This window comes from Ambystoma mexicanum, chromosome 10 (genome assembly GCF_040938575.1).
Source record: "Ambystoma mexicanum isolate Mex_15411 chromosome 10, UKY_AmexF1_1, whole genome shotgun sequence".
Taxonomy (NCBI): Eukaryota; Metazoa; Chordata; class Amphibia; order Caudata; family Ambystomatidae; genus Ambystoma; species Ambystoma mexicanum.
In genome coordinates, this window is record NC_090932.1 from 768,505,473 (window position 1) to 768,649,651 (window position 144,179).

Consider the following 144,179-nt stretch of genomic DNA (forward strand, 5'->3'; position numbering starts at 1 on the left):
TACACTTAGATGGATAGTTGGGGGTAGGAACTGTGATACTCTTATATTGGGGTAGGAACTGTTTCACACTGATGGTGTGTTGTGGTTGGAACTGTGATACACTTAGATGGATTAATGGGGTAGGAACTATGGTACACTTTGATTGTTGGCAGTAGGAAAAGTGTTGTACTTAGATGGTATGCTGGGGCTTTAATTATGATACCCTTAGACGGATTGTTGAGGGTAGGAACTGTGATACACTTAGATGGAAATTTGGGGGTGAGTAATGTGCCATATTTGAATTGAATTTTGGGGTTTGGGAAATATGTTACAGCTCGAAGGAATGTTGGGGGTCTGAACTGTGATACACTTAGATGGATCTTTGGGGGTGGGAAATATGCCACATTTGAATCGGATTTTGGGGGTTGGGAAATAAGTTACACTTAGATGGATAGTTGGGGGTAGGAACTGTGATACTCTTATATTGGGGTAGGAACTGTTTCACACTGATGGTGTGTTGTGGTTGGAACTGTGATACACTTAGATGGATTAATGGGGTAGGAACTATGGTACACTTTGATTGTTGGCAGTAGGAAAAGTGTTGTACTTAGATGGTATGCTGGGGCTTTAATTATGATACCCTTAGACGGATTGTTGAGGGTAGGAACTGTGATACACTTAGATGGAAATTTGGGGGTGAGTAATGTGCCATATTTGAATTGAATTTTGGGGTTTGGGAAATATGTTACAGCTCGAAGGAATGTTGGGGGTCTGAACTGTGATACACTTAGATGGATCTTTGGGGGTGGGAAATATGCCACATTTGAATCGGATTTTGGGGGTTGGGAAATAAGTTACACTTAGATGGATTTTGGAGGTAAGAAATGTATTGCACTTAGCTGTATTTTGGGTGTAGGAAATGCGCTACACTTGATGGATTGTGTGGGTAGGAACAATGCAGCATTTTATTTGAATAATGGGGGCTGAAAAATGTGTTACACCTAGATGGATTTTGGAGGTAAGAAATATGTTGCACTTAGCTGTTTTTTGGGGGTAGGAAATGTGCTACACGTAGGTGGAAGCAATTGGTTCGACAAGGATGAAGATAAATACATATAGAAATAGCTGCATTTGATTCATATGGTGTTTGGCAATGTGTCATACTCTATTACATATGTGGGCAGGCACTGTCACGGCACCTAGACACTTACAGTGGAAATATTATTGCACCAGAAGGACCTGGGGATGAGCTATCTATCACTCTAAGATCCACAAAGAGGGTGGGTATTCTATTGCACTTAGATTGTATGTGAGACCAAGGACTGCTCTTGGCACCTATTTGGAATCCAAAGGGTAAACAATGTTGAATGTATAGCTAACCCATTCATTCCTCTCGCATTCCAATACCTTTGAAATTTAGCCAAAGGCACAGCCTCACCCCCAGACACATCTGCTTTCACAATACCCCTACCATATGAAAGCAGCTACCTTTCACAACAAAAAATTCCAATGGTAGCTACACACATAACTGTCTATCCTCTCACACACCCTCCCACTTAGCACCTAGTATACCTCCTTCCACCCATCCACATGCCATGGGTGACTAATAGGTTGTTGGCCGCCTCTCATAACTTTAATGGCCGAAATGCACACACGCATAATAGCACCTTCCAACTTCCCATACTTTTGGACATTGGTCCCTCTGAGAGCATTCAACCACCAGCACGTTGGGACCATAATTATAGTGAACGGTGCTATATAAATGACAAAAATCAATAAATGCCTATGATTAGAATAAATGGGCATATGATATGAATATCTGACAATTGATGCAAGAATTGACCTGTGGTATGAGTACATGATATTCAATAGAATTCCCTGTTACATGATGTGAATACCTGGCATTGATGGCAAGGCCTGTCATGTGATGGGAGTACCTGGATATTCGATTTGAGAATCTTGGTATTATGTGGGTAACTGCATGTGAACACCATATTTGATAACAATACCCTCCATATGATGCTAATGGATATCTCAGTGTGCCAACTCAGCATGGCCTATTTTTCCCCATTTTCACATGAAGTTTTTATGGGGGATAAGCCCTCTGTGCCCCTCTCTATGCCCCCAAGCCCCGCAACCTGTAAGTTTAAAAAAAGATATATCCTACCTGCATGCCCCTTAAAAACCGCTGCAGTGAGGGGGCAATGTGAGTTGGGCCAGTATCGATGCTGATAATGGCCATTTGAATGAAGTACATAGCATTGAATGTCAAAACCTGCCATCTGAGACAAGTGCTCTCATTTGATAGAATGCATGGCCTATAATAAAGGTACCTACCATATCATGTAAGTGCCGTCTGGATGATGCAATTTCTTCTGCATATGATGACGTTAGCCACAACTTCGATCCAATATCCAAAGCTATTGCCTCGGCCAATGAATGCCTTGTTTATGTTTGTGGGCGTTCTCACAAGAGGAACACCCCTGCAGATCACACATGGTGTCTTCTGTCCCTAGGAGCGCCAGGAGCCTCGAGCTTGATTAACCCTTCTTGCACATACACAAAAGAACAGCTCCACAGTTTAAACTCCTGACATGTTTGCTTTTCTCTGTGGGCAAACACCAAGACAAAGCCAATTTCTCTAGCTCATGTCTCTCTCAGACTGCTAGCCGCCACCTCTTTCTGCTGCGGAACATTATGCGATCCACCTTATTATGCAGTCCATCTATTTCCTCAGTGCAGGTACACAAAGAGATGGAGAGAGGTCTAAGCACAATGATTGATTGCTGGGGAGGACGACCGTCCACCCCGCCAATTCTTGTAACCATTACAGCACACTTTTAATAAGTTAGTCGGTAAATTACCTGACAATTGTTTCATCTCTAGAGACAGGTAGGGAGAATGGGAGGAGCTTTTTGTTTTCTTTCTAGAGGAAACATTTGAAGGAAAATGTTCTGCCTCTGGCCTGGGTTCAGCCTTACTGACCAAAGGACTGGGATGATGAAGAGGGAAAATGAAACTGCGTTGACCAATAAGGGGGCAGTATACGTTTGCATGCTGCGTTACCACATTGATATTCCGTTAACAACCACGCCACACCAAATGCGCCACGATGCCAAGCCTGTTAACCATTCATCCTAGACATGCATGTTTGCCAGCAGGATGAAGGTTCTTATCCCTACCTGGCGGACTCAGCTTGTTATCTTTTTGTGGTTGATGTCTTGATTTTTTTAGTGTTGCCTTTTTAATCATAAGCACCCGTGCCAAGGGGCACAGCCAATCAGTTTGCTCAAAATGTGGGCCTTATTTGCTGGTGCAAAACGGTTCCAGGCATCGTGAGTGCTGCACTGCCATTGCCCCTCATCATGTGTGGTCTCCTCTGCTTCCTGCTTACACCGTCTTTAGCACACACAACATCAACAAGCCACACCAGACTGGTGAAGTCCCTTTTCCGTGCGTGCTGATGAGGTCACCATCATCAACGCAGAAAATTCACTTGAGCAGTCAAGCGCAGCTTGATGTGTGCAAATGGTGATATAACCCTGGGGTGAAGCCTTACTCTATCAGCAATGACACCAGGCTGTTACTAAAAGGGTTAGCCCACCCCCTGGGATTACATCACCTCATTTAAACATTCCACCCAATGATGCTATATTGCTCTCTTTATACAAGGAAAGACAAAGGAGACACATTGCTAGGAACTGCATTACTGGCAGACAGTGGGATGTTACCACACTGTAACGCCTTGCCCCATGGCCATTATCACTAGTAGCACCCATGGGCCTTCAGTCAGAGTAATGGTGTATATATTAAATGAACATTTTTTAGTTAAGAGAGAGTTAAGATGATCAGATTTAATGTGAAAAATACATATCAACAAAACCTTTGCAATTCACTTAATACACTTTTAGTTTGAAAACAGTTAAGATGAACAATACATTATAACAAAACCTTTCAAATTCATTGAACAAACCTCAGTTAAAGAGAGATCAAGGTGAAAATGTAACGCAACAAAACCCTTGAAATTCGGCAGACAATTCAGGCAAAGTCACCTTAACTACTCTCCCCTTGTGGTGCAGCATGTGACCACAATAATGACCTCAGAGATTACATCACGGATGACATCACTAATTTCATCATATATTACATCACTGATTACTTCACTGATGACATCAGCCACAATACCACCCATTATGTATGTTAAAGTATTTTGGGTCATTCTCTTGATATATATGTTACTTCAGTATATTTAATAACAGAGTGTCGGAAGCTGCTTGTGGGTGAGACTTTGAGCACACGTATCAAAACGCAGTGCGGCTTGATACTCGTTTCTCGTTCCTTGGTCCTTTCCTCAAGCAGCAACTTGAGAGAAGTGAGGCTGTTGCGAGTTCAGGCGAGAATAGGTTCTAATTTCGTGAAGTGAAGCCCAGCTGAGCCAAGCATCCAGTGATGGGAAGCCGAGCTTGAAGCTATCCCGAGGCACAGTGGGCACAGTGGGCCAAATTCGGGCCAATTCCGGGCCATATAAGAGAGGGCACAAGAGGGGGCAGTGGCTGATTAAACATGAGCCAGTTGAACGTGGGCTGGGCAGTGAAGCAGCGAGTCCCTGTCAGTCGGTGGTTATATGAGTAAAGAGGGCTGACGTGCCGCCTTGGGCTGTATGAGATCAGAGGGGACCTTTCTGGTTTTTCTGCCGGTTGTTTTCCCCTTGCCTTTTCTCTGCCCATTTTCCTACTTTACGCTCATTACTGATCATTACTGATTACTGCTTATTAAAGACACTTGTGACTTCTCAGTCTGATTTTCAGTCTGGGGAGTACGAGGTGAAAGGAAAACAGCACCTGCCCATTGTTGCCTGCAAAAAGAGTGTGGTGAGTGTGTTTGCCATGAAGCCCTGTGAATCCCTGTGAAGTCTGTATACACATTAAGAGTCCACCTAGCAAAACTTCATAGAATGAGGGACAAGGTGGAAAAGGCGAGCGCTTCTGCAAAAGAGGTCCTGCAGCGCACAAGACACCATGCAAGACCAATTCCTGGCTAGAGCCTCTCCCTCCTCATCCCCAAAGGTATTGATAACTGTGCCGGTGGAGACTGCGGCGCTAAACAAAGGTACACGCACCTCGAAAAATTCAGACTGTGTTTTACAGCCGATCGAGCTGATTTAGTAGGCCCCCTAATTACCCTCTACAGTCCGTACGGCAGAAATTGAAATGGCACCCTTGGACAAACTTTGTGCCCTTGGAAACTTCAACTTCAATCCCCCCCTGTAAGTGGACCCAGAGGGAGGGGGAGGGAAGGTGCAATGCTTTGAACACAAACTAATCACATCGTCCAACGGAGATGGAAATGATGAAAAACCTAGACTCTACCATTGACATCATGGAGGGGTGTGGACCAGGATGGGAACTTGGGAAGCCACCCACAGCGGAAAGGGGGTGGAAGAAGGGGAAAAAAGGGGATTGTAAAACGGAAAACTAAGTAGAGGAAGATTTTGTTACAGACGTGGCAATTCCGCTACGTAATGATGAGCACATGATATGTTTGGCTGCCACCCCAAACCATGAGAATAATACAGGGAAAAATGTGGTATGACTGGAAATAACCTAGAAACAGATGATGCCACTGCAAAGACTAGTGTTAGTGATGCAAGTGTAACCAATAGGACAAATAACCAATTAACCTCAGTGCTTGTCCTTTCCCCCATATTGAGGACTAATGGCCCTCCCAGGAGTAGACCCTTTGAAATAGGGAAGGGTATATTATTAAAGAAGAATGCCCATGCCCATGACTACGACTATGACCAAATCCCGGCAAGCGAGGCAGAGAATGGATCTTGCCAAAATGACCCTCCAGATGGAATATTCCTGTGGACGAGATCAGAAGCAAAATTCCTTAAAGAGCCCCATGGAGAAAGAAAGCCCAGAAACAGCGGACAAATATCATCCGCAGGGACTTTGGGCAAGAGATCCTCACCAAGAGCACAGAGGATACACGAAGAATAATACAACAAGACACAATGACCAAATAAAACAAACCACAGATAAACACATTTGGTGCAAAAAAGTGATTCAGAATCATGTTGCTCTTCTTGCTCTTCGGAGTTGCAGAGGAAAAGAGAGAGATTTACGCCGATAAAACACCAAAATACACAGACGATAAACATCTCTAATAGATCTCATGAAACTAAAAAATTAGAGCCGGACACCCAAGCAGTTCTGATGTCTGCCCTAACATTCTCTCTTTCCCATTCTTGAAGCTAAACGAGGTAATACAAGATAGTTTCAAGGATCAGAAAAATTTCACTGCAATGATGCATTCGAAGTTGATATACCTGGAAGCGTATGTGAAAATGAGACATGAAATACTGGAGACCATCAGAAAGGAAGGTATACAGAGAGATTGACAAATATTAGACTCCATCAAAGAAGGTAAGATAGAAAGCAAAGCCCTAGTGCAAGAGATTAAAGCTCTAAAATAATGTTTTAAGGCCAGAAAGCAGGCCTTGGAGCTGGCCAGATTGCAGAAAAATCAACAAAGAAGTTCGAAAGTGCCCGGTGAATGTCGGGAGAGTGTAAACCTCGAGACAAATCCCGAAGTATCTCAAAGGACCAGTCGATGGACAAAGGAGGTACTTTTAATAGAGGGTGTTATATTAGATCCATGTTCTGCCGAAAGTAACATGAAAAATGCACAAGGTGGAGAGGGCGAAGATGAATTCAATGGAGGCAATGTAATGGAGGGAATATCAGAGGATGTGGAAGCCCCAGACCTGTGTATAGTGAAGGAAACGATGACGTTATCATCGAGGTAGAGTATGTTGAAAAAGAGCAGTCGACAGGAAACCTGGAAAATAGGGCGGATGATAAGGTAAACTTTGAAATGTTCTATTCACAGAAAAAAAGAAAACAGCGAGCCTGGGAGAACAAAGCTTTGCAAGTAAAAAAAGTAAGAATGAAATGCAGATTAAAACAGCAAGAACCAATGGGTCAAGGAAATTCTTGTGAAATATGGAAGAATGTCTATCAAATCAAGAGTATTTTGATGCCAAAAAAAGTATAGGGCAGAAAGATACGTCTGTTATACTAAATGTAGAAACCCAAGTGGAGGCTGAGTATGGAAAGAACGCCAATGCCTCTACACATATTAAATTGTGGAATATTTCAATTTATGATGATGATGAGATTGAAGATCAGAAGGAAGTTGATGTTCATGCAAAATCACTGCCAAAAGATTTAAGTAGAAATGAGATAGAGTCAATAGTGGAGGAGGTAGTAAACCCAAAATTCAAAACAATGGCTGCTAGCAGATAAAGCTTGTTGCTCAAAGATGGGACTGCTAACATCATCGAGCAATCGTATCTACAGTCAAGTGGGCAACCGGGGAGAGTTGGAGCCGAAGTTAAGAAAAAGGACCCAAACTGACAACTAATGGGTGAACTGTTGACAAATTCACGAGAACTAAGACTGAAAAACAAGAGAGTGCAACGGAATGTGAAAAGCCTGGCTGCAGAAACAACTGTCATAACACTAGAGAGGAACAAAAGATGACTTGATCCTAAATCACAATAATGTGATGTGGCTTTTGCACCACATCCTAACATTAAGAATGATTGAATCAGAGGACATATCAATTGTCGAATTTCGAAATGAATGAAATCCCGGCCTGGTTCAAGTGCACATTAAATCAAACATAATACGGAATCTATTAGTTGAGGCAGCGCCAATGCTGCGACCATTAGGATTTGATATTGCATTAAGCAAGGTGGGTCTGAAAATGGGTGGGGAGAACAATGAAAGGAAAATTAAACTGCTGACTATGAAGGTGGGGTGGAGGTACCCAGAGGAGGAATATTTGCAGGGTAGTACAAATGTGCAGACCAATCCTAGAGATCGAACTCAGGCAAATACAGAACAGGGCCCTTTACAAATAACAATTGATCTGAAGGGGGCGGCTAAAAGGAAGATTGATGAACAAACAAAAATGAGAAACACTTCGCTACAAGAATCCAGATCATGGGATTGGTTGGTGGGTGCTTTGGCAGTGGGAAAAAGAAAAGGATAACGCTATATGGGAAAGGAGAATATGATCAGGGGGGGCACATGGAACACAAGGGGATTTGCCCAACTATTCAACAGACCTGAGAAAGAAATGAAGGACGTGTCTCTGAGAGACTTGGTTGATACACAACCCAACAGTGGATGGTTATAATGTATTACTAAACAGCCTGACAAAGGTGCTGAAGGGCCACCCAATGGCGGGTTTAATAACTACCATAAAAAATGGAGTTGGCCTGGAGGTGATGGAGGTCTGGTCACCCTGTCCTCACATCCAGACAGTAATTATTAAAATGAATGGATGTGAGGGCAGGGGGAAGCACTTCTTAGTATTACTTAACCTATCCTGGAACAACAAGAGGTGCTAAACAAACCGATTTGTGGGCACAGTGATGGACGTGGTGTACAGCATGTATTGTAAATATGAGAATTTGTGGTTGATATTATGTGGAGACCTGAATATAGATTGCATTAACATGAAGATCATAGAAGAGTGTAAAATAAAAAGTGCACAAAATCCAAAGAAAGAGAGAGCTAAGTAGTGAATAGAGGAAACTCAAGCTGGAAACCTATATGTGCTAAATGGCCAAATAACCAGAGACATCCCAAGTGCCCCAAAGTGGCACAGAGGTAATCAGAATTCAATCTTAGACTATGACATTTTTTTGCAGAATGTCTATAACAAGGCGTTATCACTGGAAGTAATTCATGCGCCAAACAGTGAACACAACCTTGTAAAATTAATTTGGAATGCACCATGGGAGATAGATGCAGAACGTTGGCCAGTTAGTGTAGAGATGGAGACAAAGCAACACAGACTATGCATAAATTCAGCTGAGGTTACACAACTGGCCAAAAAATATGTGAACACCCCCTTACTGTTAAGCTTTGACAAAAAAGTGTGGGAAATAGACTCCTCAATTTTAAGCCTAAACATTCTTATGACAATGAGACCGTTGAACAAAAAAAGTCAATGTGGAAAGATAGTAGAGCAACGAAAAATGTGCCCACTCTAATACACCCAAAATGCTGCCGAAATTGGAAACAGCAATATACAAATTGTCTGAAACCCATTGAGGTGTGATGATGCAAAAAGACGCAGAGACTATGCTTAGATTAGCCTTTTTAAATAACACTAGAGGACTGTGGGATATCCTAAATGAAAGTGAACTCAACCAACAGGAAGCCCAAACTAATCCAGTGCCGGAAGCAAAGTGGATTAAGACTTTGGAGGCTTATTTGCCAAACCAAATGGCGAGAAGGCAGATATCCCCGATTGAACGGATTGAAACATAACAATTACTTGGAAGGAGGAGGTGGAATAGGTCGTGAACTCCTGTGAGGAAAGCTTGCATGTTGGGGATGCCCGATTGGACTAATCCATGCAATGGAGGAACTGTATTCAAATACACCTATTCAAGTGAGATTAAGCCAAGCAGGTCTTCTGACAAAAGAAATTGGTACATTCAGAGGCTTAAAGCAAGGCTGCCAATTAGCACTTGTGTGGTTTAACTTGTTTATTTCTGACTTAAAATTGGCAATGAAGGTGTCGGGAAAATTTCCACCAAGAATAACAGGGGCATCGTTCGGATGTTTACTTTATGCTGATGACCTAGTCATTATTGACCAGACCCCAATTAGCCTGCAGCGAAAGCTAGCAATGTTGCAGTCGTAGGCAGATCTCAATGGCCTCAAGATAAACACAATTACGTTGGAGGTATTAATCATTCAGCCAATGAGTACAAAAAGGAAGGGGCTCTGATGATGGACATTGGGAGAATCCATAATCCAACCAATGGAAGATATAAAGTTATGGGAATAAATGCGAATGTGAATCCCAGGAACCTTATGAGAATCAGGGAATTAAGACTGAAAACTAAAAAATTGGCAAATCAAGGCAGGAGTATTCACACTAAATATGGGAGATTTTCGATGGTCCCATTGATAAAGTTCTATAACCAAAAGGTGGCACTGATAATATACCATGGCGCCTAGGCAACGTTGGGTGTGTCATGGAAGATTTGGGAAACTGGAAGAAATCTTTTGGCAAAAAAGGACTAGGCTTCCCAAACTGTGTACTGATGGCAGTTATCAGGTATGAACTTGGTCTCGTATCATTGCATGGGAGGGGAGTTTGGAACTCTGTATCCCTTTTCCAGAAGTTAAGCAGTGAAGACAGCCCAGCTCAGTTTGAAATATTAAAAGCTGGGTGGGAAAGGGATGGACCAATGAGGCTGTGGTTCTGTGAATGTTTAAAAATGGTAACAAAGATGGGTACAACAGAGCAGCAATTAAAACTAACTTTGTGAAAACAATTTTATGGGCAAATGACTGTCAGAAACTTGGGAGAAAGAAAAACAGTACAAAATGTTTCAGCATCTGAGTGGAGATGTCAAACATCTAAAAAGACAACCAAAATATTTGGAAAAAATCCCCAGTAAATACCAACATGACAGATTCATTTGGTTTCGAATGAACCTGCTATGCACCAGGGAAATCCTTAGTTGCAGGAATCGAGGGACGACCGTTGATAGTACATGTCAATTCTGCAAGAAGCATGTAGAATCACCAAAACACCTAATCATGGACTGCCCCAGGTTGAGCGACCGGAGATCAGTATGTTTTGGTGAATTTAGATGGGGAAGCATAGATCGGAGTGATGAAGAATGGTGCAAAGTGTTATGCGGTTGTACAGACTTTAGGTTGACGTGTGCTCTGACAAGATTCCTAGAAAAAATCCTTAAAGAAGACAAATGTGTTAATGGAGAATAGAGCTAGTAGAAAATAGAGAGGAAGGGACACAAAAAATGTGTTTAAGGTGTAGCGAAGGCAATGGCTGTTTTTAAAACTGTTTGGAGCTATTTTTTTAAATCTTTGCTTCCTTGGAAACAAAGAGGAGTAGCATTGTCTCTTTGTTTCTTGGATGATGTATTCGCTGCCTATTTATGGAATGATGGATTAATGTGTAGTGATGGATTGATTTGTTAAAAGTTTCTCATAAACTATACAATAAAAATAAAAATAAAAATAACAATAGGAAGATGGCAGAACAATAGACGAGTACACATGCATAATATGAGTGCTTGTGGAATATTCATTTGTAATATTTATTAAAGGATAACATGTAAAATATAAATATGTAATATATAGATATTCTAACTTATATAATCAATAATGTAATTATGGATCTCATCAGTGATGTCTTGTATGATGTCATTAGTAATGCATCAGTGATGTCATCAGTTATGTCATGTGTGATCTAATTAGTGATGTCACCGGGGATGCCATCATTGTCGCCATGCGCTACCGGGGGCGCATAGTTAAAGTGCACTTGCTTGAAATTTGAGTGCTGAATTTTAGGGGTTTTGTAGCATTAAATCTGATCACCTTGACACTTTCGTAACTAACGTTTTTTCACTGAATTTCAAGAGTTTTGTTATATTATAGTTTCCCTATGGTACACTAACCATGGCCTTTGGCCGTGGCCGCTTTACATGTTGCACCAATAGTTTTCTTTCTAACTCACTAGCCGTAGCCTTTTGCCATTGCCAGTGGCCATGGCCTACAGCCGTGGCATCTGTACATGTTTCACAGTTTCTTTAGGTCTCAATAGCTACTGCCTTCGGCGATTGGTGTCTATACATGTTACACTACTAGCTTTCTTTTGGGCTCACTAGCCATAGCCACTGGCCATTTTACACCATTAATTTGTTACCAAGCACCCATTGCGCCCTGCCCAGTAGGTGCTGCAGATGTTAAACTTTTTTTATAACTCCTTATTCCTGTGATAATTTCACAATAATCATTTCCAATAACAGAAATTCCAGTTTTACAGTGCTGATTCGCCGATTCCCCATATAATGAGAAAAAAGGTTGGAATTCAAAAGTCTTCCATGTTCTCACAGGCACTCAATATGTTTTCCCCTTTTCTTCCCTCAATCTACCAATGTGCTTTTTCCCTCCCTAACCCTCTCCCATTACCCCATATCACTCATCGCTTTGTGTGGCACACATTTATTTCTGAGCAATTCTTGCGCTCTTGCTGCTTTAATGTCTTGTGATTCCGATGGTCTTCCCGAGATAATACGAACATTTTGTACACAAATCGGGCTGCCCAACCCACCCCCAAATCCCCAACTTCACATGGTGTCTTCTTTGCCACTCAAAACCTCTAGCCTGATAAGATTATTTTTGCTATTCCTATTGGTATTCATATAATGCCTTCAGCCAGCCCATCTAAGTGCTCTCTTTTAAAACAATCATTGTTCCCTTAGCAGTGACTATATAAACAGAAGAGATTTGAGTCTCTTTCCGAGGTTCTGATGTTGAGAAGTTGAGAAGGTTATTAAATTCTCTAAGGACATGGGTGAGTTCATTCCATAAATTGTGGCTTTTTTTTTTTCTTCCTAAAAACAAATAGGTGATGGCTGGAAGGTTTAGATTTAATCTTAAAGCTCTGGCAATTGCTCTGGGCAACGCGCTCGCCTTGGAAGCAAGACGACACAGAGCACCACAGGTTCGATTCCAGGGTCACATTTTTCATTTTGTTAAGTATTATGCACAAAATATCCAGTTTGAAGGGGCACATGGAATACATTTTACTTAGAAAATGTCATCCAAATCCATCCAGCAAGTCACACGTTATTACCCTCTCTCAGTCTCTCTGCTGCAAAGCACCAACACTGATATAAAGGTTTAAAGGAGAAGGGGGTACTCCCATCTCTGTCATATATTGTTTAAACTACTAGATGGATTTACCCCAAACCAGTCGAGAACAGTAAGTCACTGCTTTGTGCCCAAGTTGTTTCTTATTCGGTCAAAATATGCCTAACGGTTTTCACTCTATGGCTGTTCAAAAATTGTAGTTTTTCTCCATGGGAAAATGGATGGGGGTAGACTGGAAATGTAACAACGTTTTGGGTTTTTTTAGGGTATTGTTCCCAAATTTTTCAGTTTTAGGCGGCCCTTGACAAATGTTTTGTTTGGCAAATTTCATCCACATCCATCCCGCAGGTAAAATGTTATTGGCAATGCAATTTTGGGAACCATGGGAACTATAGCTATTTTTTGTGGAACATGGGGCACCCATTTTCCTGGAGAATGTTTTAAAAACTGCTGGACGGATTTACCCCAAACCAATCCAGGTAATCGAGTCAGCGCTTCGTGCCCAAGTTGTTTCTTATTTGGTCCACTTTCACCAAGTGGTTTATGTGCTTCGTTCCCAAAATGTGACTTTTTTCCAATGGGAGTAGGCTGAAAATAGTGTTTTTTTGCTTTCATAATAACTTGTTCATTTCTTTAAAAAATCTTTCCCAGAATTTCCAGAGTGGTGAAACCTTGGACAAAGTCCTTGTTTGGAAAATATCAGCGAACTCCGTCCACCAAGTCAAAAGGTATTAGCAATAGAGTTTTTGGATTTCCTATGGCTCATACGTATAACCTTAACTATAGGCCAGCAACTGCCTATTAGGCCTAGTGCCTAGTGGGCCTGATACACATTTATAGTGGACAGGGCCAAAGGCTGTGGCCAGTGGCGCAAATAATATTGTGGTATAACAAAACCTTTGAAATGCACTGAAAAACATTTAGTTCAAGTTTAGTTAAGTTGACCACATTTATTGCAACAAAACCCCTGAAATTCAGCAAATGTGGGAAGTCATGACCAACTGAACTCAGTGCGTTCCCGTTGAAAAACCCATAAGCACATACATATATAACAAAAGGGAGTCACAATTACATACAAAATGGAATTATGGGAGCAGCGGCATCATGGGGGAGATCAACGGGAGCGTGCTAAGCTGGTCATGACTTTCCACATCCACTGAATTTCAGGGTTTTGTTGCTATAGACTTGTCAACTTTACTAAACTTTTACTAAAGTTTTTTCATTAAATATATAAATATGTATAAAAATAGCATCTGTCAAACCAGCCGATAAAGGAGGAGGCATAGTCCTCTGGGGCAAAGATCTATATGATGAATAAATTCTCAAACAACTCAGCTACACCCGTTTCTACAAAAAACTGGACACGAACCCGACCACACGCACACTAGAAGAAATCAAAAGCCTCATGCTTTTTGCCACCGCACAAGGATGAATCGATGAAGATAAGAAGGCCTTTCTCATAAAAGAACACCCGGTTATACCAGCATTCTATTGCACCCCCAAAATGCACAAAATGTCATTAAGCCCCCAGGAAGACCAATTGTATCTGCCATTGGATCATTACTCGAGCCATTGTCCATATATACAGACATTTTCCTCTGCCCCTGAGTCAGAAAAATGAAATCATTAATTCAGGACACCACAGCGATGATACACCACCTCAACAACATACAGACATCATAACATTATATCCTCGTCACTTTTGACACCGAAGCTCTGTACACGAGCATTCCGCAAAATCAATGCATCAACACACTGAAAGAATATCTGGACAGAAGAACAGATGTGTCAACACCCACTTCCTTCATTCAAGAATGCATCCGACTGGCACCCACTGAAAACTATTTCATACACCAGGGACAGTTCTATCAACAAACTAGGGGCACAAGCATGGGCTCTACATTTCCCCCAGACATCGGCAACGCAACCTATATATGGATAATCTGGAAAACCAGTTTGTCTACAACGAAAACAACATATACAGGAACCAATTGAGTGAATGGGTACGATATATCGATGATATTTTCAACATCTGGAGAGGAACAACGACCAAATTGCAAGACTTCCACACTTGGCTTAACAGCGTAGACAAATGCATACATTTCACCATGCACCATGATACCACTAGCATAGCCTTTTTGGACCTCAATATCATCAGAGCAGAAGACGGCACCATCACCACAACTCTGTACCGCAAACCCACAGATAAGAACATGCTACTGAAATTCACCAGCTTCCATCCACAAGCTCTAAAAGAAAATTTACCGTACGGACAGTTCCTTAGAATAAGAAGGAACAGCACCACGCTACCAGAATATGATCTCCATGGTAAGGACTTAGAGAATCACCTCAAAGCAAGAGGATATCCGTCAGCCATCATTAGGAAAGCATGGAAAACAGCCAGAAATACCAACCTGACAGATTGCCTGTCGAGACGCCTGAGGGAAGAACACCAAGAAAACATAGCCATGCTGGAGATCTGTGTCAGTGTTGGCTACCTATAAGTCTCCTGTCTAGATGGTAATTTAGCTGTGACCCCTCGGTGTCTAGGGTGTTGGTGAACCCCTATTTTCAGAAGAACAGGTTCCATTCAATTGAAACATTTAGTCCATTTTTTTACCATATCTAGGCGGTGTATCCATTTCTGCTCCAATTTTCTGAGTTCCAGATCCCTGTCTCCTCCTCTGACTTTGGCGTTTATGGTTTGGATGATGCACCATCGTAATTCTGTGTGTTTGTGTTTTTCTTTGACGAAATGTGCCACCATAGGTTTGTCCTTGACATTGTTCTTGAGGCATGATCTGTGCTCACAGATTCTCTGCCTGACTTCTCGCTTGCTTTTCCCAATGTACATTAGGTTAAATGGACATTTTATCATATAGATACTCCATTTTGTGAGGCAGTTGGAAAAGGTTTTGTACTTCCAGGTTATGCCCTTGAGTGAGATATCTTTTTGGTCTTGTGTAAGATGACACACCGAGCACTTGCCACATCTATAATGTCCAACTACGGTTGGGAGGTGCCATAGAGTGGTTTGGTCTGGCTTCTTTGGTTTTTCTGTAGAGAATGTGTGTACTAGATGGTCTCTCAGGTTTGTGATCCTTTTAAATGTGAATCTTGGTGTTTCTGGTGTGAAGGTTTCTGTTTGTAGTATGCTCCAGTTCTGGAGGATCGTTTTTCTGATTGCATTACTGACTGGTGTGAATGTGGTCACACACGTATGTTCTCCAATATGAAAAGTCACCCTTTGGCAACTGTATCCAATGTGCAATATCTGCATGGGCAAGACCTAATCAGTTAGGCGATTGGTCTAACACATGCCAGCACAAAGTTTGTTACTAATACTGCTAAATTACATAAGTTGGTACTAGGCACAGCACTACCTCATCATAATATTACCCGAGAATTAAGTGTTGTGTTAATCGAGGTGCTGATCCTCACTGCACACAGATGTGTTGATTTGCAGCTCTAATGTTTTCCCATATGTAATTTGCGCCATTCCTGCACACATAGGTCCCGGGCGCCCAAAGGTGTTCACACAACTTGCCAGGTCAAAGCTCACGTACAGGCCACTAACACTATCCTTATACTGATGCGCGGTGGACACTATCCATACACACATGCGCAATGTGCATGGCAGTCGCCTAGCAACAAGTGACGCGCCTATATCTGACACACACGCATGCTCAGGCCAGAAATACTATCGCCGCTACAGCTTTGCCACAAAGCGAACGGACGAAGGTAAAACCGTCTCCTACCACAGAGCGGTTCTTTTTTCAATACGCCCATAATGATGTTTTGCAATCATTAGACAGGGGGGTGCCACCGACAGGTCCTGCCCACGTTATTGGATCACTCATCCGACAACGAACACCCGAGAAGGGTTAGCTCACTACGGAGCACCGTTTACAAAATGGCAGCACGGTCACATTTTTTAATGTAGTACCTGTACCGATCACAAGTCGGCAGCTCCCCATCGGGGTCTGCCAACGCTAGCCATCACTAACTAGGCAAAGATGTAACAATACAAGTGATCCATGAATAAAAGTGCCCCGACCCACGATACATGCAGTCATATAGATCTGTTTAGCAACCACAGACACGACAAATATGACACAAGCTTTTTTTAATTTTTGCACTCTATCCAGCTGGACATTCTCTGCAGATCCTATTTGAATAGGACTAAGAAAAACGAGGCGCACAGAAGGTTTGTTTACAGAGAAGAACGCTGCACCTCTTCTCAGCACCTGTGACACTACAATTACCGGCTCAGGTAGGACACGTCGCAGCACACCATGCAGGCAATCGCTATTCCCTGTAGAGAAACACTAAAGTTCTGATTTTTATTCCTCTATTTTTAGATGTTCCGCTACGGGGTACACAAGTGACACCACCCAGTCCACTTGCACAGTCCTGAAGACGGCACTAGAACAGTAAACCACCCAGTTCATGCCAGAAACACCAGAAGTGTCGACTAGACAGACGTGTGGATATATCAACCACATTCTAAGTCACAACTTGTACTAACCCTCACAAAAAACTGTTTTACAATTTGTTAGTCATATGAAAATTTAATATGATGGCATTTGTTTAAATCTCCTCTTAGAGAGGGGGTTGAAGATGTGTATACATGCACATCAGCCTTCACAGGCTTTTTTACGGATTTATTAGAAAATAAAAACTGTTATATGTGTGAAAACAGAAATATTGGTGCTCTCTTATTCATGCACAGATCAAATGTTATGATCAATTTGTTGGGCGACATTACACTACCAGCAAGTGCCACACAGGTGGGGTAGCCTATGTCCCTGTGTCACAAGTACAAATAGCATCTGCCCAATTTTCTTTAAGTAAATACATGTCAGGATAATTACATAAATGGGGAGTGGGAAACAGACATGGTTGGGAGCAGTGATAGGGGTGAAGGTGAGCTTGCAGCAGTGGAAGACAAAAACATTTCAGCTTAAGGTAGTGGGATGTAAGGCAACAGTGGAATGCATGCTTGTCACTGGTGATAATGTCTGCCTTCTAAATCTCCTGATTAGCTGGCACCACTCTCCTCAGTGCTTATACAGTGCTAGTGGACCTGATTGGGTGGACAAGGTAGGTAACAGCGCTGGTACCGGTCCACAAGCCTAAGCCTAGCAGGCTTGAGCCCAACGAGGCTCGAGCGCAGGGCCTCAAATGTGGTCGTTAAAACTATTTAAAACCCTTGCCCACGTCCTGTGTGGCAATAGGCATTTATATAAAGTGAAACCCGTTTCATCCATACGGTGCCCACTGCATTATTTTAAAAATAAAACACACACAGTGATGGTGGCAGGACATAGTAAATAGTTAAGGGTGCTAGTCTCTTTACTATTTCCATGTTCATGAAGAGGGCAAGCAGGCCATGGAGCAGGACAATGGCACAGAGAAGGCGATAAGATAAAAGCACATGTGGGGTCAGGGTGAGGGCTACGGCGTGCACGATTCCAAGAGGAAGAGCTCTGGGAAAGGAGAAAAGCAGGGGCGACGGCTGTGTCAAAAATACCTAAGTGAGAAGCACAATTGGCCCGGGTAAAATGCGGGCAGTTATTCCCAGATTTAGCCCACATTCCTGGCCACCTGATGAAATGGCGCCTCTCCCATGAGTGCCAATTGGTGTGCCCGATTGGGCCCTTGCTCTGACCTTTAAAACGATTCTGCTGGTGGAGTGAAACCCTGAAAAAAGACAGTCAATGGGCCTCATTACGACCCAGGCGTTAAGGGGTTAATGGCGCCGTAAAAGGTTGTGGTGCCGTTAACCCCTTAACGCCTTACTACGAGGTCCCTTTGCGGCTCCCGACCTTAATGGCTGGTGTGTACCAGCCGTTAAAGTAGGGACCCGCAAAGGGCCCTTGAAGGTTATTACGGTACCGCAATTTGCCGTACCGTAATTACCGCCTTCCCCATTCCCATTGAGCCCTATGGGGCAAAAATGGGAATGGGGAAGGGCCAATGGTAAATGGGGAATTACCGCCCTGCCAACCTTAGAATGGGGTGGTAATTCCCCATTTCACCATGGCAGATTCGGTAAGTTACTGGCGTTAACCATGGCACTAATAGCGCCATTGGTTAACGCCAGGGTCGTAATGAGGCCCCATGCATTTGTGTCATCCTTAACATAGTGGCGACTGCTTTGGCACGGCCATCCCTAGTACAAACCTTGTACACACCACCAATGCTTACCATGAGTAATATTTGATTTTCTGTGGAAGTGATATATGATATGATATGATATGGCATTTATAACCCGCCTATACACAAGTGTTTGTAAAGTAAATGTAAAGACACACACAAACACAGGAGAGTTAACTCATTTTAATAGAACATCATCTATTAAACATAGGAAAGCGTGATATTAAGCCAGTCCTTAGAATGCAATACAGATATGGCAAAAGGCAAAGCAGATCATCCTCCATATGTCCACCGGATAACATGTGTGCCGTTAAGCCAGAGAATGTTCAAATTCTTGACATTGATGTGGTTCTGTGCAGTGTCTAATTTCGAAGTCATTCGCATCTGATGCCGCATAAGAAATCTCGGTTACCTCCTTTTTTTTTTAATAGTTGTTGGCGTTAACATAATGGCAAATCCTACGTATTTGTATTGTATTTTATTTGTATAGCGCTTTACGCCAAAGCGATATTGTTGATTCACTGTACACAGTCACGTATGACCAGTGTTCCTCTAATGCAAAACCGAGCCATGATTTTCAGACAATATATTACAACAAATTCTTCACAGTGCATACAAAACCTATTTCCGAGTGTACATTTTATGCAACAACTGAGTTTGCTTTCTGAGGTTATTCAGAAATCTTCATTCCTGCAAAACAAATATTACATTGAAGTTAAGATGGCGAGGCTTTGCGGAAAATGATCTTCTGAGATATGCATTGTTGCATATTTTGGGCAGTGTTATGTAACTTACTTCATCAGGAGAAGATAACATACACCATCACTGCACATCCCACAAACCAGCCGGCCACGAGGAGAGCGGGGACAATTAACTGCGTGTAGGGGATTTGCCCTGTGGAGAAACGAGAGCATATTCATTTGAGTAAGCAACACATCAAAGATCGCAAATCACGGATACCATGTGATTGCGGTGATGATCCTATTGTTTAAGTAAACAAAATACAAGGTTAGGCAGTGTAGCGAATTTCATGCAATGTGTTTCTTTGGTTCTTGTACTTAAGCACATTTTTAAACAATTGCAATCCATTTCTCAAATATGAGGAATTGTTCAGATAGAAACAATCAGCCGTTACTGCCTGCCAACAATTGGCAGTAACGGAATGACCGCCTCTTTCGAGCACCTTTGAATGCAGCGATTGGAGGTGACGTGAAGGATTTACCTCCAGGTAAATCCTCCACTTTGCATCCGGGAACCATTGGATTTACCATGGCAGATGGCGCGCGTGTGGTAAATCCGGCGCGATGGGTAGCAATGTGCCTTGCATTCCACTACCCAATGACACCAAAAATGGGCAATAACAGCGCTTTTGTCCCTATTGCAAACCTCAAGATTGATCTGTCGGACCGTAGGGCAGTAATGGAAAATGTGGCTGGTGTTAATTCCACTGGAATTATAACCATGCTCGGAATTAGGCCCATTGTACCCCTCAATCCCCAAACTACTCTTTTATTTCTTTGCCGCAATACCAAATTTACTTCATTTGGTGAAGCCTACAAAATATAGAGGAGGAACTCAAGCGTGGATGGATGCAGCATTTGTATAAATAACGGGCAGCATTTACATTATTTGCAAAGTGGAGTGCAAAAGGAAGGAGTGGTTTTTGATTGTGACTGTTTTTACTCCTTTCATTCCACTTGGTGTTGCAGATAGCGAAAACTGCATGGAAGAGAACTCTTTTCATGTACGTGCAAGCGTAACTGGTCCCCTTTACACAACATTTTAATTAAAACAAGTGCCCTCCTATCTGTACTTATGACTAACCATTAGAGATACATAACCCACTTATATTAGTTGTTTTAGGTCTTCTAATAACTTGAAGTGGACTACTGTCCTCTTCTTCAGGGAACCTTTGGCTCGGTCATAAGCCTGCTTTGCCCATTTCCTGTCTGTTGCTTCTTTTCAGAGTAACTGACTGCCAAGATTATAGCAAAGAGTACAATCAATTTTCCATCAAAGCATTTCACTTTCCTGTCAAATACTTTGTGAAGCTATTCCTACGGAGTGCTAAGTCCCTTCTCAAAATATGCAAGATGTCACCAGAAGTAGCCTCCATAATCCTCAGCATGAGGCCTGCTTTCCTTTTTAACTCGAATACAAATAAAGAAGTCAGGTTTCATTCTAATAGATTTAGGTAGAAAACTTGGAAGTTGCAGAATGTGCTGCCATGCAGTGTTCGAAGTGTACGAAAAGAAGTAGTGGAACTATGTTCCCTGATGGACTGCCCCGCTCTCCTCAAAGCCCATTGCTGTGCCTCCTCCCACACACAATCCAAACCCCCAAACAAACACACCTACTATTTAAGGGAATGTATAGTGCAGTGCACTGAAAGGCAAGCTTCTACTTCTTCCTACACTTTTATTTTAAAACTAAACCATTCCAGAATGGTTTCTTTTTAAAATAAAAGTATAGGAACGGTGAAACTTAAAAATAAAAAGTTATGGAGCACCGCTCTCGACCGCTCCCCTCCACTTCAACCTCTGCTACCATGTTACCCCTTCCATTCATTGAACCCAGCTGTTAACTAACGTCCTTTTTAACAGAATTCCTTATAGCAGCATAGGGATAACGTTTGTTTAAACTCATAGACACCAATACATTCGCTGTATTGCCTGTCGAACTATCTTAGACTGGAAGCTACATACATTACTTGTTTACATCAAACCTGGCTTCTCTGAAATATAATTAGTTATATTAAAGCCCAGGTAACAATACACTTGTACTAGCCAATAGGTCTGCCTTCAAAGAGCCATGTATGCTTTGTTGTCATGCACATCATTTTGTAATTTTTCTCTATTTATTTCTAAATCTTTATTTTGGACATAATTATTCAGTGCCTGTAGGCTGGGCGGCTGTTACCCCATTTGTATTTGTATTTGTATTTTGTTCATTTGTATAGCGTTCCTAGCCCGTGGACATCTGGGCGCATTTCTTACATAGGAGGTTGTAGAGGGTGCCTTGACAGTAATGGGAAGCATTATTAAATACTTCTCTTACATGATTACATTAGAAGGTGATGCAGTTGTGGAGAGCATATGACAGGCAGATTTGCGTGTGGTCCAATATTGTTTGTTTTATTATTTATAATGCGCATCATACCCGGGGGTAACAGGGCGCAGCAGTTACAAGAATGTGCAAGGCTTAGTTACAACAGAAAAGGTATAATATCAACATACAAGTAATTAATTACAAAAAGTATAGACAAATGGTACCTATTTACAGGCGTAGGACACAAGAGGGGTATATGCAAATGATACCGACATTTTACGGCAACAATATATACAAGGTTTAAGGTGTTTGTGGATATAGCCGGGTAGGCGGAGAAAGTACAAGTATACAGCAGTGCGTAGGGCAGTTGTAGTTAACACCAGGGTAGCAAGGAGGGATAAACTCCATACAGGCATAGGGTACCATGGCAGTGAGTCCTAGCTACATGCTGAGCAAGAGTTATCATTTATTGGTCGTTAGATTTCAGCCACATAATGATGTTGGATCTGAAGTTTTGGTAAGATTGGTCTATTCTCAGTGTGGGAGGCAGGGAGTTCCACAATATGGCTGCTTTCACGGGGAAGCTGTTGCCTCAGATTGTGGAGCATTTGAAACTAGGTATGGAGAGGCGATCTCTATTCGCTGATCTAGGTGTCTCAGGGAGATCCGTTTATGGAATCTTTCGCCAGGTAGATGGGGCAGCATTGTTGAGAGATTTGTGGGTGAGCGACAGGGTTTTTAGATGTATTTTGTCATTGGTTGGGAGCCAGTTATTCTGTCGGCTGCTCTCAGAGATGTGATCTCTTCTGGAAATGCCTAATGCCGCTATAAGGGCATTGTTTTGTAGTGTTTGGATTCTTCTGACAGTAGCTTTAGTCAATCCTAAATAAAGGGCATTGCAATAGTCCAGGCGAGACAGGATGAGGGCTCTGGCCAGGATGGTGCAGCTACTGTCAGAGAGAAATGGCTTACAGGTGCGAATAAGTTTGCACCTGTAAACCGTGGAGGATGGTAGAGAGTTGACCTGTTTGGCAAATGAGAGGTTTCAGTCAAGATAAAAGCCTAGTGTTTTTACCTCGTGTTCTACTTTGATGCTATTGCCATCAAATATGAATGAGGAGTAGTCAGATCCTAGTTTTTTTAGGTTAGAGGGGGTGCCCAGGATGATGAGTTCGGTTTTATCATCATTCAGACATAGACCATGCGTGGCCATCCATGCCTGGATGATGATGTACACTCTATTCACCAAGGCCAAATCCTTTTCATAATCCCCTGAAAGCGGGAGGAGGATCTGGGTATCATCTGCATAATTAGTGTAGGTAATACCGAGATGATCCAAATCATCGAAAAGGGGCTTAGTAAAAATGTTGTAAAGTGTGGGCGAGACGCAAGATCCCTGAGGCACACCACAGGTGATGGGTATGGGGTCGGCCGCTGCTAGAGGCGAGAAGACCCTCATTGTTCTAACATCTAAGAAGGATCTAATCCAGGTGACAGTGTTGTCAGAGAAGTGTGCTGCTGTGTGAAGGTGGTTGCATTGAATAGTGTGGTCAACCAAGTCGAACGCAGCCGAGAAATCTAGGAGGAGGAGTAGGGCTGATTTGCCATTATCTCTAAACTCATCAACTTGGGTCTTAAGATCAATGAGGGCTGTCTCCGTGCTGTGTTGGGGACGGAGGCCTGATTGTCTGGCTCCTAGTAGGTGGTGTAGTTCCAGGTGCTTTTGTATTTGTATATAAGCTACATTGTCCAGAATTTTTAGAAGGAAGGGCACTGTAGTAATTGGCCAATAATTGATAGGTGTAGATGGGTCAAGAGTAGGTTTTTTTAGGAGTAGGAGTACCCAGGATTGTTTAAGGTTGGTAGGGATGATACCAGTAGAGAAGCATCCTTGATGAGCTGCGCAGCACAGAGATCGCCCTGACAGTTAGAGGGTTTAAGGGACAAAATAATTATTTCCACTTCAGGAACAGAAACTTTGGTGAAGTTGAATCGGGTGGATTCATCAGCATTGGTATTCCCAATTGTTTTGGATGGAGGAGGGTCATTTAGAGATGCTGTTTTACTGGAAATTTTGTTTTGTAAGGTGGATATTTTATTGGCTAGGGCGTGTTGGATATCTGAACACCATTTTTTATCCTTCGTACATGTCTCAGGTAATGCTGTAGGGGTCTCTATTTCTTTAAGAATGGTGAATAGTTCCTTCATATTGCACTTGGCTTGGGATACGCGTGTGTCGAAGGATATTTGTTTAGCTAGCCATATTTCTTTTTTATAAAGGGAGGAGAGTTTGGTGAGTTTAAGTTTAAGCTTCTGAAGGTAGTTTTTTCCAGACAGCCTCACAGTTTCTTTTTTGTTGCCTTAGGTTTTTTAGGAAGGGTGTAAACCATTTATTCAAGTGGGTTTTAGGCTTGGTTGGTCTAAGTTTGAGGGGGGCCATCTGGTCCAAAGAGATGGTCATAATTTTGTTGTATTCCTCGACCAAGCTCTCGGGATCGGAGTTGTCTGGGAGCATGTTGAGGATGGGAAGTATGGCTGGGATAAGTCTATCCACAGTAATACTCTTTTTGTTTCTAGTTAGTGTAGGTGGAGCCCTAAGGGCGGGTAGAGATGGGGGTCTGTTAGTAGAGATCATGAATGACACAAGGTGGTGGTCAGTCCAAGCTAGTGTTGAGATGGAGAGGATATTGGCTTGACAGTTATGGTCTGCCACCCAGTCAAGTATTCTACCTTTGTTGTGGGTGGAAGTTTTACTTCTTTGGGTGAATCCAAGTTCTGAGAGGATGTTAGCTGTAGTTAGGGCAAGCTGATCTGAAGGGTCATTAAAGCCCATATTAAGGTCTCCAAGTAGAAGTACTTGCGTTGAGCTTTTGAGATTACTAGACAGGATAGTGTTAATATCATCCTCCCGGGCGGTGGCGGGGGCGATATATCAAGTGGATATTAAGGGTTTCTGCATTGGTGAGTGGTACTTTAACTGATAGAAGTTCACATGAGTGAATGTCAATCGGGTGACTAATCTCATGGAGAGGCTACATTTGTAAATATAGCGATGCCTCCTCCTCTGGGTTTTAGTCTATCTTGTCTCAGAATAGAGTAGCCATCAGGGACTGCTAGCATAAGCATGGGACCTGCAGCGGGGTGTAGCCATGTCTCAGTGATGGCGAGGAAATCTAGGTCATCTCTCTGGATCAGGTCAGCAATTTCCATGGCATGTGCTACTAGGGATCTGGAGTTTATTAAAGCTCCTTTGATCTGAGGGCTCATAGCGATTGTAGTTGTCAGTTGGGGAGCTTGTGAAGGTATGGGTTTGCCGTACTTGACTATGCTGTTTATTGACCTAGGGTCACAGTTGTGAGCTGGGTTTGTGCTTGTAGTCGATCGGCTAGGCAAAGTTTTAGGAGTCCTTTTTCTATTATGGTAGGGAGGGAGCTGATAGGAGGCTCGTATATTTTGGCTAACCTAGCTCTGAGACGTATGTTCCTAGACGCGGTTGGGCAAGGATTGCTTGGTATGGGATTATTAGAGTCTTTCATGCCCAAAGATAGTTTAGTAGTAGTATTATTAGAAATAATGGAGGACGTCAAGGTGGATGGATGGAGTAACATGATGTAGAGTGTAATGCTTTGTATAAGGACTGTGATGTAGACAGTCTGGCTAGTAGTTGTATGGAGCATAGTAGTATATGGTCAAGATACCGTTTCTATAGAATTAGTAGCTGGGATAGGTGGCGCCAAGTTCTGTAGTGCAGGTTAGGCATGTTAGAATAGGGCCATAGGGCCTCATTCCGAGTATGGCGTTAAGGGATAGCGGCCACCGCTAACGAGAGCGGTGGCGGTAATCCCTTACCGCCATACTCCGAGTTCCCTTAGCGCCATGGTGCTTTTAACACCTGCTTTTAGCAGGCGTTAAATACCATGGCGCTAAGGGACCTTGATGTTAATTACGCCACCGTAATTTACGGTGGCGTAATTGACGCCTTCCCCACTCCCATTATGCCCTATGGGGCGAGAATGGGAATGGGGAAGGGTAAATGGGGATTGGGGAATTACCGCCCCGCCAACCTTGGAATGGGGCGGTAATTCCGCCAACCACCAAGGCGCTGCCGGTCCGGGTACGGCGTCAACCAAGGCGTTAATAGCGCCATTGGTTAGCGCCGTACTCGGAATGAGGCCCATAGTATGGAAATTCGAACCAACAATCAGTCTTAAATCAACAATCAATATATGGCGCTCGCCATGTTCTACAATACAAGCTAGGGCATCAATATGGTACATTTGCAAATTGGTGTGGGGCCACAGTGTGAAGCTCAAACCAACAATCAGTCTTAAATCAGCAAACAATATGTGGTACTAGCCACGTTCTGTGAGACAAGTTAGGGCATTAGCACAGTGAGCAATCAATATATAGCGCTAGCCACGTTCTGTGAGACAAGTAAGGGCATTAGCAGGTGGGCAATCAATAAATGGCACTAGCCACGTTCTGTGAAACAGGTTAGGGCATTAGCAGGTAGGCAATCAATAAATGGCACTAGCCACGTTCTGTGAAACAGGTTAGGGCATTTGCAGGTAGGCAATCAATAAATGGCACTAGCCACGTTCTGTGAAACAAGTTAGGGCATTAGCAGGTAGGCAATCAATACATGGTACTAGCCACGTTCTGTGAAACAGGTTAGGGCATTAGAAGGTAGGCAATCAATAAATGGCACTAGCCACATTCTGTGAAACAAGTTAGGGCATTAGCAGGTAGGCAATCAATAAATGGCACTAACCACGTTCTGTGAAACAGGTTAGGGCATTAGCAGGTAGGCAATCAATACATGGCACTAGCCACGTTCTGTGAAACAGGTTAGGGGATTAGCAAGGTCCATTGACAAATCCAAGGGGGGGTTTGTGGTGTACAGTGGTCCGGAAGAGATTGTAGCGCAATAGTTGAGGAAGAAGCAGAGTCGGGCAGTGGCCCGGACCTAGTCACGGCGCTGCTAGGATCCAAGTTGAAGGCAACAATAGTATTTAGGTATGTACATTACTGGGAGGGGCTCGTGAGACGTAGCGCCTTTGATCAATGTGCGATTCTCTGATTGTAATTCAGCGATCACCTGGGAGTATGAATGAGGCTGCAGGAAGCCTATTATGAGGATAGAGAGGACGCGGGTGCCAGTGGGTGGGGAGCGACCAGGTCGGGCGGGGTTGAGCTCAGTCTAACACACAGTAGGTGGTGGGGTACGTGTTGTAGTTGGTCATGGCTTGAGGTGGGGATAGAAGGGGTGGGAGGGAGGGCAGCTCATCTTACTGAGGCCGTGGGTGGTACACAGATTTAGAAGGGACGCCAGAACAGGTCCAAGCTCGGTCAGGATCAGTCAGGTGGAGCCTTTTTCGGTTGCCTTCGTCGGGGGCTGGCTTACGCCTGCTGGTGCCCCTCGATAGGCTATCAGGCCAGAGGAGGCCAATCAGGAGACAGCTGGGCTTCAGAGGGGTTTGATTTTGGCCAGAGATGCGGCGGTGGCCATCTTGGAACGGCAAAAACCTTGTGTTTTTTCAAAGCCGTATTTGGGTGCTGTGCACTTCGTTTCCTAGCCCAGGAAGCACAAGGGGCTAGGAATAGGTAAAGAAGCAGCACAATTTAGCAGCCTAATTTAGAAACTGAAAATAACGATTTTCGAGGTGATGCAAAGGCAGTGCATATCTCCAATGGTAAAGCCTCCAGTATTACCTTTGGGCAACCAGTGCTTGGGGCTGCATGGAGCTGCTCCAGCAGCTGGATGGGAGAGGGAGCTCCTGCTCCAACCTCTACAGGCAGAATGGTCACAATATTACAATGTCACCTGAAAAGGCTAGCCAGTTTGCATGAGTAGCGTTTATTTTTGGTAAGGCTCTAGTAACACTTACAAAAGCTGCTTCAAGGTCTGACAATTAAGCCTTATAGACCTCGCCTGAGGGCCATACCAGGAATTATGAGCCCTGAAGACCAAGTTAAAAGCCTGAACGCAGCAAGTGAGGGTGTTTAAGAAGGTTTATGGGCCCATAACTCCGATACAGCCTGAGGGCTAGGTTTACAAATCTATTCTCTCCTGACTTTATAGTGAGGGGAAGGGGACTTTTAAAAAAATAGTAACCTACTTAAATTGGTTGCTGGGAAGTGGCTGGTTCCCAGCAACCATGTACACAGCATAGTGAGGAGGGAGGGGCTAACAAATGAGTCAGGACACATCTGCCGGGTTCACAGAGGCAAGGTATTGGAGTGGCGGTCATCGGGAAGAGAAAGGACCACATCTACCATGTGGAGCCTGGCAAAGATTGTATCCAGCAAGCGGGCGGAGCCACACCTCAGTAAGGTAAGCCACATGGGAGTGGCGATTTTCGGTGCCCAAGCAACATCTGTAAAGTGGGCCCAAGGGAGATGGGAAGCAGCGCTGGTAGCAGGTCTCTAAGAGCAGCACTTCTGTGATGAGAGGAGCACTGCCCTGAGGGAATGCCACTGGAAGCAGGGCTCTCAGCACAGTGCCCCTGTGCTGAGAGGGAGCACAGTGCTGAGAACCCTCCCAACAACACACAAACACCAGAGGGGATGACGCGGCATTCCCATATTGGCCAATTGCCGGGCCATGTGGGATTACAGAGCCATACCAGATCATATTGCCTGGAAATTGCCCAATGGGGGATTTCCATGCCAATCCCTCTGGTTATAAGAAAGATTGAAGTGACAAGGCGCTAATACGCAGCCTTTTTTTAAGCCGTTGTTGAGTCTAATGTTGCTTGAAAAATAGCCCAAATTATTTAGCATAACTTAAATTGTTCTATTCGTATATATGGGAGAATAATTGAAAGTAATAAACAATGGTCGATGCCTCAGACATTTGATTTCGTCCAAAGTTTTGTTTTGTTCCCCTTGTCAAAGGATGCTGAAAATGAATGCAATGCATGTACAAGGGAGGGTTTCTCTTCCCTACAGATTCATGTTTTGAGTTTACACGCAACAGGATAAATACATGCCAATAACAGTTTTAAATAAATGCAAATAACATTTTTTAATATCAATCCTTTCCAAATATATATTTTTTTAGTGATTATATACAATGCAAATACTTGCAAAACATAATGACGGGTTAAAACCCATCTTTAAAAAGATGTTTAATCCATCACTTGCGGTTAATTATAAGATAATAAAAAATCTGCCAAAGCTTTCTGGTGCCTGGGTCCAAAATACCTTCAGCTGTCCCCCGTAAATAACTTCCCTCCTGAGCTCTTCACTCCTCCACCTCTAACTCCCTCAGGGTCAGTGGTTTTTCAAAGAAACGAGCTAGCAGTAGATCTCTGTCTTCAGCTGGGGCCTCCCTTTGGAACAGCCTCCCAGCCACTCTGAAACTTGAGGAGAACCATCTCTGGTTCCGAAAAGCACCTCAAGACCTTCCTCTTTGCTTCTTCCTTCGCTCCTCCTCTCCCCTGCTGACCTGTTCTGTCTCAGCATTGTGCACCTGGTTACCCTCTGACTTCGGGCGCAGTTATCTGCTCACCCTGCCACCCACCCGCACTGCCTCCTGGCAAACCCTTGCACTGGGGTCTGTATGTATAAGTATACAGTCCCCCTGTTTTTCTGCACCTACCAGACACACCCTGTCAATGGCCTTAGTACAGCACTTGCAACATGCTGGCTGCACCACTCGTTGCTGCACTACCACTGTTTGTTGCTTTTTATTATATATATTATGTATGTGTATTCCTTTGCTGTATCACTTTCCACTTCTCCCCCTTACATGCACTTTTCCCCGTTCCCTCTCCCATGCACTTGCGCGTTCTCAATGTCACTGGGCCTAGCAAGATTGTTGTTGTGTTCTCCCTTGTTCCCCTGCCTTGCCTCACCGTGCTCTGAAACACTTGTGTACGAGCGCGATACAAATAAAATATCAATATCAATTGTCAAACCTATAAAACAAATTGAAGGCATACATGTAGAGCAGTTACAGGACCATCTGGCCTGCCATGCCTACTTTGCCCTTTGCCTTTATACCTAAGCATGGCTTGAATCACTATTAAGAGAAGTATGGCATCATCATCTGAATATGAGTGATGCCAGATGAACTGTAATGCTGATTCAACTTTTTTTGTGCTGATTTATCATACCTTCTGTCTGCATCAGGCGGAAAGACCTCTGCTAGTTCATGGTGTTTCTTATAGGCGGGATAATCAAATTCAGATCATAGGCATCACTACAGCATCACAAAGAGTATGGTGCTATTTCAAGAGGCACTGCATGGGCGATTTGGAGAATTTATTGCAGGAGTTAATTTCTCCTGGAGTAAATCCAATATTTTCTGGAGGTAATGTGGAGGAAAACCCTCCAACCAAGTACTGTAGGTTTTTCCTGTACATTAATTCCAAACTCAGGATACAGCAGTGTGTTAAAAGTGGCAAGAATTCTTTTCCTGGCACTTTTTACCCACACCACCATAGTCATAATGTTTGCCCACATCTACTCCAGGATTCACACATCAAGGTAAGCAGGCATATGTTCCTGTACACAATGCCGCCTTGTTGGATTCGTTTGTTCACCATGAGACACTGCTCCTTCATCCAATTACACCTCTCCAGCCATGCCACCCTCTAAGTGTACCGCTGCACAATGGCGAGCAAGCCTTACACGGACACGTGGAGCTCCGGCTGCTAGCCCATGACAGCAACACCTTCCAGATATGTGCTCTGCAGTAAAACCCACTGCAATGCCCCCCTCTTTCCCATGTTCTTGCCAAATGCCGTACCATACAGCCAAATGCAGTACCACGTGCATGCCACAACTGTGATCTCTGCTCTTACACTCCAAGGGGCAGCTTCCATAAAACAGTGCAACCCAAACTATGCGCAATTTGCTCCACCGCTGATTCGTTCCCATATGAAAGCAACGCACAAGCCCCCTCAGCAACCTTTCAGCCACCACCATGTCAAGAAACCAGGGGCTATGTTACTGAATAGCTGTTGAAAACCCCTCCTATGCCCAGCCCATCCAGTCAAGAAATTTCAGACTAAGATGCCACACATGGCCTCCCACATCTGTCGGCCATAAAAGTTACCCACACATGTACAAGACCCCCATACTCCCTGCCCCTTCAGTGACTATGTACTCCAACAAAACCCCCTCTAAGGCTCTACCAGCTGTGCCATTGTCGCCTCAAGCCTCCATTGACTCCCAATCCACCACGCTTAAAGGCGCCGTGATCAATGCCAGATCAGTACCCACCCACGCTTTGGACATCCTATACCTCATCACCTCTCACAACTTAGACTTCCTAGCCATCATCGAGACATGGATTCACCCAGCGTCTGGTCCTGCGCTATCACTTGCCATCCCCACTGTGTTCACTATATTAAGAGTAGACAGGCAGGAGTCTAAAGGAGGTGGGCTTGCCCTAATCCACAGAGACTCCCTCAAATTCAGGGAATGCCTTGCCATTTTAGAGGGAAACTGTGACCTTCTGTCCGTTAAACTCACCACCTCGCCCACTACTTCGATAGCCCTCAACCTACTTTACCGGCCCTTCGAATAAGACACTCTCCACCTCATCAACACTAATCTCAAACATACTTCCAAATTCAATCTCCTAGGCGACTTCAACCTGGGCCTAAACGATCCAGCAGAACGTAAAACCTCCTCTTTAGCAACTGTATTGCAAACATTAGGCCTCACCCTCAGAGTCAACTCCCATACCCATGCCAATGGCCGCACCCTAGACTGGCTAGGTAATCTGAACTGCCCGATTAATGTCACAGACATCTCCCCATGCCCCTGGTCCGGCCACTTTGTTGTGAGTTTTGACATGCCCCTGCCATAGAACAAGGGCCCCGTTGGCACTCTGATGCCACCTACTTGGTCTAGAAGTACCTGCAAAATCACTAGTGATAGAATCAACCCCCTCCTTGCTAACCTCCATCCTGACCACCTTATCCATTGGACAGACAACCCAATGGCACTGGCTGACCTCTACAGAGAAACACTAGAGAGCACAGTTAACACAGTTGCCCCTTTGGCACCAGGCAAGGCTAAAACTCTCTCCCACACCAACTCATGGTTTACAGATGCCCTACAAATCCTGAGAGCTAAGACGTGTCAGCCTGAAGCATCTTGGAAGAAACACCAAACTAACACCTTTAAAGATCTATTTAACTCTGCAGCTAAATCCTACAGACTAGCCAGTACATAGGCTAAAGCCCTTCATACAACAAGAGAATTACTAAAGCTTACTCCAACACGAAAGAGCTCTTACCCATTTTCACAAAACTAGAAGCCCCAGCATCTGCCCCCCTAGGCATCACTAAAAATTAAACCTGGTACATGAGCATCCAAGAAGCCCTTCTAAAAATAGTGGCCACTTCCCAAAACAAAATTGAGATTAAACAAACCTGTATCACAACCCAGACTCCCACTCTATCACAATCTGGCTCCCCAAAATTAGACCCATTTCAGTTCCGTTTATTTTCGTAAAACAAAGTAGGTACCATCCTTAAAAGTCTTAAACCCTCAAAATGTAAAGGAGACACATGCCCCCATTATTAAAGAATGCGCTGAAATTCTCATCCCTTTCATCACCAACTTTGCCAAGGCACCCTTCACCTCCAATACAGTTACCATCTCTTTGAAGGTACCCAGAGTCCTCCCTCCCTTAAAAAACCCTCACTTGACCCAGCCACACCCAACAACTAACGCCCCATCACTACAGTCCCATTCGTACTCAAGATGCTTGATAGGGCTGCTTATCTTCAAATCCAACAATACTTAGAATCTAACCAGATACTGGTTCTACACCAATCAGGCTTCAGGAATGGTCATGGTACAGAATCTGCCCTATTAGACCTCAAAACTCTACTGGACTCCATCAAAGACGAAGGCACGCCTGCACTCCTCCTCTTGCTCCTGTTGCCTTTGACTTGGTAGACCACAATATTCTCTGCCACCACTTCACCACAGCTGCCTGTTTCTCGGATAATGCTATGTCCTGGGTAGCCTCCTTCCTGTCTGACAGAACTATGCATGTCTTCTCCAACACCGCCAGTGCCCCCCGACCGCACCCATCTCCAGTGGAGTGCCGCAAGGCTCTTGTGTCTCCACAACACTCTACAACATTTTTTCCAAACCTTTGTTCGACCTCCTGGATTCTGTCAGCATATCCTACACCAACTATGACAAAGGTACTTGCTACGCCTAACAGGTAGCCACCAGGAGGATACCCACACACTAAAAACTATCTATTTAGGCATCCAGGCATGGATGGCTACTAATGGCCTTTGTCTTAATGACGAGAACACTGAGATCTTTATAGTTGGCCCACCATCAATCTTTAGAACCCCCCCCAATATGCCAACTTCAGTATTGACAATTTACAGATTCCAGTCTCCACCTCGGTAAAGACCCTAGCAGTCTACCTGGATTTCTCACTCTCCATGATGCGGCAGGTCAATGCGTTTGCCATATCCGCTGCCTACACAACAAAAAATGCAGCCAGACCTGCCCTAGCCCCAGCCAACTGCCTCACTATTGTGAGAGCGATCATCGGAGCTAGACTGGATTACTGCAATGCCCTCTTTGCTGGCACCTTTGCCCAAAACATTCACAAACTTCAAGTGATGCAGAACAATGAAAACAGGGCAGCCCTCGATATCCCCAAAAAAGACTGCATCACAGAAGCAAGAAGGAATGCCCACTGGCTGACAATTACGGAAAGGATAATTTTCAAAACTATTTTCTTCACACATAGATGCCTGTCGAACTTGGCACCACCGTACCGCTCCCAAAGCTTTGCCAAAACCCAGTCTTCAAGACCCACCAGAAGAGCCTACGCCCACAGACTTGTCCTGCTTAAATTCAAGCTTGCTAGGGATGGAGGCTCCAGCTTCCCCGCCGTGGCCTATTCAGCAATGGAACTCTCTCCCACCTCACTTGCGAGCAGAACACTCCAATTGGGCCTTCAGAAAAGCGCTGAAAATCAGGCTGTTCACATAGCGCTACTGACATTTCCTCTCCTGCTATCTGACTTCAACCCTTACCTCTCCCACAATGTAATCCAGGTTGTAACAGTGCCTTGATGTCCATGGATTTTTCATGCTTATTAAGTGTAAAAATAAATACATAAACACATTATTTTTGCAAGTATGGGGGACCAACATGTTTGATCACTATCTCCTTGTATCAATTAGTGTATGTTCCATCATTTGGACACGTTTACGTTGGATGGGCTTACACGTCATGTATATGAAGAGGGCAACCTCGTCTATTTTATGGTGTCATTCACAATGAGTGGTTTGCCCAGGCTCCTGTCCTGGCTTAACAATGTTGAAAAAAGGATGCAGAGGATTTGCCTCCAGCGCTTTGATAGCAAAAAAAGGTATCTCCCTGGGTAACGGACGCCTGTAAAGACTTCCATCTGTGTACTTTAAGTCTCTCTTTGTGTTTTGGAAAGCCCATTCGTAACAGAAGAAAGTAAAACATCTGGATTTTTTGATGACTAACAACATGTCTCTTGTCACAAAAGCCACCAATATTGTGAAATACTGCTTCCTTCAGGTCTGCCCATAAAACATGGTATCACCTTCCTTTCAGCGAAGGATAGCGTGATGGAGATTGCAGTTCAATATTGTCATGCTTTCTAGGTGCTCTGTCCCCATAGTAACCTTCTGAACCGACTTACTTTAGTGTCACCAGCATTTACGCTGGTTGGACAACTCGAAAAATGTAAAACACTTAGGGTCTTGTTTCACCATTAAGTTTTGCTTCAAAGTGAGAAGCAAGGCCTTTAAATTTGTTCATCAGAAAATGTCCTACCAGAAAATGGTAGGAAACAGCTGTAAATTAGGTTTGCATTAGTCCCCTCCACTGTTCTAGGGAACATCTAGTCCCCTACCCCCATCCAACGGTCTCTGAAAAGGAAAACTTGCAAATGATACAACGCAGTAGTTTACGATTATTTAAGAACTCTTTAAAATCTTTTGTTATCTGAATACACAGATTTGCCCCAGAGCCGTGGCAACACAAATGGGCCTCATTACAAGTTTGGTGGTATTCGGTCTGTAAATCTGGTGGGATACCACCAAAGGGAATTACCACTACCGGCTCTTGGTCTGCCGGAATTACTGACAGATTAGTACTGGTAAGGGTAATTACTCCCCATTCCATGGAGTTCCATAGGACTCCATGAGGGTAGTTGCCGGTATTACCGGCACCGGTAATACCAGTGCTGGTGATACCGGCAATTTTTGCTGGTGAGGCTGCAGAATTACCTCCAGCTCTTAGATGGAGGTAAATTTGGCCACCTCACCGGGGGTGCGGAAACATGCCGGTAAATGGATTTACTGGCACATTAATTCTGCACCAGCAAACTCTTAATGAGGCCCAGTTTAAAAAATCACTTATGCATTCAATATAACAATATTACTTTTACAGGTAATACTTTATGATGATTTCCCAGGCCTCTAAGCCCTGTTGCAAACAGGGTTATTTTTACTCAATTTCATGATACTCTGTGTATCAACTTCTGAGGATGAAAGGCTGTGCTGTACAGGCTAGTAATCAAATCTGTGACTGCAGGTTATACAGAGATCTCTGAGGTGAGTATTTAATTTGTTGAGCAATCTAACTGGCAGTCATCTGTATCATTGATTTGCTTGTGGCCTTTGAATATAGTCGATGTGCCCAATTTAATGTAATACCTGTTGCACTTGACTTCATAGCTTAAAAATGGCATAAAATGATTGACTTTTCCTGAGCTTGTCCCAATAGAATCCATATGTTTTGCCATAAACAAGCCCCCATAGAATAATCATTTTGCTTTATTAGTCCTGGAGTCAAAAGCTAAAAACTATGCTGGATTACAGGAACATGTAGACCCTTAGACATGTTTTACCTCTGAGGAACCACTGATGTTTTTCCCCATCGACTCTGAAAAGAGATGTCAAGAGGATATCAAACATGTGAACATCTACTGATATGAACAGGGATGATCAGATTCCCTGTCTCCATCTCCAAAGAAGTAGTGTCCACATGTTTGCAAATGAGCTACATGTGTACATTCCCTCCAACACTATTGGAATGCATCCAACATCTTTGCTTGTAATCAATTCTGTTTCATCTAATAAAGATGGACCATTTTGAATTGAGAAGTATTGCAAAGGGAGACACAGCAAAGTGGTGCCTATAGTTATTGGGGTTAAATAATACTCAATTGAAAAACGTCCAATGAACAGAGTTATTGAGATGTCTTGTGACTCACTAGAAGGTGTTATCATTGAAAGACACAGGTGGCTGAATAGCTTAAGTTCTAATACAATTTGTAATTCAATGTTTTTTACATGATTGCATATCTCACTGACAATAAATCATTGGCAGATGCAACAATTGCATGAATAGTTTCTTTAGACTAGAAATTCACTCGAACAAAGACCACATGTCATCTGTGAGTTGAAAACAGCAGAATGATAACCAACTACTCTGTTGTGTTATATGTCCTTTATTATGTCTAGAGCGTTTCTGAGCCAAAATGTTATTCAATTTTCTGAGCCTTTATATGGCAAAGTGAGGAAACCGGGTTAAGTACTTCCTCACATTAGTGGAAAAAGGTGACTATTTCTTGGTGTCTTTTGAATATTATGATCTTTCAGACTGTGAAGTGACTGGAGGGGAATGGGGAAAACTCTGATATGGAAGGTCCTAACAAGCTGCAAGTGTTTCCCTCAAACAAGTTTCCCTCAAGCAAACATAGTTCCCCAGGTTCAGCACTTGCCCATCAGAATCCTTATAACACCTGCCACCCCCCTCTTTAGATTCAACACAAACTGTGCCCTTGTCTCCCACCACTGGAGGTTGCAACTGCTTGGGGTATAGACAGTTTTTTTGTTGTGATGTTGGTATTGGGCTGTAAGTATTGGGCCCCACTCATGTGTGCTGCTTCCAAGACATTGTGGCACCATGCAAACTTTGAACCCTCAACATGGTTCACATTGCTGTTCAGGTGCATCAAAGGCATGGCCTCTGCATAACTTTCCATGCGGCTCTCTTATTTTGCCAGAGATCTTTGATTAGCAGATGTTATCGGGGTGCAGGCCACATGTTTGGATACTAGAGTTAAACACACATGCATGCACAGATGTGTCTGTTACTGCAGTTATTCCCTCTGGGGAAATCTCTAAACTGAATTGCTCTACTTTCTCAGGGGCAAGAATACCGTTTGCATAAGCGGCTTTCTCTTGATGCACCAGTGCTCTGCAAACTAACCTTACCACATGTGTCTATTATGGTTCCTTCAATCTAACCTACATTCAGACCAGTGATTTCTGCTCCTTGTTTCATGTTCTTTTCTCTTGCACACCTTCACTCAATTCCTGAAGCCTATTTTTCAGCTCTGCTCAACATGTTCAGCTTTCCGTTCCACTCACTGTCTGCACTCCACAGTATTTATCCTCTGGCTTCTGAACGTCTGTAACTCTCGATTTGTTCCACTGCTCGGAAGAGTGGTCTACTCTGGCCATAGTGTGCCTAATGTCTACAAAGGAACTCTAGTATATTGACGATACCTGTCTTCCTGCAAAACAAATTCCAAAAACATATTTATTCCCTCTAGAGTACAACACATGGCCATTGAATGTGAGAACTGATCATCATAATGAAACTAAAATCACTTGAACCTGGTAACAACAGCTGCTAAAGTCAATTGGGCCTCATTACAAGTTTTCCGGTACAGTAACAACGGTACCGGTAAGCTTGCCGGTACCATTGTTACCGTACCAGCACACTATGAGTTCTGCTTGTGGGTGCCTTCCCGTCTGACCTGACGGGAAGACCGGCACCTACAAGCTGACCATGCCGGATGCACCGGCACCATTCAGAATGGTGCCAGTGCCTATAGGGCTCAATTGGAATGGGGAGCATTTTTTACCGTAATGACCCGGCAATTGCCCATTCCCGGGCGCCGGTAGAAAAAGACTCTGCCTCACCTTTCAGATACATTTAGAGATACCCCTCAACTGGTGTTATGGTAATTTAAGTGTTTGCTGAGAATCGCACATGAAGTATCTGTATGTTTGTCTGCATTCGGATAATAAGTGTCAACCTATTCTTGGGCATGGATAATGTGCTACCAAATAAACTATCATGTTGATCACTGTTGATGGAGAGCAATCCCCACAGGTGCAAATATCCATGTATATCTCTCAAGTGAGAATGGTAGAACATTGGGATAGTGCTTAGTGTAGGAGGATTGCCAATCCGGCCGGTTAAGATCAGCATGCTGATTCAATCACCTGCAATAAGCAAAAGCTCAGTTGCTAACAGTGCTGGTGCTTCCATGACAACTCTGGTTTCTGGGGCCATTGTGCCCGGCAGGTCAGAACTGCCGGGCGCACGGGCCCTGGAAAGCAGAGTTTGTAGTCTGCCTGTCCGGAAAGGGTGCAAGAACATGGCCCTATCAGCCTTATTACGAGGACGCGGTAATGGCGAGGGGTGTATTGCCATTAGCACCCCTGCTCGTAAGACCGGGGTACTAATTGTGTTTATTTTTCGGTTGCAGAAAAAAAATGCCCACTGCGGTCAGGAAAACAAAGTCTGTTCCTCCATTTCGTAGCGGCCATAGTAAACAAAGAAAATGGCTGCTATGGAATGGGAGAAGGCACCACACGTAGTCTCTTCTCACTTTCCATGGCAGCAAAATGGGAGAATGCAATCTACAGAGGAACGGCACGAGGAAGGGGGATTACCAGCAATTAAGGCTCATAAAAGCACCAATTTGTGCATGGATAAGAAGTTAAGTATGGTGCACCGGGTACTAATATGTTGTATCCCCTACCAATTCACCAAGCAAAAGCTCTTTTCATCTGTTTTATCTTCAACATCCTTACTAACCCTACTGGCACTGCTACTACTATGAGCATTAATAGTTGCAATACTAGCAATACTAGTGATATTATTATTATTATTATTATTATTATTATTATTATTATTATTATTATTATCATTGGTAGTCCCAATATTAGTGGTAGTACTGTTATTACTGTGCTTAGTTATAGTACCACTCAATTGCTACAAGTGCTACTGCTACTGTTGTTATTACTACTGCAGCTAGTGGTTGGGTACGAATAATAACCATTTCAACTTGCAGGCTGTCATGCTTGATCAACATTTGTCACATTTAGCCGTATTAGCCATAATTAGTGACATACACATGCTCAAAACCTCAGTGTCACCAGTGCTATTCTGAAAATCAGCATTCCCGATGCATGATACCATTTGTATTGTTTCATTTAACACAAATATCTTTTGATAAAACGCTCATTATTACAAGTAATGCCAACACACAAGCATAATCCCTCAAAGCAGAACATGCAACCTTTAGCACCCATAATTGATGACACACATATGTTCATGATGTCTAAGTGTTGCGGAAAGTGTACACACAAATCACAGAAAATAATTGTAACCTTCTTCCCTATACATGACTCAATTTATAGTGCTTATTTTTGCTTATTTTGTATAACAAATACTTTTCAGTAAAATATTGATTACACAAGTAAGGACAATAAATCAATATTATCCTACGTGTCAGAATCATGTATGTATGTGTCCTCAGGATCCCTGATCCTTTCAATATGTAACTGGACACCACACAGTCCTCATGTGGTGACAAAATAGTAAATTATTCACTTATGCATGCCAGCCTCCACAGTTATTATGATTTGTTTTTTTAATGTGATTATGTGTCACCCGGGTTCACATATTTTTTATGTGTGTGTCACCATTATCATCTAGCCTCTGAGTGTCAAAGTAACTGTATCTCTTCCACCCCAGGATGCTTCATTCCTAGTGTTTCACTATTATCGCCATCTGGTCATTTTTCTCCAATTCCTTCCATGCCATATCTTCAACTAATATTCAGCGGCACACACAGGGCCATTCACACCATGTTATCAGTATAGCCTCCCACATACTCAACTACCATTTGCATCACTAATATGCCCTCATTTCGTAAAATATATTGCACATACTCAAAGCACCCACTGTTTCAACAGTATCTGTATAGAGTCATGAATAAACAACATTTGCTATACTTGTTTATGAACAATATTAAGAGTCCATTCAACTTGTCACTGGAATCTCCTATACAAGAACATTTCAGCACAATCAATGGATCTCTGATCGCTTAAGAGCTTCACTGTCCCCATACCTTCCTGTGAGCAACCAATACCCTCACACACCACACCCACCCCCAGAGGTCTCATAGACTAAAAACGTAAACATTGTCTACCGATGTAATACCTTCTAAATGAAAATGCTACACTGCATGGAATTTCACAAATCCCCCATGTGACAGGGGAGCCAAGTGGAATGTACAGGGAGACTGACAGATTAGCAGGCTGTAATAACAGAAAATAGCGTATTCCCATTCTAGTTACAGCAAATTAATAGCAAGTCATGTCTTTTGTCAAATCATAAAAGAAAGTCTCTCACAATAGTTCTGTCAATGGGGTCCATCCAACCCTGCTCGGGTGTCCAACATTCTACCCCGTTCTTTGACATCAGGCTGCAGGTTTTTGGGGTTCCCAAACCCTCGTTAATTGAAGATGAAGATGGGGGCTGGGGGAGTGATTATAGTGTTTATTATGGTAAAGTAAAACCAAAAGATAAAGCCATACAAATGCTGCTGTTCCCAGACAGCTGATCCTTCTGTCCTTCATGAATTCTAAGCAATTAATTACAGAATGCATGTGTTTTGAATAGTAAAGTACATAGGAGAAGATGAAAATGAGAAAGCATCCAAGTTTCATGAAACATGGCAGCCAAGACATTGATCACCAAAGTCTATAAGTACGGGGAATTCCCTTCATATGCTTATGTTATCTTAAAATCTATAAAAACCCCTGTACAGGTCATAGGTATGGGCAATCAACCATTTGTAAGGGATGAGGTCAGCTTGGTTTCAAAACGACTGTTGTCTAAAGGACTGGTATTTTCCCATAGGAAACCAATGCTGTTCAATGAGAGGCCACCATTGAACCTGGCCAAATGCAAGATAAGAGTGATACAAGGCTTGTACCAAGGATGGGCATGGAGAGATGGATTACTCTGCTGTAAAGCATAAGAGGAGCTGGAAGACTGAAGAACTCTGAAAGCTTATCAGACAACATAAATATGTAAACAGTGATACAGAGTGTGAATATGACCGTGAGAAAATGAACAGTGGTTTATCTGTTTGCATCACATTTCACTTCTAAAATTAGACGATTGAGTTTTTCATATGCAGTGAATACCATTTGGCTTGACATCATATTAAGTGGGTTCAAAGATAGAAGGAAAGCTAAAGCATACGGCACGCGTGTTTGCAATTTGTTTACACCTTATAGTGGAAAACAACACGCATTTAAACAGCGTGTTAAAGCAATGAGGCTTGACATAGTGCCTAGAATCTTGAAAGTAGTAGGCACTAGTGCAAAAGAAATGTGATGATTTTAGAAGAGGCCATAATAGCACTGACCACATCCATGGAACAGGCCGTTTAATAAGTTTCCAAACTGTCCCAAACAGATTGTTTTATAATTTAAGATTTGTTTTACATTTTAAACAAAGTGGGTTGCTTGTGATAAAGTAGCAAAGGGAATTTGGTTTGGGCAGGTTTTAATTAATAGTACTGATGTTTAATAAAATAGTTTTAAAACTTTTAATTTTCCAGATGTCAACTTATTTGACAATATGTGTCATTGTGTTGCATGTTTAAAGCAACAAGGTAAAATAGGCATACGTGTTGTTATAATACACGTACCAAAGTGAGATTACTAAGGGATTTTACTGTGCCTTGGGAAATATGTATGAATTACTTTTATAGAAGACAGTAAACATAGCAAACTAAGACAGAAAGACTAGAACGAATCACCAAGAGAACCGGGACCTAACTATGACCTTCCCCTACATCCCTTAGAACAAAACATAGAGAGGGAAAGAAAGCACTGCAGAACGGGCCAATTGGTGAGAAACAGATTGTTGTTCACTACACACGGTCCACCAATACAAAGCAGGAAGCACAATGCCCCACCACACAAAACTACAACTAAACAACGGGACAGAATGATACGAACGTCTGAATATACACGCTCACCAAGACGGATCCACTAGGACAACACTTCAACACGACCCCGACCGTGAACCACCCAAAGCATTAACCGACCAGGGTCACACTAGATCACCTGAAAATAGATATGTATGTCCCTGTCCCACACCTGAAGATTAGGTTCAGATGCACTAACCAATCCAAACTATACTCAATAGGATACATTTGGATCAGCGCAACACCACCAAACTGAGTCGGCCCACGAGGAACCAGCAACATCCGAATCCACAGGTATACAACTCTAACGGAATCCTAAGTACCTAAACCAGGATACAGACCCCACTAACCCAACCTTCAATCTTCTTCATACTTAAACCCACGCAAAACCACACAACCATCTCTCTCCCAGCAATCCGCATGCACTTTACCACACCGCACCAACAACACATAAAACTGCACCCACAGCACTCGAGGCCTTCATCCGTTCCGATACTAGCACCAAAGCCCAGCACTCGGTGTATACCGAGCTGTAGCTGCCAACAGCACACCACTTCTCCCTCTCTCCTTCTCCCCTCCTCCCGACTAACCCTACCCACCCTTCCTGTTTCAGATCCGCCAGAGCGCCTGGGGACCAATTCCATTGGTGACGGTGCGCTATACAAGTACCGCTAACATATATATATATATATATATATATATATATATATATATATATATATATATATATATATAATCATTGCTTTCAAAATGTTTGACATGAAACAAAATGTGATACTTTCAAGGTGTGTGATGGTTTGAGCTTTTAATACTTGGCACTGTAGGCAATCACAGATTATCAACACGTCAACTATACCATATCAATCTGGGACATTCTAGTTCATGTCCACCCAGGGAAGGGGAAAGCAAAACATATTTTTTTTTTAGTCCTGCAAAGCAGGGTGTGGCCCACCTTTACCCCTGCACGTACAAAAGCTGAGTCAGGATGGTGCTTCTGAGAAGAAAAGAAACACCCAACTTGTTGAACCCATCATGTTCAGTATTTTGCATCACTGCTCATGCTGCTCAAATGTGAACACATGTTTGAACACCAGGTCTCCCATATCACCCCGGCAGTACCTACAGATATTAATAGTTACTGCTAATCTCTGCTGAAACGCGCAACGGGGACCAACACTCTTCTCCCTCTGAACAACAGGGTGGGAGCAATGGGTGTGTGGCACATGGGGCAAAAATCTGAAAGAGGGATCGAAGTCATATGGTGCTGAAGGAGCTAGTGGGACCAGTGTGAGTGCGGATGAGCAAAATCTTTGAACTGGGAGGGTGGGTGTGAGTGAAGAGAAGGGGCTGTGGGGGATGAGGAGTGAGTTCAAGACTCCTTTGCAATTTCTATTGTAAAGGTGGGGCATGGCGACCCACCTTGCTCTCCATCAGGAAAGTGTAACTGATGCAGAACACTCTGTGGACACGATTTTGCCAACGTCTCCTGTGAGTCTCCAGCTCAGAGAACATCCTCTGCATATGAGGTGCTGTGCCTCAGAATTGAGGGCAGCAAAGTCACAGCTTTGGTCCACTTAGCAGTTTGGGTGGATGCCCCCCCCCCAGTCCATGGTGCAGTCCATTGTCTCCTACTCAACATCCTTCTTAACCTGCTTTGGGGAGAAGGGACTGTATTAAGAAAAATCTTACATATGTTAGAACATTTGTGATCATCACCTCATACTGTAACAGCCCTCATTGTGGAAGTTACAGAAAAAGGGTGATGTCAAGAGAGAGTGAGAGAGAGAAAAGGTGAGGCATAGGTTATAGGTAGAGTGAGATGCATGTGCAGTACACATAAACCACAGTAACATACTTTACAGCAATAGGACATAATGAAGACAGAATGTGCGGTATAATTTGCAGTGCCTCTGAGCAGCTGGCCAGATAATTTTAACTTTTGTGGGCCTCTGTGAAAGAAAACACTATGTTGGAATATTTGGGCACATCATCACATACATACATACTGTAACAGAACATTTTGCAGGAACTTACAAAAGAGAGAGAAGCAGTGAAGCAGTGCGAGACAGACATTAGCAGTGATTGGCAAATTAGTTGTGTGTGATATACATGTTATAGGGTACTAGCGAAAGACTCGTTCTCTGGGTTCTGTAGACAGACATGACAACACGCTCATCAATTGTTGAAAATGAGTGATCCTGTAAGTCGCTGTATCGATTTATTTATCGCTTGCTGTGATTTGCACCCAGAAGTAAACTGCACTGAGAATGGGCATGTGTGGCTTGCTGACATACCCCAGAGCAGATGTTGGGGGAAGGCAAGAGTTGGTGTTCTGCTGCATATTGGGACCTTCTGTGCTCTCTCCCCACCTGTCGCCTCACCTTGGCGCGGTGCAGTGCATTGTGGTGCATTGCAGTGCAAATATCTTGGAAACTGCATCCTAGGGCCTTGAAACTTCGTTTTTGAGGTCCCACAGGAACCTCGAGTTTTGTTCCTCCTGTTGGGACTAGTCCTTTTACCACCATATTGATGTTTTGTCGATTTCGGGCAACCGTCTCGAGTGTGAAGGTGTTGAAATCCAGGGAAAGTGTTGGGGTGTTCAAATGTTATGTAGCTAGTAATATCCACAGGGTCCTAACAGGTAACTATGCAACATTTTGTGCAGATTGGTGAAACAGTGTGGACTTGTATAAGGCACAACTCTTTGCCACAAACTCAGCCACCCACACTTTTTCACTTTTATAAATATAGATACTTCATACTTCATACACAGCAATGTTGACAAGCCCTGTACCTGTCCACAAATCTCAATGGGCTCTTACCCGCAAAAACAAAATCATCTGATTTTACACACCCATGCTACTGAAAAGATGCGAGATGTGTGCAACATACCATAACATAATGAACATTTGCACCCGGCGGTGTGGTGTAGGAGGTGGGGCCTCCCAGTCAAGCAGAGGCTCAGAACGTGGTGTTTACCTCATGGTAAAGCCCCCGCTCCGATCCTCCTCGGAAGTAGGAGACCGATATCTTTCCTGCCCAGAATTAGGTAAGTGCACACCTGGCCCCGCGCTGCCCGTCCCATTCTTCCCCCCACTCCTGACCCAAATTTAAACATCTCTCGCCCAACCCCACGCCTGCCCCACTTATCTTGCACTCCTTTTTCCCTTGTCGGCGCTGAGTATGTTTGCCGTTCCTGGTGCATCTCTTTCACGGCAATGGGTGCCATGGAAAGGGAAAAGGGAATGCATGTTACTCCCTTGTCCGTAATCCATGACGGCCATCTTTATTTGAAGATGTTTTTAAGTTTAAAAAACGACAAATGTGTCATTTCTCAACTTAACAAAAACAACTATTAGCATCCCAGTAAACATTCCGGGGTGCTAATAGCAATACACCCCTCTGTGTCGATTGCTTTACCGGGGCAGGTAATGCCCAGGCTAATGTTAAAGCCCTCAGTTCGCTCTGGCTTCTAACTGGAAGCATTACCTGCACTGATAACGCCCCCACCTGACAGGGTTTAGAATTAGGTAATTGTAAAATGGAGAGGGAGACTTTACCAGGTGAACAGTCCTCTGTTCCATGCAAGGCACCTTTTCCCTCCATGCGACCTAAGCAGGTTTGGCAGGTGGCATTTCGGGGTGTTTTTGGTGCCAGGGTCCCATTGGGTTTTGAGGGCAAGAGTGGTATTCCAAGCTTTGAAAAAACAGTTTTCCTGGCAGGAGTAAAGTTACTGTTATTTTCCTGCATGATCGGAGAGCACTCCAGTCCAATAACTAGAATAACAGTGATACACTGGAATAGTTCCTCAGCTTCTAAGAATATTCTGCCCTTTGTCTGGTCCAGAGACATTTGTACACAAATTGCAGCATCCCCACAGATGGACAAAGCCGAAAGTGAGTTGCAAACAGGTGATGGATGGAGGGGCCATAGCAAGGAATGCCTATGAGCTTAGCCTTTTTTATTTTTACTTTGGTTGGCGAATAATTGATCCGGTATGGATTTGGATTTTTACCCATTCGAGCTCGCATGAAGTGGAAATCCCTTCTATATAAGATCATGTATTTACCAAAATGAATGTTTTGATGAAAAACTAGAGTGTTCCATGTCTGTTGAAATGGTGTGTTCAGAGCAGTGAGCCTTTGTCTCAATGCAAGCGATCTGTCGCTGCACTCGAATCCTGTCCACAATTGGTTAAGAAAGCCCTTTGGGAGTCCTCTTGGTGCAAAACAAGATAATTCATTGCCAAATATAGTATTTTCTCTGTGGCCCTGTCGAGGGAAAGGATTTATATAAGGCAAAACTATATGCTGACAAGTTCCCTTGTGCCAAATTGAGGTCAAAGTTCTGAAGGCTGATATTTAATCTCATGCAAACAATGGAGGTGTTGGGCGCCCGAAAGGGGTTGAAATCATGCAGGCTATGTCAAATTGGGGATCATATAGAAATTCTAGAACACCTGATCACAGATTGTTCAGTACATTTAGAAATTAGGCACAAGCACTGTGATAAATATTTAAATAAACAGCAACAATATATCATCACCAGTCAATTGCAGGGAAGCAGCTTCAAGTCAGGTGTAGATGTGCCCTGCTCCGCTGTAAGAGACATCAGAGATGGAGAAGCGAAAGAATTCAAGTGTCAGACTGGCGAGTGGGGCTGGCTAGCGAGAGACAAAATGTGTGTGCTGCATACTCAGCCATGCAGTAATTAAGTATAATGTTGCTGAATGTGTTGTCAGTAAGTGACATAATATGGAGCACTGGGAAGTTCTTGTCACTTTGCAACTCGAGTGCATTCATTGGCAGTTTGTAGCCGGGTACATTGTGAAATATAGGAATAGGTTGAAGATCATTTCCACCTCTCCAAGCTTCACCATCAATGCACTAGTTAGAAAGCTACAAGAGGAGCCATCTCCGTTTGCATGTCTTTATATCGAAATAGTTCATATTGAATGCACATATTTCGAATATTTTATCTTGAAAACATTTATAGTGAATGCACTTTTCTTATTTATTTTTTCGGGTGTATTTTTTTGGGTGGTCCCCCAAATCCCTGTTACCAACCCATAAAAACCCACACGACCGTTTCCCAAACATATGTATCCCTTTACCACACCCCTAAATGCTTTCACTATAAAGGTTTTCAAGATAAAATATTCGAGATATGGGCATTCGATATAAACACTGAATACCCTGGGTTTGATCACCGCATCCATCCATGGGCCTTTTATTACATTAATTTAGTGCTTTGTTTGATATCCTCAAGCATCACTATAATCGCCATAATATCCATAGCAAAAACTTATGAAAAAGCAAGGCAACATGACACTGTAAAGCACAAATGCAATACATGCTCAATAAATGCTGCAGGTGAGTTGCAACTAAAAGCCTATATCCTCGCCTACCATTTCCCCCCTGCCTCTCACCTGCCTGTGTCCCTCACTTTCTTGCCTCCACTCCAGCACATCACTTAACGTTTGCATGCACTTAAAAATGTCTAATGTTGATTGTCCCCAATCTCTGTATGTCCACCCATGTATTGTCAACTTGTTCCATGTACTCCCTTCCACAACCTTGTCAGAATGTCCCTCAAACTCACACCATTGCAAGAAGCTCACTGATTTCTTATCTTTTGTATGTTCTTTTTTGATCAAAAGAGCAATGTAACTTCCTGTATTTAAATAAATAAAGTGTAAAATGTACACATTAATGATGCATTTGCAAAGAGCAATACCAAATCAAATTCTGACACTGATTGATGAGGGGTCACCCAACTGATGGGGCATTCACCCAAATTATGAGGGTAACACCAGTTCCATCCCCTTGTCCCCAGTCTATCAAGAGTGTATGAGGTGGGCATTAAACACACTCACACACTTTCTCTCTCGTACCCATTCTCTCTCTGTCTCTCTCTCTCTCCCCCTCTCCCTCTCGCTCGCTTTCTCTTCTCTCCTTCCAACTCTTTATCTCCCTCTCTCATGTTTTCGCTCCTAATTTGTGAGAGTGATGGACTTAAATAGAAATTGCATTTTCTAAAGCCTTAAGTAAGGCTTTTACGCCTTTCATTCATGCCAGATCACATTTTCCATTGTTTCTATGGCAGAGAAGAGGTGCAAAACCGCCCCCCTTCCTCTCTACCATACAAAAGCTCCAGCATTTGCACCAACATGGATTTTCATGCCAGCACAAATGCTGGTGATCCCTATGGGGGTCCGCCGGCTTAATGCTCGAGCAGAATCTCGGCAGACCCCATTGGGATCGCTCTTAAAACCTTCTTGCCATGATCGCATGGCAGGCACCATTTACAATTAAAATGAAAGGCTGCCCAACATGCTCGCATGTCGGGCAGTGTTTAATGTGAACGCTGCCAGTCATGGCCACACAAGTAAAATGTTATGCTGTATTACATGCAACTGTAATTGTGAGTGCTGCTTACCATGGCCACAAGCCTGCAAGCATGCCAGGCAGCATTTATACACTTAGCACAGCATAGTGCAAAGGTGCAGGGTAAAAGGTGTCCTGTACATGTTCACTACACCTTGCAAATGACACAAATTTGGTGACAGGGACAAGGCTATGCCATAGTGCAAACGAACCAGGCCCCCACCATAAAATTGCAATATTTCATAAAGTGAGCTCCCTTGTGAGGAGATAATAATATGCTATTATAATATTTAATATTTTGTTAATTCAACAGTATAATTTCTAGTCTCAATGGCTTTTCCAGGATCCAGCCCTTCAGATCCTTCATAAGTGTCCCTGGACTGCCTGGATGACAGTTCAGCTCTCTTGTAGGCTACCTCGCCAGAACCATCGCTGTTCCATTTACTAGCCCAGAACTTCGGTAGTCATCATCTTGTGCCACAGGTCACCTTCTTCCTGAATTGTTGCTTCCTATCTATATAGGAAACTGTCCTGGAGCAGCTTCTGTGACCGCAACTGGAAGGATGCCTGTCGTCACCTGCAAATGGTGATCATCACTGGAACTCACTTCCTCCATGCTGTGAAGTATTATGAAGAGGTCTACATCATTAGGTTCTGCATTTCTTTGCCGATAGGGATTGCATCTTGCAGTTGCACCCGACTGGAATAATCCTCGAAACCGCAACCACTGGGCACCTCTCACGGAAAAAACAGATGTAAGATCAAGCCCCCAATGATCTCCTTATGATCCATCATGACATCTGGGAAAATCGGGGTCATGGGGTGTAAGGAAGCATACCTGTGCTTGTTCCTCCAGCTCCTCCATAGGATACCATTGGAAACAAGTCCCTCGTCTCTTGTCTCCCCTCCACTCACCTTTGGTCGCTGAACCTGGGTTGGGTATCCTGCCCCACGGTTAGCCTTCAGTCTAGAGGAGTGGAGAGAACTAAACTATCCTTGAGTAAATTGTTGTTTAACTTTGAATTAGTGTGAAACTAATGCCATCACACGCCCATTGCATCCTTTTTAAAGAGCACTCACACCTGTGATAAACCTTGTGTTTGGATCCTGTAAACTTTAGGCACAAGTCCCCATTCATTGTAGGGTTTGGACTTCTTCTAAAGTAAGCACATTGTTCAAATCATTTTATTGCCTCTACAGTTCTTACCTGCATTGCTTAATAAGTTATTTGATGATGTCTAGTAAGTGAACGTAATGGTGATTGTACATATTTTTATATTAAAGTATTATGTGATAGTACTATGTAGTGGGATCTGTGGCCAAATGCCCTTCATGGCTCGCAGCCTTGCAGATGCCTGTTGCTGTTCCCCTTGCGGAGGGTCAGGCAGGAGCCTTTCCACTGCGGGTTGGGCAATGGTGCATTTTCCATCTCAGGAGTTGAGCTTCATTGAATAAAGTATTCCACTTACTTCTGCAGTCTCTGCTCCGTTCTTCCTTCTTCTTCCCTTCCTGTTACATAAGTTGAATTTAACATACTGGCAATGAACGGTCTTACATGAATCCACACCTCAGAACTTCATGACCTGCACACCCTGGTGGCTATTGCTTTGAAAGAGAAGGGCTGTCTAGGTGTCTTCGTTTTCCCAAACCTGCAGGTGGCTCCTGCAACCAGGGAGAGAGGAAATAAGTGAATCAAGGGAAAATTGGCATCCCTGCTGATAGAAGAAGTTTGCAGGAGCCGTGTTAGGACTGCAAGTGCATTCTTATTTCTTGACGGAGCCCGATGGGGTGAAGTATTGTTTTGGTGATTACAACTCTGTGGATTGCAGCAGTAGATATTGGGAGCCAATCTGAGTGAAGCTGAGCTGTGGAAGCAACCATACAGGCTCTGCCTGTATTTCAGGCTATGCCAGCAGAGCCTACCATTGCTTGGGTCCAGTGGAAGAACATTTTCAGCACTTATCTCATAGAAATTTGCGGGAGATATTTTGATCCTGATTGGAAGCAGGCCATCCTCCTCAATTGCCTGGGCATGGAGGGGTTCGGTATATTTGAGGCGCTCCCTGTGATTCCAGTAGGAGAGAGGCAAGGTGATGTCCAGGATGTCGATCAAGCGCGTCACCTCTTTTTCTCTCATTCACAACAGCCAGGAGAAAAAAAGTTAACATTTTTGTGGTTGTCCTTCAGGGGTTAATGAAGAATTGTGAGTTTGGGGATCTTGCTGACAGCCTGGTGCGTGACCAGATGGTGAGATGTACAGTGGACAAGAAACTGCAAGAAAGACTTTTGATAGTGAAGGATCTTTCCCTGGACTAGGCGATTGCCATGGCCAAGATGGAGGAGCAGTTCTCGGCCTACTCTGTGATTTTAAATACTTCCTGAGGGTACATAAACCATCTAAGACTTCTAAAACACAGCCCCTCACTCCCACCATAAGGACCACAGCAGAACTGGACCTTTGCAAGGGCCCTGAGTGCAAGGGTTGAGAGTCAATTTGGTGTGTTATGTTTGTGGGGAGTGGGGATCACATCTCAACCAGTGCATGCTGCCTTGCCAGGAAGACTATATGCAAGAAATGCAACAAGAAGGGGCACATAGCAAAAATGTGCAGGAACGGAGGAGAGATTCGATATGTGGAGGAAGATAATTTATTGCAAGAGGGCGTGGGTGATATGTTGATTGCCAGTGTGGATGGTGAGGATGTTCATGCTGGTGAGGGTGTTTATGCTCCTTGGTTTGAAGTAAAAGTTGATGGGGCAGAACTTGACAATGATGGCTGGCTCGGGTTCCAAATACACCTTTGTGGGAGTAGATACATTGAAGATGCTGGGTTTTGATGTAGAGGACTTGGATGCCCCAGATATATGCCGCAAACATCATAGGGGCACGTCAATAAACATTGTAGGTTCAAAGTCTGTTGAAAAGCCTTTTAAGGACAGGGCCATAAGTGGTGTGTTATATGCAGACAACAGATGTGTGTCCTTACTGAGTTGGAAACATCAGAAGGGGTTGCAGATCATTCTGAACCTGAATGCCCTGGATCCTGTCTTGTTAGTGGAAGGTGACCTGTGTGTTCGATACCATGATATGTTTTCCAACTGTCTGGGTTGCCTTAAGGGATTTTCCCACACAATCATTTTGAAAAGGGGGCAAAACCTGTTGTGTACAAAGTGTACGCTGTTCCCTTATTGCTGAGGGAGAAGCTGAAATCTGAGCTTGACAGGCTACGTGATTGAACCCATTGAAGTTACGGAGTGGTTATCCCCTGTGGTAATTACAAAGAAGGAGACAGAAATATAAGGATGTGTGTGGACCCGAGGTCTCTCAATATTAACATTTTTGTGGATGGGCACCCCCTAACCAAGGTGCAGAAGATAATTTTCCTTAAGCATGTTTCCAGTTATTTTTCTACAATCGACTTATCTGGTGCACACCAAACAATTGTGCTTCGTCGTAACTCTAAACCTAGGCATATAGATTCAAAAGGATGCCCTTTAGGTTGGCGACAGCAGCAGTGGTTTTACAAAGAGTCATAGAGCGGTTGTTCAGAGGGTTGTCCTATTACATTTACTTTCAGGGTGATATTCTTGTGTTTGCACACAATCCTAAGTGCCCTGAGGAATATGTGTGTGTGAGGTTTTGAGGATTTTGGACAAAGCTGGTCTTACAGATGAGAAGTAAAAGTGCATGTTCAGGATGATGCAGGTGTTGTATCTAGGGCATGTTATTGACAGGCTTGTCATTAGGCTCAAGACCAGTTTAGTGGAAGCTGTGCTGAATGCCCAAGCACCCGGGAATGAGGAAACGTTGAAGGCATTCCTAGGTCTGTCTGAGTACTACTCTAAATTTATAGAAGGGTTTGCCACCATTTGTGTCCCATCGAGGGAACTGCTTAAAAATAATGTCAGATTTGTGAGGAGCACAGAGTTTGAGGGGGCATTCTCCAAATTGAAAAATTGTATTGTTGGTGTTCCGACTCTCAGCATGTTCAATCCGTGCATCAAAACTATCGTAATGACTGATACTAGCACAGTGGGGTTGGGGGCTGCTCTAATGTTGGTGCAGGAGGCTAGTGAGTGTGCAATTGTGTTTGCCTCCAGGGTGCTACAAGGTGTGGAGAGGAACTACTCCACAGTAGAGATGGAAGCTCTGGCTTGTTTTTGGCGATCAACCATTTCAGGTTTTTCTTGTGGGGTGTGCAATTAATCTTGAAGTTTGACCACAAACCATTGGTTCACGCCTTGAGTGGGAAAACTGTGGGGGGCTCCCTAAGAAACAATAATTGGTTTCTTGCCCTTCAGGAATACAATGTCTCTGTGGTCTATATCTCAGGGCCTCAGAATGTTGTGGTGGATTGCCTTTCCCGTCTTCCCCTTGATGGGGGCAAGGGGACTGTGTAATTGTAATTGGTTATTTATAACACGTTTAATACCCAGATGTTTCTAAGCACAGACCCGGGGATCGAACCTGTGTTATTCTCCACATCAACTTGCTTCCAAGGCGAGCGTGTTGCCCCTGAGTTATCCACCCAAAATATGTGAGGAGGGGTGGTCCATGATAGGGGAGGTTGGCCAGACTGGAGTGTTGGACTTGGACAGTTTGTATGGGGCTGATGTATAAATGGCCAGTGTTCACCAGCTGTTGGAGGGCGGTTGTTCTAAAGGGCCCACAGGTGTTTGTGCTCAGTTCGAGCAGGCCAAAGAGGAATTGTGAATGGATGGGTGGAGCATTTGGTTAGGCATTGTGTACCATGTGCGTCTAGCGATAAGTCCCATGTAGTAACAGAAAATCACGTCCTATGAAGTTTCTGAGAAAGCCGTGGGAGAAGGTGGCTCTGGATATAATTGGCCCTTTGCCTAAATGTTATCAGAGAAGAAAACTTATATTTGTACTAATAGATTATAATTCCAAGTGGCCTTGTGTGGGCTGGTCAGATGAAGCTGTGGCAAAGTCTGTAGCAGATTTCCTTGATGCTATTTTTAGAATGGAAGGGTTCCACTGCATTCTATTTACCAACAATGATGTGCAATTCTGGTCCAGCATGGTAGCTGATTACTTCAGGGGGCAGCCCTGTGTCATTAAACTACAGACTTGCATTGCCGTGCCAAAATGGAATGATGGAGCGGTTCAATAGGGTGGTGAAAGGAACACTTCGGCTGGCCAACATGTCCAATTTGAGTGTTGAATGGTTGGTTCCTGATATGATCTGGGCTTATAGGACCACACCACACTCCACCACAGGAGTCTCACCCTTTGTGGGGCAGGAGTCCGATTGACGAGCTGACTCCAGACTGGCTGGGGACCTCTGGCCCTGTTAATGTGAACAGGGAGGAACTTATGAGCAGAGTAGAGCAAAAGAGATATAAATGTCGGTATGACAGTAGAACACACGTGAACTTGGAGCCGTTTATGGTTGGTGACTATGTAAGTGTAAGGAACAGGACGGTAAGAGATACAGCTGTCCCATATCTCTCTGCACCCAGGAAAATGTACAGGGTGATGGGCACTCTTGTTGTGTTGGATGATGGCACTAAGTGGAGTTTAAATTAATTAATCAAATGTCATGAAATGGAGAGCAAGGTGTGTAATGAGGGCAGAGGTGTGTGCCAAGGCGTGGCCCAAGAATTGCAAAGCGACAGTGACCGGAATTGTGTGCTGGTCAGGAATTAACCTGTGGCACCTCAGGAAAGGAGTGAGCGGACGCCTCTGCTGGTTAAGGAGAGTGGTGAGTCTTCTGTGTAGGACTGGTGATTCTTCTGCTCTTGGTGAGAATGGCAGAGAGGGGCAGGTTATGGCCAGCTCTGAAGGAGGAACTCCGGAGACCAAGGTAGAAGTTAGCTCAGAAGTCAATGGCGGTCTGCAAACCGAAGAAGCATATCTCGTGCATGGTGCACATGTGCAACGACCACAGATGATCAAATTCAAGGACTATGTGTTAACGGTGTTTAATTAAGGGTGAATGTGTGGAATGTGTTCTGCGGCCATGCGCCCCTCATGGCTCGCGGCCTTTTGCTGTTCCCCATGCTGCAGGTCATGCAGGAGAATCTTTTGAATGCTCCTGAGTGATGTGCCGTGCGGAGGACAGTGACAGTCAGTTGCCACGGCAGGTCAGGCAATGGTGCGGCTCCCATTTCAGGAGTTGAACTACGCTTTAATAAGGTATACAACTTCCCTCTGCAGTCTCAGCTCTGTTCTCCTTCTTCTTCCCTTCCTGTTTCGTGAGTTTCATTTTCAGTGTGCTCTGACCCCACTCAAACTCTTCTGAGACTCTGCCTTGACTATTCATCCATGTACCTTGACTGGGTTTTGGCTAACCTCTCAGCACTCCCTGTTCATCATAACTAGGTTGGCCTCCTAGAATCTGTCCACCAGGCCAGATTCATGAAATCCATCTTAACATATCACACCTCATCTTCTTACCAGGGCACCTCTGCCTATACCATTGCTGTCTCATCATTGTATTCATGCCAATCAAGGTGCAAATAAAACCCAATGAATCATGAATGTCAGGAATTTTCGCTTTATCTCAATATCACTCTAACTTCTTTTCTACCCATTCATCCGTTCCCACCCCACTGATGTTACCATGTGCAGACATATTTATAATTACAACGCGCATGCAAAACTGTAGGAGAAAATTAAGAGGTGTGCTCACAAGCACCTTTCTGAAGTGTCTGCATTAGGACTCTACAACAGCGAACTTTTTTTACAGCAAGACCATTTTAACATGCTTAATTTATTTATTGGACATTTGTATGTATGTATTTGTATGATATTAGCATGTTTGCTTACTGAGAAGCTATGGCATTGCAAACATTTAAGCAGGTTATGCTAGTTTATGCTCCTGAGGAAGAACATTGTGCTACAGCAACACAAGAGCTAGTTCTTTATTAGTACCCTCCGTGAGGAGCCAGCCAATCAGCTTCCTGAAAGACCAGGCTGAAACCACCATAGGCACCCTTGATCCTGTATGGCACCATGATACTCCCATCTGTGCACCAGGATGTTTCCCCATCTTCACAGTCTGGCTGCACAGTCTCCAACTCCCACTCGCCCACACCCATCTGCCCGATTCCCCTTGCAGCCCTCGATTCTACAACCCTCTTCATTTCTACCCATCCCATGGAAATCTAGAGGCGGATTGCTGCTGTGCTCCAACTCATATCATCTTGGCAATCATGTTAACCTGGCATTAGCTCCCCTTTGATGAAAGTGCCCCCAATCTTGTTGCCCTATCGTGTCCCAACCACAGTCATTATTCTATAGATATAAAAGTCAAAATGTGTTTGTTTATGGCAGGATTTATGGCGAACAGTTGTTCCTTATACAATTCAACAACGTTTCAACAATCTGCACATTTGCCTGTTATGACCCTTTGGACATTACTGTCTACATGACATTTTAACACCCCACCCCTTTCCTAGGATTTCAGCACACGTCAACATTTGTTTCTGGTTTATGGCTTGACAAGAGTTGTTCCTTAGACAATTCCACACCGTTTCACCAATCTGCACCACATTTTGAATAGTTACCTGTTAGGACCCTCTGGATATTACTAGCTACATTCCATTTGGACACCCCACCCCTTTCACTGGATTTCAGCACCATCACACCTGAGACGGTTGCCTGAAATCGATGAAACATCAATGTGGTCATAGAAGGAATGGTCCCGACACGAGGAAAACAACTTGTGGTCCAGGCCCTTGGATGCATCGTTTCCAAGATATTCACTGCAACACACTGCACCACGCCAGGGTAAGGGGACAGGTGGGGAGAGAGCACAGAAGTCCCAGTATGCCAGGGCCGTCACAAGGGTGGGGGGCAGGTGGAGCAAACTGCCCTTGGCCTCACACTTACAGGGGGCCTCGCGGCCCCTTCTCCTAACTAGAAGGCAGCACAGCCCACCCGTGTCCATTATTCACACGGGGGACTGTGCCGTCTCCTCTATACCCTGCAATGATGTTGCTGTTTGTTGCAGACCCAAAGGCTTCACAACAAACAGCAAAACAATGGGAGACAGCAGGGCTTTGCTGACAACGTGGACATGCTGAATGACAAGAGAGAACGCCTCTCCTGTCAGTCAGTCTGTTCGCATTGCTCAGTGTGAACACGCTGACTGATGGGAGAGGAGTTCTCTCCTATCAGACAGCATGTCTGTCAGAGTGAGGGCCTTCCAGTCCACCGTGGCTGCGTGGGGACTTTTCAAGGGTGCATGGAGGTAAGGTAAGTGTTTTTTATTTTAATTTAAATGTATATATTTGTGTATGTGTATTTAAATTAAATTAGTATGTATATGTGCATGAATGTGTGCGTGTATGTTGGTATTTATGTTGGTGTCAATGCTGTGTTTGGTTGTATGTATTTGTGCATGCAAGGAGTTGTGTGACCAGTGGATGAATGCATTGGTGAAAGTGTTGTATGGGACTGTGTGCACCAGCCCCCACCCCTACAATTAGGAGACATGCAGGCCACTTAAGGGGTGTGGTATTGGCATCAGAGGTGCACCTAGGCTAAAATTTCAGGGGGCGACGGAGTGGGACTAACACTTCAAATGTTGGGAGGAGTGCTTACTTCAGAGCTTGTGGAGGAGGGGCAAACTTACTTGTGTGGGCACATTTAACATCGAATGAGACTATTCTGATGAAACTTCAATGTTACAAGCAGCTAACTCTCACTCTCATTTCTGAAACGTCACACTTAAGGACTGCTGTGAAAATGAGATGTCTCATGTCACCACTTCCCTTCTAATCACTCCCCTGGCATGCAAGTGCTAATCCCACATCACAATTTCAATTACCTAAAAATGTAGGTTTATGAATGCAGGTGCTAACAGTGAAATGTTTTATGTTCGTAATTGCAGGGCCTTTGTTAACAGCTAAACCCAGACCCCGTTTAATGCTGTGCCTTGTTCCGTCTGGCCACGGCTCTGTTGGTCAGCCCGGCAGGGGTTGGGTGACAGTTTTGAAAGCGGATAGTGAGTTGGGCCAATGCACCCATTGCGTTGATGGACTCCCCACTGACGGATGGCGCCTAGGTCTTTCAGATTTTGAAGTTGAAATGGGCCCCCACCCAAGCAGCTGCCCCCATGTTGGCAGTTTTATGACACAGGCACCTACTGATAATCTGCCACCTCACTGCATTATTTTGACTACATTATTGATTTAAGCACTCAACAGGTGCCTTGGCCTATTTTTCCAATCTGTAAGGCCCCACAAACATTGCAAAGAAATGGGCCCCTAACAGCCCTGACTTATCTTCAACCAGCCCTTCTCCCACTTCCCTCCCAATACCCTGAGCCCATCTAGGAAGCTGAATAGCAATTTCACCTTCCCTTTAGCCACTAGTGGTACCCTTCACCCCAATTCAGAGGCTGTTTACTTTCATAATGCTTTGCTAATCTCTGGAGAGGTTGGCCATCTAAAAGCCGAGACCAGAAGTTAAGACTTTGGCTTTATCAAAGTTAGTCTGTTGCTATCGCATGGATAAGCCTTTGTACTCTGCATGTTTGATGCTGCTTCTGCTCCATAACAAGAGCTACGGGCTGGCGACACATTGAAAGAAGCCTTCTGCCTCAAGGTGGGAGAGTTTCAGCCCTCCCTAGCCAGGGGCTGGTTCTGCCCATGCAGCCAGGTCGAGTAATAAAACCTAACATTTCGGGAGCGGGCTAGAGCCCGATCTGTTCAATGGTGTTGCACCCTGCGTGTCTTTCACTGACGTTCTGTTAAAAACAAACATTGGCAAAGGCAACAGTTTTGGCTTGTGCATAAGTATTGGGCATTTGCCAGGCACTGCTATTAGATGCTCAGGTACCCAAACCAGTTTGCACCTGGTACCATCAACAGCCAGCTAATACCAATACAGAAGTGCCTTTCCCATGCCTACACGAAAGCCCAAACTGTTAGCATTGCCAATGGTTGTTTTGCGTTTCCCATGTTGCACAGGGCTATGTATCAAGGTTAAAGCAAACATACTACTTGACTAAATTGGCCCACATTGAATTTAGGCCAATCGACAGTCAGCCTGGACATACTTTCTGTGGCATGGCATTTTTACTGGCTGGGAGTGCATACATGGTAATAATGGCAGATATTGGTGCAGCCTGCATGGAGCACATGGGAACAATCAGCATAAATATATCTTTATTCTAGCATATGTTCTGTGCAACGGCAGCATGAAATGTTTTGGAAAATGTTCCTGTGCACGGTTGATGACTTGCAACTATCGGGTTTTCCCATGTGCTTCCATACAAAACCAATTGCAAACTGTATGGATTTCTACACAATATTTTAAAAAAGTCCTGAAAAAATGCATAATTGTAACCCAATGTTTCAAGCATTTTCTTGGGAGTGAGAAACCCCCTCAAATAACCTTTGTCTGGTTTGGGCTCCCTCATTGCTCTGTCGATCCTGCATAATTGGCACAAATATTTAAGCCTCTTTAGTTGAGAAATTTACCAGCCTCCACTGTACATCATCCATCTGTCACTGTGTATTATGTGTGTTTTAATGCGCACACAGAGGCAGGATGCTCCTTAATGCTGGGGTCATGCACCACATGCCGTTATGCTATCCTATATATGTTTATGCCTACGATACAAAAGTAATTTTGGCATAAACCTTTCTTCAGCAGAGAAATCTAACGTTGCTGTAGTTGATTTGCAGTTGTTGTAATAAACCATATTTGGATTCCTCCACACAAACTCAAGGGGAGATTTCTCGAGTCCCCTGTTTGCGACGGTGTCGCCGCTGGCCCAGTGCATAACATCAAAAGGGGGCCTCACAAAATGTTTTGCTCCGGGCCTCACCATATCTTGTGACAGCCCTGCAGTATGCAGCAGCACACTAACTCTCACCTACCCCCAAAGTCTGCTCCATGGTATGTCAGCCAGCCACACACGCCGATTCTCACATCGAGCGATAAGCAAATGGGAACAGTGACCTACAGAATCAGTGTTATCATGTCTGTCTACAGAACCTGTTCGGAGAACGTTTACTTCTGCTAGTACTACAATAAGGCCCTCTTTACAAGACATAGCATATATAATCAAAATAATATTTGATAGTGATGAAATTATGGCACAACTACTGCTAACATTGTTAATTTCATAAGGAGCATGTAGTTGCATCCCATTCATATATCATATTACAGTTTTACGGTTGTATGAACAGGTCAATCTTGCATTTGTTTTGTACTCTGTTCACTTTTTCAAATATTAGTATTTGGCAAAACATCATCGTAGATGGTCTTTTATGGGACATTTGCTAAACTGTGCAAATGCTAAGTTGTCAAGGATGTCCTTCACATCACTGATGCAATGGCAGCAGACAATGTAACTTCTCATATTTCTGTACATCTATTTATAAAGGGAATATGTACTTGAAATGTTTAAACAATGAAACAAGACAAGCACTGCTCATGCAAACCTGGCTATCAAATAGAGAAAATGTCCCCCATGGGGTATCTGTTTCTAAGAAGGATTTCAGAGCATGATACAGAGGCCAGAATTATGCATGACTTATTTTATTACCATTCATACCCAGTAGCCGAGCAACAAAAACATCATGAAAAGGTCACAAACAATGAGATCACAAACCTATCTCTTGTTATGTAAAGGCCTAACAATGGAAACAAGTGCTTCTTTTTTGCTGCTCATCCTAAATTGCGGTCCCGCTCTATCAGTCCAAATCCTTCTGTGATCTGTTTCTATGCATGGTTCTTTATTATACTCCTTTCTGCCCCTGCATGCTGTCTGCCAGGGCTACTTTTCTACTCTTCCTCCTTTGCAGCTTTAGCATTATTGGGCACCTTTAATGTTATTGTGTCTAGACCATGCTTACTTTGTTTGTTGCATGGGTTGCAGGCAGTGGCAGCTAGTGCATAATAGGTCAGGGGCGCTGAACCGCCAGAACTCTCGCCCGTTATGATGGGCCGATGATCCCGCCCAGTGTAAACACTGAGTACTCACCCAGCTACTATCTGCAGCTGAGAGAAAGCTCCAGGGCTGGCTGGTTTCCCTTTGACAGCTTTGTTCCCCAGCACGCATGTCCAAAGGAATATGCAAGGCTGGGCATGTGTTGCTTTCCCAGGCTCGCGTGGCACATTGGTGATGTGGGGTGGGGAATTGCACATTTGAATGTGTTGGTGCAGGGGGTCCTGCTTCTCCCAGCACATTCAAACAGATAGAGGCACTGTCAGTTAAGCACTGCAGCTCCTGAAGCATGCACAGGAACAAGGAATATCTCTTTCCTTCCTGCTTACTGCTCATTCTTTGCTGCAGCCAAAGGGATCCTGGAAGTGCCAGTGGAGCAGAGTCTGGACCGGGGCTGCATGGCATCTAATAACAGTCTGGCAAATGCCTAATACCTATACACAAGCCACAACTGTTGTCTTTGCCGATGCTTGTTTTTAAAAGGACATCAGTGAATGACATGCATATGCTTATAAATCGAGTGGCTGAAGGCAGACCTTGTTTAGACATTTTTATTAAAGCAGTAGTGTGCAACTCTCAGAAGACTGCTTTGAAAGAAACACTGGCAGGCACTTTGAGTGCAACTTTTGATTAAAGTGTGAATGCTTGATTAATGTGATCTGAAAGAGTTCCCATGGGGTGGTGTTTTGGGAATGAACAAAGGGGTTAGCATGGCCATGGGCAAGTATCCAAACAACACCTTCAAGTTTGATATCCCTCTTCATATGTAATGTCTCCCTATATGTACTCTAATGCAATAATTTCGGCTTATAGGTGGCCCTGCCACTTAATAGACCAAACTATGGGGTGGTGCGCACAATCCTTCTCATGCACGTGTTGGCCTAGCATTCATTGTTTCAGCTCCTGTGACTGACTATGACATGACATTTGAACTGACAGATCAGGAGACTTTTGTGGAGTGCCACTGCAGCACAAATTCTATTTGTGTTTCAAGCAGGAATGGAGGGAGACAACCTCAATATGTTGTATGGGTCTGGAGGACAGTTTTAAAATGTGGGTTGCAAGTGGGTCCATGAGTGATCACTCAATAACCGTACTCATTGAACTGCCTACATGACATTTGTGATGTCATCTTTAATGTCCTGGGTTTTAGTCTTTGCAGTGCACAGTGGTGGCGCGAGTTATGGTTGCTTAGCTTACCATAACTTGCGAATTTCAGAGGTTTTTCGGTTTTACTTGTAACCATAACGTCCCTTTAACAAAGTTTTTCATTGATTTTCATAGGTTTTTATTGGTGCAACTTAACCATAACGTCCCTTTAACAAAGTTTTTCATTGAATTTCATAGGTTTTTATCTGCGCAACTTAAGCATAACATCCCTTTAAAACGTTTTTTCATTGAATACATATATATGCACAATTAATCACTGAGTGCATTTTTTTTTTGTGATACAAAAGGTTTGCTCTAAGAAAAGCAGCTTGGCAAAAATTGACAATTACAAGCATAATAAGGTAAAATCTTCTGCAGACGTCTTAGATTCAAAATTATATTTAATGAACCCACATACACACTGCACAGGAGGTGATAGCTGTTCAAGGTTTGCAATCTAAATTTCAGCAACAACTCAACCTTACTTGTGAGTACTCGCAAACTAAACCGCTGCGGACTTGGTGACAATCATTGTGTATCTTTCCAAGAACAGAAACAATAGATGGATTGTAGGATTATAGTGTTATATCTGCAGAGCTTTCACGGCAGTCAGATAAGCTCTGGCAAAGGAAATATCAACGGGTGGTAAGAAGGGAGTGGGAAGGTGGAGCTGCAAACATTTTCTAGGTCACCACACCAAGCATTGGCGCTGTATGCAATTATTCTAAACAGGAAGGACATAGGAAGTTTGAATGCCCTTACGGGCCTTACGGGCCACAGCACTTGCCTTTTTCCCCTACCACCCATGACATCAGCCACTCCAAGGGAAGATACATATTAGACCAACCTGGAAGAAAGGTGTCTTTTCAGGAATTCCTTCAATTTTGGTAATCAAGAAGGTCCTTTTGTGCAATGTGTAATAGAGGGACATTCTGTACCTTGCCGTGTAGTGACTCGAACAGCTCTCCGATCTAATGACATTTATTCTGCTTCCCTTTCTTCTACCTATGACAAATGTACCATTCAGTGCACACCTGGGGCCAAATTACAGAACCTGCAAATGCAGTGTTGCATGGTATGAGCACTAAGGGAATCATTGCATTAGAACAAAGAATAGATTGTTTCAATGCATTTGTGCACAAGGACAAACTTTGCCCCATTTCACAAATACATTGAAGCAAATAGATGTTTGCCCCCAGTACTACTACTGTGCAAGGTTTCTGTAATCATGCCACTGATGGAATATTTCTGAATGTCTTCTATGAAAGTCCAATGGTGCTCACAAATCTACTGTTGTTGTAGAATATTGACGTGCTTCCCCTAGGCCCATTCTGTGTAGCCCAGTGTAATCAATGTTTTCATGATGCACACACTCCGCCTGGCAGAATGTGCTGAACTCCAGCAACCTGACGTCACACCTCACCGTTCCTCTTCTTCTATGCTGACCTTATTTGGTATCCTGTTATTGTGGTGTTGTTTTCCATTTACTACATGAACTAGCGATGCTAGCTGAACCCACTTACGAAAGGGTAGAAACCGCAAGGTTTAAACTGCTGTTTTCTAAGCAATATGTTTCAAAAACAACTACCATTATGCACATCTGTCTAGTAGTGCCCACATGGATTTGGTCCAATGTCATTTCATATAATATTGATTTGTCTATACAAGTGCTCCTCTGTAATCCTCAGAGATGGTCATGGCAATTCTGTGAGACTTGCTGTGGAACTCTGTCCAAATCTCAGCTGTCATCTATATCTAATAATAGACTTGCTTGACATTCAGCCTAGTTCAGCATGTGTCTCTTTCTTTCTCATTTGTCATTCTTACTCAGGCTAGACTTTTATCCTCCACACTACTAAAGAGACCACTCACACTGCCAACCCCAAACAATGTAAATCTGAGCAAGGTAATATCTAAAAATCCCCAGCTGATTTTGGTTTCAGAATGCCAAAGAAATAGGCCACATATGAAATATACTGCCTGTAAGAATCTGGGTTAACCCCCTCCAATCTCCTCCCGATAGATCCCCTGTATCCACTCCATCCTGAAACATAGAAAGGGATAGTGACTGTCATTAACTCACCATTGCAACAGGGAATTATTCTCCCCAATACCAGTCCCTGAATAACTCTCATTTTACATTAAAGGAACACAGTAAAGGACAAATTGCTTTGTGCAGGATCTTGGAAGTCTGTACTATTGCCTTCATTTCCAGTGGTTCCTAATTCTGACACTGTTCTTTCCTGTATTGCACATTCAGCCACCAGTTGTACCATTATAGATGTATCTTCTGCTATCTATTTGTACATGTTCACCCAGATTGCTGATATTTTTTTTTCCTTCAAGTGTCAATGATATAAATACACCTGGGCTAGGCTGCCACAATGTCACATAGAGTCTCCTACCTTGTTATCCCTTGTCTCAATACCTTGTTATTGAAAAGAATCTGGATGACATTATATTCCCAGGAAGGTCAGTGTTGCTACCGTATTATTTTTGTCTAGCTCACCCTCTTACGATGCCTGCAAACAAGACACTTTGGTGCTTTGAACTGATCTACTCATGAAAAATTGCAAAGCTTCCAAACAGAAGTTATAGTTATGCCAGGCACGAGTATATTTAATGGATAGACATGTTGCTGCTATTGTAGACAAGTCCAAACCTACCACTTAAGTACAAGTTGCTGGATACTCTGAAGTACTTTTATTTCAAGTGTGGTACTTTCTACAAAAGTCTGGGAATGTGTTCTGTGGTTGCACTCAGCACTTTACTCAAAATAAAATATGAAAAAGAAGATATTATAATACCAATTCATTTTTGCAGTATAGATTTGAAGAAAAATTGTCATTAACTTCTTACGGTTGTGGGTGGGCAAAACAAAGACACACACAGGATTGTGAAGAAGTATTTTAATGACAATTTAGAGATAATTAGAATAATGGTTTCTAAACTTCTGGCTAATACTTCCTCCTCTAAGGCACCAGAGTGCCCACCGGAGTTCCCATTTGTCCCGTTCCAGCCCGGCATGGGTTGCAGGAAGGAGATGGTAAGCCTTTTTGGGCTTTCTGGAGGGAAAGACCCCCACCAAGCTAAGATGGCCGCCGCTGCATCACCAAGTCACAGCAGAGCTGCAGGCTCTGCTTACTCCCTGCCTCCAGTGCACTCTGATAGGCCAACTGGCTTAAAAAGAACCAGACATCCTAGTAGCCGGCAGGCTTCGATGGCCCACACCGAAGGCCCTCACACAAGGCCAGGAAACACACCTGTTTGGACCTATCAGGATCCGCGAAGGCTCCACAGTCCTTATCCCGTGCTATGGTATGTACAATCCTCGAATGCAAATCATGTCCTCTCAATACGCATGTCTAACGATTTGCCGGATCATACCTCGATCCAGCTAATGCTGTTTCTGCCCACTACTCTCAAAGTGTCCCATCATCCACCCCTTGAAGCTCCATGCCTTTGCACAGACATTGTCTAGCCATCACATGTCTGCACTCTGTACTGCTCCCCTAAGGATCTTGCGACTTCGAGCCTGTATCACAACTGACACCCGATTCCACCAATTCCACCGACACCTGATTCCACCTTAGACCCGTGCCGAGTGTTAGGAAAGATTTCGTAATTGTAGGTAATTTTCCTTCCATGTGGCAACCCCTAAACTTTTTGCTGTTGTTTTTCACTTTGTTCTTGACTTTGCCAGAGAAGTGCAGCCTTCTGCCGCACTCCTCTGGGCTTTCGCTCCTTTCTTACGGGGAAACTGGCATGCCCTTAAGACAGTCAGTACCGGGGAACGCTGTTTCCCGTACTTTCTTTTATCATGTTGCGGCTTTCGTGCAACATGACACAAGAGGGCACTGTAAGCTAAGTTACAGCTCTTTTGGGTCTCTAGCCTTCTACAGGCCCTAGATACTCGTTTAGGATTGTATCTGATCGGTGCAAGTGATTCAGGGACGGGAATGGTGGCAGCGATCGTTTCTTGTGTTTTGAGCTCCTTTTGGCGTTCTAAGCGCGTTTCTCGCGCTTAACCCAAAATGGTGGCCTGGCTCCCAAAATGGCCAGACCACGAGGCTCCTTTGTCCTGTCTGCTGACCGTCTTGCTCCCTTCACCTTCCCCAGGTCGAGCCGACCCGGGGCCTTCCTTATTTGGGCATGTACTTCCCCGCGAAACACGGATGCTTTCGCGGGCTTCTACATGTCTTGTGTGTGTGCCTCCAGGATGTGGGCTGGGATGTCTGGTCCCAATACACATCCTGGGTGTCAGAGAGTCTAGGGTGGTGTGAATGCTTGGGACCACCGTGGTCCGTGATTGGTCCACGAATGGTGTGAGTGTTGATGAGCGGATCTCCCATTGGGTCCCCTCCGTTTTGGCGCGAAGGGAACCGTGGATAAGAGGGGGCTGGAAACACCACTACCATGTCGATCTCCTGAGTTCTCACGAACGAAGGAATACAGGAGCCAAGTATCCTGCAACCAAGAGGCTGGACCGAGGAATCGCTGGTGACCCGCTGAAGGACTTCTCCTCTGCACTGCTGTCGCCTTGTGAAACCCTTTTCACCTTTGATCGAACCAGAAGGCCTGTACTGGTACTTCGACCCTTGGAATAGCAGGAACAGCTATTCTCGGCATCTTCACCATCTCCTGCCAGTAAGCTTTCGGAAGCGTCTCTGGGCCATCCAGCTGACTGACCAGCTTACACGGGAGTCTTGCTCTGTAACCGCCGCCAGGTTGTGTAGTATTTCGAGTCCTTGTCACTCTCACACGCTTCGTACACTTGGCGTTCCCAGGTCTGAAGTGAATAGTGTACATTGGGCTCAGATACACACGGCCGCTCCGTTGCCCTGCTGTGGTAACAAACTGTGTGGGTTTCTTCGATTGGGACGTCTTTTTACTCAACACGACGACGAGGCGTTCCCTGCTTTTCTGAACCTGCTCTGATTCTGCCCACTGTGGAGGCTGCGCTTGAGTCGCGGAACTTGTTCTTCTTCTTTTGTGCACTAAACTGAACTGCCTGATTTCCCTCGAAGAGCTTCTCCTTTTGCCCGTTGGCACCAGCGCGTGCAGGTACTTTTGAGCACAAGGCTCCACTCTTCGCAGGGCTCGGACTTCCATCTAGTTAGGTGCCTCTGAAGGCGAACTGGGTCTAAGCATTATTGCGCACTGCCTGTTTTCCCTCCCTTTTAGGTGGACTACACATTTCGTGCATATAACGCTTGAGACTTGTTGTATTTGTATATGTATTGTGTTGATATGGTATGTGTTGGTTTACTATCGTTATATTGTGATTTTCTCGCTACGGTCATTGTTTTAAAGGCCTTGAAATAAATGTGTATATATTTTTAATATAACAACTGTTTGGAGTAGTTTGTAAGTTATCTTGCTTTGTGTGCTCATTGCGGGCTTTCAGTCACCCTCACCACTCTTGAGACCTAGTCTTGACCGCCGCGATCGCTACCTTGATTGGTCTGGCTTGTCCAGAGGTTACCCTGTTCCAAGTAATTAGGTTGGCCTTCTGAACTTCTGCGCCACCAGGACAGAGTTCAGAAATCCGTCTTAACAAATTGGTGTACAGCGGTGGGATACGACTGAAGGTATCCAGTGTTGCGCACGAACTAAGGCATTTCAGGTTATTCCAACCAGGACACGTAGTGAATTGTTGTAGTATAACTTTAAAAAGGCCATAGTCCTATCTAACAGTATGGAAACAAATACCTTGTTAACTTTAAATGCTTCCAAATCAGAAACATTGAAAAAGATGTGTGCGGAGAGAGGTGTTTCCTCTCATGGCATGAAATTGGAAATGATCCAAAGAATCGTGGCGTGGCAAGAAGCGCAGCTTGACGCTATAACTTCTGAGGACAGTGCGGAAGGAGGTGGGGCTGCTCTCACTGGTAGAACCGACGGTTCTGCCGCTGCACTGATCCATCGCGACCACGAGGACAGGGAGGACGAGATGTCTAATGTTTCCTCTGCCAGTGCTGATGGGGAGGCTATGCTTGAATTCAAGAAGCAAGAGCTGCGGTTTAGGCAGCAGGAGCTTGAATTCAGCATAGCCAAACTAAATATCAAACAGGCAGAAAAACAAAAAGACAGGGATCACCAGTTGGAACTGGCCAAGCTTCATTTTGCAAATGGGTCCAAGGGTCCTGGACATGGGTCTGGGGCTTCCTCTCATCCACGGTTTCCGAAAGATCTGCTCAGTGTGTATGAAGAAAGGAATGACATTATGGACTGGCTGAATGCGTTTGAGTATGCATGCGAAGTTCAACAAGTTGACAATGCTGATAAGATTGCCTGGTTACTCAGCAGACTGCCCCATTCTGGCTGTAGTGCCATTATGGAAATGTCAAAGGCTGAGCGAGCTGATTTTGCAATGTTAAAGCAAACTCTCATTTTAAAGTTTGGGAAGACTCCGGCCCAATATTTGAAACGTTTCAGAGAGTATAAGAAAAAGGAAGGTGGTACTTGGGTATCTTATGTCACTGAGTCCTTGAAAAACTTAACTGGCTGGGTCGAAGGTTATAAGATTTCTACCTTCGAAGGCATGATAAATCTTTTCATGCTGGAACACATTTTTGCATCTTCTTCCCCGGAGCTTAAGCAGCATTTGGCCGATTCGAAGGAGATAAATCCTAAGAAGCTGGCCATTGCAGCCGACTTATGGGTGTCACATCGAGTGTCCCATAAGGACAAAACTCATCCTGGTAAGCAGGAGGAAGGGAAAAAGTCCAAAGATATGGAGGGTGGAGAATCTGATAAATCTTCTTCTCATAAGGGCCACAAAAAGAAAAATAAGGGTAAGACACAAGAGAACTCACAGGGTAGTGGAGGTCAGCCTCCGAAACAGAACTCTGGTTACAATAAGCCTCCCTATGTAAACAGACCCAATGGATCTTGTTTTGCTTGTGGAGCAACTGACCACGTGAAGGGGGATCCCCGGTGTAAGGTTAGACCTTTGGGGGTCCACTCCGCTAATCTGGCCTTCTCCTCCTACGAGGAAGAAGAGATTACAGGAGCATCCTTCTCCTCAGACTCATTTCCCAGCGGGATAGAGGCTGAGGTAGTTTTAGTGTCCCTGGGTTCCTGGGAGCCTAAAGTCGCAGAGGCTTATGCTAGGATTCTGGATAATACCAAGCACTACTTTAAAGACAGTGTGCTGATCAATGGAGCAGATACTCCAGCTCTTAGGGATAGTGGGTGCAGTCGCACTGTAGTGGATTCTACGTTGGTAGACTCAGAGGAAGTTGCCAGAGCTACTCTGATGCCCACTAAGTTGGCTGACGGCCCACTCCGTATGTTCCCAGTAATACCTGTAAATCTTACTTTAAATGGTACAGCAGTCAGGATTCCAGTGAGCATTCAGAGAAACGTCCCGGGAAAGGTCTTGTCAGGTAATGATCTCAGAGCTTTAGGGCTTGTAGGAGACACTGCCGAAAGACCCTACACACGGTCTCAAGCACGGGCAGCATTGGCTAAGACCAATACGCCACCCCAGCGAAGGGGAAACCCAAGGCGAAGGAGTCGACAAGTCAAGACGAGGGAAAGAGAATATTCCCCCGAGCTCGCCTACCACTGCGGTGGAGGAAGTTGGTCAATCGCCCGGGCCTGACGAGGAGGTGGCGATGCCTGAAGTATTTGACCCCAACGATCATCCTGAACTAAAAGACTTGTTAGTTGAAGGAGGTCCTGATAGGGACGAATTCAGTAAAGGCCAACGTGAGTGCCCATCTCTGGAAGGCCTAAGGAGACAGGCCTGCTCCCAGCTTGAGGGTGAACCTCCTGGGACGCATAGGATTTATTGGGAAAGTGGACTCCTGTATAGTGAGCCCACAGAGTCTACAGAAGGAGACCATAGGAGGTTGGTGGTTCCCCTTGCTGTTAGGCCCTTCCTCCTGCAGTTGGCGCATGAAGTTCCCCTTGCTGGTCACCTTGGTATGAAGAGGACCAAGCAAAGGTTATCCATGCACTTCTACTGGCCCAAGATGGGGATGCAAGTAGAAAGTCACTGCAGGAGTTGTGCCTCCTGCCAGTTGTCTGGTAAGGTTGGCGCGACAATCCAAGCTCCGTTGGTACCGCTCCCAGTTGTGGGGGTACCATTTGAAAGGGTAGGGATCGACATCGTTGGTCCCCTTGACCCGCAAACATCCTCGGGCAATAGGTTTATCCTGGTGCTGGTCGACCATGCAACCAGATATCCTGAGGCCATCCCATTGAAAACTGTAACTGCCAAGTCAGTTGCAAAAGCTTTACTTGGCATATTTACTAGGGTTGGCTTCCCTAAAGAAGTTGTGTCGGATCGTGGCAGCAACTTTATGTCGAAGTATATGCAGGCTGTGTGGAAAGAATGTGGGGTCACCTACAAGTTCTCTTCTGCATACCACCCCCAGACCAATGGTCTGGTGGAACGTTTCAACAGAACGTTAAAAAGCATGATTGGGGCTCTGGAGGAACCTCAGAGAAGAAAATGGGATCTTCTTTTACCATGCTTACTGTTTGCCTACCGAGAGGTACCACAGGAGGGTGTTGGCTTCAGCCCCTTCGAACTTCTGTTCGGTCATCCCGTACGGGGACCCTTAGCCATCGTCAAAGAGGGATGGGAGATGCCCACTCCCCCTGTTACTACCAACGTAGTTGATTATGTGCTAGGGCTCAGAAAACGGATGGTACTTCTGATGGGCTTGGCTAGTGATAAATTGAAGGCAGGACAAGCGCTGGTGAAACATTGGTACGACCAGAAAGCTTCCCTCATCAACTTTACACCTGGTCAGCAAGTCCTGATCATGAATCCCATAAGGCCTCGAGCTTTACAGGACAAATGGTCAGGCCCTTACACAGTGGTGGAGCCCCTGGGTGAGGTTAACTATTTAGTGGACCTTGGAAGGCCTGGACAGGCTCCAAAAGTGTTTCACGTGAATAGGCTGAAGGCTTTTGTCCCAAGAGTCGAAATCGCAGCACTGCTACTGGCTTCAGATGTTGAGGAACAGGAGTCTGAACCTCTCCCCGACCTGTTCCAAAGCGGTCCTTCAGATAGCTCCTTTGAGGGTGTCCGAGTGGCCCCTCACCTGACTTCTGATCAGCAGTCTGAGGTGAAAAGTTTGCTTAGGCAGTTTTCCCCCCTGTTTTCACAGTCGCCTGGTTTGACACCTTGGTGCAAACATAACATAGACACAGGAGACAGTGTACCTACCAAAAGTAGGGGATACAGGATGTCAGACAAAGTACGGTCTTATATTAAGACCGAGGTCAACAAGATGTTAGACCTTGGGGTGATTGAACCCTCTAGTAGTCCTTGGTCCAGCCCTGTGGTTTTGGTTCCAAAGGCAGGCACTTCTGAATTGAGGTTCTGCGTGGATTACAGGGCTCTGAATGCTGTCACCAAGACAGATGCACACGCCTTGCCTTGAACAGATGAGCTGGTGGATACTTTGGGTGCCTCCAAGTACCTCAGCACGTTTGACCTCACTGCTGGCTAATGGCAAATAGCTTTAGCAGAACATGCCAAGGAGAAGACAGCATTTTCTACTCCAGACGGCCTTTACCAATTCCGGGTAATGCCGTTCGGGTTGAAGAATGCACCTGCCACTTACCAGAGGCTTGTGAATCATGTGTTGAATGGGTTGGACGAATTCTGTCTTGCATATCTGGACGATATAGCAGTTTTCAGTGCCACCTGGGAAGACCATGTGAAACACCTCGGGATTGTGCTCCAGGCTCTTCAGAAAGCACACCTGACCATAAAGGCTAGTAAATGCCAGATTGGACAAGGCTCAGTGGTTTACCTTGGACATGAAGTAGGTGGAGGGAGGATACAGCCTCTTCCCAGTAAAGTACAAGCAGTACAAGACTGGCCTACCCCCACTACGCAAACCCAAGTGAGAGCCTCACGGGGTATTACCACAATTTTGTGGCAGACTATGGCACCATAGCTGCCCCTCTGACTGCCCTCACAACTCCGAAGAAACCCAAGAAGGTAACTTGGACCGACGAGTGTGAGAAGGCCTTCAATGGCTTAAAAGAGTCCTTGTGCCAGGCCCCTGTCCTCAGGGCCCCTGATTATCAAAGACCTTTTATCGTGCAGACGGACGCCTCTGACACTGGGATAGGAGCTGTACTATCACAAGTAGATGAGAAGGGTAAGGAATACCCTATTGGTTTTATTAGCCGCCAGCTTAAGGACAGAGAGCTCAGATGGTCCACGGTAGAGAAAGAATGTTTCTCTGTTGTGTGGGCCCTAAGGAAGCTGAGGCCCTACCTCTATGGGACCCACTTCACTGTGCAAACTGACCATAAGCCCTTAAAGTGGCTAATGAACATGAAGGGGGAGAATCCAAAGTTGCTTAGGTGGTCCATAAGTCTACAAGGCTTCGACTTCACTATTGAGCATAGGCCAGGTGTCCAACATAGCAATGCTGATGGGTTGTCCAGAATGTTTAACCGACCTGAACAAGAGACTCATCCAGGGGTGGATTAGTTCCCCCTGTCCATAGTCTGGGAGGGGCGAGTGTTAGGAAAGATTTTGTAATTGTAGGTAATTTTCCTTCCATGTGGCAACCCCTAAACTTTTTGCTGTTGTTTTGCACCTTGTTCTTGACTTTGCCAGAGAAGTGCAGCCTTCTGCCGCACTCCTCTGGGCTTTCGCCCCTTTCTTACGGGGAAACTGACATGCCCTTAAGACAGTCAGTACCGGGGAACGCTGTTTCCCATAGTTTCTTTTATCATGTTGCGGCTTTCGTGCAACATGACACAAGAGGGCACTGTAAGCTAAGTTACAGCTCTCTTGGGTCTCTAGCCTTCTACAGGCCCTAGATACTCGTTTAGGATTGTATCTGATCGGTGCAAGTGATTCAGGGACGGGAATGGTGGCAGCGATCGTTTCTTGTGTTTTGAGCTCCTTTTGGCGTTCTAAGCGCGTTTCTCGCGCTTAACCCAAAATGGTGGCCTGGCTCCCAAAATGGCCAGACCACGAGGCTCCTTTGTCCTGTCCGCTGACCGTCTTGCTCCCTTCACCTTCCCCAGGTCGAGCCGACCCGGGGCCTTCCTTATTTGGGCATGTACTTTCCCGCGAAACACGGATGCTTTCGCAGGCTTCTACATGTCTTGTGTGTGCCTCCAGGATGTGGGCTGGGATGTCTGGTCCCAATACACATCCTGGGTGCCAGAGAGTCTAGGGTGGTGTGAATGCTTGGGACCACCGTGGTCCGTGATTGGTCCATGAATGGTGTGAGTGTTGATGAGCGGATCTCCCATTGGGTCCCCTCCGTTTTGGCGCGAAGGGAACCGTGGATAAGAGGGGGCTGGAAACACCACTACCATGTCGATCTCCTGAGTTCTCACGAACGAAGGAATACAGGAGCCAAGTATCCTGCAACCAAGAGGCTGGACCGAGGAATCGCTGGTGACCCGCTGAAGGACTTCTCCTCTGCACTGCTGTCGCCTTGTGAAACCCTTTTCACCTTTGATCGAACCAGAAGGCCTGTACTGGTACTTCGACCCTTGGAATAGCAGGAACAGCTATTCTCGGCATCTTCACCATCTCCTGCCAGTAAGCCTTCGGAAGCGTCTCTGGGCCATCCAGCTGACTGACCACCTTACACGGGAGTCTTGCTCTGTAACCGCCGCCAGGTTGTGTAGTATTTCGAGTCCTTGTCACTCTCACACGCTTCGTACACTTGGCGTTCCCAGGTCTGAAGTGAATAGTGTACATTGGGCTCAGATACACACGGCCGCTCCGTTGCCCTGCTGTGGTAACAAACTGTGTGGGTTTCTTCGATTGGGACGTCTTTTTACTCAACACGACGACGAGGCGTTCCCTGCTCTTCTGAACCTGCCAGCTACTGAAACGGACGCGGAGAAGCCTGGGTCTGCTTGCATCGGGGACCGGTGAGTAGCATAGCTAGGATCTGGTCGCCCTCCTGCAGGAGCCCATTGCTTTTCCCCGCTGTGTCAAACAGCACCCTTTTCCGTACTCGCGCTCTGCTTCTGCCCACTGAGGAGGCTGCGCTTGAGTCCCGGAACTTGTTCTTCTTCTTTTGTGCACTAAACTGAACTGCCTGATTTCCCTCGAAGAGCTTCTCCTTTTGCCCGTTGGCACCAGCGCGTGCAGGTACTTTTGAGCACAAGGCTCCACTCTTCGCAGGGCTCGGACTTCCATCTAGTTAGGTGCCTCTGAAGGCGAACTGGGTCTAAGCATTATTGCACACTGCCTGTTTTCCCTCCCTTTTAGGTGGACTACACATTTCGTGCATATAACGCTTGAGACTTGTTGTATTTGTATATGTATTGTGTTGATATGGTATGTGTTGGTTTACTATCGTTATATTGTGATTTTCTCGCTACGGTCATTGTTTTAAAGGCCTTGAAATAAATGTGTATATATTTTTAATATATCAACTGTTTGGAGTAGTTTGTAAGTGATCTTGCTTTGTGTGCTCATTGCGGGCTTTCAGTCACCATCACCCCTCTTGAGACCTAGTCTTGACCGCCGCGATCGCTACCTTGATTGGTCTGGCTCGTCCAGAGGTTACCCTGTTCCAAGCAATTAGGTTGGCCTTCTGAACTTCTGCACCACCAGGACAGAGTTCAGAAATCCGTCTTAACACCGAGCACCAGATCCTATCCTCTCTATTGCATGTACCCAGCACTACTGCTTGCAAGCCTAGATTGCTGTTGGTGCATGGTTGTGCCTCCTCGCCCTGCAGTGAACAAACCTGCCCTTCCCCCTCCACGACTAGATTGCCCAGCACCCAACTTGTGGCTTTGAATACCAACACTTTTGCACACGCTGCACGGGACTCACTACATATGATGAACTCTATCTCACTGTCTGACCAATCATCGCAGCTTGTATTTTCCCTTACCAAAGCATGGTGGTGCACACCAGCCCACAATGTGAAATGTCTCCCTGTTAACAGTAGTAACAGTATTAACAATATTGTTAAATGTATCCCTGATAAGTGTATCACCAGCATTAACAGTATTGCCAAATGTCTCCCTGCTAACTATATTACTAGACAAGCCTTAAAATGTACACCTGCCCACGATGTGAAATGTCTCCCTGTTAACAGTAGTAAAAGTATTAACAATATTGCCAAATGTATCCCTGATAAGTGTATCACCAGCATTAACAGTATTGCCAAATGTTTCCCTGCTAACTATATTACTAGCCAAGCCTTGACTTGTACACCTGCCATGATGTGAAATGTCTTCCTGTTAACAGTAGTACCAGTATTAACAATATTGCCACTGTATCCCTGATAACTGTATGACCAGCATTAACTGTATTGCGAAATTTCTCCCTGCTAACTGTATTACTAGCCAAGCCTTGACTTGTACACCTGCTCACAATGTGATATGTCCCCTTGCTAACTGCAGTACCAGTATTAACAGTACTGCCAAAGTAGACCAGAACCCAGCCATCTCCTCCCTCATGCCAGCCCCCTCCAAACAGACCTGCGCCAACCTCATCACAACTCAAGCAGGTCTCCACACAGCACCCAAGATAACCCTCAACATCTGATAAATGCGCACTCTCCGTCTGCGCAAACCCTAGACATCCATGACCTACTGACAGAGCACAACCTTGATGCCTTCGCTGTCACTGAAACTTGGCTACATGCATCATCTGGACCAGACCTATCCCTTGCAATCCCTCCAGGATACACTATAGAAATGATAGAGTGAACTCCAGAGGATGGGGAATTGCCCTCATAGCAAAGGACCACCTATACCTTAGACAAATGAACACTTCCTTAAGGAAAACTGCAACATCCTATCCTTGAAACTGTCCACCTCCCCGACAAAGACAATCTTAGCCCATCTGGTCTACCCCACGCTAGCATTCGAAGAAGATTTACTTCACACTATTGGTCATAATATTAAGCCGTCTTCACAAGTGCCCCTCTTAGGTGATCTCAACCTAGGTCTTAATGACCCCACTGACCTACCTGCCACCTCTATATCCAACTCTCTGGCTGCCCTAGGGTTCTCACAGTGCATCCACAATACCGCGCATAATAAAGGCTGCTCCCTAGACTGGCTTGCGAATCTCAAATGCCACATCATTGTCAATAGCAATATCCCCTGCCCATGGTCAGACCACCATATCGTCTCCTTCTCGATCTCTATCGGCCCATCTGACAAACCACCTACCAAGATGCTACCACCCGTTCTGGGCCATAGCTCCCAGAAATTAACCAAAGACAGCCTACTCCCCTTCTTAGAGACCCTCAAACCAGAGCTCCTAGACGCATCCGACACCAAGAACCTAGTGGATCTCTACACTAAAACATTGGCCTACGCAATTGACATCATCGCTGCGCTAGGACTACAAAAAGCCAAACCGGTTATTCATCTTAACTCTTGGTACACCCAGGACCTAACGGCTCTCAGAGCTAATAAAAGACTCACTGATATCCACTGGGTAAAAAACCCCTCAGATTCCGCTAAATTAACTTTCTCAAACCTCTCCCTAGAATATAAAAAAGTGATCATCCATGCCAAAGCTACTACCTACAATTCCAGAATAGCTAAACCAAATTCGGACACTAAAGATTTATTTGCTATCCTTAGGGAAATGAAAGCCCCAGTCACCCAAGCCTCCTCTCTGACAAAAGACCAAGCCTGGTTAAATAGCATTCAAAATGCTATGCTGCTAAAAACAGAATTGCTAAAAACAAACATTTTGGCCAAACAAGCTAGCCTCACCCACTCCAGTCTCGCCACACACATGCCCTCACCAACACCTCTGACCCTTTGTTTACCTTCCACAACATCTCCAACCAAGAAATCTCACACATTCTAAAAAGCCTAAAACCATCAAGATGCAAAGGCGACATCAGCCCAGCAACCTTGGTCAAAGACTTGTCCTGAAGCACTGGTGCCTTATACCACAGCTACCATCAACTTGTCCTTCTCAACCGGCATGGTTCCATCCAGCCTTAAGGAAGCCTGAGTTATGCCCCCCTAAAATAAAACTACTACTCTTGACCGAGCACTACCCAATAGCTACCAGCCCATTACAACAGTCCCCTTCCTTCTAAAAATACTTGATAGAGCAGCTTACATTCAAATACAACAACACTTAGAATCTAATCTTATCCTAGGAACCCACCAATCTGACTTCTACCCAGGTCATGGCACTGAGTCAGCTCTCCTGGATTTGAAAAACCAGATGGATGAGATTAGGGACCAAGGCAAACCTGCCGTGTTGCTCCTCCTTGACCTGGCCGCAGCCTTCATCATAGTCAACCATGGTATTCACTGTCACCAACTTACTTCAGCAGCCTCCTTCTCACACAAGGCAGCTTCCTGAATCGCTTCCTTCCTTGAAAGTAGAGTAACGTGAGTATTCTCTGAGAATGCCTCTGCAAAACCAGCCCCTATCAATTGCGGTGTACACCAAGGATTGTGCGTCTTACCTATGCTCTATAACATGTTCACAAAGCCTCATTTTGACCTCCTAGATTCCCTCGGCATATACCAACTATGCTGATAACATGAGAATCCTCCTGCAACTCTCAGGCTGCTACATCAGCGACAATGTGTAACTGTGCGCTACCTATTCCACCAGCCAAGCTTGGGTGGCTACCCATGGCCTCTGTCTCAATGATGAAAAAAAACGTAACTTCTCATCATTGCCCCCCTGCCCCCTCCCCAGCGGTTCTAAAAAAACCTGGACCCCAAGTATGCAGCCTTCAAGATTGATGGATCCCTGATCATAGTCTCCACAGATGTCAAAAACCACTGGAGTCTATCTGGATGCAACTCTCTCACTCACTAGGCAAGTAAATGCTATCTTATTTTTGGTGGTACAGACAACCAAGCTTCTAAATGAGGCCAGACACTTCCTCTCCAGCGATAGCTGCTTGACGAATGCCTGTGCTGTAGTGGGTGCCAGGCGTGACTATTGCAATGTTCTATTTGCCGGTACTTCTGCACAAAACCACCAGAAACTACAGGCTGTCCAAAATTACGCCCCTTTGCACCGCTCTTAACATACCCAAGCGAGAACACATCTCTGATGCCTGCAAAGAAGCATACTGGCTTCCCATCAGAGAAAGGATCTTATTCAAGTCTCCTACTATCATGCCCAAAAGCATCTTCAAATCTGCCCCGCCTCACCTGGTTTAACAAATTACCAAGACACACTCGACCAAACCTATCAGAACCCCCTACACCCACAGACTGGCTGTTACCAAATTCAAATGAGCAAAAACTGGTGGCGCCATTTTCCTAGTCATTGCCACCAAGCAATGGAAAATGTTCCCGCAGGGGCACTAAGAGCAGAGGAATCCTATTAGGCCTTCCGCAAGCCCCTTAAGACTCTAATGTATGTCTAATTTCTCTTCTTGAACTCAAACCGTTTACGGTATGACCCACATGACTACAGATAACTAATAATCTGTAATGCAATGTATGCCTCCAACTTCGCCTACGGGACTCATGTAACTGGTCTTTCCAGCGACCTGATGCCTAAGGGCTTGCACACACGATACAAAGGTAAAAAATAAGTAAACACATAATTAATAATAGAAAATAGAATTCCACACTCCATTTTGGGCCCTTACTGTTGTAGAAGCACATATCAGAATTTGATTGCAAAGATGGGCATTTTAGTTGGCCTTTTAAGCTACCCCAGTTGTGGAACATTGCACAGTTAAAACATCAGTTTGCGTTGTTCTTCAAACAATGTAGTTTACCATTTCGTTGACAACTTTAGGATGGTATTCTGCAGTTATATACAAGTCTCTGTGCAAATAAAAGTATTAAAGAACAATAGAGTTTAAAAGAAAAACTTTCATAGTTGAAGTGTATATTAGGAAATGTTGTTATAAACATATGTGTGCTTGTGGGCAAAACCAGGACGCACACAGATTTTACAAGAAGTATTTAAATGAAATGTCTAAGATAGTGTAACTTGTAGTAAATATTCATGTATTTAATACATGGAACTTTTTACTGTCTACCTAGTATTTCAAATAATGGTACGACCAGACATTAAACAGGTTTACACTCAATATTATTGTTAAATGTTGGCATGTCTGTATATTTATTTTTGTAATACTGATGACATACTTAGGTTGTATGTCTCGGTTTCCTAGGTAAGGTTGCATACACTAATACATGTGTTATGTTTTGATATGTCTTAAAATGATTTTTTTTTACAGAAATGATGCATTTGTTTTATGTATATTTATTTATTGGGTATTTATAAAGGTCCTTAACATCAAATGGTGTTTCAAGGCACCACAAGACCAAAAAGGTGGTGGGCAATGGAAGAAAACTACAATAATGGTCCTACTAGGTCTTATGTCATTTGGATTCTGCAAGTGCAGTAAGAAGAAGTGCGGGGGAAGTGCTAGTCAGGGCAGAAGGGATAATGCTAGGGTGGGAGGGAAGTGCAGGGCAGAGTGGTAGAATGCAAGTGCAGGGATGGAAGAGGAGGGGAAGAAAAAAATGGAAGGTCTTGGGCAGCTTCTGGAACTTAAGGAGATCCGGCTCAAGCCTGAGAGGGGCAGGGAGGTTATTCCAGAGGGAGGCTTCTGCCGAAGAGAGAGATCTACCCCCCTCCACTCTCTGCTTGGAGAAGCATCTGATCTGCAGAGAGTTGAAGCTAGAAGAACAAAGGGTTCTAGCAGGTAATATTTAGGGACAGAGAGTTTGATGTAGGAGGGTCCCTGACCCCAGAAAGCCTTGTGAATGATGCAGAGGGTCTTGAACTTGATCCTCGCAGTCACCCGGAGCAAGTGGAGAGATTTTAGGGCTCGAGAGATGCAGTCTCTGGGCTTGAGGGCAAGGATAAGTCTTGTAGTCCTATTCTGGATGAGTTGAAGGGGCTGAAGGGAGGATAAAGGTAGATTGAGGATGAGGCTGCTGCTGTAGTCCAGTTTAGAGAGAACCCGAGCTCTGGAGACATTCAGTTTCTGGGGCAAGGTGAGCAAAGGGAGAATGCCTCTGAGGAGGTGCAGCTGACAGTGGTCCTTCTTGGCAAGGTCAGCAATGTGAGGAGAGAAGGAGAGAGAGTAGTAAAAAATTATGTCAGAGTTTTTAGCCTCAGAAGAGGGTGCGAGAAGGGGACCCGTAGACCCATAGAGGGCAGCCAGATAGTAGGAGGGAAGGAGGCAGCAGGGGCCTCAATGAGAAGGATCTCAGTCTTACTTGAATTAGGGCAGAGATTGTTAGCAGCGCACCATGCCTGAATAGCCGGCAGTCAGAAATGAGAGAGGAAGAAGAGGAAAGTGGAGGGAATCTTGAATGAGAGCTGCATGACACCCGCATAACACTGGAAGTGAGGAGTGAAGGTGGAGATCAGGTGGGCCAGAGGGGCAAGGTAAATGTTCAAGAGCCACAGCAAGAGGCTATAGCCCTGAGGGATGCCACAGGTGGATAGTGTGGTAGAGGAGAGAAAAGGGCCCAGTTGAACCTGAGAAGGTTGGTCTGATAGGAAAGAAGTGAACCAGTTCAATGGCAGATCTGTAATGCCAAGGTTATCACAGATCCGATATGTCAGGTTGACACGATTGACCATATCAAAGGCAGAGGAAAGTTCCAGAAGGATGAGAATGGAGGCAGAGTTGGAATAGAGATTTGAGAGCAAGTCTTCACAGGTTTTCAAGCGAGAGGTTTCCTTGCCTCTGGCAGTTCCGAAGCCAGACTGGTGGCCATGGAGACAACCAACAAATTCAGTGTGGTGGATCTGTTGGGAGATGACCAACTTCTCCAAGAGTTTGCCCAGGAAAGGGGTAATACAGATAGGGCGGAAGTTAGCCTTGCAGGAGGGTTGGTAGAAGGCTTTTTAAGGAGAGGGTGCACAAGGGAGTGCTTGAGGGTAGTGAGAAGGAGACAGTGTCAAATGAGAGATTGCAGAAATCAGCCAAGACTGGAGCAAGCTAGGCAATGTTGTCCTTGATAGTTCTGGAGGAGCAGGGGAGCACCTGTTTCGAGGAGACTTTGATAGAGAAGACTTGTTTAGAGACCTCATCCGGTGCTATGGGCGAGAAGGAGGAGCGTAGGAGGGAAGGAGAGAGGGGGGCCAAGGAAGGCAAATATATATATAGTTGCTTATTCCTCTGATATTTGTATTTTATATATTTTGTATAAATACAATGTATAGTAGCACCTTTGGCAGGTGCATAAGCCAATGACATTACTGGAAATTTATTTGGAATTTGCTGAAGCAAAACCAGGTTTGCAGTTACCTCACTGCTTAGTATAGCTGCCTTGTCCATGCATTTTTTTTTTAAATCTTCTACTGACTCTCGGGCCTAAAGCAGCTTCTCCACACCCCTCCCCTTCCCAAATGTAATTCTCCTAACCTCCACTATTATTAAATGTAGGAGCATAGCTTCCTTGTTCATTGCTTAAAAAATGGAAGTGAAGGTATTATCACAAGGCTGGTTTCGATTTCCATAGGTACATTGACTGTCTCAAGTTGCTGTTCCAAACATAGCATCATTGGAGAGGAGTATTAGCCGTTTTAGAATTTGTTTTAGGATGCTAATATCAATAATTATGCATTCTATGTGCTACATTGATGCAGAAATTGCAGAAATAGCAAGAATAACTGAAGTTACGGTCCCCACTTTCCTTGGGCTTGTAATTTGTGACCCATGTTGTTAATGGTCAATATAGCCATATAATGTGGATGTATTGTAAGGTTAACATCCTCAATGAGCCTCCAATACAGTGAAGTTTCTACAAACTAAGATAGAATTTAATTTGTGTGTAAATATTCCTTTTATTAATGGGAATCTGTTATAGTAAATTCACGTATTAGCAATACGTACTGTATATGGTACTGCTGTTTTTTAGGAAATGGATAATTACGTCATGAGTTTTAATAATAGAATTTTAGATTATTAGTATTGTATACATAGAAAACAATTTAGATGTAAAAGTAAGCTTTAAGTACACATTTTAGTTCAGTGACTAGAGGTGTTTTCCTCTCTTATGGGAAGTTGTGTTTCTTCACAAAATGATTCAAATTCACAACCTTCATTGTTTGAGTGTTCGGAATAAATTCAGTATTTGTGCATACTATTGTGAACAAACTTCACCACTCTTCTTTATAGTTCCATTATAACATGTGTTGCATTTTCTTTCATAGATGTTATTGTGACTGAGAAGACAAAATCAGTAATAAATGAAAGAAGTCAGGTAAGCAATTATGGAGAACACATCTTGCTTCGTACATTGTTTTCAAAACATTTTCTTTCTCCAAAGTTAATAAGTTTTAATATTTTTTTGGGAATGCAATTAATTACATTAACTTAGATAATGCTTAAAACATGGTACAATAAAACCCTTTAAATTCTGGGGAAAAACTTTAGTTGCAGGGACGTTAAGGTAAAGCATAATGCATCAAAACCTCTGAAATTCAGCTAAACCCACCTTAACGTTGTGCCCCCTTTTGAGCAGCCTATGACCACAATGATGAAAGCACAGGTGTCATCCCTGTTGACATCACTGATCACATCACTAATTCCATCATGTATGTGATGACATCAGACATAACATAATTTATGACTTAGCTAATAAAAAAAGCTTTCATTAACAAAATGACAATTTAGGCCATAAACTTGGCTAGTGGCTGGTTACTATTGCACAATATACAGTGGGTACGGATGTAGGTCGTGGCCACTGGCCATAGCCGAAAGTCACAGGTAATGGCCCCTTAATATGCACTCCCCCTAAAATATATCTTGATGGATTGAGTTCATGACTAGTGGCCCCTTAATATGGTAAAATATACAGTGGGCATGGCCGAACTCTGTGGCCACTGGCCTCGGCCAGCTAGTGTTTTAATATAATCAGTGATTCCATCATTGATGTCATCAGTGATGCCATATATGATGTAATTAATGATGTCAACAGTGATGCCAGAAGTGATGTCATCAGTGATGTTGTCACGGATGCCATCTGTGATGTCTTCATTGCAGTCATACGTTGTGAAACAAGGAGCACAAAGTTAAGGTGAATTTAGCTGAATTTCAGGGGTTTTGTTGCGTTAAGTTTTTACCTTAATGTCCCTGCAAATAAAGTCTTTTATATATGTATATATACACATATACATACATATATAAAATGGAAATGTGTGGATATTTGTGTATGTCTGTTCCAAATGTTCAGCATACTTCCCGACATGCTACAAACCTGAAATTTGGCATGTTGGTAAGTTCCATGGTGTAGACAATGCAAAACCTATAGCATTTAAAATGTCTATTTTTTAAGTGTTTTTGAGCGGTCTGCAATGCTTGGATGTGTGTGTGTCTGTTATAAATGTTCAGCATTCTTCCCAACATACTACAAACCTGACATTTGGCATGTGGGTAGGTTCCATGGTGTAGACAATGTAGAAAGTATAAAACATAAATATGCCTTTGACTAATTTCTTTTTCTGGGGACATTTTTGGATATGTGTGTGTGTGTGTCTGTTTGAAATGTTCAGCATACTTCCAAACATGCTATTTGGCATCTGGGTAGGTTCCATGGTGTAGACAATTTAAAAAGTATAAAATATACACTTTTTCTATTTGTTTTTTAAAACTTTATTAAGAAAGTTTCATATTTCACTCAAGCAAGCATTACAACAGAGACAAATGGATGACACAATGGGGTAAAAGGCATGTAGCTGGCAGGCACATTAAAGTTACACTGTAAAACAGACCAAGGGCATATACCTGGAATACAGGTCTTTAAACTGTAGCCAGTGTCCTCTCCTCGACAACAGCCTCCGAGCACTGAGTCAGAAGGTAAGAACCAAGGGGCCCCATGTATTCTTGAGCAGCCCACAGAGAGTTCTATATTCCCTATCAATGTCGCTCAACCAGATCAACTCATCCAGCCAAGTAGGAGGGGCCCAGTTGATCCATCGTAACAATATGCATCTTAGGGTTACTATCATATGAGTAGTCAGCAGCTTCCGGCTGGAGCCAAATAAACATACAGTATAGTAAATCACAGGGTACTTCATAGCCCAGCATGCAAGAAATGATTTCCCCCAGCTCCACCCAAAAGTCGTGCAGATGGGAACATGCCCACAGCATGTGGGGGAGGTCGCCCAAAAAGGCAAAGGCAGACAGGTATTAGATACACTCTATGGAGGCTTTTAAGCTTAATTAGCTGGAGTCGCGTATTAAACACCCTGTTATGAGTGTGCGCACAGAGCGTGACCCACAGTTTATCTGTAAACAGGAACCCTGCATCCTCCTCCCAGCATTGTTTGCACTTCAAGGCCATGCCAGGGGAGTCTCGCGGAACCAACCCATATATAGTGGAAACAAGCCACTTAGCAGAGGCCGAATTGATAAGATTCTGCAGTAGCGGCAGCAGCAGAGGGGCATTCGGGAATGTGGGGGACCAAGATATAAAAGCAGCCCTCATACGAAAATACTGTAGTTTCCTATGGAATCCAGCCCCCATCTCGGCCATGAACTGCTCCTGAGAAACAGATACCCCTTTGGGAAACAGATCAACCATAGTACCTATTCCCACTCTACCCTATTCCCGAACCAGAGCTGCATCTGGGGGCACTCAATATTCCAAAGCTCAAGCCCCGGATCAAACCGAATACCTACTCTTAGCCTCTTCAGAATCCTATTCCATGCATTCGCCGTTCAAGTGACCGGATTAAAGTTACACCTGTTTGCAACCCTCTTTGACACTAAGGGTCTCATTACAAGTCTGGCAGCAACCCTGTTGGTGCTTCTGGTGGGTTGCCGCTGGACTTGTAAAGGTTTACTGGCACCTGACTTCCTGGTGCCACCTGGAGATTCCAAGTCCAGCGGCCTGGTCGCCAGTTATGGTAAGCTAAGCAACCATAACTCGTGCCACCACCGTGCACTGCTAAGACTAACACCCAGGACATCAAAGATGACATCACAAATGTCATTGATGACATCACTGATGACATCACATGTCTAACCCCTTCTTTTTTGTTGGTGTCCAGTCAAAGTTTCGAAACTATAGTTTTGAATGACAAAAGTTCCGAAACAAAAGTTTTGAAAAAAAAAGTTTTGAATATATTTTTTTAATATTAAAGGGTTTATTTTACGTTTGTAGAGTAAAATAAGTGTTTTAAAAAAACGGGGGTTTGGTGGGGGCACTTTTGTGTCAGAACTTTTGTCATTCGAAACTGTGACTGTCGAAACAGTCACTATAAACGTTTTTGTTCACTGCCATATCTAGGTCAGGTGGGTTTATTTACTGACAGTCAGAAAATGTAGGTGTTGGCTGCAGCATACACCATAGAGGAGCAATATTTGTAATTTTCCAAAGTTATATAATAACACGGTGAATGCTTCTGTATCAGACTTTTCCGTACCGTGAAACATGTACTAAGTAGCTAATAATGCATCACTTACTACATATTTCCACTAATACACACAAAACATAAATAGACTACAATGTATATAAAGATGGGGCTTATATATGGAGAGTAAATAAGCAAACAAGAGGCAGTGTCATTAGCAACTGTGTATAACCTACACAATTGTATTCACACACAAATATGATTGCTGTGTTTCAGGCCTGCTTCTTCCCCTATAAAATGCAATTAAACTCTAAGGAAAGTAGTGTAAGAACATGTGAGAATAGCAACATCTATAAATCTAATACCTTTTGAATGTTAAGTTCTGTATGAGTAGGTTCCTGTACAAGAAAGAACACTGCAATGGAATGTTCTTTAGAACACTACATTGTGTAATGAAGTATGCAGTTTATTACACATCTCCTGATCATCCCTGATACTTGTTTGCCAACATTACATTGACAACCCCTTGTATGAAAAGTAAATGCACATGTGATGTCATCATTAGTGATATCATCAATGATATTTGTGATGTCATCTTTGATGTCCTGGGTCTTAGTCTTATTAGTGCACGGTGGTGGCCCGAGTTATGGTTGGTTAGCTTATCATAACTGGCGAATTTCAGGGGTTTTTCGATTTCACTTGTAACCATAACATCCTTTTAACGTTTTTTTACTGAATTTCATAGGTTTGTAGTAGCGCAACCTAACCATAACGTCCCTTTAACAAAGTTTTTTCAGTGAATTTCATAGGTTTTTATTAGTGCAACTTAACCACAACATCCCCTTAACAATGTTTTTTCATTGAATTTCATAGGTTTTTATTAGTGCAGCTTAATCATAATGTCCCCTTAACAAAGTTTTTCATTGAATTTCATAGGTTTTAATTAGTGTAACTTAACCATAACGTCCCTTTAACAAAGTTTTTTCGTTGAATTTCAGAGGTTTTAATTAGTCCAACTTAACCATAACATCCCTTTAACAACGTTTATTCAGTGAAAATCATGGGTTTTTACCAGTGCATGCTATTTTCCTACAATTTACTAATATCATACTTACCCAATTTAACAATATGTGTGTCCTATTTACAAAGTTTTACCTTAAAACTCTGCCATTTCCCACCCTCTAGAATCATTTTTAACACTTCTATACACTTTTTGCAACTATTTCAACTAGTTTTGCATCCATAGACGACTACGAACATCTGACTTCCTTTCGGACCTTCTGGACAGTGCCACATGTCCATACACTGGCGCACGGCATGATGACGTGTCAGAGAACCTGTCTGCACTTTACGATAAGATCTGTGCTTTGCAGACAGTTTGGAACTGCATTTTCTACTGATCTAGTAACTTTCAACTTCAAAATTTAACGTGCACAGCTCCAACATCTATTCCTACTCATTATCCATTAACAATCTAGTACACAGTACATACTTTTAGCAAAACTGCTAATTATCATAAAATGATATCAGCTAATGCCATCCCTCCTCCCCAAGAGCCACCACCACTGCTTTAATCAAGGAGCATGAGAAACACTGTCCCCTACCTTAGAAATAACACACGCGCAACATTTTCCCCTGTCCACCTGCCCCTCTATATTAGTGTTTGGTGCCTCTTGCCTCATTTCCCACCCCACCTTGCGTTCTTAGCTCTCCTGCCAAAAAAAATACATTCAAAAACAACAAAAGAAATGTTCCTTTAGGAACCACCTTTCACAGTTAAAAAATAGAACTAACTAAAAAAAAATCATATAGACTCCATCTACTTTATATTTCTCAGTAAAGTACATACACTCAATAAGATTTTCCAACATTTCCATTTGCATTTTGTGTTATGCTAATGGGAATATTGTGGCGTTCATCCCCCATTGCAGGGACTGGAACGGTGGATATCGGCCCGGCAGCCAAAGTTATCAGCCCAAGCGAAGCAAGGGTGGATAACAAGGTCTCTGGACCATTATCCCCCCATTCCAGTCCCTGTAATGGGGGATGAAGGCCATTAGCACCCTAGGTTCCCAAAGCGGGAACCCGCAGTGCTAAAAAAATTATTTTTCTTCCTACACCGGTGGAAGGAAAATCCTTTTACAAGATGGCCACCATGGAAAGGGAATGCGGGGTTCCATACAGGGCCCCTCTTCGCTTTCCTCGGCAGCATGCAGAAGGCAAAAAGAGAACCCTGTGACCATATTACCACTAACACATTTTTTTGCCCTTTCAAACCTATCCCAATTTCGAATACCTTTACCACAAAGCCAGTCCTAGGTGGACATGGCCACTTTAACCTCGTGGTCATGGCCAGTAGCCAGATTGTCCGGATCATGACCTTATTCCATGACCCGGACAATCTGGCCAGTGCCAATGGCCACAGGCTACACCTCAGTCAACAAAGGAATATAACTATTTTTTGTACCTACATTATGACACTTGTCAAAAAATAAAACACAGGCACATTTGCAAAACCATGCTTTCAGGTCCTTGCCAATGCTCCTTACACAAGTTTGCTGGAAATCCACCCATGTTTTATTTTTTCAAAAGCGTCAAATGTATGCACATACAATAGTCAAATAACCTAGCCCCCACTTGACAAAATCCATTCAGACTTTATGAAAACATTTATATCTAGATCTATAATCTTTGTGCAAACCTTTGTGTAGATTTGTCAAATGGCACCACATTTATAAGCCTTAACAATATTTTGGGACCCCCTCTAATTTTGCCCCCTCTTGACAAAATCCCACCAAACTTTGCAAAAACATGTATATCTAGGTCTATTATCAGTTTGCCAAATTAAGTGTAGATTCGTCAAATTAAGTGTAGATTCGTCAAAAGGCACCTCATTTAGAAACCTTTACATTATTTTGGGACCCCCTCTAATTCTACCCCCTCTTGCAGAATCCCACAAGACTTTGCCAACTCATTCGTAATCAGGTCAGGAATTTGATTGCAAAATGTCATGAAGTTTCATTAAGTGGCACCAGAGTTATAAGCAATCCAAGAACTGCCTTTCACTAAAACTGTAATGCTGAGGTGTCCGTGAACTTCTCAGGACTGTTCGCGAACATCCGGACTGTTCGCGGACTTTTACGGCAAAAAACACCTGTTTTTTTGCTTCTTGCAGCCATATCTCATCCCATCCTCATCACCCCTCACATCCACAGAGATTATTTGATAAGTTTGACAAGTCCAATGTTGTGTTTTTTAATATGTTTACCGCGATATCCGCGGACATCGGTCGCTGCCCGCAAATCCAAGATGGCGGCGTTTCCAAAAATCTGACGCACTTCACGCTTTTCACCATCCAATCAGTGGGCACGTCCGATATCCACAGAAACCACGTTGCCTTCTAAGCCAATCAGTGCCCTGTCCGTGGAGCGAACAGGGAAGTGTGTTCGCGGAGCGCAGCGAGATATCACTAATTTCTTTAACCTACTTTTGGTTGTTTTAAAAAAAAACTACTTGACGGATTTCCACCAAATCTACAAAAGCATGCTTTCGGGACCAAGCCACTGCTCCTGCCACAAATTTGTTGACAATCTGTCCAGTGGTTTGGGCTGTAGGCATGAGCAAAGTTTTTTCTCTATTCAGTCTATGGGAAAAAATACATTTTGGGACCCCCCTATTACTTTGCCCCCCCTTGACCAAACCTCACCAAACGTTGCAATACAATTCAGAGTGGGCCATATACCTTTATTGCAAAGTTTGGTGAGGATTCGTCCGGGGGGGAGTTATAAGCCACCCAACAACTGCTCTTCCTATGGGGTTAGCAACTTAACCATAACTACATGGCCGCGGTAATATATATATATATATATATATATATATATATATTACCTGTAGTTATGGTTCAGTTGCTCAAACAATAGGACGCGCAGTGTCTGGGCAGTTTATTACTTTGGGGCCGCTTGATGAATTTGCACAAAACCTTACAAAGTATACGTCTGCCTCTGAATGATTTTGCAAAGGTTCACGTGGTTTCGTCTAGGGGAGCAAGGTTATCAGGGGGGGTCCTAAAATTTTTGAAATCCGGATCGGATAGACATAAATGAAAAAAACTGTGACGCAGATTCAGCTCAAACTGCTGGTTGAATTTGCATCAAACTTGGACGAGGAGTGGCAGCCTTGTCCCAGAAGCGTGCTTCTGCAAAATTTGGTGTTAATCTGCCCAGTCTATTTTTAAATAATTCCCAAAATGTAAGTAAAGAAATTACTGATATCTCTGTCCGGTCAGAAAACTCACTTCATGGTTCGGTGTTCACACACACCTCTGAGGCAATCAGGGAGCCACGTGACGTTCGGGACATCGAACGTGCCCGCTGATTGGTCAATTCAAAATGTGATGTGCATCAAAACTTTTGAAACAGCCACCATGTTTGATTCAGAAACTGCGGACATCAGGGTAAAAGAATATTGAAACTAATGAAACAATCTCAGGGGAGCTCAGGGGTTATGAGGATGGGATGGTATATGTCCAGAAAAAGCCAAACATCTGGTGTGTTTTCTTCTCTGACGTCCGCAAACATCTCAGATGTTTAGGGACATTTCTCAGATGTCCGTGAACTTGACAAAAGTTCGAGGACAACCGTGCATATTTGTGCATTATGCTGTTTTTGAAGAGCAGTTTTTGGATGGCTTAGAACTTTGGCGCCATCCAATGAAACTGCATGAAATTTTGCGATATCATTTTATTAATCCGCCGAAAGCCATGCCCCTGGACAATATGGCAAATTGCCAAGGCCATCAAGGACAGGCAATGGGGTTAAAGTGGGCATGGCAACCTGGTAAAGCTTTTCCAAATCGGGATAAGTTTGAATAGAACAAAAATGATGCTTGCGGCTACAGCCCGAAGTGCTTGACGGGATTGCAGCAAACTTGCCAGAGGAGCATCAGCAAGGACATCATAATATGCTTTTGTCCTGTATTTTATTTTTTCCACAGCATCAAAATGCAAAAAATTGTGATATAACTTTGGTGCCTGGGCAGTGGGCCTGGCCCTCGGCAAGAACACATGTCTACTCTGATTTGCTCATTGGGGCATGTGGCTTGGCCAAAGCCCATGCCCCATGGATTGTGGAAACTTGCTATGGCTTCAAGCCATGTGCACTGGCCATTGGTCACATTAAGGGGGTACAATGGACATTGGACTAGGATGTAGGCTAGATGCAGTTGATAACAGGGGTTTGTTTGGTGTGGCTGGGGTCATGGCCGAGCCTCATGCCCTAGGCAATTCAACCATGACTTGCATTCCCAGCATACGCTGCTGATAATGACACACATCAGTATGCAATGCAAAAAATATGTTTGTTAAACAAGATTTACAGTTATTTCATAAATGTTAAAAGAGGACTTATTAATAATGTGTATACAGTGATGTAACAACATGAAACATTTTCAATCATAAAAACTTACAAAATTCCCAGAAAAAAAACTTTATTAAACTGATGTTATGTTTAAGTTGCACTAATAAAAACCTATGAAATTTAGTGAAAAAACTTTGTATAACAGCCTTTAGCTGTGCCGACTGCATATCCTAACATATTCATGTTTAGCCATGACCACTGACTACAGCATTCCACGTTGCCCACTGTATATTTTAAAACAGTGATGGGCTAGTAGGTATGGCTTTTACCCATTCACAGTGGTATTTTTTAACACGAACTGACCACTAGCAATGGTCTTTGGTGCTGGCCAGTGACCCCAGCCTTTTTCAAGTCCACGGCCTAAATTTGTATTAAGGTAGTCAAAGTGTTCATGAACTAACTTATAAATGATGGGATGTCTAATTTCATTATTGATGTAATCAGTTATATGCAATGTAATTAGTGTTTTCACCAGTGATGGCATCAGTGATGTTATTTGCAGTGTCATCAGTGTTCCCATACAACGCTTAATTAGAGATGTCATCAGTGATGTGATCTGTGATGTCATCATTGTGGTCATAGGTTGCACAACAAGGGGCTCAATGTTAAGGTGGCTTTACCTGAATTTCAGGGGTTTTGTTGCATTAAGTTCTCACCTTAACATCCCGGCAACTAAAGTTTTTTCCTTGAATTTTAAAGGTTTTGTTACAATATATTGCTCACCTTAACGTCCCTGCAATTAAAGTTTTTTTAGAATTTCAAGGGCTTTGTTATTCCATAGATATTTTGAATCCTTCCATCCAACTAGCATGGGTGTCGGCTACTGTCCACTTTAAAACTCTACCAGACCACTACCCATGGCTTGTGGGCACGGCCGTACACTACCAAAGCCACTCTATATTTTAAAACACGTGTAACCCCTCAGACAAAGATGTTCATTAATCACAAACTGATTTTTTGCTGTTTCGACATTGGTATTGTTATGTATAAATGATTGCAGGCTTCGAGAACTCACAATGTCTTTAGACACGGCGCAGTGAGGTTGAATTATTTTCCAAGGACCACAATCTTTGGATAAGCAGCATGCTCCAAGCCCCTTGTTTTATGGCCGGCCTCTTGGTGACTGTTGTGATACATCTCATGAACCCAACAAACCACTTTCAAGTAGCAAGGAAACGCAATGGAAAAAAGGACCACCTGCAAGAATAACATATGCCCTGGTACTTTCTGCACCCATAGCAAAAATCAAAAGCAGGCACCCATGAATATACGCACAGTAATTGTACATATATCTTAAAGTGAAAAATACAAATGTAGTTCATTTGACCTTGCCCTTAGAACAAAGTGCCAAGTCAAAATAGCATTGGACTTTAAAAAAAAGTAATGTTCACCCGAAAAATAACCAGACAGAGGAAATGTTCCAATAAATATGCTGGCAAAGTATAAAAGCTGCTAAAGAGGGAAAATGGAACGCTCCCTTCCCCCGATTCTCAGCCAGACCATGGCCTAGATCATCACGGCCTAAGCACCCACCGCGAGAGGAATTTGACCCACTCACAGATGCTCCAGATGTCCACATCTATCGCGGCCACGTCCCACACGGCCAGGAAAACTGCCCGCCAACCAAACCACCCACTGGAACCTCTGGCGAAGCTGATATAGACCATATGGATCAACTCGACTAACACAGCATCAATGAAAGCAACCATCGTTAGAGATGCCATGACTTAGCCAACGGATGGTAACTCACGTGCCACCATGCACGCCGGTCAGACCCACACCAATTGTACACGAAGAACATACTCAATGCCATAACATAGCGGACTGCTCACATACACTGATGCATCGTTGTTATTTTTCACATAGGCCAAGCTACCGCACCGCAGAAATGCAAGACACAAGAAGAACTCATGTACATGCTTGCAAACGCTTAATCGCCATTATAACCATGACGACATGCAGCGCTTATGTATAAGGACCCATGTTGCCACGCGACTCCCGTGTTGGGAACCATATGCCGCCACCCATGAACCAGACCAGAGTAGGCCGCAAAACCCAGAAACCACAGGCCCAGGGCTGCTCAGGCCCAGGGCTGCAAGGTGCTGATCATGCAGAACCGAATCCCAGCAAGAGCCTCACAGCCAAGGCCACAAAATTGCAACTTACACGCCGGGTGCCCCGAGCCAAGTTTACACCTGCTGCGGCCAACCACCCCTCAGAGCCGAAACACAAATTAAATGCTTATAATTCTGCGTCAGCTACGGTCTTACCACGCATGACCAAGCCGACCTGATGCGATGCCAAGTCTCACGACCAGTGAAACTCTGGGGTCTCACAGTCCGGACACAGACTGCAACAATGAAGTGACACATTGGACACTAACTGCGGTGAGAAAGCAGCACTTCCACGGCGAATAGCAGACCTGTCTATTGTCCATCACTGATACATAGTCATATATTTTTTCTAGTACCAGGTACACTGTGAGCTGGGTACAACGATGGTCCCAGGCTTAGGGGCTCGCGGATGAACCAATCAGGGCACGGGGGGCTTACTACTGATGGCAGCACAACTCAGCCAATCACTAACCTCTCTCATGTAACATTTTTAGTGTAGTCATTTCTAGTGACGACCCAAGCGTAGCACCTGACCCCTTCTCCGCCAACCACTAACCCACCTATATGTTCCTATACTAACCCTTCTACTTGGGGAACCAACCCAAGATGGCGTTAGGTTTTGGGGGAAGTTTCCCAGGTGATGCACGATGAGGCATCACACATCATGAAAAAGGGCCTGCGAGCCCATTCTTGTGAGAAGGGTTCCTGGGTGACTTATGATCCCAGAGCCTATCCCTGCCATTTTGTCCAATAAACAGCAGTAATGCCTTGCTTTTGCGTGTGTCTCATACTCATTGGGGGCCGCGGGAGGAGTTGGGGCCTCCCTACCCCCGGGGGTCCACGAACAGCCCTGCCGACCCTCCGGGAAATCACCCCGACACTGCTCACATTTTAAAATCAGCAATCTGTCGTGAAATATTCCCTGGTAAACAAAATCCCAATACGAAACAAGTGCTTGTGGTCTTGTGGGTAAGCATCTGCACTGGGAACATGACAACCTGAGTAAAATCCTGGTAGCCAAAATCCTTGAGCAAGGTTGCCAACCTAAAAAAAAATGTGTTGTGTCCGCCCTCTGAAAAAAAGTTATCCTCTTCACCCACATGTGTCCTTTACTTGTGCGCTGAAAAGCAGCCACAATCAGGGGAGAATAACTGCCCTAGTGTCCAGGATTACAAACTCTCTTGCTACATCGTGGCCAAATACTCATGACTTCCTTGCCCTATGATCATTTCCCCTCCTCACTCTCATGTCTGGCTTTAAACAATACTATGCTTTATAAAGATAACTTGAAAAGTGCACGTTCCATAGTGTCACTCAAATATATAAATCCTTATTGAACTATGTTAGGCAAAAAGTGTACAATTGTGTCATTAACCCCCCCCCCCACCCCCTTGACCGGCAGACTATATAAATACCAGAATACAATTCAGCAAAAGGCAAAACAAATGGTTTCTGAGTGCAATAGTTTCTAGGACTGACAGTAGCATGGTTTAAAACAAAAAGTGGATGCCATGTGCTTTCTTCGTGTGTTATGAGGTATTTAAAACGAAGAACACACCCGGCATCAGAATGTCCTCTGTGTCCCATCCATGCAGTAACAGGGAACACCCCTGCTTAGCTTTAAAATACCGAAGGGGCCTGGCCCCACCAGCCCATGTTGTTCTAAGTGGTCTTGTAAATTTGCCTAATTTATTAGGCACCATGGCCTGAGGGGGCCTGCCTTTTCCGCGCTTTGAAGCTAAGCAGGGTTGGTCCTGGTTACTGCATGGATGCGAGACTCGGGTCACCAGTGATTTTGCACCCCGAATGTCACTGTAGCTGTAAAAAGATCATTTTTTTATTATGTTTAAAAGATTGCATGCTTTAAGAAAGCCCAATATTTTTAGACAATGCCCTGTGTGATAAATTATTTGCCAAGGATCACACACTTTGGTTACACAGCATGCTACAAGCCCCTTGTTTTATGGCTGTTCTCTTGGTGACTGTTGTGATACACCGCACAAACCCAACTAACCAAATTTAAGCAGCACGTCAAAGGGAAAAAATGAACAGCTGCAAAAAATAAATATTCCCAGGTACTTTTGCCCCATAATGAAAATCAAAAGCTGGTACCCATAAATATATGCACGGTAAGTGAACATATATCTTAAAGTAAAATACACAAATGTAGTTCAATAGACCTACTCCTTATATGAAAGTGCACAAGACAAACTAGCACTGGTTTTTGAAAAAAATGTCATGAACACCCGGCAAAGTATAAACGGTGCTCACCTTTTAAACACAGCAATCTGTCCTGAAATATGCACTGGAAAACTAAATCCTAATACAAAACAAGTGCTTGTTGTCTTGTGGGTAAACGTATGCACTGGGAACATGACAACCTGAGTAAAATCCTGGTAGCTAAATACTTCAGCAAGCTTGCCAACCTCAAAAAAATCCAAGGGGTGGCATCCACCTTCTGAAGAAAGTTATACTGTCCTCCACATATGTCCTTTACTTGTGCCCTGGAAAGCAGCCACAATTAGGGGAAAATAACTGCACCAGTGTCCAGGATTGCAAACTCTCTTGTCAAATCATGGGCAAGTACTCATGACTTACTTTTCCTCTCACCATTTCCCCTCATCACCCCCATCTATGGCTTTCAAAAATACTCTGATTTCTAAAGCTAACTTAAAATGTACACATACCATAGTGTCACTATCCTTATAGAACCATGTTATGCAAAAAGTGTACAATTGTGGCATTATTCCCCCCATCTTGACTGTGAGGCTACAAATACATTAATGCAATTCAGCAAAAGGCAAAAAAAATGGTCTCTGAGTGCAAAACGTTCAAGGACTGACAGTAGCACAGTTTTAAAAAATAATAATGAGGATTTTGTGTGTTATGAGATATTTAAAACTAAGAAAACACACAGCATTCGGGACTGTGGACTGTCTCCCATCAATGCAATAATCAGGACCTACGCTGCTTACTTTCAGAGCAAGGAAGGATCCAGCCTCCTTAGGGCATGTTTCTCTAAGTGGTCTTGTAAGGGGCCTGATCCATTCCTCGCTTTGAAGCTAGGGCAGGGTTCCTCTCAGTTACTGCAGGGATGGGAAACTCACTGCTGCTGTAAAAATATCTCTTCTCTTTAATTATTGAATGGGAGACTACAAATACCAGAATGCAATCTAGTAAAAGGCAAGCAACTGTCTCTGAGTGCAACACTTTCAAGGACTGACAGTAGCACGGTTTAAAAAAGAAATAATAATTTGGATGACCATTAGGTTGCCCATCCATGCAGTAACCGGGACTTATCCTGCTTAGCTTGAAAGAGGGGCTGGCTCTGCTTAGCTTCAAAGCAAGGAAAGGGCGGCCTCTTTCTCTAAGAGTTCTTGTAACTTTGGTTCATTTTGCAGGCAACATGTCCTGAGGAGGCTGGCCCTTTCCTCCCTTGAAAGCTAAGGAGGTTCTTTCCTGGTTACTGCATGAATGGAAGACCTGGATGCCAATCCCGTCACTGGCCATGGCCAGTGAGTTTTGACCCCAGACGTCACTACAGCTGTAAAAATATTGTTTTAAAAAAAACTGTAAAAGGGGCTACTGAACTACCATACTGTTGGCTATCCGTAGTCCTTTATAGACACAAATATCAGAAAAACAGCCAAAGAAAATGCTTTCCTGTCCCCCTCATCTGTGTCAGCTCCCCCCACTCCGCAGATGGTCTCTTCTCCTACCCTGCCCTCTCCCTTTCCCCACAACAAAGGCTGTTTCTGTGACGCAGTTTGCTTTGAGAAGTCGGCTCTTTGAAGCCAGCTGAGGCTACAGAAAGGTTTGTGTTGCAACTCAGTCCCTAGACCCCGTCCAAATTTAACTCTGCACCCTCTAGCCACCCCACCTGTAACCTGATGGCAGATGCATGTTTCTTGACCTGCAAATGGCTTTGGCCTGCGTTTCATTTTCCCATATCCTTGGCTATAGCCATGCTTATCTCTCGGTTCAAGAGAAAAACAAGATGACAGCTTTTTCTTTTCTGAAAACCATGATCCTGCAATGCACCATGGGAGATATAACTACATTTTTTTAGAAGGGGCACCCGCTCTCCATCAAATATTTTAATAACTACTGCATGAAATAACCCAAAGCCACACATGGATCGCGAGTCAACGATTCATGCCCAGGTTGTCTCGAACCTGGTCCAAATCCAAGCAGCAGTGTGAGCTCTGCACTTTGGCAAAAATTGACCTTGTTTGTCTATGGGAAAATGAATGGGAAGGAAGCTGCAACTTTGGAAAAACATTTGTTTTGTCTTCTTAATAACTTTACAAAATGTTGCAGTCTGGGGGGAAGGACGCCAGTCCCTAATCAATTTCGAAATTTCGTTCAAATCTGTTACTCAAATCAAAAGTTATTAACAATACAATTTTAAGGGGTTCCTATAGGAGTCAGACTCACCTTAACTTTATATGTTATTGGGTGGCGATAGCCGCCCTATAGTGAAGGTCAATCGGACTCCCATAGGGACCTCAAAGAATTCTATTGCTAATAACATTTGATCTGTTTGATGGATTAGGATGATATTCTGAAGTCCGTTAGGGATGCGTAAACCCTTCCAGAATGCAAAGTTTCGTAAAGATTTGTTAAAACAAATGTTATTAATTAGAAAAAAATGTATTTTTATACCAAAGTTGCAGCCTTCTTCCCACGGACAAACAAGCACAGCCCATACCACTGGATGGATTTGGACCATCTGTAGTTCACACCTGCGATTATAGAAAAAAAGTTTTAAAAAGTTTTTTAAAAGATATTTTGACAGATACAGTGATGTTGGGAGTGAGAAACTGACCCTGCTTAGCTTCAAAGCAAGGGAGTGGCTGGCACCCCTTACCCCATGTTGCCTCCCAAATTAGAACACTACAAAAGGCCACTCAGAGCAACATGGCCTGAGGGGACGGGCCCTTTCCTCACTTTGAAACTAAGCAAGGTCAGTCTGCATGGATGGGACACAATGCACAGTTCCAGATGCTGTGTGTTTTCTTAGTATTAAATATCTCATAACACACTTCGAAAACACAAGGCATCCACATCACATCAATGATTATTTAACTAATCTCATCAGGCATAGGATCACTTTAAGTATTTGGCCATGTTTAGACCACTCATATGTTTCTACAAATGTGATATTAGCATTTTAGAATAGATCATAACAATGAGTACATTGTTTAAAACAGTAAACAGTCACACAAGCATCATATCGCTACTTGTGAAGCTTTCCTTTGTAGTACGTTGGGAGAAGATATCTGAATTATAAATAGTACTCAGTTTAGAATGTTCGTGTTTGTGCAAAATATATCTAAGACATGTTCACTATAATATAATTTGTACATACATTTACAAAAAAAGGTTTAGAATTAAATAGAAAGCGACACATGTTGAACACTAATTATTTACGATATTTTAAAATAAACATACCTAAATAGTTAAATACTCAATTATTTTATTGTAAGAAAAATGTGTACATGTATAATTTTCTAAATGACATGAGAAGTGCTTTAAAACAAGTATTAGGATATATTTGAAGAATTTCTATACATGGGAATTGAAAAAAAGGATTATTATCCTAAATTTCTATATGTATAGAAAAGAAATTAAATTTTAAAATTCAACATTTGCTTGAAAATATGTAGATATATGCATTTTCTGTCTGTGTGACTTTTGTAGGTGGTTAACATGTTAAAATTGAAATCTATTACATACTGTATAAAGTAAAAGGGATCTGTAAATAGTATCCAATTATGTAATATATTGACATGTCATCAGTGCTGTCATCTGTGATGTCATCATTGTGATCATAGGCTGCACAAACCAAGGGTTCACAAAGTTAAGGTGGCTTTAGCTGAATTTAAGGGGTTTTGTTGCATTATGTTCTCACCAGAACTGCAACTACAGTTTTTTCCTCGAAAAAAAAATATATATATACAGAAAACTGACAATTCAGAAGTCAAAGAGTAGCACTCTGGTTAATCAGGCAAGAAATCACAGAAATGTCAATGTTCTAAAAAGATATGGCTTTCAAGAACAGGATTGGAAAAGGGGATCATAGTCACTCGGGTCCCAATGGTGGTACAGGGCCTACTGACAATGCTTTGTTCTTGGTCTTAGGTGGTTTGGCAGCATTGGACTGGCCTTCTCTGTGCTTTCCATCCAACTGAACCAGATTCAAGATTAATTTAGTTGCAGTGATCCAGACACCATGTTAGTAGTGCGATGGGTGTCTGTGCGGTTTGGATAGGCTTTCAATGTGGTATGGTTCATAGGTTCAAAAGAAATGGATTGGTGGTCGAGTCAATTGGAGACAATGTTACAGCTGGGTTGAGTCAGTGTGTCAAATGTTGGTTTCAGCAGTTTGAGTTGATGTTTGAGTTGGGTCGAGTCAAGGTCCTCTTGGTCTGATACGGTGCTCAAAGATGCAGAGTTTTGAAGGCTTCCATGGCGGTGATTCATTGTTCGAGCCACTGTGGTGAAGAATGCTACTGGTCAAAGCAGCATCGAGCCAGTTCGGAGATGCAAAAAGTACCAAAAGCAGCACTGCAGGTCCGGCATCACACACTGTTTGAATGGAGTTTAAAACTGTGCACACAGTCTTCCAGCTGCTTTTGGGCTTCTTGTTACTAGAAGTCTCAATCCAGTGGCTACAGGACAAAGTAAGTCCTTTTGTTCTGCGCTCCCCCCCCCCCAGAGAGTGTGTCTAGCACTAACTGTGGATCCGTCACTTGCAGTGAGGAAACTTGTTCGTCCAGTGCAGCTGTCACATGAGCAATCCTTGGCCTAACAGCAGTCACCCGCTGTTTCCTTAGGATGGTTAGGGAACATAGCTCTCCTCTGCCTTGTATGCCTCCTATCCTGAATGTTGTTGTCTAGAATACATCCTTGCTCTGGTGGGCATTATTTCAGTATGCATAAAAGCTTACCCCTGTACAAAGTCTGATATGAAATCAATTGCAAAGACATCGATCACTGACTGTATGCCAATATTTAGAGTACCTGTGAGCATGAACAGTGAAGAAGGACCCATTTGTAGGACAGTTAGTGAAGAAAATGTGTGCAACATTAGAAATTCAGCAAACGCTCCACACCAGCCTTAATCACCATGGGCAGTGGAATGCCAGAATTGGCTTCTGAAAAATAAAATAGCCGAAATGTGCATGGAAATAAATCTTAAATGACTAACGCACTCCCATGTGCCCTCTTGATTACGCGAACAACGATGAACAGAAATACAGGTTTAAGTCCATATCTAATACTTATTGGTCATCAAATGTGCTTTCCTGTATCTAGATTTAGAAGCACATGAACATAGTCATTTCACTGATAACTTGATATTAGACTATTACAAAGAGCTAATGAGATGTGTCTATTCTATCCCCGCACTGGTCAGTGAAGCACTGCAAAACGAACCGGAACAGCTATCCCATTCCTTGAAGGCAAGCATGTGGGTTTACTTCAATTAAATCAGTGAAAGACTACCCCGACAGCAGACTGGAAAGGTCCTAATCACTTCTTCCTGGCCATCAACATGGCTGTCAGGTGTCAAGGATGGACCACATTGATAGACGCTGCTAACTGTTAAAATGTAAAGATGTCACATTTTCTACTGATTGCTAGTGTTTATTAGTCATTACTGGACAGGAAATGTTACCGAGTACAGGCACATGTTTTCAAACAATAATGTAAGATACAGAGACCTATCTTAAAAGACATGTTCTGTTAATACCACAGACATAGTCACCAAATATGTGCAGAACTGTTCCTAGTGGAAGAAGAGTAGGGTTGTTGTGTGACAGAGTGTGAACTGTTGGACTGCCTCATGAGTTTATGTAGTACTTTACTTCTGTTTAGCATTTCTCCTTATTGAAGTTGAATGTACTGTTGGTGAAGTTGGTGAAGTTCCCCAAGAATACTATGTCCGTCCTAATTTATCTGATATCATATGATATGTAATTTAACGCACTTAAACACACGTGTTTCTAGGTATGATAAGGGAAGGAACACACAACTATCTTACTCTGCCTCTGTCATTCAGATAGTGCAAGTGCGAGAACAGAAGTGCAAGGGGAAAGGGAGTGGAGTGCAAGGGAGAGGGTAGGGAAAAACAGAGCAGCAATGCTCTGAGTTAGTGCAGCCCGGCTCTGGGTAGTGCAAGGAGAACAAGGGACTGTAGGGTTACAGTTACAGCCTCTAAGTGCGTGGTAGGCCCGGAGGCAGTGCAAGGGTGACTGAGAAAGAAAGAGCCTGGAACTCAGTGAGACTCTGAGTGTAGCCAAGCAACTAGTCTTCACAGCAGAAAGGTTGGTCAGCAGGGGAGGGAGAGAGAGAAAGCAGAGAAGAGGACAGTTTTGAGCTGCTTACGGAACTTCAGGTGGTCCGGCTCCAGTTTGAGAGGAGCAGGGAGGCCATTCCAGAGGGAGGCACCTCTGATTAACAATATCAGATGTTAACCTCTTCCTCGCATAATCTAAATTAATCCTCTCCACATGCAATCACTCCGACAATAACCCTCCATACTGCTATGGTGTGCAAAGATGAGATCAATTGGGACAAGCCCTCTCACAAGATTGACATGATGATATGTTGCACTAAAGCTCTGTTTCTTAAAGGTAGAATTTGGAGATCTCAAAGAGTGATTGGGAGACACACCCTTGACAGGTTTGTCTTTTCATTCCCCTTTCTGAAGATCAATAATACCTCTATCAAAAGGGCATGCACTCATTATCTCAGTATATTAAGTGTTGAACTACTCTCAGGTTCAAATGTGGCTTGCACTATATTCCAATACACTCCCTCTCATATTCTGAATGTTACTTCCATTCAGGGTCTTACTATTGTAGCAGCTCAACAACTGTGTGACCCAATCATAGAAGACAGTACGGTGCAAAGAATGACTGCACTAAATGCTTCTATAGCAACAGTCAGGTGTTCTGACCTTTTGTCAGGATTCTAAAAAATTACTCACTTGCTCGGGTGTTGAAAGAGTGCTGCTTTTGATCTAGCTCAGCAGAGAGCCTTGATTCTAACGAGGAGGAAAATAGATTTAGAGGGGAATGTATAGGACAGTTCTAATTCTCTTGTTGCTGCATGGAACATCTAAAAAAACCACTTACATTGGGGATCGTTAGGCTAATTAGAAAAGTCAGCAGGCCTTATTACTGGGGTCAAAGTGGTGTGAACAATGTTGCAGACCTCATGTACTTTGAAGTTCCCCAATCATCCCAAGATGTACTCAAATTGTACCCCAGTTAACCTTCTGTTTGAAAATGACACCTTGTGTAATGCTAAGGAACTACCTTCCAGTGTGCTGTATGCTAATTAATGTAAGATACTACACAATATTCGACCTAAATACAAATGTGAATATGTAGTTATCCCTGGGGATAGCCTTGGATTGTCATGCTCCATTACACCATTTGGCCAATTTACCCTTCATTCTTCTTGCTCCAGGGGCAGACAGCCCATTAAAAGGGGTGTGGTACTTAGGCATGTTTTGGTATATGTGCCCTTGGTGTAACTTAATTCTCACATGCTGTTCAAAAGCAACCTTAATTTTAAAGGAATGTAAACATTAGACCAAACAGGAAGACTGTACAGAACAAACATGTGCATTGTTGAAAATGGCTGAGACATTTTAACCTCTATCTAGGCATATGTGAAAACCTTACACATTATTAAAAGAGTTACCTTAATATGCCTAACCCTCATCTTGTTGCAAACTTATTTAGCCCAATGGGAGATTTGCCTTGTCTGTTAACTCGCTGGCATTGTCTCTGCATAGCCGGTTATACGTATTTTTAACAAGGTCACTTTCCTCGTTCGCACTTTACTCGTGCATTTTTCCTTGTGGACATTTTTTACTACATATATTTTTAATGGGCCTTCCTAATCCCCCATCTAACCCATCCCTGTCACCTCAGTATGCCACCCACCAGCCCCCGCCCTCTACCCCCAAACCAATATCAGAGGGCCTTCGTTAGCAGCACTGTAGTTATGGTTAAGTTGTGCAACCAAATGCAAGAGCACTTTTTGGGTGGCTTATAATTTGGTCCCCCCTGGACGAACCCTAACAAAACTTTGCATGTAAAAAGTATATGATGCTGTCAGATTGATCCTGCGAAGATGGGGGAAGTTTCATACAGGGGTGGGGCAAAGTTATAGGGGGGTCACAAAATGTGTGATTTCTCCAATAGACGCAATGGAAAACAGAATTCTCACACCTACAGCGCAAACCGCTGGATGAATTTTCACTACATTTGCACCAGGAGAAGCGGCTTGGTCCTGAAAGTGTGCTTTTGTAAATTTTGTGAAAATCTTTTTAGGCGTTTTTTTTAAAATGGCCAAAAAGTAGGTAAATAAAAAATTGATATCTGGGTTTGGTCCGCGGGCTCACTTCCCTGTTCGGTCAGCGGACGGGCCTCCAATTGCTTCAGAGGCTGGCGTGATGTCCGCGGACATTGGATGCATCGATGGTGAAAAGCTTGTGGTGCGTCATATTTTTGGGAAACGCCCACCATGTTCAATTAACAGACAGCACCCATTGTCCGCAGACATTGCGGAAAAAACATTTTAAAAACCACAAAATTGCACTTGTCAAACTAATGAAACAATCTCTGCAGAGGTGAGGGGTGATGAGCATGGGCTGGGATATTACCATAAGAAGCCAAAAAACAGGTGTTTTTTATCCTTGGAGTCTGCAAAAAAGTCTGGATATTCGGGGACAGTCCTGTGATGTTTATGAACATCTCAGATGTTCGTGGACATCATGCCTATTTTTTAATTACTGGGTTGGTGAAAAGCAATTTTTGGATGGCTTATAACTTTGGCACCACTTAAAGAAATTGCATGTAAGTTTGCAATATCATTCTAGACCTGACCCTGAGTGGGGTTGGATCTGTTTTGCCAAAAGGGAGCAAAAGTAGAGGGGGGGGCCAAAATATTTGAAAGGCTTATAAATGTGGTGCCATTTGACGTATCTGCACAAAGGATTGCAAAAAGATTTTAGAAACAGAATTGAATGGATTTGCAAAGTTTATGTGGGATTTTGTCAAGAGGGTTCAAAATTAGACAGGGGGCCTCAACATTTTTAGACGGCTTATAACTTTGTTGTCATTTTACGAATGTGCACACAAGTTTGCAGAACGATTATAGAGCAAACCTTGAATGTATGTGCAAAGTCTGAATGGATTTTGTCATGTGGGGGCTAAGTTATATGACTATTTTATGTATGTACATTTTGACAATTTTCAAAAAATAAAACATGGACGGATTTGCAGCAAACTTGTGTAAGAGCTTTGGCAAGGACCTGAAGGCATGGTTTTGCAAATGTGTGTGTGTTTTTATTTTTTGAAAAGTGACATAATGTGGGTAAAAAGTGATATACCTTTCGTGACTGAGGTATAGCCTGTGGACAATGAGGCCATGAACCGGACAATCTGGCTACTGCCCATGGCCACAAGGGACCGGCAATGGGGTTACAGTGAACATGGGCATCAGAGACCGGCTATGTGGTAAAGGTTTTAAAAATTGGTATAGGTTTGAATGGGAAAATTAATTCTGCTTTTGGCTAGAGCCGAAGTGCTGTACAGGATTGCAGCAAACAGGAGCATCAGCAAGGATCTGAAAGCATACTTTTGCAAATCTGTCCCGTGTTTTACTTTTTTAAAGTGTCAAAAAGTAAGTACAAAAAATAGTGATATAACTTTGCTGCCTGGGCAATGGACCTGGCCCTTGGCAAGGACAAATGTCTACTCTGATTTGCCTATTGGGGAATGCAGCATTGGCCGAAGCCCATGTCCCATGGATTGTGGAAACTCGTCATGGCTGCAAGCCATGAGCACTGGCCATTGGTCACATTATGAAGGCATAGTGAACTCTGAACTAGGATGCAGGGTAGGTGCATTGGATAACGGGGGTGGCTTGGCGGGCCTGGGGTCATGGTTGAGCCTCATGCCCAAGACAATCCATCGTTGACTTGCATCCCCAGCATGTGCTGCTGATAACAACACACATTAGTATGCATTGCAAAAAATGCGTTTGTTAAAGGGGGTTTACAGTTCTTTCATATATGTTAAAAGAGGAATTATTAATAACTTATATGCAGTGATGTAATCATGAAAGATTTTCACTCAAAAACCTATGAAATTCACAGAAAAAACTTTGTTAAAGGACGTTATGGTTAAGTTTCACTAATAAAAACCTATGAAATTCAGTGAAAACTTTGTTAAAGGACGTTATGGTTAAGTTGCACTAACAAAAACCCATGAAATTCACTGAAAAAAGCATTGCTAAAGGTGTGTTATGGTTAAGTTGCACTTACAAAAACCCATGAAATTCAATGAAAAATCTTAGTTAAAGAGACGTTATGGTAAAACCGAAAAACCCTTGAAATTCACCACTTATGGTAAGCTAAGCAAGCATAACTCGCGACACCTCCATGCACTGCCAGGACATCAAAGATAACATCACAAATGTCATTGATGACATCACATATGAAATTAATTTTGATAAAAAACCTCTAAAAGGGGTTGTCTTTATAATGTTAGTAACAAGATGTCAGGGGTGATCGGGAGACCTATCATGAACGTATGAATGTATTAAAGAATGAACTAATCTAGGTAAAACATGATATTGGAGTGTTTTTGTTAATACAGGAACCTAAATATACATACACCTCGGCAATGGTTGCAGAATGCACTATAGAAGTACAATATTTTTAATCAGATAATTTTGGATAGTAAAATAATGATTGGTACCTTATGAGAGCTTTGAGTAATGATAACATGGAATAAATATCTAATAGCTTATAATTCAGGACTTACTACATCCTTGTGTTGCTATAAAACAATGCATATGAAGACCCACAATTCATACAAATCTGATGCACATACAGGGAAACTTCCGTAAGGAGGAAAGAATCGACACCACCAAAAAGTTACGGTTGTATAATGAAGTACACAAATTAATTGTGTATTTGATGCTTTCTTATTTTCCCATGCAAGGGTACGTGCAGACATCAGGTGTCAAGTGCTCGTAGGGGACTGTAGGGATACAGAAAACAGTCCCCAAGTATGGGGGTTGCCAGGGAAACAGTGCAAGTGTGCAAATGGTGGGGGAGGGGTCCTGGGCCCGGGATCAGATGGTGGGCAGGTGACCAGTGCAGTTTCAGCCAGGAGTTCAGCAGGGGAGAGGAGGAGAGAAAGCAGAAGCAAAGAGGAAGGTTTTGAGGTGCTTCCGGAACCAAAGATCGTTCTCCTCAAGTTTCAGGGGGGTAGCGAGGCTGTTCCAGAGGGAGGCCCCAGCCGAAGAAAGATCTACCACCAGCTCATTTCTTGGAGAAGCGACTGACCCTGAGGGAGTTGGAGGCGGATGAGCGAAGAGCTCGAGAAGGAAGACATTTAGGAAGAGAGCGTTGAAGGCATTGAATCCCCAGACCCCAGAAGGACTTGTGGACAATGCAGAGGGTTTTGAACTTAATCCTCGCAGCCACTGGGAGCCAGTGCAGAGATTTCAGTCCTGGAGAGATACGATCCCTAGGCTCAGATGTAATCATATTGGGAATTATCGATATCTCCCCTGTGGCAGGATAGTATGTCACTTCTTATGTGAGAGGCAGCCTTTAGTGTAACATATCCAATAGGTACATTTATTTATGAGGCTCTCTTGGCCCTCATACATTCCTTTGCTCAAACGTGGGATATTAGTCATAACTATGGATGGACACAGAACCCTTATTGGCCTATTCAAATAGTCCCCCAGGGGGGCATAGATTTGGTGCTTATGCACAGTTATTGCTTCCGGGCCCGTGAATGGAGAGCCTATGTTTACTTTTCCTTGCACATTTTTATGGGTGGGGTCCATACTCCATGGGCCCCTTTTATCAGGATAGGGCCATCTTTGTGAATTTTTGTCAAGAGGGCCCTGGCAGTGTATCCCCCTTACCCCCCAGACAACATGGGTTGGGCCCTGCCCAGTTCTTGTTTGATGGAATACTTAGTGATCTGGTCCGCTGTGCGTTTATTTGCCCTGAGCAGATGTCTTTATAACTAGCTATGTTCCAGGTAAAGCTGGTCTTTTCTCCCTTCGATGGACTCAAATATGCCACTTTACTTTTAATTTCCTTAATTTCCCCCATGCCTCTTTCAGCCATTTCTCTCTTTTGGAGACAATAATCTCCTCTATCTCTTCTATCATTTATTTGGCCATTAATTTTAAATTGCAGGGCTCTGTTGTTCATAAGGCCCCACTAGGATTACTCATACTTACTGTTTGGGTTCCTACTGTTTTGGTCCTGGTCCTGGTCTGGCCTGATTTTTTTAGGTTGCCATGCATAGCCGGTTTCTGTTTTCCCCTGTGTGCAGCTTTTCTTTTACAAACTGGCCTCTGCTTGCGAGCCATCTCACCGCTCCTTCTACTGTTGGGTGGAGTGGGTAATATCTCGAGGGTGTTGAGTCCTGTTGAGGTCCTTAGCGATCGGAAAGCCCTATTGTTGGCGCTACTCGAGAGCCACTGGGTCCTCCACCAAGCTCTCCCCGACTCTCCCTGGGGATCCCATACATAGCATCTACTTAGTCACTGTCCTGTTGGTCGAGGTTACTGGTGTTTAACTGGTGAGTTGCCTTACATGAACCATTGGCTTGGCAGTAGTCCTCTACTATATTAGCATCTCGCACTCCCAGGGTCATGGTATTGTTAATAACTGAGAATTGGCATTGTTTTCCACCTTCTTAGCCCACTGCTTGTACTACTTCAAAAGGCGCTAAACTGTCCCCCTTTGTGGTTCATCTTACCCCTCTAATAGGTGATTTAGTTTGCAACATCGGTTCAGGATTGCAGAAATCTATTAGGTCCAGGTCAACAACTGCAACTGCTCAGTCCGAAATGGTCATTTTGTATGGTTCTTTGAATTCTCTTTCCTTGCTCGCCCTTCCCTTCTAGTTTTCCCCTCCTTTGCTTTGTCATCAGTGCACTCTATATCATCTATTTCGTGCAGTAGGCCTTTAATCTCTGAGATCAGGAGGTTAACATCTTTGATTGGTTGGAGAATTCGAGAAATTGTTTTTAGCTGCCCATGGGAGGATGGGAGGGGTTTGACCCCTCTGCATTCCATTTAACCATTCTATTTAGGGAATATGCAGATAAGCCTCTGTGCGCATAGCGATGGTATGCCTAATAAATATCACTGCTCTCCACTAAATCACTTCACAGAGTGTGAAAACGTACTAAACAATTAGATTTGATACAATGTGAAATATAAAACATTATGAAATATTATAAAAATACAAGAATGTATACAGTTCACAAGTAAATGAAGAGAAAAACGATAAAAATGGAGATAAAAATTAAGTAAGAATTGAGACTGACTGAAGAAATTACCTATTAAAATTGTAGAAAACTTCTGGAAAAAAAACGCTATCACAACTCAAAGTTCTCCCACTTCCCCTCTGGATTTACTGCTCTCAGGAGCGAAGAACGTCCGATTGACTCGAGGTGCACCCACAGTCGATTCCCCCACTTTGCTCCCTGAGGATCAAGGAAGAAAATATCCCACGCCAGGGGGAGATCGTCTCTCCACTCCTTCTGCAGTAGTTCTATGGGTCACAGTTATATGTTATTTTAGGCTTTTCAAACACAGCAATTGACAGCAGTTCCAGATCTCAGTGTCTCAGTGTTCGCCTCTGGATTGTATGCCTCTCAGGAGTGGGGAACGCCCGACTGATTTGAGGGGCACCCAGAGTCTGACTCCCCCCTCACTCCCTGAGATTAGGAAAGTGCACTGCTCCTACTGGGGTTTAACTCCCTGGTCCTCTCACTGCAATTCTGAGGACAGCATAGAGATTGTTTGCAGTTGTGAACTCAATTCCTGATGCGACGTGCTTCCTCTATGCTTCTTTTATGCAATATTACCGGCGGCTTTTGTAGTGACGCAGTAATACTATCAGCGGTATATATGCAGCAACAGTCATGGCGTTAAGGTTCAAAAGATGGCAGTTCTTACCCCTGCCTAAGGCTCTTGTGGTGCTCCTCTTACCGATGAAACAGGATCCACATTAGTAGGATTTTGAAATTGGGTACGGCTTTCTAGTCCTGGCTTCCACCGTTAGTACATCAGTAAGGGGTTTGGGCAGCTATCCACCCGTTGCATGAATGTTACCTTGTAGACTGTGTTCAGCTGCTTATCAACCTTGGCACAAACACCAGTAGCGCCAACACTGTGCACATCCGCTGCCATGGGATTCACCACTCCGGGTCCGAGCACAACCTTTTCAAGGTGGGGGGTCATGGCCAAAACAACAGAAAGCAAGGAAATCCTCCTGCAGCCCCCTCTAGCAGCACCAACACTGCGCCATTCCTGAGTCGCGGGCTTCACAGCTCTGACTCCCAGAACAATGTTTTCAAGATGGGGGGGTGTGGCCAAAGCAACAGAAAGCATGGAAATCCTTCTGCAGCCGGTTCCAACGGTGCCGACACTGCACCCTTCCTCTGCCATGGGCTTCCACCAGGCATAACTGCTATACCCTCTCTGATGGTGTGTTGAAAGAATGTGGCAGCTGACGACACACTGTAGGTGATGTGCTTACAGTGGTGTCGTCCTTTCTTGCGAGGAAAATGTTGTTATATACCTGTAACCTTCATGAAGTGCTAGGCCCCTTCTATGTGAACTAGAAGATCTACAAGGGTTGGCGTGGCTTGTCTTTCACGATTCACAGGCCTTGTATGGCAGGCCCATATTGATGTAGATGGATACTTGATCTAGTTGTTTAGGTTTGCACACCACCATTATTGGTGACATTCAGAGAAATGTCCCTCCCCCTTTTCGATAAAGACCGCATTCTCTAGCTTGCGTACTTCCTCCTCAACTTTAGGGCCTATATGAAATGGGAGGTGCCTGTGTTTTAGGGCTAAAGGCTGCACAGATTCATCGATTTGCAGGCGCATCTCATGACTCTTGAGGCAGTGGATGTCCTAAAATAGGACATTGAATTCACAGATATCTTCCAGTACCTCTTCGTAGATTTCATATGCAAAGAAAATGAGTTGTATGCTTTCTGCTGTGTAGCAGCTAAGGAGTGTGGCAGTGTCCGCTTGCATAACATATACTTTCCCTGCCACTTTGATATCACCATGATGTATTCAGTGTGTGCAACACCCTTCAATGGAATGGGTGTGTGTCTCCCATAGGCACATATCCACACCTTGGGTGGGCTTGAGCTGACTTGAAAATTGTTATTTGCTGATGACATGAACTGAGGATCCAGGGTTAATAAGTGCAGGCATGGGGGCTTCTGATATTAGTATTCTACGGTGGACAGTCATAATGTCGAAAAAAAAATGTCAACAGACAAAAATGTCGACAAAAAAATGTGGAAAAAAAATGTCGACTTTCGTTTTTTTTAATTATATATTTATTTTAGGGGTTCGGGACTAAAAAAAAAGGGAAAAATTTAAAAAAAAAAAAAAAAGGGGCTGGGGGGGAACCCCCCCATTTCGAAAAAAAAATGCATTGAAAAAAAAGTCGACATTTTTTTTTTCGACATTTTTGTTTTCGACTTTTTGACTGTCGACATTTTTGTTGTCGACATTATGACTATAAACCGTATTCTACAGCATGATTAGCTGAGTTGATTAGGCTTGCAGCCCAGGGAGGAGATTAGGAACACTTGATGCTCATCTGATGAATCCTCCAAGTCATCCATGGACACTGCGTCCAATTGCTCACCTTCTGGTGATGGGGCCCAGGCTTTCATCATAATCAGATTGCTTCCTGACTTGCCAAGTGGTTCACAGCACTCCTGGCTGGGCAGTGGCCTTTGCGCCGTAACATTCCCCAACAGTAGTCATATAGGCATTGCTTGGTTTGGGATATGCTTGCTGGGTCATTTGACAGTGGTTTGTTGCAAACACCCTGCTGCTTTTTCCACCATTTCCTCGCCATTGCATTTATATCAGCTATAACCAGGTGCTGGTTATATCTGATATAACCTTCATATCCGAAGGGATGCACTTACATCCCTTCGGTGTGTACCTCAGTCAGCTCATCGACTAAGCTCCAGGATGTTCTGGAGCGATAGGCCTGAATCACATTGAATTTGCATCCACCGTTTGCTTGAGTAGCATCCATGGATTAGCTGGGAGCTCATTACATCTGTCTCATCTACTACGGTACATGAAGAGGCGAGGTGACATAGAAGGCAGCAGTGGCTTTGTTTCCAACTTGTGTCGCTTGGAAAAGCTGGAATCTTTCAAATTCAGCAATGGCTTGGGGATTGAAGTAATCCGCCAGTATTGTTTTTCCGCTACGTACAAATTATCTGTCCGTGAGTGTCTCGAAAATGTTATGTATGGCCATCCCAGTAGGGAATAGTAGGGATGACTATTTTGCTTCATCATTGGCTTCTTTGATGGTGGTAAGAAATATCTGCAGGTGTTCCGTGCATTGTGACCACTTTGGGCCTAATGATCAAAGGGGGCCCCCAGTACCTCAAACTTTTTAACTGAACCCGTCATGGCAAGTGTTCTGGTTACAATCCCTTGGATTGTAAGTGGGGGATGAGGTGTGACATGACCAACTTCATCTGGCAACCCTCCTCCATTCGCCTGTTGTGTCCTGTCTCTCATGTCAGAGCGTACCTAGAGGGGCCTGCTCCTTTGGGTGCTGGCATCAAGGGTAACTAGCAGGCACATGATAAGCAGTGATGACTGGCCCTCAACTCGTCATTGTAGCTTTCAGGGCCTTGTAGGAGAAGCCGTCCTTCTTTTATTGGCACAATGGCGAGATCCCCATCGTTGCGAGTGGGAGTATGTGTTCTGTGTGTGGACGCACAGGCCTTGACCTCTTTGGAATATCAGCCCAGTGAGACAGTGGCTTCAGACCAGGTCCCTTATTCATGTCCCGTGCAGCTGATGAGCAGTGTGTTGTGGCATTGGCCGCAAGATCCCAGTAAGTAGAAGGAGTGCGGTTGGGCATGGGGAACGGTAACGAGGAGAAGGGGGGGGGGGATTGCCAGTGGGGAGATTGTACCAGCACAATGGCAAAGCTGAAGGTGCGGGGGAGCCAGAACCTTGACCAAACGTGGGCGGTCTCTGTCTGTGCACGCCTGTCTTTGGTGGAACTGTTTGACTTGCCCCCTTGGGACAGGTGCTAGTGGAATGTCAATGTTTTTGGCAAGCTACCATATCCTTTATGTATTTAGACAAATTATTTTCTGGCTTCAACTTTATTGAGATCTCAAAACTCTTTGTAGCTACTTAAAAGCAACCACATTCATCCTATCCTTCAGTCTCTTACTGGCCGAGCTTTTAAATCACACATGGTCTGGCCATTACTGAATTTGCATGGAATAATCACAGCTTCTTGAACTACAGGAATACTGAGCTAGCAGTGGGCAAGTCTTTCTTGGCACCAATTATAATTGCACGCTCAGTGATGTGTTAGGAGCTCTCATGAAGTGGGGTAGATGCTCAAGTGGACAAGGGTGGCTCTGCTATTTGACATAGTTAAAGATGTGCCGAGGTCAGCATTCACAGATGCCAAAGCCATGTCGACTTAGCTCCAAACTGCCGAATGGCCGCCAAATCCTCACGTATGCACTCTGTTGCTTTTCATGACAGTCCTGCTGAATAACACATATGCCCAATCCAGGCACGTGGCTCATCTAATAATGAGTAAGTCAACTATAACATCTCGGTTCTTGTGGATTTAGTACCAAATGGTATTTGTACAACGAGTACAGTGGTGATCGCGGTCTTGCTAGTTGAGCAGGACATTAATATATTAGGAATCTGGCTTCTTTGCCTGGACAGGTGTTCTTGCTGTTTGAGCTTGTGTACCAGACTAAAGGGAAATATGGTCCAAAACAGAAATCTCTTACACTTAAAATGCATTAAACACTGATTGGGAGAATGATAATGTCCCCTTCTCAATGAGTGGCCTGCGCGGGAGTGCCCCTATGACTGCAGATCGGATGCATCATTTGCAGATCAGCGTTAGGTCCTATTTGGTATTTTCCATCCCTGCTATCACTATCTCAATCCCCACATAGCCAACTGGGAAGCCTCACTACACATCACTTAACTTCTAACACACCGCCAGTGCGCGTGCGCAGCTCTCCACTTATGGCTGCTGTGTAAAACGAAAATGGAAATTCATGGGGCCTGATACATGGAATGTTTTGCACGGTTCAAAGTAACTTTGCACGGCCGACACAACCCCTGATTCATGGAACTGTGCAAAGTGTATTTTTGCTGTGGAAAGTCAGTGCAAAGTCACTTTGTAGTGCAAAAATGACTATGCACAGACTTTGCACTGACTTTGCACTCAAAAATACACTTTGCACAATTCCATGAATCAGGGTTTGTGTCGGCAGTGCAAAGTCACTTTTCAGCAGTTTTCAGAATGTTTTGCATGGTTCAAAGTGACTTTGCACGGCCGACACAACCCCTGATTCATGGAACTGTGCGAAGTGTATTTTTGCTGTGCAAAGTCAGTGCAAAGTCATTTTGTAGTGCAAAAAATGACTGTGCGCAGACTTTGCACTGCAAAAATACACTTTGCGCATTTCCATGAATCAGGGTGTGTGTCGGCAGTGCAAAGTCACTTTTCAGAAGTGCAAAGTCACTATGAACCGTGCAAAAAATTCTATGAATCAGGCCCATGATGTTTTCATGGGAGAACATCTACATGTTGTCCATGATTTTCGCTATCATAGCACACTTGTGTCGTACCCACCGAGGCACGTGTACACAGACCAGTCCCCCTGCGATCCTGCCGGCAAGGATGGAACTTCAGCATTAAAATAGAAATATCAAAAAAACATTTCTAGAATGAGAAGCATTTCACTCACCTGCACGACTGCTCCCAACTTTATCTTGTTCGCCTATCAAAAGGAAACACGCATTATACAGAGGCGACTACACTATTTCAAATTGCATTGAAGGTTTCATATTTTACTTTATGCAGGTCAGGAGCAAATCTCAGGACCAGTACCCGCATAACATCCCGTTGCATATCGCATTCCATGCATATCCCTCTCGCTTTCAAGCGCCGTAATAATACTGAACTCGGGTACCTTTACTCTTGTGTTGCATAAAGCAGCGTGCTTGAGTGAGTGATTGAGAGAGAAGCTTCTTTAAATGCCTTTTCGATTATGGCTTGTTATTATTATAATTGGTGATGCTTAATACCCATGGGTTTCTAAGGGCAGGCACCCGTATCGAACCTGTGTTGCTCTGCGTCGTTTTCGAAGGCAAGAGCCTTGCCCCTGAGCTATCCTCCCGAGACAACATTCCTAATACTAAATCAGACCGGCACGTTATTCTTGTATCAACTACTGCAATCTCAATAGAAATGGTATACGTTATTAAGAGTACCCTACAAATGTTATAGCAAATTGACTATGAAATCAAATTGTAGAGCAATTCAGATACAATATTTATTATTTTTATGCTGACTGTGGAATAAGAGTACCATGCAAGTGCCATTCAACATAGGGTAATAACAAAACCTGCTATTGCAGTGCTTAGAAGCAGGAGGAGGCTGGCATGAAGCACTGTATAGGAACAGAAGATTAGTATTCTTATAACAGCGTGCATGGCAAAATCAAGTGTTTCTAGAAATGCTATTTCTGTGAATATGACGGTGGGATGTGTATTGCCTGTTTAACGGAAATGTTGTTCAATACACAACAGTGGAAGAAGTTGCAAAGGTGCAAAAATGCAACAGAGCATTTGCACTGACAAAAAAGTGCACTACGACGGTGCAAAGCTTCCGTAATACTGTCCTTCGCGGTCACACCGTCATTGTGATTTACATGGCCATTTCTAGCAACCTCAATACATCCTTCGTTTACTGCTGCAGTAAAAACGTCTTTCAACTAAAAAATAGTTTACAGATAAACCGAAACGATGTCACTTTGTTTCCTACCTGGCTCCGCCATTTGCCCGCGTGCTGGATCTATTGTGAAGCTGTAACATCAGCCGCTGCCTGTGCTGCTCCTTGATCATGTGAGCTCTTTAAATAGAGTCTATTGTGGAATGCTCTGCAGCTGCCCTCTCCCTCATGCCAATGTATTCCTGGGTCCCACTCACTTTCGGAAAGGGGGTGTTCGTGGTAGAGTGCAGTGCTCATTGTTCTGGGTATTCTGAACATATGTTCTAAATATTCACAGACTGGTGATGATTTATTTCTAAATTAAGCAACGCAGCCTACATGTTAAAGATGACTTGAAATGACAAGTCGCTGTGAATATTTTGCCTTGGGTAGTCCCAAAATTAAAATGCGATGGAAGGAAATATTTGAGCTAAAGCTTCTTAGCCTCAAGGAATGTCTTCTGGGTATCATTAAAATGCTTTGTTTTTAATCTCGTGTGTGCCATTGCAGAAGTAAACCAGACAAACGGAAATCGGCCTTGACCTCCATTATTTAAAGATTGGCAGACACAGCACAGGGACTTGGCACAAAGCCAATGGGAAGAGGGTAGAATCAATCACAGACCAGAAAGTACTGGACATGTGTCTGACACTGCTTCTGCCATAACAGCCTTTCAATGGCACCAGCATTTTGGGACATCCTACAACTTCTCTTTAGGTCCGATTAGTCCTAGAATCAGTTCCGGCGCTATCACTAGGCAAGGCTAGGGCCTTGCCTATATGTTGGAAATGTTAGAGCGGCAAAATGCTCTGTTAACACCTCCACGCTAATTACTACCTTGCCTGTAGTAATAGAACCGTCCACGCTGTAGTTACACTGTCTGCAGGCTGGCTGCAGACCTGCAGCAGCAGCAGACCAGGTGGCAACGACCGTGAAAGTTGCCACTTGGGGTCGGGTCCGGGTCACGAGAGCATGGGCGTGGCAGCTGCACTGGCACCTGAGCAATGCGTATCAGCATGCCACAAAGCTCTGCACGTGCCCCCTCGACCGATCGTAGACTTGATGGTATTATATGAGTCAGTGAATGCCGCAGTTACATAAGGTATTGTAACAGTAGTGATAGCGCCAGCCCTGGTGCGACCATGCAAAGCAAGACAGATGAGGAGGGTGCTGTGCCGACTACTGCTGAGTGCCGACTAAGTAAGTAATGTAACAGTACCAGTGGTACCAGATCATTGGTCACTGAAAATGGCAGTGACAAGCAGCACCAGCCGCCAGTGAGACCAGGCCCAGCCCAGTGCCAGGCTTAACGCTGTCACCCGTCCCTTTGGCTCCAGGGCCGGGGCTGGGGTGGGGGCATCACACAGGCCCCGGGGCTGAGCGGGAGTGGGGCTACTCTGTGTCGTGTGGCCGTGGGCAGCGTGGAACCTGCGTCCCCAGTGAGCGTGGGCGGAGTAAGGGGAATAATTGTGGTTATGGCTTAGTAGCGGTGTTGCACTCATCATAACAGAGTAGAAGATGGCGCTCTGTGCAAGGTGCTGCACTCCATGAAAGAGCTGGGTTCCGGGAGCAGGCTGCACACTCTGTGGCACAGATTCGAAGGGTAGTCGGCATTGTGTATCAAGAGTGTGTTCGGGGTCTCGTGCAGTCGTGGGGGCATGCTGCACTCTGTGGTGCAGGTGTAAGGGACGGGCTGCACACATATCGCAGCTGTGAGCAGCACTGCTGACTGCACTTGTGAATGCACACTGCACCCTGTAGTGAAAGAGTGAGAAAGGGCACTGCTGTCTGTGTGGCGCAGGTGTGGGAGTCAGACTGCACTCTATACCGTAGTTACTAGAAACAACTGTACTCTCTAGAGCAGGTTTGAGGGCAGTGCAGACTGCATGCTGCACTGTGATGTAAGGGGTAATCTGCATTCTGAGTAGCAGGTGTGAGGGGCAGAGAGTCATATTAGTGCAGGTGTGAGGGGCAGATTACACTTTGTAGAGCAGTTCTAGGCAAGGCCGGGTGCACTCTGTGGAGCAGACGTAAGGGGACAACTTGTGGGGTGTTTAAAGGCCCCAAACAGAAGTCCCTTTCACATGAATGGCAGGCATTTAAACACTGACACAAAAATAGCCTGGCTTTTGTTTTTGTTTTTCAAGTAAAGTTAAAGAGCCACGTGGAAATGGGCCTAACTGTGATTATCAATGGACAATCAGCATTTTAATTTACAAAAAAGGAGGAATCAAAGATCCCTGTCACATGAAAAACAGGATTTTTAAACATTGAAAACAAAAACAGTCTGCACATTTGTGTGCAAATAAAAACGGCTTTCAAAAAGCAAAAGTGGAAAAAATATCACTGCTCACAGAAAAATGTCAGGAAAACAAAACATAATGTGTGGGTTGACAAAAGCAATGTATATTTTGTTTCACCTACAAAACTCCAGTGACATTTAATGAGCCACTTTGTCTTCAGGGAAAATGCCAGCCCAAGGCAGACCCCGTTTCTGGCTGTGGTCAAAACTTCCCATGAATGTCACATCTGCCATCTAATGACCCCCGTAATAAAATGTCCTGCTGAAGGTGTCGGAAGCCCAGTGTTCTCCAGACATGTTGGCTCTGAAAGCAGGGACTTCAAGGAAAGTCATTCTTGGCTGGAGCATGACTAAAAGGTGTGAAGACTTGGGGCTGCAACTTCAAAGAGCAAACTACCAACTTCAGAGAGACTCATAAAAAAAACTCTGGTCACAGGCTGGCACAGGGAGACAGATAGCTCTGCTGGATGAAGCAGATCTCCCATTTGCTGAACATACAGATGTACATTCATTTAAAAGGACTATTATCATTTAGGCCTTTTTCTCAGATATTGTAAGGCGGATTGATTTGATTTATGTACCAATGTTTATGTGATTTCTAGGTGATTCTGAGGATATAAAATGCATCTACCTGTGACTCTGGGAACTGTAATGACCGGTTAGACTAGGTTTCTGGCTGATCTGAACATTTTCCAAATGTGAGAGTTGTGGAACTGGTGGAAAATAAAATAAGGGATATGCTTAATAACTTACATATTCATAACTGTTGTATTTTTTATGGAAACAGCAGAAATGTGCCACATAGCCATGCAACATTGTACATAGAAAATATGTATTGCAGTTGCTAGTAACATTATGAAGTTGTGATACATAACTTGTTTTTGCCATAGGGGTGATTACAAATGAGAATTGCCATATGATGCTCCAGACTCCTAAACCAATACTGACTTGGAGGCGTGGTTGGGAGAAGAGCAAGGGTAACTGTCCAATCCTAGTGGCAGGAATTATTGCAGCGTACCTCCCCAAGATTGTAAAATTGGTGAATGTCATTGCTGCTATAAAAGGGGGACTGCACTAGGACAGGACAAAAAAACAGGGAGACAGATAAAGGAGAACGACATTAGGACAGAGAGAAGAGACAGACCATCAAGAATGCTACTGAAACTTACCATCTGACAGCTGTAAGGAGACACCAGAGGAGATTGCTGAGAGTGCATTTGGGTGGAGCTGTCTATTACTAGGAAGGCCTCAAAGCTGACCAGGTCGTGTGGTGGAGAGCAGGAGGCCATCTTAGAGAGTAGAGTGACCAGACCCCTGCACTATCTTTCCAGAGTGTCCTGAGATGCAGCTGGCTTTCCCGAACTTTAAAGAGGCTTGCTATGTAACTAGAGTTAAGCCCTGGAAAACCAAAAGGTGGGGGGAGTCTGCTTGCCTTGAATCCTTTCCCTTTATAGCGGGGGAGGGGAGGCAAAATTATGTAGATCCTTAGCCTATGTAACCAAAAATATTAATTTAATTAATTCCGCCTTTGGCAGAAAACTACGGGGTGAATGTTGGTAAAACCCAAAATTAACAAAGCTTACTTCCTAATGTGCACTGAAAACTATAGCCTATCATTTAATTGGGTAATCCTTGTTGTCCAGCCGATCCCAACTTCTTTAAGGAAGAGGGGTGTCTTTGTTCTTAGATCAGTCCAACTTCTTTATCCAGCTTCCCCAACACAGGCCTTTTAGTAAGGGGGTCTGAGATCCAAAATTCAGCAAAGCATTCCAATTCTTCTGTCTGACTTCCCAACATAGACCAAAACAAGGGGGGTCTGAAAGAGAAAGCGGTAAAACACCCTGGCCCTCATTACGACCCTGGCGGAGATCGTGGTGCAATATGCACCATGGAGCACGGCGGAAAGCTGCCGATACCGCCATGGGGGTTGGCGGATTTACCGCCCCATTCCGACCTTGGCGGGGCGGTAAATCCCCATTCCCCATTTTACCTTTCCCCATTCCCATTTTTGCCCCATAGGGTATAATGGGAGTGGGGAAGGCGTTAATTACGCCACCGTAAAATACGGTGGCGTAATTAACAACAAGGTCCCGTAGCGCCATGGATTTCTCCGCCCGGAAAAACCAGGCGGAAACCGCTCCATGGCGCTACGGGAACTCGTAGTAGGGCGGAAGGGTCCGCCGCGAATACCGCTGGCGTAAACCCACTCCGCCAGGGTCGTAATGAGGGCCCCTGTGTTTATTTTAAACCAAAGGTTTGGGCGAAATTATATTATTGATCAGTGTAAATATTTTGTGAAGTCAAATTGGCAGAAAGTGTACAATTTTATTGTGTTCTTTTTAACTAACTTTTGTGATTTATTTGTGCTGAGAGAAGTTGATTGTATTGTGCCAAGGATAAAGTGGTGTTTTTGACATGTTCGTGCTCATTTCTATTACTGTTAACTATACCAATATATTTCCCGTACACCAGCCTGGTTCTTGGCTCATTGTTAGCTCAGAGGAGAGGAATCCAAAGGGCATGATATGTGTCTGAGATAGGGCTAAAAAAACAATATGTTTCTAACAACTTTCCAATATCCTACTGCATTCATACAAACAAACATTACTGGAGTAAGGTGTGCGCAACTAAATGTGAGGAGACAATGATGGATGACATTTGAAAGTGAGCGTCCCCACAAATGCAATAAGAACTCCTCAATGAGGGTCAATAATGGACACACCCCAGGAGGGAATGAGACCACAACCAAGTGCGGGTTACGATAAAAGTAAAGTTTATCCAAAACCAAATAGGGCAAGCAGAGAACTCTGCAAACTCCGAGAGCGCTCTGCCACACAATAGAAAAAGATTCATATTTATTACAAAATAACATCATCAATGAGGTAAGCTATCTGGGGCACATAAGTTGTTGGGATTGGGTGGCATAAACTAGATACTATACAATGTTTAAGGATGCTGCCCCGGGATTGGTGGAAGTCCACGTTTTGCCAGTGCGGGGTGCACGGATCAGCATGGCTCTTCGTGGTGGAGCGCAGGGTCACGTGATGTCTTGAGATGCTACAATTTACCCTATTTGACATTTGCCCGTGCGGCCATACATACTTCAACCGTCATCTATCTAGTTTAACACATAAAAGATATATCACTAACCATTTGACCTGAACAATAAAGGTGAGAATATATTAGACTAGCTGGCAAACTTATTAATGAGATTATGTTGTCACACTCCTCAACCATTCTCTTACATCTCCTAAGACAATTATTTATTGTTTGTTATCATGAGAGAAACATATTGCCATACAGGGGGGCATAGGTCTGGCGTGAGCTGGGGTGGTACCCGGCACGGGGGCCTGTGATGTTACCTCAAAAGGCATTGAGGTGAGGGGCTTGTTGCCCATATTTCTTTAACTAGAGTCTGGGGGTGTGTGGCAAGTTCATATTGACATCACGGGCCGGGGGGGTTGAGGGGAAGGTGGATACTTGGAGCAGGCTCAGCGGAAGGGTCAGAGGTTATATTTGTAGCATCAGAGAACAAGGGCCTTTAGCCATCAGCTCAGCCCAGCATGAGGGGGGAAGATTGTCCGGGCAGAGTGCTCTGTGCTGCAGGTGAGGGGATAGAAGGCCCTGTGGCCTGCTACCTGTCCACTGTTAGGGAGAATTCTCCAAATGTGCTAATTTCCCTTACTTTTTGAGACCCCCAGCAACTTTGCTGGATTTCTGGGATTTGATTTTTTTACCTGGAAAGAGTGTGAGTCTTTTTTCCCACTCTTTCTACTATTTTTGATGTGTGTTGTACTTATGTGTTCTTTGGATATGGTGTTTTAAACAAACTCCATGCCATCATCTTTTTCTGTGTGTCACACAGCACCTTCAGTGCTGTGGCACAGGGGTGTCTTTCTTACTCCCCAAGGTTTAAATACCTTCTCTGGGACCGACTACCTTCTCCCAGAGTATGTAAAGTTAAATTGACTTTACTAGCCTCTTTAAATGTACCGACCCAGCACACACTATCTTCTTATAGAGAGCTGGAGGGGTTGCTTAGCTTCCCCTGAGTCAGAACACACATGTAACAGTAAAATGCTACCTTTTCCTACTTTAAAGGGCTGGTGGCAGTGGTTTAGATCAACTACCGTGATTTTTCCTGACCGCTAACAACGGTAGCTAAAAATTAAGGGTAACACAAGATCTATCTGTAAAAACAGACTCTGGTAATTTTTTTTCGCCATTTCTTTTAGGGAAAGTTCTTCTTGTGTTTGTCTCTGCGTGCCAAACCAGGTTTGGTCCCTTTGTTTGTGCCCTTTGGTGGGCTTCTGTGCTGAAGCCCTCCTCTGGTGCTAGAGTGTCTGGGGTGGACAGAATGTGAGGGAGGTGCCTGAAACTCCCTGTGCTTAATCTCCTAGGAGACCGGAATGCACTATCGCGTGATTGGCTGGCTAGCTGTCCGGCAAGGACAGCCACCCTGCTGGGTGAGCGACAGCCAGGCTGAATGAATGGGGGGAAAACTGTTTAAAAACAGGTCTCTGGGACTTAGAAAGCAGCGTCAACCAATGGAACGAAAGAGCCAAAGAGGAGAGGAAGGAAGAGGACTGCTGCAACTCCTGGATGACCAGTGAAGCCCTGCTGCAGGTTCAAATTGTCTGAAACTCCGACGAGAGAGAAGCCCTTCAAGGTTAACTTCTTCCCTTGAGTTTGGTGGGAACAACCAACTCGCAAGCCACCTGGACACCGTCCTATTCTGGTTGAACTTTCATCCGAGTGCTGTTGAAAACCGGATAGCCAGAGGGAAGGAAACCAGGGGGACTTTAAGGCACTCACACCTTAAACAGATGTCTTGCTACATCTTTTGAACTCTTTCCTGGGCAGTGCAGGAACCTTCCGATGTCCGCCTTCTTGTCCCCATGACTAAAGTTCAGGAACAGTGAGATCTGCAGGAACTGCCAAGAACAACTGTCTCAGCTACAGCTTTCTTCATTTAAAAGGTACTGTGCAAACGCGATCCGGAAATCTTTTCGGCCATCGACAAAGTGCATGAAACTTTCCTCAGCTATGAAGGCTTGTCCTTCCCTAAACATTCGTCAAACATTTCGCCTAGCCAAATCCTTTAAAAATCTGTGGCAAAGACTTAACTGTTGCATACCAGAACTGTTCTATCCTATAAAAGAGACTCTAAACCATTGACTTTGGCCCAGGCCTATTGAGAAGAATTGCTGGTTTTGTGTACCTGAAACCCTTTGCCCTGCCTATGAATGTATTTGGGCTGTCTATTCTTATAACCTTGTCTTTTCCCTCCCTTTCTAAGCATCTAAAGTGCCATTTTGCTCACACTTCATTTTTTAGCTAAACTTTTTTAGTTACTTACCGGTTGGATTTTTGTGGTGTATTAGTGTGTGATATTGAGCTGATTGTGCTATGCTATTGTTTTATAAATGATAGAGTAAATATGTGTTTATTTGAATCACTGTATTGGTTGGTCTTTTGTGTAACTTGTTCTACTGCTCACTCAACTCTTGAGATAGGTCTGGCTGCTCAGCCACGGCTACCACATAACTGTGTAGTACGTGCTAGTACCAAAGGTGAAATTGTACTGACACTTGTAGTCTTAATTGCCTGTATTGTTCCCCAAGGGTACTGCAGGTGATTCTGCCTAACATCCACCTTGCGAGATTACATACAAATCATTAGGATGCCGGGTAGAACTAGGTCAGTATAGTTTCAGGTACATTGAACAAGATGCAAGCTCTGATTATAATATAGGTTACACGTTTATGTTCATCACAAGTATCATGGTACAAAATAAACTCTATCTACAATAGTCTTGTAGCTTTACCATTTTGCATTATACACATTTAGAACCGTATGCTAGCTGAACATGTTTGTAAACATACATATATTGGAAAACTAGTGGCCATCTAGATAGTGTATCTTACATCATATCGAATAAGTCAATTATCATATCATACATCTGTGTGAGTGTTTGGCAGAGAATAAGATTTGCCCAACAGTATGGGGCCTAGACATCTAACCGATAGCTTTATGCGCAGTAAAATAGGTAAAGATCTTCTTGTTTCGTTTCATAGAGTCAGCCCCTTCCTACACAACTAAAGGAGGGGATTAGGAGTGTGGGTGAAACAGAGTGGCACACAGGCGTGGGGTATGTATCTGTCACTTCAAAAGGAGAGCAAGTTTGGGGGGTTATCCACAGTGTATGTCATAAATGTGGCGTCTGCAAGGGGACGGGTCATGTTTCTGGAGATGAATTGTTTTCCTGAAACCCAAGCCTTTGCCTGGTCATTCACAGGTCAGCGATGAACTGCGGAAGGTGAAAGATACAGTGTTTGTCATGTAGCTTGTTCACGCCTAGTCTCCCATTGGAACGGGCCTACTGCAGGGATGCAGAGGAGAGGGGGGGTGAGGGAGGTGACTGGGCCGCATCCCTGGCCACTGGCGCATGGTTGGCCGGTGGACGAATCATAATCTGCAAGTGGGTTGGAATGGAGGGGAGGGCGTCTTGAAGACCTTTCCTCCCATACATTCTAATACATTTTAGTGGGAGACTGGTAAAACAATGCAACCAATGTAGGTGTGAAACCTCATTTTATAGCTAATATTGTGTTCTGCAATTAATAGAACATTAACTAGATTGTTATGGGTAATTATAGTGCTGAATTAGATTGCATAAATGATAGCACCCAAATATGATATTGTTAGTTAAGGTAGTAAATATGGGTGGAAACTGACTTAATGTAGTGTTAATAATAGAAAGGGGATGGGGAAAATGCTAAGTGTATAGATCTAAAAAGTGGAGGCAAAGACTGGGGAGAGTATACTTCTGAACAATTGTTATGGTGTATATATGGTAACTCAAAATTATTCTGTGGTGGTGCAGAATGTTAAGGGAAAAATGTTATGGGAGTCATTTTGTATGTTTCAGTGTCTGTTTATGTTTTATGTTGTTGTTACTTTGGTGTTTGTTTGGTGTCTTTTTATGTTTTATGTTGTTGTTTGTTTGATGTTTGTTTGTTATATAAATGCCTATCACGTCAGAAGTTGCTAAATGTAAGGATGTGCATAGTCTTGGCTTGGTTCCCTAATGAGAACATTATAAGCCCAATTACAATTATGTATTGCGTGGGCCATTATGGAACTTTAAGTTTTGTACATGTTGATCAAGGGGAGGGGAGAATTGTAAAGAATAAATGAAAAGGCAGTGGGAGTAGGTAGTGCGATGAGTGAGTTGACATACTGTTCATGGAATGTGAAAGGTTTAAATAATCCCCGTAAGAGGAAGGAGGTAATGCTGAGATTAAAGAGGGATAATGAGGATGTAGCTCTTTTACAAGAAACCCATTTATTGGAAAAGTCAAAAAGTTTGATGAGTAACACGAAGTATAATAAGGTTTTGTTAAATTGTTATGTTTCAATATCAAGAGGAGTGAGAGTACTATTTCGCAGAGGAATGAATTTGAGTGTGGAGAGGGTGACCATGGATGATGAAGGGAGTAATTTTGGTTGATATAAAGTACGACGGGAATGTTATTACAATAGGTCCTATATATGGTGCCTGTGCTGTGGGGAGCAAGTTTTAAAAGAAAATAACATCTATGTTGCAGGATATGCGTGGAGAGCACATTATATTGGGGGTGATTTTAATTGAGTCCTGAATCATAAATTGGATCACTCAGTGCAGTGCTGTTATAGGGTGGAGAGCACAAGTAGAGCGTTTGATGATCTTCTGAATAGTTTGAACTTAGTTGATATATGGAGAATTTACATCCTGGAGAGAGGGAGTTTTCTTTCATTTCACCAGTGCATAATTCGTTTTCTAGAATAGATAATTTTTTAATCTCTGAAAGGCTTATTGGGAAGACAGTTGAAGCAAAGATATTGGAGGGTAGTCTATCGGATCATTCAGTGATTAAGTTAAAGTTAGAGGTATGTAGTGCAAGGTAGGCTACTTCAAGATGGCGTTTAAAAATATATATATTAAAGGATCAAAATGTGCTGGCATCTTTGAAATCATGTGTTGAATCCTTTTATGAAATAAATAGAGGTTTGGCTGGTGAATTAGTGGTTTGGGATAGTATTAAGGCGGCTGCTAGGGGGGAGTTGATGAATATTACATCCTGTATGAGGAAAACCGGGATGGCAGAATTGAGGCGTTTGGAGAGTAGGTTAGGGGAGCTACAGAGGAAATTCCAATTGACTAGGAATAATGAGGATAAGGTGGAGATGGATAGGGCGTGGGATTCCCTGAAGAGTGAAATGGATATACAGAATGAGAAAGGCCTGTTTTATATGCAACACAAGTGTTGGGAACAGGGAGATAAGGGTGGCAGATTACTAGCAAACAAATTGAAACGTTTACTAGATAAGGCATATGTTAAAAAAATAGAGAATGAGCAGGGAATATCAATGGTAAAAAGAAAAGATATATGCGATAGTTGTAAGAGATTCTAATCATCATTATATACTGAAACTCAGTTTCCCACATCCGACCAATTGGAAGACTTTTATTAGAAAAATTGAACTGCCAAAGCTGACTAATGAGCAAGCAATTACGATTGATCAGCTGATTACGGAGGATGAGGTAGTAAGAGCTATTGATCAACTTAATGTAGGTAAATCCCTGGGTTTAGATGGTCTACCAGTCGAGTTCTACAGAGCTATTGGACCAGTATTAGCACCATTGCTATGTAGTTTATATAATAGTTTCTTGACAGAACGAGTTATGTGTCAAAAGATGCAGGAGGCATGTATTACAGTAATCATGAAACCTGGTAAAGATCATACAAAGTGTGAGAATTACAGGCCAATATCATTACTTAACGATGATGCAAAAATATTTACCAGGATACTGGGCAATCGATTGAATATGTGCATTGGAGGATTGATTGAACATTCAAAGGTTGGATTTATGCATGGGAGGAATGGATATGATAATATAAGAACAATTATAGATTTAATGGGGCTTCCTATGGAAGAAGTGGAAAATATTCTGCTGATCTTTATGGACGCTGAGAAAGCATTTGATAGAGTCATTTGGGGCTTTCTAGACCACATGCTTAAGAAGGTTGGCTTTGGTGGTGCTTTTTTGAGGACTAGCAAAGCTCTGCACTCCTCGATTAGTGGAAGAATATGGGTAAATGGAGAGCTGTCTGCCTCGTTTCCATTGACTTGGGGCACTAGACAGGGGTGTTTGTTATCGCCCCTCCTCTTTAATCTGGCATTAGAGCCCTTCATAACTTATATCAGACAGGAACAAGAAATACAGGGGCTCAGAGTAGGGGATAAGGAAATCAAAGTAATATGTTACGTGAATGACATGACTATAATTTTGGCCAATCCAAGGGAGGGTGGGACTAAATTTAAGAGTATAATTGAGGAGGTGGGTTGTCTGTCGGGTCACAAGATCAATTGGGAGAAATCAGTGGTTTTCCCATTGGATAGTGCTCAACCACGTAGTGACTCAAGTTCATGGAATTGTCAGTGGGCTATAGAAAGTGTGAATTATTTGTGGGTTTATCTAGTTCGCGATTTGAAAAAGATAGCGGAATTTAATGTAGCCAGGATAATTGAGGTAATTCGGAAGGATGTATTGAAAACGTATTGTTTAATGCTCAGTATTTGGGCTGAGGTCAATGCTATAAAAATGGTGCTCCTACCCAAGATTCTTTATATCTTCAATCTACTCTGCTTAAATTCACTAAGAAGGTTATTGGACGCATTGATAAAATGTTTTAATTTTTTTATGGGGTGAAGGCAAAAAACCTAGAATCCCACGGTGTGCACTGAATCGGCCAGTGCGTGAGGGGGGATTTGGATACCCAAATCTGGAGGATTACTGCAAAGGGTTTGTATTGATGTAAGCTGCATTATATTTTAATGAAGGAAATAGCGGTATGCCGGTTTATAGTGATAATATCGAAAAAATAATACAGAAAACAAAAAATGTCGAATCTGAATATGTCGAAATGACACACATACAATGGCCATAGTCATTTATTGGAAGAAAAAATGTCGAAAAAAAATTAGAAAACGCAATGCTAAAATATCAATGTAAAATGTCCAAAACAGTAACGTTGTTATGGGAGGGGGTTCCCCCCGACCCCCCCAAACCCCCACGGAACCGTCTCACCCTCCACGATAAATGGGCATATATTACACATTAAGAATGACGAAAAACACACAAAATGACGATTTCTAAGGGTTAAACGAATGAATGAAAACAAAGAGTAAAGACCCTTAAATGAACGCTGAGGAACAGATGACGGTTGCCACAAACTGTCATTACCTGACAGAACCTGAGGTCAGAACAAACGGAACAACGTACACTGCAGCTACTTCACGTAAATACAGGTAATATTACATTAATATATAGAAATCTATATAGGCAATCAGAAAAGTAAACTATACATAATGTATGACAGAAACAGTGAAACGTTTTCGTTATTTTAGATATAAGATGAGCGAGAATGTGGACTATGTTACGTCTCAGAAGGGAGGAGAACAGCTGATTCATGAGGGATACGTGTATAATAATAAATCCCAAAAAAATTGAAAGAACATATTGGAAGTGCACGGAATATACAAAAACAAAGTGTACAGGAAGAGTAATAACGGAAAATACCATGGTAAAAATAAAAGGGGAACACAACCATCTGCCTCACAGAACCGCTATAGTGATTAAAAAAACGATGAATGAACTGAAGAGAAAAGCAATAGAAAACCCTACTGAGGCCAGCGGGTCTGTGATTGCTAGGACGTGCAAAAAAATTCCGTTGCATGTATCGGCACAAATGCCAGCGGAAAAACACATGCAACGTACAATAAACAGAACAAAACAACAAAAAGAAAATCTGCCGCCAGCACCGAGAAATTACGACGAGATAATCACACCTGACATATTTAAAATGACAGAAAAAGGTGAACATTTTCATTACACAACATTAGACGTAAAAGATGAAAAAATGATAATGTTCTCAACAGACAGCAATTGAAGGCAACTTGGTGAGTGTGAGATGTGGCAAAGTGACGCAACATTCAAAACATGCCCCAAACCTTTCCATCAGTTTTATAGTATACATGGATCCATCAATAACCATCAAATTCCACTAATCTACGTTTTGATGCCCAAATAAACAGAAGAAATATACAAAATAGTGTTTCAGAAAATTAAAGACCCCATACCTGAGAAGAAAACCTACCACTATCATAATGGACTTTGAACTGGCACAAATAAAAGCATTCACATCAATATATAAAGAGACAAATATAGAGGGATGTTTTTTTTCCATTTCACTAAGGCAATTTGGAGGAAACTGCAAAAACTAGGACTCCATACCAAATACATCGAGGATAGCACATACCAACACAATGTAAAAAAATGATTCGCATTAGCCTTTGTAAAAGAAGACATCGTTATTACATTTTACGAACATTTAATCGAAACTGATTACTTCAAAAACAATGAAGAACAGAACACAGAATTAATGGACTATATGGAAAGCACTTGGTTAGGACAATTGATGCGAAATGGCACAAGAAGAAGGCCTAAATATCAGGTAGTATGGTGGAATTCCTACAATGAAGTGATGGATGGAAGGGCAAAAATGAACAATATGTTGGAAGGGTGGCACAACAGGTTTAACAGGAACTTTAAAGAACCCAGCATTTCTTAAAGGACTTAATATCGGAACAATCACATCAGGAATTTAGACTATCCCAAAGCATTTCACTTGAAAACACACATTTGAAAAAAAGAAAATATCGAGACTATGAACAAAGAATTCAACAAATAGTAAAACAGTTTGAACCAGAAGAAAGACACAAATATTTAGACTCAATTGCATATAATTTAAAATGTTAACATACTCACAGCTTGAAGAATCCACAATCCTCCATGAAAAATCCAACATACCCAATGATGCCAATCCAACGTGCCCAACGATGCCAATCAGTCCAAACTAAAATCCAAACAAAATGAAAAACAAAATCCACATCCCAAATCCACAGACGAAAAGTGAAATCCAGGAAAAAAAAATCAGAATCCATGCTCGAAAAGTGAAATCCAGCCAAGAAAAAACAAAATCCATATCCCAAATCCACAGACGAAAAGTAAAATCCAGCGAAAAAAATATCTAAATCCATGCTCGAAAAGTGTAATCCAGCCGAGAAAAAACAAAATCCATATCCCAATCCACGGACGAAAAGTCAAATCCAGTGAAAAAAAGGTCAAAATCCATAATCCAATCCATGTTCCAAAGGTAAAATCCATATGAAAAAAAGCAATCCATCAGGTCCAGGCATTCCACGAAAAAATCATCCAAAAACAAAAAATTCAAGAAACCGCAATGAGGACACCCGACCGGAATCAAAACACGTAACAAATGGACTTTAAAAATGACGCTTACGTAGACGTAACACATACGTACAGTTACGTCAAGAACCTAAGAAATAACAATAATACATACACTGCAATTTGTTATACAATGGCACCGTCTAGTGCTGAAAATAAATAGCAATTGACCTAAATTAACTCACAAATACTAATGTTATTATTTAATGAAATAGTTATTATAGCTAAAACTGTTATTATTTAATAAAATATTTATTTTGCCAAAGTTACAATTTAATAAAATATTTAATGGACCACTGTTACTGTTTAATATAATATAATTATAATATACCAATGTTACTGTTTAATAAAATATGTACTATACTATAGCACTTAGCTTCTATATAGAATTATTTGGAAAAATGTTGATTTATTATTTATTCGACATTCATATTTTCGAAATAATATTTTCGACATTTTGACTTTCGAAAATTATTACATTCGAAAATATAACTGGATACCCGGTATGCCGTTGTGGATGATTATAGAGAAGGAGACATTTCTGCCGTACTCATTGCAAGATGAGTATACAATGGCCAAAATGCTGATTTTGGTTGCTAAATTGCCTACAACGGAAGTAACTGGAGAGGCATTGAGATGTTTTATGACCAATGGAGGAGAGAATATATGGATTCATTATGAGGCATCATTATGGCACAACTTAGGTTTGCAGGTTAGAAATAAGACTCTATCTTGGCGGAGTTGGTTAAAGAGAGGTATTTTAAGGATGTGTGGAAAGATGGACAAATGGTCCCATTTGGTATGCTCAGAACGAAATTTGATTGAAGGAAAAGAGAACATGGTTGTTTTGTAGAACTAGAATCTCTGCTCATACAAAGGCAGGGAATGTTAACCAAACCTATGAAAGAGAGCCCAACAGCTTGCAATATATTTTACTCTTCCTTATGTAAGGTCTCGACCTATCTGAAGTTGATGCCAATGGAGTGTTCATGTGTGAATTCATGGGAGAACCTGTAACAGGCATGGGTGAAAGAGCTAGACAAGGATATAACTAAAAAGGATTGGGACAATTTAATAAGAATTGGCACAAATTCTAAAATGTATCTGAACTTACTATACATATGTATAGGATTTTGTGCCGTTTGTATTGGTTATGATATGATATGATACGATATGGCATTTATAACGCGCCCATACACAAGTGTTTCAAGGCGAGATGTTGATGGTGGCTTCTCAATAAACTGTTACAAACTGCAATCTGCAGGGCAGATGTGAGCATTAGGCTAAAGTACATAGTAGGCGTGAAGGCAGACTGCACTCTGTAGCAACAGTGTAAGAACAGACTGCACTCTGTACAACCGGTTTAGTCGATAGACTACACTTGTAGTGCGGGTGTAGGGGTAGACTACACCCTGAACAACATGTTTTGGGCTAGACTGCACATTGTAGCTCAGGTGTGAGGCCAAGAGCAGGCTGCACTCAAGAGCAGAGTGAGGAGCAGATTTTGCCCCATAGAGTTGGCAGATTGCAATCTGTAGAGTAGGTGTGAGTGCAGACGGCTCGAAGAGTGAGAGTGAGAGGCATATGTACTCTAAAGAGCAGTGTGAGTGGGAGACTACCCTGTAGAGCAGGTTTGGGGTCATGCTGCACTCTCTAGAGTAGATGTGAGGGCAGATATACTCTGAAGAGGAGGTGTGTCTGGATTACTGCACTCTGTAGAGCAGGTGAGTGTGACACCTTGGACTGTAAAGCAGATCCGAGGCCAATCTGCACTCTTTAGAGGAGGTGTGGAGGCAGACTGCACACCATAGATTATGTTTGAGGAATAAACTGCACTTTTAGGGGAAAGCTGACTTTTGTGTAGCAGAGTTGGATAACACACTACACTATATTGCGCAGGTGTGAGGGGCTGACCACACTGCAGAGCAAGAGCGAGGGAGAGTACACGTCGCATTCAGTGGAGTAGGGGGTGAGTAGACAGCAATCTATAGGGTAAAAGGTTGGAGAGTACTGCACTATGTAAAGCCGGTGTGAGAGAAGAGAAGACTGCACTCACGAGAACATGTTTAAGGAGAACACTAGCCTCAAGAGTATTTGTGAGGGCAGATTGCACTGTGTGAAGCAGGCGTTTGGGAACAATGAACTCTGAAGTGCAAGTGTGTTGTTTGTTTATTTGTTTCAATAGCGCCTTACGCCAAGGCGCTTCATAAAATGAATGGGTTGGTACAATATAAGAGAAGTAAACAACAGGACAAAACAGAGAGAGAGAGAGAGAGAGAGAGAGAGAGTAGAGCAAAGAAATACTGACAAAGAATGGAAATAATGGTAAATGAAATGTCAAGGAACATGACAAGGAGTTGCACGTGCCGGGGACTGACTGCACTGTGTAGAATCGGTGTGAGGGATAGATGGCCTTTTGCACTGCAGGATTGAGGGGCAGTCCACACCCCATGAAACACATTTGGGGCGTAGCCTGCACTTAGTATTGCAGATGTGAGGGGCAGACAACCAGGAAAGCAGACATGAGGGCAGGCTGTACTCTGTAGAGCAGGTATGATGACAGACTGCACTCTGTAGAGTAGAGCTGGTATGAAGGGCTGATTATACTGAGGGTAGGATGCACGGCGCACAGGTGGCTTGAGTAACAGACTGGACTCTAAAGCAGGTTTGGGGCAGACTGCACTATGTGGTGTCGGGTGGTGTAGGGTGGAGGACAGACTGCACACTGTAGAACATGTCTGCGGGATAGACTGCACTCAGCATCACATTATAGGTCAGGGGCGGGGCCGGCTGTCTTGGGTAGAGCAGGAGCGAGGGCAGGCTGCACTCTGTAGAGCAGGTGTGAGGGTAGACTGCACTAAATAGCCTAGGCTGAGGGAAGGCTGCATTCTGTAGATTAGGTCTGTGGGATAGATTGCACTTTGGTGTGCAGTTTGACTGACAGAGCCTACTCTGATGAGTATAAATTAACCCCTGATGGGCATGAGCAGTTTGACCTTCACCTTAGCAGATAGACCAAGGCGGTTAGGAGCGGGTCTGCCCGAGCAGCGCTGGCATATTTGTGTAGCAACGTCTTGGAGATGAGGCTGTCTGGGGAGTGCAAATAGGGGCAGAGGGTGTCACACCAGCTGGACTGGATGGTCCCGTCCTCCAGGCTGCTGGGAGCAAGTCCTCTCTGACTGCCATTTCCTGACCTCCAGGCAGGGCCTCTGGTTACAGCATGGCAAGGGCACATACCACTATGCCACAGCCCGATGCATCTTTGGCGTATTCATGAGGTGTCATTCATAATCAGTGGCAGTCAATGGCACGGTAGTGGCCAGGATTATTGCTCTGCGTAGACAGGCCCCTGGAAAGCCATGTCACCTACAGGTCCACCTGGGATGCCGTGTGTCATCAGATGCGGCCGGTGCCAGGGGCTGTGCAGGCAGGCTTGCCTCTCGCGCAACATGATCTGCATTTTTGTTGCACACTAAAGTGTTTAAAAGGTTGTGTTTAAGATTCCCAAACTAGCCCCTCCTTGTTCTTCATTCTGGTGCCATGAAGGTAATGGGTTTATAGCAATTGGTAACCAAATGAGGATGGTTGGTTCAGAATGGTTAGGATCTGGAGTGGGGGGCACCAATCTTCCTTGAGCTGGCCCTGCCTAGGATTCGACAGACAGTTGTGATTCTACTAAGGACACAGAGGCGAGTATTATACATTACTCATTTATTTATTTTGTAACACTATCAAGAAAAGAAAAAATGACTGCTCCCATGACCCCCCATGCTCCTCCTTCCCAGCACTCCAATCAGTGCAGCTCCATAAAAGATCCCAAACGCCTGTTTCAAGTCTGATTTTGTGGCTGTAACCCCCATCGCTGAAGCAAGGACTGGCAGAAAACCTGTCGTGGCGTACCTCTAAACACAGTGGTGCGGAAAGGAGACCCTTCATCCATCAATAGACTCAGGGAATTCAGAGAAAACAGGACAGCGAAAGACATAAGTGAGGTGCACGGAGGGATAATAGTCGCCTCTGTTCCATTAATAGATCACGACTGGCCACCAAGGCATGGCAAAGAGGCACTAATTATGCACAGTTCAAATCTGTGACAGGACCACAGCCCAAGCGTGTGCACCTGGTTTACAATAGAGCATCTGAAAGCATTTGGCCAGTCCGCTGCCCTGAGGATATCCGCCGAGCACCAGACCAAAAGGCCTTCAACGCCATGGCCCCTCTAATGGAATGTGCCCCAAACAAATTTGTTTCAACACCTGCCTCCTTCATTACACCCTTAACCCACATAGTCCAATTAACAGAAGAAACCGGTGCTAAGGTTTTACAGAACGATAAAAACAGTGGCCTCATGGACCTCCTTAGGGTTCATATTGTCTCAGGGATTGCACCACACACAATTCGGATTAGCCAGAAGGCCGGAAATTTAATGCATTTTGAAGGCGTCTTATAATTATAATAATAATATTTATTGTGATTAGTTCAAATTGAACTTTACACAAATTAATCAAAGCAAAACATTGTAAGTAAAAAGTAACAATAAAATTATTATAAAATGACGTAAAAAAGGGAAAGTATGTGTTCCATAAAATCAACCAAGGCAAGTACCATCAAGTGACCCTATTTACTAGTGGATACACAGTAAAGGCCAAAAAGAATAAATTACAATCCGTCTCATAACCCTGTATTGCTAAGGTGAACAGAAGCCTAATCATCGTCCAAATCAAGATTTACTACAGATGTCAGTTAGCCCCAAGAACGCCTTCAGGCTACAGGCGTTAATTGACTTTGATTACAGGGTCTTTTCCCTTTGATTGTGCTTTGATTATGCTTTACTACGCTAAAACAACATCTTTTTAGCATGTAGCCATACCCGATACAGGGCTATCTGGGAAGATGTTGACTTTGTATTAAGATAGTAGTCCCAAAAAGACTTATAACTAATTGCCTCGTATCTGTGAACCAAACCTGCGCATGTATATTTCGGCCCTTTTCAGTACACTGTGTCAAAACATGTTTGGATGCTTCAGATTTATCAGGGGCTTTGCAAATACAGCAATAACATGCCTCAATGGCAAAATGCAGCTGTAGGACAACAAAAACCCCAAAGGGGGAAGTTCACATGGAGGAGTACTATATTAATTTAAGTACCCAATTTATAGGAATAGAGGTGGAAAGGAATAGTGGCCCAATCATGACAAATTCATATTTTCATATTTTAATAATCATCAAAAAACATTATAAAATTACATAATACATAAACAGTATAACAACAATAAAATGAATGAATTAATGTTAGTATAAAATACTTGTCGAATCTAATACATTAAACCATTCGATCACAATTTAATTCCCACAATTCATGACCCAGTATTAATCAGGGTAAAGCATCACTATCTTCACATTTTTGAATTTCATTCAAATGATAAGGATGCTATAAAACAGGAAATTACTGCCAATGGAATAAAGTGCTAGGTGCAAAAGGGTAATAAGTGCCTAATCCAAATAAAGCATCGTTGTCTCATGTTTTTTAAATTTCATTTGAATGATAAAGATGCTGTTGGAAAGGAAATTGCTGCCAATGGAATAAAGTGCTAAGTACAAAAAAAGTGCTAAGTGCCTACTGTACATACATAATATTCAAATGTCATTACAGTTTCGGCGAAATCAACCTATCTGGCTCAATTAAGTGAGCCAGTAGTCGCCTTCTTCAGGGCGCACGATATGCTGTAAAATATTGGTGCTAAACTTTTTACAATGACACAGTAGTTTTCACAGGTAAAGCTTTAAACAATTCAAAAGACTTGATTGTAGATCTTGAAGTCTGTTAGAAGCCTTAGCCCTTGGTGAATCACGTTGAAACAAAGATATAAGAAAAAAACAAATACATATGTTAAAATAAAACAGGAAATGAAAGAGCCTCCTAATACCTGCCACCTCTAGCCATTAAAAAGACCTAGGGATATATATTCACCTAAATAAGTCCACGTATGGTGCCGAAAATTGTATAATTGTTTCGAATCCGCCACCCAAGCAGGACTGAAGATGAAATTGAATTTACATCTGGAGAAACAAGAATATGAAGCTTATCAGATATCACAAGATTATCTCAAACTTCCAATGCTGACACACAATGTCCCCTGTCTCCACAGGGAGTAGAACACTAAATTTCCTTCTGTCACTAACCTTTAAGTATTCAATTTTTCACAATCTGGTCATCTCGCCAGAGGACTAAAATGTAGATGGAATAGACGACAATCCAAACATAAGCGTCTTGGACGATGTTATGTCGTGCCACGAGAAAAGTCCAAGAGGGTGCAAACCTAGGGTGGAAAACCCTAAATGGAAAAACATAAAAACATATTTTTACATTTTGGTAGTGTGCAAAACTAAACTTACAAATAATTAAATGCACATCGTATAAGTGCATTTACATTTGAAACCGAAAACATCAAAAAAAGAGAGATTCTATCCAGTAGGCAGCCCCGAACCTCTAAGGTTTGGGATATTAATGGAAAAGAAGGATGGCTGCTGGGATAAAACGACAGCCACTTGCATGGCCAAATCCATATTAGCCATTCACACCATTTTTAACTGTGGAAGCCCATCGGAGAGAGAGGCTAAAAGATACTGTAGACGCAACTCCCAACTTCATGTGGACGCATTTCAAACCCATCTATTAAAGACAAAAGCCTCACCTCGCACAGCCTCCCCGTTCGTCTCCTGCGATAGCCGATGCAAAGGCACGCAAGCAGACGTAGAAACCGCGGCTAAGTTTATAAATACAAGCGGGAATGGAAATAAAAGTAGGACTACGTATATAAGTTTGTAAATACAAACGAGAGTGAGGATAGAAATGGGACTGCATATATGGGCCCCATGTCCAGTCGACACTAAAGAAGGACAAAATTCACCTTGTAAAGGTAAAGAGAACAATTGCTTACCCGCAAGTGTCGACTGCACGAAAAAGGGCAAGAGAGTACCAAAGGGGCTACCTATGGGAGACCCTGGTCCCGTAAATGCTGAAAAATGACTACTCATGAGCCGGAATGTAAAAAAGCATAAAAAACGTACAGTGCAGCGGCGAGCCAAACAAAAAAAAAAAATGTTTAAAGAAAAATCTTGCTGCCACTCAGTATAGAGAGAACCGATGAACACGAATTGATTTATGTAAAATGGAATGCTCAAAGAAAAGCCTATAATTTTGTTTTTATGATGTGCAATGGAACCATTCTTCTTGGCGATTAAGTCCTGTTTCATAACTAGTGGTGTTGTACATCCACCATTGTTCTCTTTGCGCCAAACGGGCTGCTGTATTGTTGGCGTCAGTACCATAGACTTTTTCCAACACGCACCATTTCAAGCTGTTCGGGTCATGATTATTTTCAAGAAAATGAGAAACTAGTGGGGCAGACACGATTTTATTTCTAATTTTAGATTTGTGTTCGCCAATTCTGGTTTTGATGGGCCTAGATGTTCTGCCAATATACGTTTTAGCACAGGGGCAAAATATTACGTAAATAACATTTTTGGTGTTACACGTAGTGTGATGATTAAGATTCCAATTCTTTCCGCTAATCACTACAGAAGTTCCAGTGATAGAAGAAGCACATTGGTTACAGAAACCACATGGAAAGTGACCTTGGATGGGCTTAACGCCCCACAATCCTGTCACCGTGTTCAATTTAGGTCCAATGCTAGACCTGTCAGCTTTAATAAGCCAATTTTTAAGGTTCTTACCTTTCTTGAATGCAAAAATAGGTTTTGCCAGTTCTGGGTTATTTAGTTGGAGTAGATGCCAATGCTTCATAATACTTTGTTTAATCTGGTGGTGAAAAGTGTTGAAAGTCATGGCGCACACTAGCCGCTCTTTAGTGATATCCTTCCGAGAGTGTTTCTCGAGGAGAATATCACGATGTTGATATCTAGCTCTTTTTCGAGATTGTCGAAGTATATGTTTAGGGTAACCTCGCTGCTGCAATCTGTCTTCGATAATGTTTGCCTGGGTCTTATAGTCTTCAACTTTCGTACAATTGCGTCTAGCCCTAAGAAACTGACTATAAGGAATGCTCTTACGCAACGATTCAGGGTGGAAGCTATCGAATCTTAAAATAGTGTTCCGGTCAGTTTCTTTGCGATACAAGTCAACAATAATGTGACCCTCTGAATTCTTGATTAGCAAGTCCAAGAATGGCAAGGAAGTGCTATTTGCTGACATAGTAAATTTTAGATTCATATCCATAGCATTAAGCCATGGGAGGAAAAGAAGATGGTCTGCCTTTGTTTTGTCCCAGATTATAATTATATCATCAATGTAGCGTTTATACAGTTTGATGGCATCTCTGAAGGGATTAGTGTCTGACAAAATAACCTTACTTTCAAAGTTCCACATGAAGAGTGTGGCGTAATTGGGGGCAAAAGCTGCCCCCATCGCTGTTCCTTTCACTTGTAGATAGTAAGAAGACTTAAAACGAAAATAGTTGCGTGAGAGAGCTACCTCGAGCAAATCTATTAGTATTTCAGTTGGAACTAATTGAATACCTGGCCGCAAGTCCAAAAAATCCTTCATTACTTTTAAAGATTCCATTTGTGGTATATTGGAATATAGTGACTCAACATCTAAAGTCATAAGTACGTCAATCTCAGGGTTAAAAGGAAAACCCTCTAGGTGCTTAATGGCGTCAGTGGTGTCAGCAAGATATGTTTCAGTGGAAGCCGCCAGTGGCTTCAAAAAATAATCTAGAAATTGGCCAATTGGTTCTAATATGGAGCCACACAATGAAACAATGGGGCGTCCCGGCGGATTGTGTAAGTCCTTATGTATCTTAGGAAGTACATAGATGAGAGGAGTCCTAGTTCCCTTAATAGTAAGGAAAAGGAACTCCTTATCATTAATAGCTCCACCTTCCAATGCTCGTTGAGCAATTGCTAAAATTTGGGCTCTGATGCTCTCTGTAGGGTCACCCTGAAGTTTCCTATATATCTCTGGGTTATCTAACTGACGCACAATTTCGTTGTCATATTGGACAGAATCCATGATAACCACTCCACCGCCCTTATCTGCTTGTTTTATGATTATGGAGGTATCAGACTTAAGTTTTTGAAGGCTGGCCCAATCTTGTCCGCCAAAATTGAAACAAGAGCCTCTGCTATAGTTATTAAGTGTATTGTAGCAGGAGTTAAAATCTTTGAGGACCGCCTTTTCAAATACCGCTGTCTCATCAGAGACCATTTGTAGAGTAGGGGTAAAAGTGGATTTGCATTTCAAAGTAGTATGAAGGCCGTCATCATCGTTATCCTGGGCCTGATTCCCCAAAAAATCTCGCAGTCGTATTTTACGAAATAGACTGCGCAATTCTATCTCAACCTCCATTTTGGAGGGATTTCTCATAGGAACAAACGAGAGACCCTTCTCCAAAATTCAGCTGTAGGCCTTGCACAGCTAGTAGAGTCAATTGGTTACTGCGAAGCATCAAGATAAAATATATGACTGACATATCGGGGCATAGTAGCAGATAAGGTTTAGTTTTCCTGTAGTGGTGTACCACATTGGTGACCGCCTCATAGCCCTTTAGTTTCGATAGGTGGGAATAATTATTGTACTAATCCCACCTTTTAAATCTCCTCTCAAAAGCGTCTTTCACAGCAGAGTATGGCACCCCAGTCGTATGTAGAGGAGCAGACATATACATCCAAAGGAGATCCTACCCCCTACCTCCCCTACCTCCCCTGTATTGGAGTCATGAGACCATGCCCTGTCTAACCTCAGCTAATGTAACAATAATACAGCGAGCATATGGAAGAAGGTATCCATTAAGACAACCATATTGAATGTCCCCTCCAGTTGATGAAAGCCTACAGGAGGAACTCCCTGAAGGAATATGAGAAAGAGCTGAGAAGGTGAACTGATGACATCATAAGAAAGTGTGCATGACGTCCTGAGATACTGAATGAAGATGATGTATGGATCCTAAAGGACAAATGATAAAGTAAAAAATCGAGCGAACTATCAAAGTGGAAAAGAAGAAGATTACACATTAACAAAGTGCTGCAGAATCATGAAGAATGTACAGAAGCTGAAACGCATGATGGATCAAGTCATCGCACAAGCTAGATATGAGTAGTGAATAGAATGCAGGCAAAGCCACCATTGTATAGAAACTGGACATTGGTATCTTAAAATAGTGAGCCAAAGAATCATTGAGAATGAACGAGAAGCTGTGTTGCAGTAGAACAGCAGGCTAGTGGAGCTGCGAGGTGAGGCTGTCAGGCCTGAAATCAAGAACCAAGAAATTGACGTCAGCTATCTGCTCTGAAGAAGAACGGGTGTGCAGAAGATGAATCCTCTCACATTAAGGTGCAAGAAAGAACACAAAGGATGCCAAATATAATTTATTTAAAGCATTCAAAAGCTGCAGAATGAACAGAATCGTGGTCTCCTGTCACGTGAGTCAAGGGTGAAAATAGGGCTTGAACTTGGAGTCCCAGACACGATAGTGAGTGCCCTCCTGTGCATTCCCAGACCAAGTACAAAGACAATTTCATGGCAGAAGCCATGGGTGATGAGAGATGCTGGGCAAATTTGGTCGTGGTGTAGCTTCATGTCCTATTTTTCTGCACCTGGGTCTTGGCTTGCGTGCTGCTAAATGAACCGAATGTTCCAGACATGGCACAAGTGTGCCAACCAATTGCATTAGTCCATATAATGAAGGACCTTATAGCTCAAGAATCCAATGAAACACGGTGTATCTGACATTTCTGAAATGACATGTTTGATGAGGTAGGCATAACGTGTTCACCTGATATCAGACAGCCAATTACAATCCTAGCTCCTATATGATTGTATATCTACGTGTTTCCCTTAACCAATCCCAACCCTTGATAGGTTTTTACTATTGCCACGTAGTATGATGTCACTCTGACGCATAATGAAGTATAAGAATTGTATTTTTTGTGGAAATCACTGAGAGACTGAGCGTACGTCAGTTGATGTTATTTGTAAACTCCCTGTTTTAGATCACTGTTAATAAAAAAGTAACTTGCCATCTTCTTGGGTTTGTCTGGTTATTTGGACTCAGAATTGTCCTAGTGCAATTCCATCCTACAGTAAATGCATGTTCCAGGGGCCATAAACTCATATGGTAGCAGTGCGGATGGTTTCAGAACTAAACTAGTTTGACTTTAGAGTTTCGGACGATCAGGCATTTTCCGCCATTAACTGGAAGATCGTGGCGTTTCCTTTGGAGAGCAGCCAATAGAAATAATCTTGCAAGAAGAACTGAGATGGTGGGCAGGTCCCTCGCTGAAGAAATCCCTGCTCGGTTTACACAGGCGCTCAGCGGATCGAAGGCAAAGTGGTCGGATTGGAGGAGGAGTCAATACCGAAGGCCTCAAGTTGATTAACAGATGTAAGTAGACTAAGGGAAATGGCAATATAAAGGGGCGGGGTTGTGTTATTTTTTGGTAACAGGAATTTTTGTGTGGATAAAGAAATGCCTAGGTAATCCTATTTCAAGGGAGATAGAAGAAGACGTCTCAAATTCCAGTTCGAATATTAAGAAAGAGAATACGCACAGTCAGGGCTGTGTAAAGTGACCTCTTAAACCCTGTACAGGGTAATATAAGTGGAGGCGAGGAAGATAATACCTCTTACTATAAATGTTTATAGGGAAAAGGGAAGGTGATCACAAGGGTTATTAATGTGTATTGCGGTTAATATTTTGAGTATTATTTTATGTATAAAGTTTTGAGAAATAATAAGCTGTGAAGGTTGGAAGTGACATTGTTTTGAGTTAAGTGTAGTAAAGGATTGGCGCTAATCAGAAGACAGATAGGTTATTGAAATTAAAGAGGATTGAGCCGCGATTGATGGTGCTTGCTTACATTTGTTGTTTTGTGATTAAAAATGTTGAGCAATAAGCTTTGAGATAGGTAGTGATGTATTAATGATCCGGTAAGTATCGACAGTCCATTGCGACTTGTCATTATGGAGGACACTCCTCTTATACCTCTTTGTAAAACATTACTGCAACATGCGCCAAAGCTCAAACAGTACAGTGAGGAATGGGTAACGGGCACAGCTGATAAAATGTTCATGCCATGGCCACAAGGGGCTACATTGTCAAAAGCAGTATTACAACACATGACCACATATGTTCAAGCTGCGTACACAGGGAAGAAATTAGAGAAAAGACTGACAGTTTTAGAACTACAGAAAATGTATCAAGAGGAGAAAGGGGACCCGCCACCGGAAGAGTGGATGCTTAATCAGCTTAAAGGAGAGGGTGTTAAGCCCTCAGCTACTCTTACTCCACCCAAAATTAAGAGCATAGATATAGAGGAGACAGGATTTTATCCTTTAAAGGAATTAAAAGCAGGGTATAGTAATCCAATGAATGAACCCCCTGCTTACAGTAGTGATGACCGCCAAGAAGAGAGAAAAAGGAAGGAAGATGCCTGTAAATTCATACGAGATAAAGAAGAAAGAGTCGAGAGATTGAATATATCAATAGATATAGATAGAGAAATTAAGAGGTGGAAAGGAGAAAAGAATAAGACTGTTGAGGTAATGCTTGGATGGCAGGACAGATATTACTCAAGTTAGATAGAAAGGGCATCGAGGAGGTTAGGCAAATGGAAGACAAAGATGAGCAAGAAAAGAAGGATAAGGAATGAGAAAAGAGGTTGAGGGAGGATGAGCAAGGAAGAAAGAGCATTGAACAATGGGAAAATATATATAGAGAAGAACAAGTAAAAGACAAAAAGCGGGTGGAGAAACAAAGTAAACAGTAGAAAGAAAGAAAAAGAAGAAAGGGATAGGAGAGAAAGAAAGAGAGAAGAAGAAGCACTACAAGTGAAGGAAAAAAGATTACAGAGAAGGAGAGAAGAAGAAGAATGGAGAGAATAAATAAGAAGGGAACCGCAAAAACAGGAAGAAGACAGGATGAGAAGAATGCGAGGCAACAAAGGGAAATGGAAGAAGGAATAAGACAGAATAGACGATCGCAAGATCTTGATGCCAGTTTCGCTCTTGAAGAACGAATGAGGCTGAGCGAAGAAATATGATTGGAAACAACAAGCGAGAATCTCAAGATAAAAGAAGTAGTGCCAGGAATGCCTAGTGTAGCACTAGAGGAGGAAAGATATGATGCAGAAACTATTGGAGAAAGGATTGATGAGATATGCCAACAAATGAGACAGAACAGCGAGTATGGAACTCAGGAAAGCGGTAGACGATCCCTGATACCGAAATCATTGGTTGATGAGGAAAATATGCTCATTTGTGAACACAGAGAACTGTCCTTAAGTAGACTATATTTAGATAGAGAAGAGGAGGATGACAGTCACACCCGTTGGGGCATAGCCATGTCAGATGAAGAAAGGGAGTCAGCTTGTAAGGTAGGAGGGGAGGATGCATGCGCTCTCTTGGGAAATCAGAATTTAGATAAGGAGGTAACATACTCAGTTCTGGAACACCCTAAGGAGAGTATACCAGATCATATACCATATCCCAAACTTTACTGAAGGTCAATCATGTAGTATGAGAGAAGAATCTCCACCTTATGTGAGTAGTTAACGGCCGTTACCAGCATGACGATGAAAAGGGACAATTACCCCTGCATTAGGCAAACTAATAATGGGATCCGATTTTGGGATGGGGTTCTCACAGTTCCCCTTGCTAGAAAAGGGGGGGCAAGGCTGCAATATATTCCATGGCCCCAAATGGATAAGGATAACTTAAGTTTGACTTCGGGAGCTCGGAAATGAATAAACAAATTAGATAACATGACAGGGGGAACACACTGGCTATAGGAGACAGAAAGGGTGTACTGGCAGCTATTCTTGGGGAAAGACCTGATAACATTTGGAGACGAGTGGGATATGCGAGTGTAACAGCACAAAACACAGCTCATGATGGTGTGCCATTTATTAATTGCAGGGCAGATGTTTGCAGGGCTCTCAGGGTACAGTATCCCTATACATCAGATATGGGCACAATTATGATACGTAAAATGAAAGAAGATATTCAAGAAAGATGGTAGTTTGTTTAAATCACCAATAAAATATGTTTATTAAAAAAAAGAGAGATGGTAGTTTGAAATGCGTGAACCATGGGAAAAACAGTGGCACTATTCTATCATATTTTGTGTCAGGGGTTGCCAGAGCAAGTACAGAGACAAATAAAAAAACAAGTAGGAATGGAAGCGAAGCCGTTGGCTGAGATACAATTAACTATCGTGCATCATTGTCAGTTATTACAAGAGAAGAACAAAAAGAAAGATGAGAAGAGGAAGATTGAGGAAGCAAAGTTAGTTCAGAAAAAATGTACAACATTTGCTATAGAAAGGGCAGTATTGACAAGTGGAGAAGGATTAGGAATTTAGGAAATAAAGGTTGTGTCACAGGTGAATAATGTACACCCAATGGATCAAAGTGAGTATGGATTTTGGCCACGAGGTAGAGGTAGAGGATTTAGAGGAAGAGGTGGATTTCTTAACACCCAAGGTGGATTTCAAAATGCCAGGGTGGGGGTCAGAATACTCAGGGAGGATATAATGGTGGGTTTGCCAGAGGGCCACCGCCAGTGTGTTGGAATTGTGGGATGACAGGGCATATTGCACGTGTATGTAAAAGTCAAGGAAACGCACAAAAAAACTGACAACCTTGAAGAGGGGGGACCGCTTATCTGACTCCATACAGTACACAAACATGAGAGGGCTTTGCCCAAGATCACACATCCAATGAGATGCAGGTGCTGCAAGAACAGCAGGCCGAGCAGCAGGAGGTTGGTACAAATGCACCCACCGCAAGGGCAGTCAAAACAAGCACCTATGCAAACACAACAGAATGCAAACACAGGGCAAATACTGATAACTAGGATAGGGGGTGTGACTGTGGTAGGAGGGAATCCTTTCACTGGGACAGGGATACATGTGTACCCTCAATAAGACAGCTCACAGGGTGACTTAATTTGTTCAGTACTATCAGTAAAACCAGACTCCCAAGAGGAACCAAGGATCGATGTGACCATAGAACGCAAATCCTTTTTTTTTTCTTGTGGACACAGGTGCGACTCACTCTTGTATACGGGCGGGAAAATATCCAATGTCAGGTATTGCCATGAATGCTCAAGGGTTCTCTGTAGCTATTACTTTAGTTCCTTTTACTGATAAACCACCTGTTTCTATAGGGGAATGTGACATGTCTGTTCCTTTGTTATATTCACAACAAACGCCAGTTAACATTCTGGGTAGAGACTTGATGACGAAACTTACCATGACCATTTCATTCACACACCAAGGAATAGTGTGCTACACACCAGGAATACACTATTTAAACATGGGAGAGTTTATACTAGCATTCACAGGGCAAGTGGTTCTACGATGAGTCCTGCTAGATCTGGAAGTCTTCACG

General features: G+C 43.4%; 1 protein-coding gene across 2 annotated transcripts; it reads right to left on the reverse strand.

Moving 5' to 3' along the window:
- Window positions 1-19,024: 19,024 nt before the first annotated feature.
- Window positions 19,025-114,285, reverse strand: STRIT1 (small transmembrane regulator of ion transport 1). 2 transcript variants are annotated; one of them, XM_069618418.1, is made up of 4 exons: window positions 114,166-114,285; window positions 113,087-113,119; window positions 19,653-19,751; window positions 19,025-19,547 (listed from the first exon to the last, which is right to left on the reverse strand). In XM_069618418.1, exons 1-3 carry the CDS (start codon window positions 114,176-114,178, stop codon window positions 19,657-19,659), a joined length of 141 nt encoding a protein of 46 aa, XP_069474519.1. In that variant the 5' UTR covers window positions 114,179-114,285; the 3' UTR covers window positions 19,025-19,547; window positions 19,653-19,656. The 2 variants fall into 2 exon arrangements, with proteins under 2 accessions (XP_069474519.1, XP_069474518.1); XM_069618417.1 differs by lacking the exons at window positions 113,087-113,119; window positions 114,166-114,285 and adding an exon at window positions 99,240-99,361.
- Between the last annotated feature and the right edge of the window lie 29,894 nt (window positions 114,286-144,179).

Bases quoted from the DNA above. Each gene is read 5' to 3' on its own strand.
- STRIT1 (XM_069618417.1), bottom strand. From the start codon at position 99,306: ATGTTGCACACATTTTCTTCACTAACTGTCCTACAAATGGGTCCTTCT. The intron at 19,752-99,239 runs GTACTCTAAATA...GTTTCTCCACAG, and splicing joins TTCACTGTTCATGCTCACAG to GGCAAATCCCCTACACGCAG.